The sequence below is a fragment of the Vigna angularis genome, chromosome 5, assembly GCF_016808095.1.
Source record: "Vigna angularis cultivar LongXiaoDou No.4 chromosome 5, ASM1680809v1, whole genome shotgun sequence".
Lineage (NCBI taxonomy): Eukaryota > Viridiplantae > Streptophyta > Magnoliopsida > Fabales > Fabaceae > Vigna > Vigna angularis.
The window spans coordinates 15696247-15840425 of record NC_068974.1 but is presented as its reverse complement, the minus strand read 5'-3'; the positions used below and the strand labels follow the sequence as shown (position 1 = coordinate 15840425).

Sequence of the window (144179 nt, the reverse complement as noted above, 5' to 3'; positions counted from 1 at the left end):
TTTTCAACTGTTATCAACGACCAAGTACTCATACCCTCATCCTTGAGAAATATTACCCTTGGGAGAATTCAACAAGAACCTGAATTGTAAACAAACCTCTCGACACTCGTGCAATTCATAAATCATGCAACTAAATGAGTTAAATAGAGCAAGCATTAAAACAAATGAATTCCCTAACAATTAATGAATAAAGCATATATGATTAAGAATAAATTCAAATACATGAGAGTTCACAAGGTTACATCATTCCCCATCAACAAATAGAGTTTAGTTCCCTATAGACATGGACAAACTAGATGTACAATGGAAAAGCATGAGATAGTAAAACCCTAAGAGTAGAAGAGGAAGCTTCGGCCTCCAGATCCGCCTTCAGAGAGTAAAAGAGTGTGCTATTGTGTTGCTCCAGCCAGAGATACAAAACCTAGAGCGCCTGGGTCCTTTAAATATAGTTGGAAAAGAGTAGAAATAGGGCCCAGTCCAAAAGAGTCGAAATAGAGCAAAAACTAGGCCGGATCAGCAACGCACGCTGCTCAATTGTCCTATTTGGCCGCCCGGGTGGTGGACGTCGATTTCCGTAAGGCTTGAGCCTTCAATTTTGCCCGGGCTTCATGGGTCCGACGCCCGGGCGCCCTAGCCTGCCTGGGCGGCGGGCGTCGATTTTTCCACGCCCAAGCCTCTTGCAGGTCGCCCAAGCTTCATGCGTTTCCCTCTTCTGGTGCTTTTCTAGGCCTTTCTAAGCTCTATATCCTTAGCACTTCATCTCTGCTTCCTTATTAACTCATTTTCTATCAAAACAAAGGGAATTAGTCATAAAATCATCAAATTCAACCTCAACTCTCTCTTTCACACAACTTAATGAAAAAACATGAGTCCAAGCAAGTTTCTAAGTCAAAAATAGTGTATTTAGTATCAAAATTACATCATAGATAATAGTATTTTAAACCGTTATCACAACCCCAAACTTAGAACTTTGCTTGTCCTCAAGCAAAACAAAAAATAACTTAGCTCTCAACAATTATCACAATGGTTCAACAGTTTTTCAAAATCTTTTTCTAAGACAAGTAATCACTTAAATCAGCTCATCATAGGAATATCAATCAAGATGCACAGATGCTTTCTCTCAAATAACTTAAAGTGATACTCAAATAGTTCAACAGATGCTATCCTTAAGAGCAATCAATCAACCAAACAAAGATGTAATCAGAAATTCAAAGAACTGTTCCTCACCAAGGGAAGTGTTTCACTCAAGTACTCAAAAGTGTATCACTCAAGCATTCAAAAGTATCTCAGTCCCTTACCGGTGTATAGTGTTGGTGCCTTTTTCACTCTACTATCACACTGTCACACAAATTAATTTTTCTTTTCATTTAACCACAATCAAACAAACTCACAAGAAAGTTGTCATCACAAGGGCTTTTCATGGCTTGTAGCTTGGCTAGACTAAGAAGGAAATTGGTTTTTCTGGTTACCAAAATTCCTTGAGTTAAGAGAGACATTTATGAATTTATCAATTACTCACAGGTTTTCTTTTCAAGAAGATCTTTCCCAACCTTTATTCCTTGCAGTGAGCTCTATTTTCTTTTCTTTTTATTTTTCCTTTTTCCTTTCATTTTCTTTCCTTTTGATTTTTTTTCTTTTTGTTTTTCTATTGTTTTTCAATTGCTCACTACTTCGAAAAGTAAACTTGAACCTTTTTCAACACCTCACAAATATTTGTCAGAGCGGCTGCAGCGGATGGGTTAGCGTGGAATAACAAACCAAGAGGGTTTTTAATACGAACGTGTGCCTTTTAATTTCTACTCAATTAAACTTACCAAGCAAATAATAAAGACAAATAAAGCGAGAGTAAGGTTGAGAGAAATTTGCACAGATGATTTTATCCTGGTTCGGATCTTACCAATCCTACGTCCAGTCGCTTATCTCAAACAAGATAAACCTTTTTCACTAACACAAAACAATTACAAATTACAATCACAAAGAAACACAATTTGTAAGAGTTTAGAAACCACCTCTCTTGATACCACAAGAGATGAACCTACACCTCCTTTGAGTCTTCACAAAGGATGAACACCTCCTCCGAATACTTCACGAAGGATGAACACCTCCTCTGAATACTTCACGAAGGATGATTCTCTTTCGAACACCTCCTTAGACACACCAAGGATGAACCGGCTATTTCCTCTGTCACCGTAGCAGCACTTTACCAGCTCCACAGACAAGAGTTTCACAAGCCGAACAAGAGCACACAAGTCTCAATGATTTCTGAGTACTAGAGCACAAGGGAAGAGTTTCTCTTTTGATGTTCTTGAGAGGAAATGAGAGTCTATTTATAGACTCATCCAAAGGCTCTTCCATTTTTCGTTTTCAGCCTTTCTGACTGTGTTAATCGATTAACTTAAGTGGTTAATCGATTAACTCACCAACGTATAGTCCAACGGCTCAACGGCTAGTTTTTCAAACAGTCACTTTGTTAATCGATTAACAGCCTCTGCTAATCGATTAACGCTAATCGATTAACCACCCTGGGTAATCGATTAGCCCGTTTTGCTGTGTTTTTCCATTCTTCTCTGGAACAATCGATTTTTGTACTTTGCTAATCGATTAACGCTAATCGATTAACCACCCTTGTTAATCGATTGCTACAGTGATTTGCTACAGTAATTTTACAAAACACTTTTCTTTTTCTAATCTAAGTCTTATACATATTTCTAAGAGTATTACAAAAGCTTTCCATCACACTACAAGTCTTCAATTCATTTTGATTCTTGATTGGTCTTGACTTGATTTGGACATCATCAAAACTTCATCTTCACCATTTTGCTAACAATATTCTCAACTCAACTCAAAGTAAAGAATTTAAAACAAGGTTTTCAAAACATGCTTAAGGCTCAAGGTTCAAAAGGTAGAGTAATTGGTTTTCTTTTCAATGGAAAAATTTATGAAGGCTAAAAGAATAAGGGAAAACAAAAGATGACCTTGATCATATGAAACCTACAAGCCAGTAGTTCAATCACAGAAAATTTGGGCAAAGTCATTTATGCTTCCAGAGTAATAGCAATTATTCACAACAACTCTGAAGCCCAAAACTCACACAGGTAAACTCTCAAGTTCCATAATTCAAAAAAACATCTTGCTCAGTATCTCAATCAAGTTTTATCTCAAGAACCTGTTTCACATGTTAGAAGCAACCACCTGTGTGTTTTCACATCATGCATCATCTCAACCTCAATTCAAACAATAAGCATAAAAAAGTAACTCTCATCAAAACATAACATCAGAAGAACTAAACCACTGTAATAAGATAAAGTAGAGTACATTACTACAGAAAAAATAATAAAAACGAGAATATTAAAAGAGTTCAACAATAAACAAAACAAAATAAAATAAAAGCAAGGAAAAGTAAAGAGAAATAATGTCTAAACAAAGAAGCATCCATCAGTAGACACCAAATACAATCACTCTCTAATCATCAGAGTCCTCTTCCTCATCAGCTGTATGTCCACCTACTGCTCTAACATCTGCATGTGTCGGATCCTCTGGATATGCTACCCTGGCTGCAAACTCCTCCTATGAAATAAACTCCCTATCAGGAAAGGCGGACGTGAGCGTCCTCAACAGCTCCTGCTCTGCTCTGTAGAGAGCCATCATCCGAGCCTTCATTAGGGACATATACATGTTCCGCATCTGAAACGGGGCGGCTTCATGGGCAGGTCCCTATGCTGGTGGTGATGCCCTCCTATGCCCTTTGGGAGCCTACTGTGGTGGCCTACTCCTCTATAGAGCAGTAGTAAGTTAAATAGGCCTCATCCAACTCCTTCCTTGACTACTCTAATGGTGGTACTGACACATCAACAATCGTAATCTCACACAGATGTGTGATCAGAGAGGGGTGTCCTAGAGGGGTCCTGCTGCTCACAGCACGTGCACAACTCTTGATTTCCTCAACAATAACTGCCCCTAAGTTGACCTCCCTTCCACTCAAAATACAATTTAAATGGATAGCCCTCTGAGTGGTGATATCAGACATATGGGAGCAGGGGTGGATGTTGGCTTAGGAGAAGGTCATCCAATATTTGGCTAGTGGTATCAAAGATGCCCTCTTGATGTAGATAGGTACATCAGATATGCTCCTCTTAAAGTGCCCTCCAGGCACACATAGGGTCCTCTCCACATCCTGAAAATCAACCCCTTCAGCCATAGCCCGCTCATACTGACACCGCTCTTCTTCCCAGTCAGTGCCCAAAAAAGTGTTAATGGTGTCAGCATCAAAGGAAATTTTCTTGCCCGTCACATAGCTGGTATAAGTCTCATGCTCTCCTCCTAATGCCTTAGCATTAGTTTAGAACTCTTTCACAATAGGGATGCTAGCATGAGCAGGATAAGTGGCCAGGTTCCCCCAGCCTCTAGCGTTGACCTCCCTTCTAAACTAGGGGGCCAAAGTAGGGATCATTCCCACCCTACGTTCCATTAGCACCTTCTTGGCATTCACTGAGGGGAAATACCTCTCGTGGGCAGCCGTTCTGAACTGGTGAGAGTAATACTGCTCTTTTTCTTTTCTCTTGTTGCCTGCAGTCTTTACTCTCCTTCCTGATGAGGATGTCATTCCTGCAAACAGAGATTCACAACAAAGCCAGAAAACATCAAACATTAGTTCCAAAAATATAACAGCCCAATACCATTGTTGCCAAGATAATTAGGGAACCATCAATGCCATTTGCATAGGACCACAGAGCTAGAAACAAGAAAAACCCGTGTGCTGTTAAAGATGTCTGCCGCCCGGGCGGCGAGCGGTGCTGCCAAGCGTGGGTTGCTTATATTTTTCACTTTCCAAATCAGTTTCTAATCAATCCCAGCTAAAATTAACACACTTTAATTAGTCCAAACAGAGGCAAAATAGTTTTACACAGCCCCAATCAACACTATCAATCAATTTCATCCCTAATCATCAAACCCTTTTTCAAGAACATGCATCTTTGTCAAAATTACATAAATTGAAAGCTTTAGGGCTTATGACTTACTTGATTGGCAGCAAAAATCAGAGAAAATGCTCAAACAATGGAAGAACAAATGTGCTCTCAGTTGCCACCCTTAAAAACCCTAAACTTGGATCCTTGGATGGTGCAAAAATGGTGAAATCTTAGGGTTTTGATGAAATTGAAAAGGGGAAAGTGGAGAGAGCACTTGGGAGAAGAGTTTTGAGGAGCTAGGTTGAGGGAAATCAGAGAATAGGGGCTTGGGCAAAACCCTTGGAGTTCAAAAGAGTGAGAATGGGCTGAGTTCGCCTAAGCTTCGGGCTTAAAGAGCCCATCTACAGTACCGCCGCCCGGGCGGGCTAAGTGGGGCGCCCGGGCGACGGGCGGTACTGTTACCCCCTCTTAATTTTACCTATTTTGGGTTTTGCCCTGCCCTAAGTTCACTAATTCAGCCTAAAATTTTTCAGTTTCTTTTCCTTAATCCTCACAATACTCTCAGATCAATCAATTAATCTCTCCTCACTCCTCAAACATTCAGCTCTTACAGAGTAGGCAAACTAGAATCACACACAAACAAAAAATAAAATAAAAAATAAAAGAAACAAAATAAAAGTTTGTAGGAACACTGGGTTGCCTCCCAATAAGCGCTTCTTTAACGTCACTAGCTTGACCTAGAGTAATCACAAAATAAACAGAAAACAATTGACAAAATAAAAAAAATAAACAAATAAAAGTTTGTAAAACATTGGGTTGCCTCCCAACAAGCGCTTCTTTAATGTCACTAGCTTGACCTAATAAGCTCATGTCACATCTTTGATTTTAGTGTCATCTTTTCCTTTTCCACACCAATTGATCTTCAGCAACTTCCTATTTACGTTTTTAGTTGTCCTTGAAATTGGAGATTCAATCTCTATTAGTTTATAAGCTCTGAGTTCTTTAACAACCCAAAACTTTTTGTTAAACCTCACTGGTAATCCTGGTTTCAGTTCTTCATGTTTCTCTAGAGAATCTTAATGAACACTTGCTCCTTTGCTATCATTTTCTTCTTGTTGTACCTATGAAAAAAAACAATTTTTACCTTCCTTACCTGGCTGGGCAGCTTTAGTACTCGTCTGTGGTGTACCTCCCCTTGAAGTCCTGAGACTAGTCTTTTTCACCTGCATTGGCTGCTCAGCATTGAAGACATTGAAAATCACCTCCTCTTCTTGGTCTTTAAGTGCTAAGTTCCATCATCCACATTAATGATTACCTTGGTCGTTTTCATGAACGGCCTCCCAAGAATAATAGGGATCTCCAAATCTTCCCCCATCTCCATTATCACAAAATCAACCAAGAATCTGAGATTGTTGATAACAGTTGAAAAACTGTTATTTTCATGCTTAAAATTGATACTAAAAGCAACCTTTATACTTAGAAACTAGCTTGAAATCATTCTTTTATTCATATTTTCAGAAATAAGAGAGCTGGACAAGTTTATGCTTGATTTCAGTGTTTTTGTGAAGGTTTTAAGGTGAATTTGGTGAAAGAAGTGAAGAAGGAGAGAGATGGAATCAGAAAAGACATCAAAAAGTGCAAAAGGAGGAGCCGCAACTACCGCTCAGCGGCATTTTACCGCTGAGCGGCACTCAGGAGTTCACGGGGGATCCGCTGAGGGGCAAAATGGCCGCTGAGGGGAAGAACTGAGCTCGCGCACTTACCGGTGAGCCGTAGTTTACCGCTGAGCGGCACACTTATGGGCTTGGGCCTAATTTTTCTGTAATTTATGAATAGTATATAAGCTTTAGGGTTTCCTAGGGTTTGTATCTTTGGCGGTGACGAAGCAAATACTCTCTCTTCCACCCCTTTGAAGGAGGATCTTGGATGCTCACGCTACCTCTTCACCTTTCTAGGGTTTTATCTTGCATTCTTTCATTATTATTCATCTAGTTTCACCATGAATATGGTGAACTAAACCTTGTATTGTTGTTGGGGAATCAATGTAGTCTTATGAAACTCTCATATATGGAATTTGTTTTTACATCTTATATTTAAGACCTATGCTTTCTTTCATCATTAGTTAGGGTTTTTCTTCTTTGGTCAATGCTTGCTTTGTTTAACTCATTCACTGCATGATTATTGATTTTGTTGATACGGAAACGTACAGGGAAGTCTAGATCTGGGGAATTTCTTCCAATAGTATATTGGTTGCCGTTAAGCTCCTGCGCTGAATGAACTAATTATTAGGAATGTTAGGAATCGTATGAACTCGTAATTAGGGAGAAGCCTTCTTGAAAGGTAATTTAGAGAGTGGCATTAACAATGATGAATTGAATGTTGAATTCCTAAAATATATGAGAGTGGATAAGATGAAATTGATAAACCCCAACAACATACTCATCCATATATTCCATTGAAAGTGTTTGTATTTTGTTTTAGCCATTGATCAACCTCATGCATACATGTTTATTTTCGTCTTTTGCATAGTAAAATCCAATTATTTTGTTCTTAAGTCTTAGCTAATCAACGAATCTCATAACTAAACTAGGCCGTGAGTCCTTTGGGAGAACGATACTTGGTCTTACCAAGTTTATTACTTGAAACGATTCGGTCATACTTGCCGATTGTAAAAAAAGTTTGTGACGCCGTATTTCGGTGTTCATAAATTTGTCCATCAAGTTTTTGGCGCCGTTGCTGGGGATTCGTGGTTTAACTGGTTAATTTGTGTGATTATTGATTATCTTTGACTTTAATTTTGAATTTCTGTTTTTATTTTTCTGTTTTTATTTTTCGGTTTTTATTTTATTTTATTTTATTTTGGGTCAGGCTCGTGACGTTAAACAAGCGCTACCTGGGAGGCAACCCAGTTGATTGATTGTTTTTGTTTGTTTCATTGTAGTAGTAATAAGATTGTGCATAAGTAATCTGAGGATTGAATTGCAGGGAACCAGTGTGGGGCATGTTTAGGAGGCACATAGGTTAAGAAAAGAAGGAGAAGAGCACATCACGAAAGTGCCGCTGAGCGGCAACTTACCGCTGAGCGGTACTCTCACAGAATGGGCTTTAGTTTCCCCTTAGCGAGATCCGAGCCCATTAGGGTATTTTTATACCCTAAGTTGCGCATAAGCTTCTGTTTGCTGGCTCTTCTCTGCACAAACACTCCCACATACCTTTTCCAAGGTTTTCTACATCTTGTCCCTCTTCCCTCTTAAAAAAATCTCTCTTTCACTCACTTTCTCACTAGTATTTCATCTAAGTTTGGGGTTGGAAGAGAGCATCTTAGCTTGGAAGCATTCTCATTGCATCTAGTATCTCCACCCAAGTAAGTAAAAGAATTTTGATCATTCTAGGGTTCTTGATTTTGAATATGATTGTCAAACCATGAATATTTAGGGGTTTTGGTTTGTATGCATGATTTGATGATATAATTGATGATTGAACCGATTAAACTGCATGGTTTTGATCTGGAAAACTGAAAATTGCATTTGGGTGGAGTTAGGACAGCTTAAAAGAGATTTTTCAAAACTCTGCAGAGTTACCGCTCAGGGGTAAACTGCCGCTGAGCGGCACTCTGCCAGACTTGGTTTTTTTGATTTGTTGCGTGGCACTAGTGGCGCTGAGGGGAAATTCTGACCCTCAGCGGTGGTTTAGCTTCGAAAGGAGTTGTATTATGTGTTTTTACTAATGATTAACATCATGTTCTGTGGTTTTGTATCTGGGTTTGATTGCAGGAATGACATCCTCTTCGGGAAAAAGATTGAAAACCATGGCAACCAAGAGAAAGGAAAAGGAACCAGAACAGCCCTGGTCTAGTAGGTTCCTCTCTCGGAAACATGAGAAGCACTTCAAGGTGGTGCAAGACAGAAGACTCCTTATGGAGAGAAAAGTTGGAATGATACCTAACTTTGCTCCTTAATTTGGAGAGCAATTGTTAGGGAATGACTGGGGAAAGCTAGCCACATATCCTGCACCTGCCAACATAGCTGTGGTAAAAGAATTCTACACCAATGCAAAGAAGATTGGTGATTATCCAGTTGAAAATTATTTGAGCTATGTCAGAGGCCATGTTATCAGGTATGATCCTAATTCTATCAATAACTTCCTAGATACTGTGTGGGCTGGTGAGCAGTGCCAGTTTGCTCTTTGCATGGAGGAAAAGGCTGATTTTGAGGATGTAGAAAGAGTACTATGTATACCTGGAGGACACTTCCAAAGGAATAGATCTGGCTTAGTGGTAAACATTAGGAGGGTTGATCTGACTCCTCTTGCAAAGTATTGGATGGCATTTTCTCATGCCAACATTCAGTCATGTTCACATGTGTCAGATATTACTCTCAGCCGGGCACTCTTCATCTACTGTGCTATCAGGAACTTAAATGTTAACATTGGGCAGGTGATAGCTGATGAGATTAGTGTGTGTGCCAATACCTCAAATAACAAAGCACCCCTCAGACATTCCTCCTTAATCACTCACCTTTGTAAGATAGCTGGGGTGGACACTTCTGCTCCACCATTTGAAAGACCAAGAAAAGCTATTGATGAGGCATACTGTGGAGGTGAGGAAGCAGCTCAGCCAGTTCCACCACGCTGTGCTCGCAGAGAAAGAGGGCAAGCACAAAGCCAGACATCTGCTGAGACACATGAAGCAGAACCGTTCCAGATGAGGGACATGTACATGTCTCTTATAGGTGCTCAGTTACAGTCTATTCATAGAGGGCGAGTGGCTACTGCTGAGATGATTGTGGGGATGTATGATACACCTCCAGCTCACAGGTGGACTGTGGAGGAATTCCATAATGTGGTAGCTTGGCCAGAGGAGCCGGTGCAAGGAGGAGGAGCTGAAGCAGCTGAAGCTTCAGTTAGGGAGATGGAAGAAGATGAAGCTGATGATGATGATGCATTTGAAGATGATGAAGATGAGGAAGAAGAGGAAGATACAGAGGACAGCTCAGATTGATGAGGAGCTGAGATAGCATTTACTGATGAATGCTATCATGAACTTATGCTTTTGTTGGTTTAAGTGTTCTGAACTTATTTACTTTTGCTTTTAGATTAGGGTTGATGTACTCTATTGGAAACCTGGTTTGTTATGATGGTTTGCTATTGACTGTGATTGTGTGATAAGTAATGCTTGATGATGATTATTGATTGATTGATGTTGAGATGGATGTGCACATAAAATGCTTATACAGGTGATTCACAAGCTTTGTGAACAAATGCAGGATATTATGATTGTGATTGTGAGATTAAGCAGGATGTGTATGTCAAATGTGAATGAGCTTGTATGTGAGGTTTTGAGCTCCAGAGTTTTTATTGATTGAATGTTATTACTTTGGAAGCATGAATGATTTTGCCCAGGTTTTCTATGATTGAATCAATTGCTTGTTTTGCATCATATGATCAAGGCCGTTTGTTGGAACCCTTTTTATTGGCCAAATTCATAAAGTTAGCCCATTAAAAGAGAACACTTTGTGTTCTATCCTTTGAACCCTTAGCCTTGAACATAAATTGAAAACCCTTGTTGAAAAGCTTTACCTTGAGTTAAGTAGAAAATCTTATGTGGTATTGATAAATGTTCAAGTTTGGGGTTGTTGGGAAAGCATGAAAAAGAAAAAGGGAAAAGCATTGAGCTAAGAAATAAGAATGTGAAAAGAAAAAGAGAAAGAAAAGAAAAGAAAGGCAAAGCTCAATGCAAAAGAGAGTTGGGAAAAATAAGAATAATTGTGTTGTTATGATTCTCTTAACTCAAGGATTTTGTGATTCGGAAAAACCAATTTTCTTGTTAGCCCAGCCACATTTTAAGCCCTTGAAAAGTCCTTGTGATGATGCATGCTTGTTAATGTTTTTGATTGTGGTTAAATGAAAGGCAAAGTTGATTCATGTGACATTGTGATAGTGGAGTGAATGAGTGATTACCTCTTATACACTTGAGTGTGAGTGAAACACTTTACCTGGTGAGGAAGTATTCCATGAGCACATAAACATCCATGCTTAATTGATTGATCATTCATGAAAAATAGCATTTGTTGAATATTAAATGAATTTGTGAACACTAAAGCATGTGCACATCTTGATTGAAATCTTGGTCATAAGTTTGATTGAAGTTTTTACTTATCTTAAAAAGAAGATTTTTGAATGAGTGAACCATCATATGAATTGGTGGAAGATTGAGTTACATCTTGTTTGCTTGAGGACAAGCAAAGTTCTAAGTTTGGGGTTGTGATAACAATTGAAAAACTGTTATTTTCATGCTTAAAATTGATACTAAAAGCAACCTTTATACTTAGAAACTAGCTTGAAATCATGCTTTTATTCATATTTTTAGAAATAAGAGAGCTGGACAGGTTTATGCTTGATTTCAGTGTTTTTGTGAAGGTTTTAAGGTGAATTTGGTGAAAGAAGTGAAGAAGGAGAGAGATGGAATCAGAAAAGACATCAAAAAGTGCAAAAGGAGGAGCCACAACTACCACTCAGCGGCAGTTTACCGCTGAGCGGCACTCAGGAGTTCACGAGGGATCCGCTGAGGGGCAAAATGGCCGCTAAGGGGAAGAACTGAGCTCGCGCACTTACTGGTGAGCGGTAGTGTACCGCTAAGCGGCACACTTATGGGCTTGGGCCTAATTTTTCTGTAATTTACGAATAGTATATAGGCTTTAGGGTTTCCTAGGGTTTGTATCTTTGGCGGTGACGAAGCAAATACTCTCTCTTCCACCCCTTTGAAGGAGGATCTTGGATGCTCAGGCTACCTCTTCACCTTTCTAGGGTTTTATCTTTCATTCTTTCATTATTATTCATCTAGTTTCACCATGAATATGGTGAACTAAACCTTGTATTGTTGTTGGAGAATCAATGTAGTCTTATGAAACTCTCATATATGGAATTTGTTTTTACATCTTATATTTAAGACCTATGCTTTCTTTCATCATTAGTTAGGGTTTTTCTTCTTTGCTCAATGCTTGCTTTGTTTAACTCATTCACTGCATGATTATTGATTTTGTCGATACGGAAACGTACGGGGAAGTCTAGATCTGGGGAATTTCTCCCAATAGTATATTGGTTGCCGTTAAGCTCCTGCGTTGAATGAACTAATTATTAGGAATGCTAGGAATTGTATGAACTCGTAATTAGGGAGAAGCCTTCTTGAAAGGTAATTTAGAGAGTGGCATTAACAATGATGTATTGAATGTTGAATTCCTAAAATATATGAGAGTGGATAAGATGAAATTGATAAACCCCAACAACATACTCATCCATATATTCCATTGAAAGTGTTTGTATTTTGTTTTAGCCATTGATCAACCTCATGCATACATGTTTATTTTCGTCTTTTGCATAGTAAAATCCAATTATTTCGTTCTTAAGTCTTAGCTAATCAACGAATCACATAACTAAACTAGGCCGTGAGTCCTTTGGGAGAACGATACTTGGTCTTACCAAGTTTATTACTTGAAACAATTCGGTCATACTTGCCGATTGTAAAACAAGTTTGTGACGCCATATTTCGGTGTTCATAAATTTGTCCATCAATTGTCAATTTGAATCATTACATCTTCCACTGCACCATAAGGCTTTTAGTGGATCCATCAGCCATAAGCAGACTCATCTTTGCAGGTTTGACTTCAAGAACACCAATCTTTTCAAGAACAGATAAGGGCATCAAATTAATACTGGACCCTAAATCAATTAGGGCTTTCCCTATTTTATGTTTCCCAATAGTACAAGGAATGGTGAAACATCCTGGATCTTCAACCTTAGGAGGGAGTGGCTTTTGTAAAATCACATTGCATTCTTCCTGTACCTCCATTGTTTCCTCCTTTAAATATTTCTTTCTTTTGAGGAGTTCCTTCAAAAATTTAGCATATTCAGGAATCTGCTGCAGTGCTTCAGTCACAGGAATTTTTATTCCTAATTTTTTGGAAATTTCTTCAATGCACCCTAATTGTTTTTCTTTTTCTTTTTTGGAGCACTCTTTAGGGTGATTGAGATTTTTCTCTACTTTTTCTTTTTTTTCTCTCAACCTTTTCTTTTTTCTCTCTCTCATTCTCCTTTCTTTCTTTTTCTTTCTCAATCAAATTTTCTTTTCCTTTTCTCTCAATTTTTTTCTCATCTTTTTTCTTTTATATTACTCTCTTCTTTTTCTTTCTCACTCAACTTTTCTTTTTCTTTCTCTCTCTCATCTTTCATACTCACAATGGCCTTAGATTCTTCTTTGGGGTTAGATTTAGTAGTAGCCCCAAAACTTTTGATAGGCATCTCTTCCAATTTCTTGGCCATTTGGCCAACCTGCATCTCCAAGTTTCTTATAGCAGGTTCAGTGCTTTTCTGAGTGGACAGAGATGCCTACATGAATTGTTGGAGGGTCTCCTCAAGCTTTGTAGTTCTGTCAGATAGAGAGGGTTGTTGTTGCCACTATTGTTGTTGTTGCTGTGGTGGTCTATTGAATTGTCCACCAGTTTGCCCAAATTGACTTTGTCTTGTGCTTGGATGTGATTTCCACCCTTGATTGTAGTTGTTGGGACGAAACTGGTTACCCATGTAGTTCACATTCTCATTGAGATTCTCGGACACTACACATTGACCATTAATATGATCACCACCAAATAGATCATGGAGTTTTTGTTGAACTCGTGAAACATTCTAACACTCCTTTGATGGTTGAGAAAGTTTTTGTCAAAATCTCCAATTGTTGATTGATAATTTTATTTGGAGCAAGCAAGACATCATAAGACTATAGCTATAAAACTCCCTTAGGTTATGAGGAAGTTATTCTTTCATTGTGCATCTCATTATCATTGGTAGCCATGTTTTCAATTAACTCATAAGCTTCCTCTAGAGTCTTGCATTTGATATTGCCTCCAATTGAGGCATCCAACATCAATTTGGTTTGTGAACACAGACCTCCAAGAAAAAGAATGACTATTGTTGCTTCATCAAAACCATGAGTAGGTGTCTTTCTCAGCAAGCTTTTGTATCTATCCCATGCTTGCCCTAATAATTCCTCCATGCCTTGGTTGAAAGAAGAGATTTCTTGCTTCCCTTTGTTGATCTTTGACTGTGGGAAGTATTTAGTCAAAAATTTGGCAACCACATCTTCCCACCTAGTAAAGTTGTTTTCAGGAAAATAGTTTAGCTATAGTTTAGTGTTTCCTCCCAGTGAAAAAGGAAACAAACTCAGTCTTATAGCATCATCTGGCACTCCATTCAGCTTCACAGTGTTGCAGATCTCATTAAAAGTGGTTAGATGCTCATATGGATTTTCATTGGACAATCCATTGAATTGGTTGCTTTTTCCTAGATGGATCAACGCAGGCTTCATCTCCATGCTTGTGGCGCTGACCGTTGGCTTTGCAATGTTGTTAAAATGGTAAGGGCCAACAACAGTTGCATAATCTGCCAAAGTACGCCTGCCCTCATTGTTCTCCATGCTTTCCCGATCAGATTGTAGAACCTGTGAAATTCGTTCTAGAAAAGGAACTCTAGATAGTATCTTTCTACGTGGTATTCTATTAGTCTCAAGTCCTTCAAGAAGAGGTTCAAAACTTTTGGTGCTTTGAGTCCTAACTGTATCCTGCATAAACCAAAAAAAAACCCTAGAGAATATTGTTAGCACAAAAATATAAATAAAATAAAAGATAAAATCAAATAAAGTAAAATAAAGTAAAATAAAATAAAGCCAAAATTAATTAAGAATCACACAAATAGAATAGTTTAAACTGTGAGTCCCAGACAACGACGCCAAAAACTTGTTGACAAATTGACAAGTGTACCAAATCGCACAAGTAATATAAAATGGTAAGACCAAGTATCGTATTCTAGAGGACTCTCGGCACTAAACAGTCGTGTGATAAATTAATTAATTAAGACTTAAAATAAACGAGATCATTGGTTTGCGATGCAAAAACATAAAATAAAATATGAATGCAAATTGATCAATAGTAGAGTAACACAAAGATGAACGGATGTTGTTTAATATGATATGAATATGTTGTTGGGGTTATATTTCACCAGGTTCCCTCTCATGTATATAAGAATTCCTCTTTATGCATTAATGTTAACGTCACTCACTAAAGTACTTAGAACCCAATCCCTTGGCGCAATAAGCCTGCCTTAATTCATAGTTCGTGCAATTCCTAGCCTTAATTCATACCCTCATCCCTGAGAAATATTACCCTTCGGAGAATTCAACAAGAACCTGAATTGTAAGGAACCTCCCGACACTCATGCAATTCATAAATCATGCAACTAAATGAGTTAAATAGAGCAAGCATTAAAAAAGATGAATTCCCTAAAAATTAATGAATAAAGCATATATGATTAAGAATCAATTCAAATACATGAGAGTTCACAAGGTTACATCATTCCCCAACAACAAATAGAGTTTAGTTCCCCATAGACCTGGAGAAACTAGATGTACAATGGAAAAGCGTGAGATATAAAACCCTAAGAGTAGAAGAGGAAGCTTCCGTCTCCAAATCCGCCTTCAGAGAGTAAAAGAGTAGAAATAGGGCCCGGTCCAAAAGAGTCGAAATAGAGCAAAAATTGGGCCGGATCAGCAACGCACACCGCTCGGGGCGCCCCATTTGGCCGCTCAAGCGGTGGACGTCGATTTCCGTAAGGCTTGAGCAATCAATTTTGCACGGGCTTCGGGTGTCCGACGCCCGAGCGGCCTAGCCCGCCCGGGCGGCGGGCGTCGATTTGTCCACGCCCAAGCTGTTACCAATAAGGAGTATTGGTAAAACCTGAAGATGTGTTTTGATGATGATGCAACTTATAGATTTTGGATGTAGTAGGAAAATATTTAAAAAAAGCAACTTCTAGATTTTGAATGTAGTAGGAAAATGTTAAACATTGTAATTTTTACTAGTATAATCGATTATGGTTAAGCAATAATCGATTATCACAAGTCATACTTGAATAATCGATTATCACTTACAATAATCGATTATTCATGGTAGTTTGGAGCTGACCTTTGGCATTCAGTGTACTTGGCTATATAATTTGATTTGGAGAAATCAAAAGGTAACGTTTTTTTTTGAACTGAGAAAGTTTAGAACACTGTGTGTCAGAGGAACGTTCTTAGAGAGCTTTTTGTTCATTGTTCCCTTGCTTGGTCTTGTGAAAGGAGAGGCTCGCGTATCGTGTGTCGATAGTCGGAGTAGACTTTCTTCAAGTTAGCAAGGTACTCTGCCTGGTCTTGTGAAAGGAGAAGCTTGCGAATCGTTGGTCGATTGCCGGAGCGGTTCTCTTCAAGTTGGTAGAGTGGTTCTTTTCGTTTTATTCCTGTTCATTTGATTGTAATCTGTTAAACCATTTTTAGTGGAACTGTTAATCACTATTTATAGTGATTAACGACTGGACGTAGATTCTGTTGAATCAAACCAGTATAAAAATATCTGTGTGATTTTTCTATTCCCTACACTCATATTATTTTACGTATATCAACTGTTTGATTAATTTTCTGAAAGAAAATTATGTTTACTAAAAGGACCAAATTAATTTTAATTGTGATCGAACACGCTTTCCGCTCTCTGAGTTTTAATTCCGCTTTTATACTCTTCGAAAAATACCCCCTCCGATACCAACAATTGGTATTAGAGCTTGCTTTGATAGTTTTTCAAAAAAAAAAATATTTGCGAAAATGGCCGGTCACAATCAAAACCATGTATATGCTGAGGGTGCTTCCACTAACAGACCTCAATTGTTTACTGGTGATACTATGCTTTTTGCAAAGTGAGAATGGAGATTTTATGGGGTCTGTTGATAGAGGTATTTGGGAAGCTATACAAAATGGCCCTTATATTCCTATGAATACTGTTGATGGTGTAGAGACTGAAAAACCTTATTTTAATTGGACTGCTGAAGAAAATAGACGAGCTCAGTTTGATATTAAAGCTCGCAATATAATTTCATCTGTTGTTGTACTTGATGAATTTTATAGAATTTCAGTGTGTAAGACAGCACAAGAAATGTGGGAAGTCCTCAGAGTCACTCATGAAGGAATAGAGGACGTGAAGCGCGCTAGGAAGCACACTCTCATTCAGGAATATGAGATGTTCAGAATGCAACCTGGAGAAACGATCTCTGACGTTCAAAAACGATTCACTCATATTGTAAATCATTTAACAGGGTTGGGTAAGACTTTTGATACTGATGAACTTAATGTGAAAATTTTGAAATCTCTGGACAGGTCTTGGCAACCAAAGGTGACTGCCATCTCGGAATCTCAAAATCTTACTCAGATGTCAATGCCAATCTTGTTTGGAAAGCTCCGTGAGCATGAACTTGAGCTGAGGAGATTGACTGTTGAAGAGGATCAAGGCAAAAGGAAAACCGTAGCTTTCAAGTCTGAAATATCTAAAGGAAAAAGCTCTAAGAGGATCGAAGAAGATGATTCTGATGATGAAGAAAACATGAGCTTGATGATAAAGAAATTTGCAAAGTTCATAAAAGCAAAGGGAAAGGACAAGTTTCACAAAGATAGGAAAGAAAGTCAAGAATCTCCATCAAACGTAAAGTGCTTCGGTTGTGGAGAAAGAGGGCACGTAAAATCTGAGTGTCCAAAAAGCAAGAAAAGTGAAGACAAGAAGGAAAGAAAATTTCAAAGGAAAAAGAAAGCATACATAGCTTGGGAGGATAATGCCTCTAGCTCAACGAGTTCAAGTGACACAGAAGAAGAAGCCAATCTATGCCTTATGGCAGATTCTGAAGAAACTGGAAGTCAAGTAAGCGATTCCAGCTTTGAATCTAGTGAATTAGATTTACAAAAAGCTTTCTTTGAATTGATGAATGAATTTGAGAAACTTAATGCTGCTCATAAAAATTTAAAAAAGGAACATAATGAATTGAAGTTAAAATATGATAAACTGCTTGATGATGAAGTTGTTCTAAGAAATAAAGTTAATACCTTAGAAATTAAATTATCAGATGCAAATGCTACTGTTGAACCTGTTGAATGCTTGTCATGCAAAAGTTATATGTTTGATATTGATATACGTGAAAACTTACTTGCTAAGGCAACTAAAGCTAATTCACATGCTAAAACAAACCTTAATAAGAGCAATGGAAACATGCATCAAAATTTTAAATCCAAGGTAAGAAGAACTCGAAAAATTTGGGTTGTTAAAGGAACTTTTATTAAAAATAAAATTAGTGATGTATGTTGCTTTTTCTATATGAAGCATGGTCACACATCAAACAAATGCAATATCAAACATGTTGGTGTTCCAAGTGGCAAATATGCTTGGGTTAAAGTTGTGAGATGATGTAAACTTGCAAAAACTAACCCCAAGGACCCATATTGAGATTGGGGACCTAAAATTCTTGCTAACTTGTTTTGTAGGATCAATCTAAGTCCAAGAAGTCACTGTGGTATCTTGACAGTGGTTGCTCAAGACACATGACTGGTGACAAGAAAAGATTCATGTCTTTTGAGAAGAAGAAGCAAGGATTTGTAACGTATGGGGATAACAATAAAGGCAGAATAATGGGTATTGGAAACATTGGAGGAGGAAACACTTTGACAATAAAAGACGTCTTATACGTTGAAGGCCTCAAACATAATCTTCTAAGCATAAGCCAACTATGCGACAAAGGTTTCAAGGTAACTTTTGAGAGTGACAAATGTACTGTTTATTTTAAAAATTCTGCTGAAATTGCTTTGCAAGGTGTTAGGCATAATAACATATATTTGATTGATATTGAGAGTGAATCTTGTCATAGTATAACATGCTTAGTTGCTAAAGAAGAAAATCCATGGCTATGGCACAAAAGAGCTGCACATATTCACATGCAACACTTAAATAAATTAATCTCTAAGGATCTTGTGATTGGTTTGCCTAAACTAAAATTTGAGAAAGATAAACTTTGTTCTGCATGTCAAAAGGGTAAACAAACCAAATCTTCATTTTCATCTAAAAGCATGATTTCAACATCAAAACCTTTAGAACTTTTGCATATGGACTTGTTTGGTCCATCTAGAATTAAAAGTTTTGGTGGAAACTACTATGCTCTTGTAATTGTTGATGATTACTCTAGGTTTACTTGGACTTTCTTTTTAACTCTGAAAAGTGAAGCTTTCAAAGCATTTAAAACTTTTGCTAAACGTATTCAAAATGAAAAAGATTTGACAATCAAAACTTTGAGAAGTGATCATGGTGGTGAATTTGAAAATGAATCGTTTGGAAAATTTTGTGAAGAATTTGGCATTGCACATAATTTTTCTGCACCTAGAACTCCCCAACAGAATGGTGTTGTTGAAAGGAAAAATAGATCATTAGAAGAATTAGCTAGAACGCTTATGAATGAATCTAATGTGCCAAAATACTTTTGGGCTGATGTAGTAAGTATTGCTTGTTATGTGTTAAATAGGATGCTTATTAGGCCAATTCTAAAATTAACTCCATATGAACTGTTGAATGGTAGAAAACCAAATATATCTCATTTGAAAATTTTTGGATGCAAATGCTTTGTCTTAAATAATGGAAAAGATAATCTTGGAAAAATTGATGCAAAATCTGATGAAGCAATTTTTCTAGGATATTCTTTGACTAACAAAGCTTATAGAGTGTTCAATAGAAGAACACTGATAATTGAAGAATCAATGCATGTTGTCTTTGATGAGATTGTAGACCTTGAGGTAAATCCTCTTGAGTCAAATAGACCCATTGCAGGTGATGAGGATTACTTAAAAGAAGCCCTTGAGGAGATGTATCTAAATGAAAATTATCCACCGGAGCTTCAAGAAACACCCCAAGTCGTTGATTCCAAAAGCTATCAACAACCAAGAGGACTATCTTTGGACAACATCATAGGAGATATATCAAAAGGGGTAACTACTACACATAATTTAAATAATTTTTGTCTAACTGTTGCTTTTATGTCTCAGGTAGAACCTAAAAATATAAAGGAAGCTCTTCAAGATGACAAGTGGTGCATTGCTATGCAAGAAGAGCTAAATCAATTTGAAAGGAATGAAGTTTGGGAACTTATTCCAAAACAAGAAGAATTCCAAGTCATAGGAACAAAATGGGTATTCAGGAACAAGCTTGATGAGGATGGAAACATCACAAAGAATAAAGCAAGGCTAGTTGCTAAGGGATACTGTCAAGAGGAAGGTATAGATTATGATGAAACGTATGCACCGGTAGCCAGGTTAGAAGCAATTAGATTATTACTTGCATATGCATCTTTGATGAAATTTAAACTATATCAAATGGATGTAAAAAGTGCTTTCTTAAATGGTTTTATAAAAGAAGAAGTGTATGTTAGTCAACCTCCTGGCTTTGAAGATTTTAAATTTCCTGATCATGTTTACAAGTTGAAAAAGGCCCTTTATGGTCTTAAACAAGCACCTAGGTCTTGGTATGAAAGAATTAGTACCTTTTTAATTGAAAATGAATTTTCTACATGAAAGGTTGATTTAACCTTATTCATTAAGAAAGTAGGAAAACACATTTTAATCGTGCACATTTTAATCGTGCAAGTTTATGTAGATGATATCATTTTTGGGTCAACTGATGATTCTTTGTGTGAAGAGTTTGCAAAAATAATGCAAGGTGAATTTGAGATGTCCATGATGGGTGAGTTAAACTTTTTCTTTGGACTACAGATAAAACAAATGAATGGTGGAGCATTCATCTCCCAAACTAAATACTGTAGAGAAATTCTTAGGAAATTTGGTATGGATAGCTGCAAGGAAGCTAGTACACCCATGGGTACTTCATGTTATTTAGATAAGGATGAAATTGGAAAAGGAGTGAATGAAACCATGTTTAGAGGCATGATAGGATCCTTGCTATACTTAACTACTAGTAGACCAGATATTATGTAGAGTGTTTGTGTATGTGCTAGATACCAAGCCAATCCTAAAGAATCTCATTTGATTGCAGTTAAGAGAATTCTAAAATATCTTAAGGGAACTACTTCATTTGGACTTTGGTATCCCTCTGATGCCTCACCTAGTTTAATAGGATACTCTGATGCAGATTATGGTGGCTGTAAAATTGATAGAAAAAGTACTAGTGGAACCTGTCATTTCTTGGGATGTTCTTTAGTGTCATGGCACTCAAAGAAACAAACATGTGTAGCTTTGTCTACCACGAAGCTGAATATATTGCAGCTGGAAACTGTTGTGCCCAAATTTTGTGCATGAAACAACAATTGGAAGACTTTGATATCTTCCTTGACAAAATTCCTCTAAAATGTGACAATACTAGTGTGATAAATTTGACCAAGAACCCCATAATGCATTCAAGAACTAAGCATATAGAAATTAGGCACCATTTCTTAAGAGATCATATTCAAAAGGGGGATTGTCAAATTGAATATGTTGATACCTTACATCAATTAGCTGATATCTTTACCAAGGTTCTACCTAAAGATAGATTTTTTGAGCTTAGAAGAGAGTTAGGAGTGTTAGACATATCTTAGAATCAAAATCTATGCAAATTTTTGCATTTTTCGTAAACTTAACGCTTCATAATCGATTATCACTAAGTTATAATCGATTATTCATGCATAAAATTCAATTCTGGAAAATCTTGAGCAGATAATCGATTATCATTATGCATAATCGATTATCATGCACTTCTGGGCAGTAATTATTGAACTGATAATCGATTATCACGAGCCATAATCGATTATCGCGCTGACAGTTTCAAAAATAGAGCCGTTGGAGCATCCCATAACGGCTATAAACGGCCATAAATGGCTAGGTTTTCCATTTTTCTTATAAATAGCCCCCCATAATTGATTATTAGACACTCCTTTGCACCCAAATACTGCTGAAATCAAATCTAGAGCTCAAATCTTCTTCATTTCTCTTCACCTTCTCAAAATCTCATTTTCCCATTCTTCCTCCATGGCTGACTCAAGAAGGCACCGTCACAAAACAACTGGAGCCTCCTCTTCTTCTCAACCACGTCTTGCAAACATAGATGGATGGATTTCAGATCAAGGGAAACATGCAGACTTTGTTAATTCTTGGCAAGAAAGGAAGATCATGGCGGTAAAGTTTATTCGTCTTGACTTTTTCCGCTTCTATGGCTTTCAATTTCCAAACACTTTTGCTGAGCAGGGGTTAACGCATCTGTTAGAACAAAAAGGATGCATTTATCCTGATCTTATAAGAGTCTTCTACTTCAACTTGCGCTATCGAGATGGGATAATATCTACTAAGGTCAAGGGAGTACGCATCATTTTAGATGATGACGTATGGACCAATGTTGCTCAACTTCCCATCTGGGATGATGCTGTCAAAGTCCATTTAGGACTTGAAGATTTCAACAGGATGATGACTTTTGAATCCTTCCTACGTCATCCTGAACGACAAACCAATAGAAGGCAATTACTGGTTGGAGGTTTTAAAGTTGAAGAAAGGATGATCCACTACTTGATTGTCTGGATTTTCTGTCCTAGAGCAACCAACCATGCTCAATGCTCTGAGCAGGATTTACTTCTGTTGTATGGGATTCTAAATCACATACACATCGACTGGCCTGCTCTCATTGCTGCATAATGGTAAAAGCCAAGAAATCCCATTCATATCAATTTCCCTATGCTCTTCTTATTTCTAGGATTTTAGAATTCAAAGGTGTACCTATTGAAGGAGAACTCGTTCAAACTATTGAAGTTGTGGGATCAGAAATTGGAGATACTACCTTTCGTCAAATGGGATTCATTACTAGAGGCAGAGTCCTTATTCACAAAGATGATGACCATCCTGATGTAGATTAAGATGATGACATGGACACTCATATGGCTGACCCAGTAAGTGCTGCTGCTCCGTCTGATGCTGGACCATCCAACATACCCTCCTCTTCCTCAACTTCTATGGAAGAACATTTTGCAAGGTTATCTAAACAGTTGGAGGATATGAGTCTTGCACAAAAGACTCACTTTGAGAAGATTTATGAGTGGCAGCGATCTGTTGATGAGTACATGGTTGATCAATTTCTTGATCTTGATGTTCGTCTATCTAACATCGAGGGTCATCTTAATATCCCACCTCCTGAACGTTCTCATAGTCTTGAATTCTAGGTTTTAGGCCTCTAAGTTTGATTGTTATGTTATTTTCTTTATGGTATTAAGTTTCTTAATCTTTATGAATTTCATGTAATTCCTTTCTGTTCTTAATATAATGAGCTTTTATTTTGTGCATATATTCCATTTTTGAGGGGGAGCTCATATTAAGGGGAAGGTTATTACATTATTCTTTTTGCTTATGATCAAAAGGGGGAGAAGAAATATAAGGGGAGGATTAAAGAAAAAAATAGTTTTTAATTGTACAGGTACTGCTAACTCTGTGGTTGTCCATTAGTTTATATATGTTGCAGGTAAACCTGAGTTGCTTTTAAAAAGAGAGTTTTTGATCATCATCAAAAAGGGGGAGATTGTTACCAATAAGGAGTATTGGTAAAACCTGAAGATGTGTTTTGATGATGCTGCAACTTATAGATTTTGGATGTAGTAGGAAAATATTTAAAAAAAGCAACTTGTAGATTTTGAATGTAGTAGGAAAATGTTAAACATTGTAATTTTTACTAGTATAATCGATTATGGTTAAGCAATAATCGATTATCACAAGTCATACTTGAATAATCGATTATCACTTACAATAATCGATTATTCATGGCAGTTAGGAGCTGACCTTTGGCATTCAGTGTACTTGGCTATATAATTTGATTTGGAGAAATCAGAAGGTAACGTTTTTTTTTGAACTCAGAAAGCTTAGAACACTGTGTGTTAGAGGAACGTTCTTAGAGAGCTTTTTGTTCATTGTTCCCTTGCTTGGTCTTGTGAAAGGAGAGGCTCGCGTATCGTGTGTCGATAGTCGGAGCAGACTTTCTTCAAGTTAGCAAGGTACTCTGCCTGGTCTTGTGAAAGGAGAAGCTTGCGAATCGTTGGTCGATTGCCGGAGCGGTTCTCTTCAAGTTGGTAGAGTGGTTCTTTTCGTTTTATTCCTGTTCATTTGATTGTAATCTGTTAAACCATTTTTAGTGGAACTGTTAATCACTATTTATAGTGATTAACGACTGGACGTAGATTCTGTTGAATCGAACCAGTATAAAAATATCTGTGTGATTTTTCTGTTCCCTACACTCATATTATTTTACGTATATCAACTGTTTGATTAATTTTCTGAAAGAAAATTATTTTTACTAAAAGGACCAAATTAATTTTAATTGTGATCGAACGCTTTCCGCTCTCTGAGTTTTAATTCCGCTGCGCTATACTCTTCGAAAAATACCCCCTCCGATACCAACATAAGCCTCCTGCAGGTCGCCCAAGCTTCGTGCGGTTCCCTCTTCTGGTGCTTTTCTAGGCCTTTCTGAGCTCTATATCCTTAGCACTTCATCTTTGGTTCCTGTATTAACTCATTTTCTATCAAAACAAAGGGAATTTGTCATAAAATCATCAAATTCAACCTCAACTCTCTTATTCACACAACTTAATGAAAAAGCATGAGTCCAAGCAAGTTTCTAAGTCAAAAAGGGTGTATTTAGTATCAAAATTACATCACAGATAACGATATTTGAAACCGTTATCAATAGCACCAGAAAACAACTAGCCCCTTCTCTTAACTCTTGCTTCAACTAACCGATCGACAACAACATCTTCTTTTCTTCCTTTGGAAACACCAACTTCTTCTCACCATAATTTATAAGAATATGATTGGCGGCTAACCAATCCATTCATAGAATTACCTCCAAACCTTTGAGAGGTAAACAGATAAGGTTCACTTTGAACCTATGACCCTCAACCTCAATTGGACATCTAGCACACATGGTAGATGTCTAAACTACACCAGCTGCTGGGGTTGACACCACCAGATCAAACTGCAAATCCCCAATTGACAAACCCAACTTTTCAACACATTCCTTTGAGATAAAGGAATGTGTTGCCCCGAGTCAAACAACACACAACAAGATACTCCATGCAACAAACAAGTACTGATAATAAGATTACCTGAATTTGCTGCCTCTGATCCTTTCATTGCATAGACTCGGCCTACAGCTTATGCTCGGCCCCCAATCCTTTGTTGTAATCTCCCAGCACTCGACGGTCGCGAGACAACCCTTCTACCCATAGGACAATCTTTCTCATAGTGGCCCTCTCTTCCACACCGATTACATCTCCTATATCCTCCTAACTGAGGACAGAAAGACTTGAGGTGAGGTCCCCTGCAGTTGTAACATCTTACCGACCCCTGCGAGCCCTGTTTACCTACTGAAACAGATGACTGAGGTTAGACCCATGTTTGGCCAAGTTAAGTCGAGCATTCAAAAGTTGAAGTCGAGTTAGACCCACGTAGGATCAAATCAAGTTGGGCACATCTTAGACAGACGGGTCAAAAGTATATCAGATTGAGTTGAGTACAACCCACTCGAGCCCAATAAAGTTGAGTTAGGTCCTGTTAGACCCTTGTTAGGCCTAGTCAAGTTAACTTCAAATTGGGTCAAGTGGAGTCAAACCCATGTTAGATCGAGTTAAGTTAAACCCATAGTACGCATCGTGCGAGGTTAAGTTTGGCCCAACTTGTTGCACCAAATCCAATAATTTCTTTGTTGATTCTTGCACATATGAACATTTATTCTATCAACTCCATGCAGATTTCCATTTCCTTTGTGGTCACCATCATTTCCAAATGCCATAAGCTAAATGATACCAAATATCAAAAGTCAAAAGTTGGCTAGCTCCAACCTTAGAAACAAAAGAATTCTTATTTAAAGACTCCAATTCAATACAAATAGTTGCTAAATTTCTAAAAAACTAATAATGATTATTTCTTTTTTTAATTTTGTTGACTTCCAGCTATATAAGTAACTTTCAACAATTTACTTAAATAATAAGTCTTTCCATAAACATTTTCCTTTACAAGAATCCATTTAGATATGTACTTAATCTCTTATAATAATATCAAATTCAATTGTTTGCGGACCATTCCTCGTATGGGTTGTTTCTAACGTTGCCTATGATGAGCGGTTTTGGTATTAACACTTTTCCTGGTGGGTACCAAATTAGTGTCACTGGGATATTGTGTAGCATGGACATCAATATAGAAACCGTAATACAACATATTTATAATCTTCAAAGTATAAGTCGAGATGACGCACACAAAACTTATGCAATAAATCTATAAATTATTAACATAAAGAAGAAAAATCCGTATTGTACCAGTAGGGACCGGGCGCCGTACGGAAGGACGCCCACGTCATCGAATAACAAAACATATCGGCCGCCCATTATAACATACGAGACAGTAAACTACGCTTCACTGACCGATGCGAATAGGTATTATAGGGCGGCCGCCCGTGTGACCCCATGACCACACTTGTGGAAGGCTATGTATGTCCGGGCGGACACCCGCACGGATATACCCGGAAATCACCCAAAGCCGGCCTCCCAGTCGTCCGGATCGGCCGGCTATGTTACTAATCATCCCAGTTTAAGGTAAGTAAGGTTTAAAAGCTATTTGGGCTGAATTGGGCCGTGATTCACTTTTCACTAATCCCAAGCCCATAGCGAAAACTATAAATACAGATCCAGGGTGAGTGGTAGATAGGTTGCATTTACTGCACATTTATTACTGTCTGAGAAAAACGCCTTAGCTCTCAACTGACTTTGGCATCGAAGAATCTTTTGCAGGTCTCCCACCGGCGAGTTGAGAAGTGAGTACAGTAGATCCGACGTATGGAGGACAAGGAGAAAGTGACGTAGAGACGTGGGACCAACACTGCCCCTGCACATCCGAAACACGTATCTATTTTTACTAATGTTATGTTCTGACAAGGGACGAGAGAGTGTGCTTCTTGTGGTATACACTTGAAAAATAAATGAGAAAATAAAGTTAAACGAACTCTGAAATTTAAACCAAACTCACAAAGCTAGAAACAAAGTAATTCTAAATCTTATTTCAAGCTTAAACTTCAGCTTTGGAATTCTGCATGTAAGATGCATGGCCTTTGTCTGCACGTGTCAAGAAAAAAGGAAAATATCAGTGTACTTCATCACACTGTAATTAAAATATGAAAAGTGCTCACCTTGATTCTATTTCTTAGGAATCAGTCATGTCTATTGTAGAAGCTGTAATTTCTACTGCAGAATCAGTATAAGACCCTTTTGAAGATAAATTATCATGAAGGATCTTTCTTCCAACATAGAATGCTAGTGTTTGAGGTAAGGAAGCTATTGCACTTTTGTTTGTCAACATTGATACAATATCAGACATGCTGGGTCGATCATCTGCATAATGTTCTACACACAGTAGACCAATATGAATGCATCTTTGTACTTCATCAGGATCAATTGACTCCTTTATTGATGGATCAACTAACTCTGAACATGCACCTTCTTTCCATAACTCCCATGTCTGTCAATATTTTACTCAAATTAGACATATGGAACGATAAGAAAAAATAACACAATGTGACTAATTTACATACATGTCCTATTAGATTTAATGGCCGATCAACATCATAGCAACCAAGGCTTCTTCTTCCACTAACAATTTCAAGTAACAACACTCCAAAACTATACACATCAGACTTTGTAGAGAAAGCTCCTTCCATCATATAATCTGGAGACATGTAACCACTACAAAAAAAAACTAATTTGTAACATGATGAAATCATTTTTATATATTCATAGAAAATGGAACCAAGAGAGTTTATCAAGCTCACTGTGTTCCAATAATTCTGTTGGTATTTGAGGCTGATTCATGTTGTGTGAATATTCTCGCCATTCCAAAATCTGAAATTTTTGGATTCATGTTTTCATCTAAAAGAATGTTGCTAGCTTTCATGTCTCTGTGAATGACTCTGAGTCTTGAATACTTGTGAAGATAAAGTAATCCTTGAGAAATTCCTTCTATTATTTTGAAGCGCTTCTTCCAATCGAGTAATTTGCCTCTTGTACCATCTTTCAATTGTCAACATTTATATTTTGATGGGTTAGTATGTGTACCAAACATCATTGACTAGAAGTTTTCCCATATAAGTATTCTAATTGACGCATAATAAAAGAACACATAATTAAAAGGAGTCCTGTATATTTCTCACCGAATAGATAGAAATCCAAACTTTTATTAAGCATGTACTCGTAAATTAGAATCTTCTCTTCTTCATAAATGCAACAACCAAGTAGTTGTACAAGATTCATGTGTTGAAGTTCACATATTAGTGTTAGTTCATTTTTAAACTCCACAATTCCTTGTCCAGAAGTTTTTGAAAGTCTTTTTACAGCAATCTGTTGCCCTGTTGGAAGAAGGCTTAATTACCTACTTAGTCCCCATGTTCGGAGGTAATTTGCTGTTTAGTACCCGGTTTTAAAAATGTAGGCATTTGATACCTATGTTTTGAAATTTGTATCGATTGAATCCTACCCACTTAACGCCGTTATAAATCTAACGTTTTTCTGACTGTGTATGTGATTTGTGGACGAGCGTTTGTGGACGTTCAGTGGACGCTCGTCCAGCGAAGCGAACGCCCAGTCAGGCAGAAGAGGACGCTCGTCCAGCGAAGCGAACGCCCAGTCAGACAGAAGAGGACGCTCGTCCAGCGAAGCGAACGCCCAGTCAGGCAGAAGAGGACGCTCGTCCAGCGAAGCCAACGCCCAGTCAGGCAGAAGAGGACGCTCGTCCAGCGAAGCCAACGCCCAATAAGGCAGAAGAGGACGCTCGTCCACAACCGCTCGTCCACAAATCACATACACAGTCAGAAAAACGTTAGATTTATAACGGCGTTAAGTGGGTAGGATTCAATTGATACAAATTTCAAAACATAGGTATCAAATGCCTACATTTTTAAAACCGGGTACTAAACAGCAAATTACCTCCGAACATGGGGACTAAGTAGGTAATTAAGCCTTGGAAGAATTCCCTGAAATAACAGTAAAATAACAAATATTCTTAAGTACTCTAATCGACACATTTTGTTAATGCATAACTTCATTGATTTCAAGTCACCCTATAAACAGGTCCAAAGCCTCCTTGTCCTAACTTATTCTCCGATGAAAATCCGTTTGTTGCTTCCATAACTGATGTATAATTAAACACTGTTAGGCCGTGTCCCTTTTTTAAATCATCTTCAAAATCTTCCATTGTAGATGACCGACAACAAGTTGCCAAGTCTGCCATCTTCGTCACCATCCTTTGACTTTTCTTCTCTGTTTGATGATTATGAGAAAGATTAAAATATAGCTAAAGTATCAAAAGACTGTGCTTAGTGCTGTACGTAGTACTCTGATTTTGAAGTACGTAACAACCTTGAAACACATATTTTCGCTTCTTTAAGGCTAGGCAAATAGTCAATAGACAAATTACAAGTAGAGTTGTTGCTGCTACTGCAACTATCCATGTCCACTTTTTTGTACCTACATAGAATGTTTACTAAGTAACAATGGATATTGTTATTATAAGTTTTGCAAAGACTGCTTTCTGTTAGCCGATACACAAACTTGACTGTACGTGATTAAGGTATATAAAAAACCTGATTGAATTAAATTTATCAAAATATTATGTTTTGTGATGTACAAAACTGATTTTGAAGTATGTAACTACCTTGAAACACATATATTCGTTTCTTTACGGCTAGGCAATTAGTGAATAGGCAAATTGGAAGTAGAGCAGTTCCAAATCCACTTTTTTTACCAGTGTAGAATGTTTACAATTAATATTGTAACTTTTCAACAAACAGCAATGACTGATTTCTCTTACGGTACAAACAATCTTTAGTGTATGTGACTACATTAAAAAAATAACTGATTGAGTTAAAAAATTAGAAAAAATCGTACATAAAGTAAACAGTAGTATAAACTAAAGAAATCAATCGAACAATATATTTGACTTACCCTTATGAAGAGACAACGTGTTCGCCAGCAAGTAAAAGTCGTAACCTGTACTGTCAGAAGTATAATTTTCTGCTGAAATCATGTGAAAGAACATACATCCAGTTCCATTTGAGTATAATTCCATGAATCCACTGCAAGCACAATTGCTCCAGCAACTGGCCTCACAATCACTGTGAACATAACTTATATTTTCTTCAGCGCTTAAATTCTTAAAACTGACGGAACCAGTATGTTTCTGAAATACATCACCAGGATTCTTGCACTTGGGTATATCCTGCCATCTTTGGCAACCTCCGTCAGTGTTGTTATATCCATAACACAAATCAGCCCTTGCAACATATACTTCACCATCAAATATCTGCCCAATATTTGATAACGTCCACCTTCGAATTGTTGGGTAAACTTTAAATGGACCCATTGCCACAAAGTATTTTGTCTTTAGTTCCCATTTGTAAAAGAAGTTAGGTATTGTGGTAGCACTATCATTACCCACTTAGTAGTGGAGAGTAGTGGAGATTAGTAGAGATGTTAGTAGAGATGTTAGGTTATAAATATGGAGATATAGTCTTGTATGAAGTGTGACACACTTGTAGTGTGTGCACCGTGGAGAATGGATAATGAGAAAGGAGAGTGTCTCCATGTTTGTGTATTGTGTGGAGAAAGTGTGTGAGTATGTGTACCGTAAAAGAGAAAGAAAAAATAGGTTGTGTCTTGTGAGTTGTATGTGGTGAGTTTGAGAGATTAATGTGTTGTGTTTGTATTTGTATCTTCTGGATAGTTTTTCCAGAAAATTTAATTTATATATATGAAGACTATATTTCCCAGATACTAGACATATATTTATGTATACCTCCCAGTTCGATTTCTACAAATTGGTATCAGAGCCACGGATGGAGGAGGCCTTCAGACGATGAGCAAAGGTGGGAGTCTTTGCTCCAGCTTTGGAGGTGTGCACGGTTACGTGCTGGAAGAGAAAAGCTCTGAAGTTATTTCAAGCTCACGGAAGCAGCAACAACACCAGTAGAAGCTAAGCACGGTCCAACAAGCTTGAAGCAGGTAGCATCCAATAGCAGCAGCGGGTGGTGTCCAGCAAGGAAGCGTGCTCCAGCAGCCACCAAATAGCAGAGAAAAGAAGAAGCAGCAGCGTTTTGGAAGTGTGGCAGCAAGGTGTCCAGCAAAGAAGGAGAGCTATGCTCTCAGTCATGGCCACTGAAGAGAAGAAGGAGGCATGGGTCCCATTGTTGAAGGATGTATACGTTACTTGAAGTGGAGAGCTGTGTGGGAAATAGAGCCGTGTGGGAATAAAAGAGGGGGCCGTGAGGTGAAGAGGAAGCCCGTGAGAGAGGGGTTTCACTTGGATTCATTTGAAAGGAGCAATAAGAGATGGAGGGCCTCCTTGCTCCTTATTGGTACATAGGAGTGGTAATAAGAGTCAAAATGGTAGGACCTCTCCATTTGCTTTGGAGAAGATGGAGGAAAAGGACAAAAGGTGGGCAGCAACATGGTTTCTTTATTTGGCACAATGGAAAGCAACATTTATGAAGGTGGTTGTCGTTGAAGCTATCAAATTAATACTACTTTTCAAGGCAACTTCAGTATTGCCAAGTAGTATTCAAGAAAGTAGACAAGGTTGAAGTAATCCTGAGTCGTCTCCCAACGAACACGGAATTGCTTTTGAATATCTGTGATTCTTACGAATGCTATGCAATGCTTATGAATAAAAGTAATGGTTGAAGAGTGTTTAAAGAATAAATAAGAAACTTAAAAATAGTTACGATGAATTAGGCTTATTCCACTGCTTTTCCAAGATAGATTCATCATCGGTTATTCACAGATAATTGTTCAATTGATTATTGTTTAAGTTTCAAATTAATTAAAGTACATTCTTAATTAATTTGAGGGCGATCATGCATTTAATCAAAGTAAATTCTCAATCAAATGCAAAACCTTTCTAGATTATTCACAATAAATTCAACCAAAGTACATTCTCAATCAAATTCTATTGTGTTTAATCATATCTATTCTTAAATCTCCTAACCAAGTTAAAAGTTAATCAATCAAAGTAAATTCTCAATTAATTATAGTTGAAATTATTACTACCAACCAAAGTACATTCTCAATTGATAGTAAAAACCATTTAATCATATGAAAGTTCCTAAATTAAATCAAAGTAGATTCTCAATTAAACCTAGAAACCCTAGAACTCATATAATCAATATGCATGTAGATTCAAACACATTATGATGCAAAAATCTTTGCTTTTAACAAGATAGAGAGATGAAAGACATAGAGAGAGAACAACTTAAATCAATAACCAAAGTAAACAATTGCATTAACTAAACGTAACCTCAGAATCCATCATGGAATTACAGCAGAATAGCCCTAGATGCTTAGCTCTCCATGAATGGAGTTGAATACAAGATGAAAGAAAAGTGAGAGGAGTATGAGAGAATGAATTTCTTAAGTGAAGTCCCTGGGTCTCTTTATATAGGCTTGATTGGGCTTGGACTTTGAATAGTTTGTTAATAAGATATTTTCTGTTGATATATTATATCTTCCAAATAACTAAAAGATTTGAATAATTATAACATTATTTGGAAGATATTTTCTATTGATATTCTTTAATTAAATTAATTTAACAACTGAATTTTATCTTTTAACTTTTCTAACTTTCTAAAATTGTCCAAATGCCCTGAAACTTCTCTTATCTGTACTTTAACCCCTTTCTGAATTTCTAAAATTGCAGGAAAGCCCCTCAGTTGACAAGACTTTGACCAGAGAAGACTTATTGACCAACTTTGACCAGAGGAGGACGCGCCCAATGGGAGCTCGACACGTGTCAGGGTCCTTCCTTCCCAAAATTAGGGTTCAGAATGGGGAAAGGCTCTTCCCCTTTTGCCGCCTGCGTGCCGTGAGGAAAAGAGGAGAAGCTCGAGACTGCGGAGCTGCCTCGATGGTTGCAGTGGCGATTTCTGTTCTGGGTTTTGCTGTGTGGTTTTTCTGAGTGCAGGTGGTGGCGGCAAGACCGTGGTGGTTGTTTGCGGTGGCTCGATTTGGTTCCGAGAATGGAGAAGATGAAGATTGTGGCGGCCTTGCGGTGTGGCAGCGGGAAGAACTTGCGTTTGAGTGTTGATGGTGGAGACGGTGACGCGATTGCGGAGCGAGGAAGAAAAAGAAGTTGGCCGGCGGTGAGGGTGGCGGCAAGGCGTGAAGAACTTGCGGAGAAGAAAGGTTGCGCGATTTCGAAGGAGACGAACGGGACTCCGACGATGGTGGTCGTGGTGGCAGCTGTTGATGATGAGGGCGGCGACGGATCTCGCAAGGAAGATGAACGGTGGTTGCGGATGATGATGCGCGACGGAGGCGGAGCGGCGACGCGGTTGATGGTGGCGGCTAGGGTTCTGCTGGATTAGGGTTTCTCTGTTAGAGAAGACAGGGCTGACGTGGCAAGATCTGGTGGAGTCTAGCTTAGGAGGGGTGTGTATAGGAAACTTAGGGAGGTGTAGTAGAAATGGCTTAGTGTTTGGGCTTGGTCTTTGGCCTGTTTCAGAAATAGGAGTGTATGTAGGGATTTTAGGGGGTGCAAGGGTAAAGCTTGTCTGTTTGGCCCATATGTACATTATTTTCCAAATAAAACTTGATTTTGGGTCTTGAATTGCCATTTGGACCAATAAAACTTATATTCTCAGCTGCACAAATAAACATTAGAACATCCAAGAATAATTTATGCGCTAAAATTTACTTTTTACGTCTCTTTATTTCCCAAACCCAATAATTCCAATCATCACAAATTCACTTAAAATCAACCATTTAAACACAATTATCCCATCAAAATTTTAATTTTCAAACATAAATGTGGGCATAAATATGCACTCATCACACCCCCACACTTATCCTTTTGCACTCCTGGGCAAAATTGATTAATACCAAGACTTTGTTCTGAGTCATTTTATTTCATATTTGCATTTGGATCAAAAGAATGAGCATCACCAGACATAGATCAATCATTTAGGCATGGACATGCAAATGGAATCACTTTATTCTTCACACATGAGTTAACCTTTTTGAATTCCCAAGAAAATCAAATATGAAAGACAACACTCAAGTCAACATGTATCTATTTCTCCTCAACTCTCTCAAGTGTTTTTGGTTTGTGTTTACACTCAAAATACCAATGTAAGTAGACACCATTGATATTTAGCAAGATTCTAACATTCACACACTTTAGAAAACATGCAATTACTGATCATGCGGACTTTTGAAAGGTTGTATTGGGGCCAAGGCAAAGGTAGGAAATTTTCTTGGGATTTGTGAGCTTTTGAAATTCACATAGAAAGAGTAATGATATTTGATTTCAAAAACAAATCTATTTCTTGCTCTTTTAGGGAAGATTTACTTTTCTTTCTTCTTCTTTCCCTTTTTTTTTTTTTTTTTAAACTTCAATTTTTCATCTTCCTTTTTACCCTTTTTATTCTTTTGTGGGTGAGATACTCACCCACACACTTATTCATCACTTTAATTCTAACAGAATCCATTACTCCTTCTTCTTTCCTAAGGTAAGGAACATATGATTTTTCTTCTTTTTTTTCATTTGACAATGACTGGGAACAAGAAAAATAGGCTTAAGGCTCAAAGAGGGTTCCAATGGATTAATGTTAGGACAAGTTTATTTGGCCAAGTAGATAAAACAAGAAATGCCTCAATCATATCAAATCATGCATATTCTCCTTAGTTGCACAACACAGAATCAAGCTAACTATTAGAGTATCAACAAAACATGGGCAATTCACACAAGAAAAATAGGTATGGCACATGGTGGTCCATCCTTAACATTAAGTTCAAAACTCACATGGTTCAAATTTCTTTCACAAAAGATTTAATCAGGAAATTCTCAAGTCAACTCAATCAGCAAATCATAGAAGCAATTTACTCATATCAACATGACTCATTTCATTTTTTTTTTCTCTTGAATTCATGATCATTCCAGTTACTGATTCAAACTCTCAAATCCAATGCAAATATTTATTAAAAACAAACAAAATAGACAAACAAAATAGGAAACAAAATTAATTGTTTCCCCACACCCCCACACTTAAACTATGCGTCGTCCTTAATGTATGCTTTATATATAAAATGCAAAGAAAAAGTATGAGGGAACTTACCTCCTTCATGGTGGAAGGAATGCTAGTAGGACTTCATTGGAAAAGTCATCCTGGATAGGAATGTTATCTTTTCCCTTTTCAATCCTACTAAGATGGTCAACTACTACATTCTGTGACCCACCTCTGTCTTGAATAGGAGTCAACTTGTCCTTCTCGTTCTTGACCATTGTGATTCCATATTTCTCGGGAACCACATGTATAAGGCTTACCCAAGTGCTGTTAGAATTTGAATATATAAGACCTGTTTGTAGCAACTTGGTGTCCTTTTTCTTTACAACCCCCATCAGTTGAGGATTCAGTCTTCCTTGAGGTTGTCTCACTGGGTTAGCATCCTCCTCCAAATGTATTCTATGCATGCAAAAAGAAGGGCTAATACCAGGAATATCTGCTAAAGTCCAGCCTATTGCTTTCTTGTGGTCTCTGATAACCTGTAATAGCTTCTCGTCTCCTATCTCCATTGTCAATGATCCTGCATGCACATCTATCTTGGTTCGTGCTGTCATCATGAAAGGTCTTCCCAAGATAATAGTTGTTGGACTGATTCCTTCATCATCCTTCATGTCCAAGATATAGAAATCTGCAGGAAAAATTAATTTGTCTACTTGGACAAGGACGTCCTCAAGCACACCTGCAGGGTTAACTGTGCTACGGTTGGCCAGTTGAATGACCACACCAGTAGTCTTAAGAGGTCCCAAGGTTAGAGAAGTAAACACTGATAAAGGCATTACATTTATGGAAGCCCCTAAATCTAGCATGGCATTGTCAAACTTTGAATTTCCAATAACACAAGGAACAGAAAACATACCTGGATCTTTGCATTTTCACGATATTTCAATATGCTTCTTAATCAAGCTTGACACATTTCTTCCCAAATTCACAACCTCATTATCCCTAAAACGTCTTCTATTTGTACAAATTTCTTTCAAAAACTTGGCGTATTTAGGGATTTGTTGAACAACATCTAGCAAGGGAATATTGATCTCCACCTTTTTGAAAGTATTTAAGATCTCTTGGTCTAATTCCTCCAACTTTTTGTTTCTCGGCTTCAACCGATTTGGATATGGAGGAGGTGGAGAATAAGATGGAGAAGAGTTAGAAGAAGAGTTAGAGGATACTAACCTGGATTTATCAGTGGTAGTCTTAGGTAATGGTTCATTTGATCCTCCATTGTCATCAATTTGCGCTCCTTCTTCATCCTCTTGGACTCCTTCAGGACCTTCTACTTGCTTACCCGTTCTCAAAGTAATAGCACTTACATTTTGCGGGTTGATCACTGTTTGTGCAGGCAGTTTGTTTGATTCCTTAGCCTCTAATTTTTCCACCCTTTGAGTTAAATCTACAATTGATTTCTTGATTTCTGAATTTTGCTCAAGTATTGTTTTCATGAAATCTTGTAATGACATTTCAGGTTGAGATTGTTGCCTTTGTTGAGGTGGAACATAAGGTTGCATGTTCTGCTGATACCTATTGGAGGATGAGTCATGATAGTTCTGGTATGGTCTATTTCCTCCAATCATGTTTGCAGCAAAAACTTGAGATGGGTTTTCCACAGTGGTTTCCACCAAGCTAGGACATTCATCAGTATAATGGTTAGTTGAAATGCAAATTCCACACTTCTTAGCAATTTGTGGAGTTGAGGTTTTAAACAAACTTGCAATCTCGTCGAGTTTGCTTTCTAGCTTATTCAATCTTTCATCTATCCTCTTTCCATCAACTGCACCATTATCAATTTCATGCACTCCCTTCAACAAAGTCACTGAATTTTCTCTTGTGCCATACTGTTGATTGTCTACTGCCTTTCGTTCTATTAGATCTATACCATCTTCTGGTGACCTGTCTAAGAAAGATCCTCCGCTTGCAGCATCTGCCCATGACCTATCAGTGGGACTTAAGCCTTCATAAAAGCTTAGAATAAAATCTTCCATTTGGAGTTGAGGGCATGAAGAACATAGTTTCTTGAATCTTTCCCAATATTCACTAAGATTCTCTCTATCTCTCTGTCTTATATCTTGAATTTCTCTACGGATAGCTGACAATCTGGATGCAGGAAAATACTTCTCAAGAAAGAGTCTTTCAATAGTTTCCCCATTTGTAATCCGTGCAGAGAGATAATACCACTAATCTTGACCTGCGCCTTGAAGAGTAAAAGGAAAAGCTCTCATTTTAAGGCTCTCTATTGTGATCCTGGGAGATCTAAAGTTTTCACACAACATGTGAAATTGTCTCAAGTGCTTGTGTGGATTCTCCTTTGATAACCCATTGAACTTTGGTAAGGCATTTAACAGGTCAGGTCTCAGCTCCCACTCCTCATTAGGATATTCAATGTTACTTCGGATAGCTGTATTATGGGAGGTGGCTAATTGTCTGATAGTTCTTTGTGCCATATTGTTTGGGTTAGGATCAGGCAAAGGATTGGATGGTATGTTTGTGATGGGAGATAATGAAGGTGATATGACTTCGGATGTAGGAAGTGTTCCCTCAGTAGAACACCCAAATTTCAATCTTCTCCGCAGCTTACGCAAATTCCTTTCGACTTCCGGGTTAATTTGATAAAATTCTCCCGGGTTAGCTCTGGTCATGCACTACGTAATCTGCTTGAAGTTGTTTCTCTTGACTTCTCTTTTTCTTTTGTTCTTGCTTTAGAGAAAGATTTCGAATAAGAGAAAAGAGAGACTTGTTGGATCCACTCCCAGGAAAGAGAGGTGCGTCACAATGGACAACTTAAGTACCAAGTCTTTCCTAGCCAGAGTGTATTCAAACTAGCCTCAAGTATTTCTCAAAAGAAATTCTTAATAAAAACAAGAACAAAGATTTTTCCTAAAATAAGAATGACTAAAGACTACAAAATAACTCAAATTAAATTAAATGTATGTGCGTAAAAAAAATAAAAATAAAAATAAAAATAAGAATTAAATATTCAAAATACTAACCGTATTCCCCAGCAACGGCGCCAAATTTGATAAGTTGTCGTTGAAGCTATCAAATTAATACTACTTTTCAAGGCAACTTCAGTATTGCCAAGTAGTATTCAAGAAAGTAGACAAGGTTGAAGTAACCCTGAGTCGTCTCCCAACGAACACGGAATTGCTTTTGAATATCTGTGATTCTTACGAATGCTATGCAATGCTTATGAATAAAAGTAATGGTTGAAGAGTGTTTAAAGAATAAATAAGAAACTTAAAAATAGTTACGATGAATTAGGCTTATTCCACTACTTTTCCAAGATAGATTCATCATCGGTTATTCAAAGATAATTGTTCAATTGATTATTGTTTAAGTTTCAAATTAATTAAAGTACATTCTTAATTAATTTGAGGGCGATCATGCATTTAATCAAAGTAAATTCTCAATCAAATGCAAAACCTTTCTAGATTATTCACAATAAATTCAACCAAAGTACATTCTCAATCAAATTCTATTGTGTTTAATCATATCTATTCTTAAATCTCCTAACCAAGTTAAAAGTTAATCAATCAAAGTAAATTCTCAATTAATTATAGTTGAAATTATTACTACCAACCAAAGTACATTCTCAATTGATAGTAAAAACCATTTAATCATATGAAAGTTCCTAAATTAAATCAAAGTAGATTCTCAATTAAACCTAGAAACCCTAGAACTCATATAATCAATATGCATGTAGATTCAAACACATTATGATGCAAAAATCTTTTGCTTTTAACAAGATAGAGAGATGAAAGACATAGAGAGAGAACAACTTAAATCAATAACCAAAGTAAACAATTGCATTAACTAAACGTAACCTCAGAATCCATCATGGAATTACAGCAGAATAGCCCTAGATGCTTAGCTCTCCATGAATGGAGTTGAATACAAGATGAAAGAAAAGTGAGAGGAGTATGAGAGAATGAATTTCTTAAGTGAAGTCCCTGGGTCTCTTTATATAGGCTTGATTGGGCTTGGACTTTGAATAGTTTGTTAATAAGATATTTTCTGTTGATATATTATATCTTCCAAATAACTAAAAGATTTGAATAATTATAACATTATTTGGAAGATATTTTCTGTTGATATTCTTTAATTAAATTAATTTAACAACTGAATTTTATCTTTTAACTTTTCTAACTTTCTAAAATAGTCCAAATGCCCTGAAACTTCTCTTATCTGCACTTTAACCCCTTTTTGAATTTCTGAAATTGCAAGAAAGCCCCTCAGTTGACCAGACTTTGACCAGAGAAGACTTATTGACCAACTTTGACCAGAGGAGGACGCGCCCAATGGGAGCTCGACACGTGTCAGGGTCCTTCCTTCCCAAAATTAGGGTTTAGAATGGGGAAAGGCTCTTCCCCTTTTGCCGCCTGCGTGCCGTGAGGAAAAGAGGAGAAGCTCGAGACTGTGGAGCTGCCTCGATGGTTGCAGTGGCGATTTCTGTTCTGGGTTTTGCTGTGTGGTTTTTCTGAGTGCAGGTGGTGGCGGCGAGACCGTGGTGGTTGTTTGCGGTGGCTCGATATGGTTCCGAGAATGGAGAAGATGAAGATTGTGGCGGCCTTGCGGTGTGGCAGCGGGAAGAACTTGCGTTTGAGTGTTGATGGTGGAGACGGTGACGCGATTGCGGAGCGAGGAAGAAAAAGAAGTTGGCCGGCGGTGAGGGTGGCGTCAAGGCGTGAAGAACTTGCGGAGAAGAAAGGTTGCGCGATTTCGAAGGAGACGAACGGGACTCCAACGATGGTGGTCGTGGTGGCAGCTGTTGATGATGCGGGCGGCGACGGATCTCGCGAGGAAGATGAACGGTGGTTGCGGATGATGATGCGCGACGGAGGCGGAGCGGCGACGCGGTTGATGGTGGCGGCTAGGGTTCTACTGGATTAGGGTTTCTCTGTTAGAGAAGACAGGGCTGACGTGGCAAGATCTGTTGGAGTCTAGCTTAGGAGGGGTGTGTATAGGAAACTTAGGGAGGTGTAGTAGAAATGGCTTAGTGTTTGGGCTTGGTCTTTGGCCTGTTTCAGAAATAGGAGTGTATGTAGGGATTTTAGGGGGTGCAAGGGTAAAGCTTGTTTGTTTGGCCCATATGTACATTATTTTCCAAATAAAACTTGATTTTGGGTCTTGAATTGCCATTTGGACCAATAAAACTTATATTCTCAGCTGCACAAATAAACATTAGAACATCCAAGAATAATTTATGCGCTAAAATTTACTTTTTACGTCTGTTTATTTCCCAAACCCAATAATTCCAATCATCACAAATTCACTTAAAATCAACCATTTAAACACAATTATCCCATCAAAATTTTAATTTTCAAACATAAATGTGGGCATAAATATGCACTCATCATGTAGCTTTTGAGAAAAGTGGAGGGCCACCTCACTTAATTTTGGCATGCGTCCAGGAGCACTACAAAAGATGGATTGAAGAAAGTTTTAAAAAATCTTTAAAAAAAGCATGCATATGAGAACGGCCAAAGAAAAAAGGGATCCATCTTTCATTTTAAAGCAGTGTGCACACGGGAAGGAGAGTCGAAAGGTACTGAGAATTCATTTTTTTGGTTTAAAAAAAAATGTAGCTAATTTAATTGGGAGTAGCTGAAAGTGGTGTGAGGGGCTGGAACAGAGGAGAGAATACAGAGGGCTGGAACGTGAAGAGGGAGCAGCAGCACGTATAGACACAAAGAGGACGTTGCTGTCATTTTGGTTCAATACTTTTTATTGAATGTTTGTTTTCTTCTTTTGATGCCAAACACGTTGATGGCTTGATGATGAGAAATAAAAAGACAGAGAGTTTGAGTGTCCGGAAAAAAAAAGAGAGAGTGAAAGAAAGAGAGAGAGAGTAAGAGATGACTAATCTTGCTAACAGTGTCCCTAGTTCAGTTGACAGAGTGTGTCAACTATGGTGATTGGAGTTTGCAGATGAAAGCTTTTGTTGGATCCCGGTGAGAAGATAGCAAAGGAGGCATCTTCAAAAGACGCGAGTGAAGGACAGAGAAGTCCAGCGGTGAGAAGATAGCAAAGGAGGCATCTTCAATAGACGCGTGCAGGGGACAACTGTGTTAGGCAAGACGAAGTTTGAAAATTTGAAGGAGAAAGTGGCAGATCAACTCGGCAAAAATGGAGAGTCGCTGCCTGCCAGCCGAGTTGTGGAGAAGAGTTTGAAATCATGAACGGATGATTTCGAAAGTTTTGTGTGCGTCATCGAGGAGTGGAAGGACCTATCAAAGCTCTTGGGTAAAGAGGTTGATCGGGTTCTAGAGGCGCACCGACAGCGGAGATTTGAGCCACTAGATCGAATGCTTCGGGAAAAGTTTGATTTGAAGAGGAGGAATTCGGAACACTCAAGACCTAGACGATCCAGGGAGAAGAGGTCGAGAACAGGGAATAGAAGATCTGGGAGAAAGAAAAAAAAAGTCGAGGTGATGGGATACAGTGCAAGAAGACCAATTTAAAGTTTACGGGGGAGTTTTGTTGGGTAAACTTTAAATGGACCCATTGCCACAATGTATTTTGTCTTTAGTTCCCATTTGTAAAAGAAGTTAGGTATTGTGGTAGCACTATCATTACCCACTTAGTAGTGGAGAGTAGTGGAGATTAGTAGAGATGTTAGGTTATAAATATGGAGATATAGTCTTGTATGAAGTGTGACACACTTGTAGTGTGTGCACCGTGGAGAATGGATAGTGAGAAAGGAGAGTGTCTCCATGTTTGTGTATTGTGTGGAGAAAGTGTGTGAGTATGTGTACCGTAAAAGAGAAAGAAAAAATAGGTTGTGTCTTGTGAGTTGTATGTGGTGAGTTTGAGAGATTAATGTGTTGTGTTTGTATTTGTATCTTCTGGATAGTTTTTCCAGAAAATTTAATTTATATATATGAAGACTATATTTCCCAGATACTAGACATGTACTTATGTATACCTCCCAGTTTGATTTCTACACGAACAGGGGCTTCATTTTTTGTAGTTGTGAAAGAGAAGGAGTTTTCGTCCCCGTTAGACACAAGGGTGTACTTCAACCTGCGTTGCGCATCCTCTGAAATGTACTCAAATCTATTGTTCTTTAGTTTCCCACTTCGCCAACAAAATTTTCCCCATCTCCTTATGATCAATTCTTGTTCAACGTGTTCCCATTCAAGGCTAAAGGCGCCGGGAGGGGGAAGTGCATTGGTAAACCCTGAAGCCACTAACCAACGATGGCCTGTTTTGTGATTAACACCTAACTTCTGGGTGGGGAGCAAAGTATCACTGGGATAATCAAAACTCTGCCACAAGAGAGTGTTTGTTCCATTAGGGCGAAGTTGTTGAAGCACAAAGTTGCCTGTGTCCAACAAGGTGGCCTTAGTGTTGTAGATAGCTTTTGGTGGAGAATACAAGATTATTGGCTTCCCACGTTGAGATTGAATTGTCAGCACCCCTGAGCGGTTAAGTGACAAAACTGCTGAGTCCTGGTCAACAGGTTGGTTTTTCATCCAAACTTCACCATTTCCATTTGAAGACAGTACAACCAAGTATATGTTCTCACTACCAGCAAACGGAGTAAAAACTAGACAATATGTGCCCTTTTTTGAAAACAGTCTTCCTGTGTAATTCAGTGTATCACCAGGATTTAAACTGTCATTTGCTGCTTCAACAAGAATACGAGTACTCCACCACAACCACAAATACATGAAAGCAAGCAGATTCTGTGGTTTATGCCTGATTGGATGCTTCAAATATGGAGAGACTAAGCTGCATGATGGTTTGCACAAGTGATGAGCTGAGAGTTATTCTTTTTGGTACATAAAAAAAAGAAATAGCAACATAACACTAAGTTCTGAAATTAAAACGTGACACGCATTGGATATGTTGGAAGGATGTACTCACAAAACGTGAAGAAAGGTCAATCCAAATCTTACTACAAGCTTCACAGCTTGACACTCCAACATTTGCTTTGGAATTCTGCAGCAAAAATGAATGGCCTGTCAGCACTAGTTGAGAAGATAAAAAAGGTATTCTTAATTCCAACTATTGAAGTAATGAAAGCCGATAAAGATATTATGAACTGGTGATCTACAAAAACAAAATTAAGTAGCTTAAGGATTTTAGGGTCTTTGAATATTAAAATCATATTTATAAATGTCACCGGTCCAATAGAGGTTTTAGACTATTGTTATTTTTGGGCTTACTCCACGGTTATAAAACCGTAGTCTATCAGACCATAGTCTAAAATAAGCCTTTTAGACGTTGGTTCGAATTATAGTCTATTATCACTTATAGATTACCGTCTTCTCAATAACCGTAGTTTATTATTCTTTCGTAATTTTTCAATATTTTTTTCATTTTAATTTCTTTGCTCTTAATTAAGCAACTTGGATAGAAACAAATCTAAAGCCAAAATCAGAACTAATCTCATAAGTAGAAACAATGAACAATGTATATCATTGATTACATTGAAGGATAATTACAATTGTCAATAATTATTGTCAAAAGCGGCGTAGCGAAATGGTTAATACGTTCAACAAACCAAGAGAGGATGAATTCATTTTTTATCGTAAATCATTCTTTTAATAATTTTTTCGTAAACAGAAAAGTTTCTTAAAACAATATAAACAAATTTAAAGAGTAAGGAAGAGAGAAGATTGCAGATAATTTTTATATTGGTTCGGATCACAAAGATCCTACATCCAATTGTTAATCTATATAGAGAATTAACGCTTCACTAGCACAAACCAACAAAATATTACAATCACAAAGAAAATAAACAAGTTGAAGGTTAGAACACCTCTCTTGTTACCCCAAGAGATGAAACTCACTTCCCATGTTACCCACAAGGGATGAACACCTTCTCCGAATGCTTCACGAAGGATGACCACCTCCTCCGAATGTTTCACGAAGGATGACCACCTCCTTTGAATCTTCACAAAGGATGAACACCTCCTTTGAATCTTCACAAAGGATGACAAGCTTTCAACTCAACAACAATAACAACACTCAATCACACTCCTAGTGAAAGTTCTCATATTATGCCAACACGCCAAGTTCTCAAAGCCACAACAGAAGGGTTACACAAACCCTATAACACTTATCACCACACAAAGTAGATAAGAATTTTGAAATACACTTATTTCGTATATTGTCGTATGTTAGAATGAGAGTCCCAATCAAATTTATAGAGATCTCACTCAAGGATACCTCCAAAAATCCGTTGTCAGTTGTTTAGCGTGTAATAATCGATTATCCTGATATGATAATCAATTATGCATCATTGAATGCACAACGGTAAAAAACATGCTTAAAAGTTCTCATAATTGCTCGTGATAATCGATTATTGTCATAATCGATTACTGATAATCGATTATCATAAGGGGTAATCGATTATTTTGGGTATAAAATGAGGTTTTTTTTATTCAAAACGATTTTTAACGCACCATAAGGCAAATAATACACATAATCAAGTATAAAGCACATCCAATACATCAATATACTAAAATACAAAAGCTTTAACATAAAAACAAGACTTCATGAATATCTTCCTACAACAAGAACACTTGAGACTTGACTTTGAGTCATCATCAAAATTTCTGCTCTTCAGCTTTATGCTAACAATTATGTATTCAAAGAACAAAAAGAATTTTACAAAGTCATTTAGCCTAATGAGTTGTATAATTCTACAATATAGGTTGCCCAAGTATTCCTAATATAACACATTGATTCATAATTTAATGGTTGAGAAACGTTACAATTTAATAAAAAAAATCACTTCACTTAGTACCAAAAATAAGTAAAAGTTATTTAAATATGTATTAATTAGATCATTACTGGAGCGGTAAATTTGACCCATGGCCCATGAGCTATCCTTAACGCACTTTTGAGTAACCCCTTTTAGGTGACCTCTAAATGAAGGGGTAAAAAAAGCCCCAAACCCCAAATCCCCTTATATAGTGTTAACTCTTTGACAAGTATACCAAATTGTACAAGTAGTAAATGAAATAAGTCCAAGTAGTTTTTTTCGAAGCGATTTGCGTTTGTTTAACTAACTATGATTACTTACTAATTTAAGTGGTGAATAGGAACATTGATTGATTCGAAACAAGTTAAAAGCGTATAAAATTACTAAATGTGAACGTTATAAAATGATTAATGCAAAGAAACATTGGGGTTGGACTTACATACTCTATGCAATCATCTATGCAATATATCTCTTACATATTCAAGCATTCACATGATAAGCATACAAGCCCTAATCCCTTAAAGGCAAGTTCTAAATCTTTATGTGAAAAAACTAATTCCTTATATATTCAAACACAAGATTTGCATTAAGAAAAGATGTCTAGAATGATCAAAAGCTTTGGTTTATATCTAAAAGCAAACTTCTTGGTTGTTTTATCCATGTTTAGGTTCCAAAATATTTTCCAATGATTAGACACCACCCAAAAGCAGATATATTTCATCATGCATATACATAATAAAGATAGAACACAAGAGTAATGAAAGATATTTTACAACATAAAAAAACTATAAGAGTTTAGGTTCATTACGTCCAACCTCAATAAAGTGGATTTTAACTACTCATATACATATAAAACACAATAAGGTATTGAAATGGTGGAATGGATGAAGAACGATGGAGTCTTTAAGCCTTAGAAGTAACTTGGTCGATGTCTTCAGACTTAGTAGTGCTCTTACACCGAAAACTACTATTTTCATCAACTCTTGACATTTTAATAGTTTTCCAAAAAGTGTTTTCTTGTTTTCCAAGAGATAGCTTATTTGAAACATTGGATAATCCACTTGTTGGGTCATAATGCTTTTTCACTAGGCGAATGTCTATTGGTCTCATTGGGCGAGGGATTCTTGACTTGGACGAAGATGCTGGGCAATAATTCTTTATTCTTCTCCAATCTTCCATTTTCCTAAAAAATAATCCACATATAGAAAATTATATCTATCTATGAAGAATATGTACAAATCCTACATCTTTTCATGGAACCAACACAAAACACATCTTATAAAGACAAATAAGAGGTTTTAATAAATGTGAATAATATGTAATTATCATAGTTATCAACACCTTCAAACTTGAACTCATTCATATAATCATGAAAAGTAAAGCTAACAAAACAAAATGGAAAATTAAGGCCAACCTGATAAAAATTAAATAAAGAAGGATATGATACCCAATTGCATTATCCTTATCATAAAATAGAGAAAATTACTTGCATTTCCAAGAGTTAGATGGCATGTTATCATGCTTCTATCAAAACAAATCCTTAAACCCAGAATGAGACGTGACTACCAGAGAATAAAATCATTAAAGTTCACACAATGTTAATGTTTCACTCAACACACAAGTTTTTATTAAATCAAACTCAAACTCAACATATCATAAAACTACTTCATCAACATTTGCATATGTCCTTCACACATTTCACAAAACTTGAATTAGATCAAAAGGTCTTTCAAATCTTGTAGTTTGGCTTGGCTAGATGAAACATGATATTTCATGGATTCGAAGACACCATTTAAGAAAAGGAGAATAAATACATGCATAAGTCATTCATCAATATCCTTTATCGTCATATCCAAAACAATCCCCAATATTTCTCTTATAAATCAAACCCTTTTTCATTTTATACAACCTTTTATGTTGCTTTTACTTTTCCTTTGTTGTCTCTCTCTTTATATTTTTGAGAGACTGAGTGATAAAGACATGCTTGTTTCCTTCATGAGATTTACATATAAACGAGGGAGACTATTTGAAGGAGAAGGTCAAATTCTATATCTCCTATATGGTGAGGTGATTTGAGGGGATTACCATTGGCCCTTGGCATTATCTATAATAAATAATAATAATAATAATAATAACAAAAATCTAAATAATAATTTAATAATAAAAATGAAATATAAAATATTAAAAAATGATATTAATGGAGAAAATAATACAACATGTAAATAAAATACTAATGAAAGTTATAATAACAAAATTAATTAATTAATAATAGTAATAATTTCTTTATAATTCAATTTTTAGTTAAAATTATTTTTAACCAAATTTTATTTTAAATTGATTACACCTATTAATTGTTTTTTTTTTAAATTAACCTAATTTTTATCCTAAATTCATTTTAACTATTTATATTTAGTCTTTTATTAATTTTAACAATAAGAACAAATATGTAATCATACCACTTAATTTATTAAAACAGTTTTTTAATGTGTCACATCTATTAGATCATTTATAAACTTTACTTTCAAATTTTTCTAAGTTCACCTCCAAATACCTTAAAACAAACAACACCAATTTATTCTCTATTCTTTCTCAAATTCATTTACTCATTTCCTTTCAAATAATTTCTCCAAAGGAAACATAGTTGACACTGAAACCAAGATTTATTCGCTCTTAATTTATGCATACAACTTTCATTGTAGTTGTATTTCATGAACATAAAATCAATTTTACTACTATGTTTATGGTATTGTTTGTGTGTAGCTTGCTCATATTGTTCTTCCCTACTTATCCACCACATTACCCTAATCTAGCATTTTGTTTTCAACACACTTCCCTTCTACATCTCATTACTATTTAATATTGATGTACGCCATGCTCCTGACACATTCCCTCAACTTACTACGATAATGCTACCTTGTTATGTTTATTTTACGAATGATGGTCCTTCCGTAAAACACATTTGTTGGTGAATTTATCGACGGAATAAGGAGTGGTTACATACTGATGAATTATTGGCATCAATGATGACATTGGTAACTTACGACAAATATATTCGCTCGTAATACCGTCGATAAAGGACATATCATTACCGAGGTACTGTGATCGTTGGTATGTGCTTCAAGTTTATGAAATCAAGAAATGGGACTTCCCTCTCCTAATTTTAGTTTTTCGAAAACCCTTTATCCCCAATCTCCCCTACTTCTCTTCATCCTAATCTCCCCCTCCCTTTGGTTCACAACCCATTCCACTACCCCAACCACCATTGCGAATCGGTCTACCCAATCTCCATTGCTTTTGAAGTTCGCCATTCTCCAATCTTTGTTCTTTTTTGTCCCCAAATGCGCACTTCTCTTCCCATTTCTCCATTGCGTGTCAATCGTGGAGTCTTTGTTTGTTGTAGTCCTTTTACGGTGTTGTGAGCAAGGTGGTGCTTGACGTGAGGGTGGATGGTGTCACTACATGACAAAGGTTGCCATTATAGTGAGGAAGGCTATCAAGGATTCTACCTTGGAGGTAAGTTTTGTTTTTTTGAATGATGAACTTTAGAATCTGAAGAACAATGTGTTGCGACGATGTTAAATTAATATATGCAATGATATGTACTCTGAATGGGTTTGTGCATTCTGATTTCATAGAGAAAATTTGGTTATTATTCTTTACAATGAATTGGCATAGCATTTAGGTTTCTTTTCTTTTTATCTGCGGTAGAGCAGAAGAAGTGAATTAGCATAACTTTTTCTTGTGTTTTTGGTTCATAACTTGTAAGTACTAGGAAGTTTAGTGGAGCTTTGTTTGTTGCGTTAGTTTAGTGGTCCAGTGCATAAAATAGGCTTATTCTATTGCTGGTTATTTTTCCTTACTAGTTGTAATGTTGGTACTATATTTGTGGAAGAAGTTATTAGGCAATGACGATTTAGAATTAGTAGTGCAATGAAGTTCCTAGTTTAGTATTTAAATTAGGATAATGATACTTCGACAACATTTTTTTACAACATTTTAACATCATCTACGTGTCATTCTGTGATTGGTCTAAAATTACTTCATAATCAATAATAATAATAACAAACACCCACATGGACCAATCATAGAATGACACGTAGATGATGTTAAAATGTTGTCAAAAAAGTGTTGTCAAAGTATCATTATCCTTTAAATTATAAGCCTTATAGAGGGAGTTGACAAGAGTAGGTAGATTATGGAGTCCTGTGATTGGCAAGCCTTGGTCCATGCTTACTCTGAAACATGGTTTGTTTTAGTGAGAACTTGGTTAGCTATTTCGCAAGTAAAAAATAAATGACATAGGCATTAATCCTTCCCGACCAATTGAACCATTGCATTGGGTAGAGAGACACTTGAGAACTAGCATCTCAAGCTTCATCAAATAAATAAGTGAAACAATTCACTGAATGAATACAAAATTCATTTCCAATTCACACAAAATTGTAATTACTTCATTTTTGAAATCATCTAACTTTTGAAAGTAAATTATTGTTTAGCAAATGGAATTGATGCACAAACAAACATGTTATTGAATCTCTAACTGCATTAGGTAAGATATTGTTAATAGCTGATAACAGTTGAAAAACTATTATTTTCATGCTTAAAATTGATACTAAAAGCAACCATTAACACTTAGAAACTAGCTTGAAATCATGCTTTTGGTCATATTTTTAGAAATAAGAGAGTTGGACAGGTTTATGCTTGATTTCAGTGTTTTATGCAGGTTTTAAGGTGAAATTGGTGAAAGAAGTGAAGAAGGATAGAAATGGAATCAGAAAAGACATCAAAAAGTGCAAAAGGAGAAGTTGGAACTACCGCTTAGCGGCAGTTTACCGCTGAGCGGCACTCAGGAACTCACGTTGGATCCGCTGAGGGGTGAAAATACCGCTGAGAGGAAGAATCAACTCACGTACTTACCGATGAGCGGTAGTTTACCGCTGAGCAACAATATTTTGGGCTTGGGCCTAATTTTTTGTATTTTTACGAACAATATATAAGCTTTAGGTCTTCCTAGGGTTTGTATCTTTGGCTGAGACGAAGCAAACACTCACTTTTCCACCCCTTGAAGGAAGATCTTGGATGCTCAGGCTACCTTCTAATCTTTCTAGGGTTCTATCTTTCATTCTTTCATTATTGTTCATCTAGTTTCACCATGAATATGGTGAACTAAACCTTGTATTGTTGTTGGGGAATCAATGTAGTCTTGTGAAACTCTCATATATGGAATTAATGTTTTAACATCTTATTTTAAGATACATGCTTTCTTTCATCATTAGTTAGGGTTTTTCCTCTTTGCTTAATGCTTGCATTGTTTAACTCATTCATTGCCATGATTATTGATTTTGTCGATATGGGAACGTACGGGGAGATCTAGATCCGGGGAATTTCTCCCAGTAGCATATTGCCTAGGCATAGGAATATGAGGGTTGGTTGTCGTTAAGCTTCTGCACTTCGGAATTAATTTTTAGGGATGCTAGGAATTGTATGAACTCGTAATTAAGGATAGGCCTTCTTGCAAGGTGACTTAGAGAGTGGCATTAACAATTGATGAAAAGATTGATGAATTGCTAAAATATATGAAAGTGGATAAGATGAAATTGATAACCCCAACAACATACTCATCCATTTAATTCATTACGTGTTTGTTTTACTCTTTTTGCCATTGATCAAACTCGTGCATACATGTTTAATTATTGTCTTTTGCATTAAAAACCTACACTCAATCGTTCACAAGTCTTAAATAATCTACAAATCATATAACTAACTAGGCCGTGAGTCCTTTGGGAAAATGACACTTGGTCTTACCTAGTTTTATTACTTGATACGATTCGGTCATACTTGTCGAGGGTTAAACAAGTTTGTGGCGCCGTTTTCGGTGTTCATAAATTTGTCATCAAGTTTTTGGCGCCGTTGTCGGGGACTCGTGGTTTAACTAGTTTATTTGTTTGATTATTGATTATCTTTGACTTGAATTTTGAAATTTGAATTTCTGTTTTTATTTTTTTTTTGTTTTTATTTTCTGTTTTTATTTTATTTTATTTTATTTTATTTTATGTTTTTATTTTTCGGATTTTATTTTATTTTCTGTTTTTATTTTTCTATTTTCTGTTTTTATCCTCTCATCTCTTATATTATATCTTCTTTTATATCTTTTTGTGCTAACCAATTCTTCTAGGGATTTGTTTTCTTGTGTATGCAGGAAGCAATCAGAACTAGGAGTAAGAAAACTGCAGAACCTCTTCTTGAAGGTTTGGACGAGAGTAGACGGAGGAGAAGAATCCGTACATCTAGAGAACTCTTTCCTTCTCCAGAAACTCTGTTACAACCATCACCACAAAGTTCTGACCATAGCATTCAGGAGATGGAGAATAATAATATTAGAAGAACTCTTGCAGATTATACTAATATAGCTGGACCTCAGCATTTCAGCAGCATAGCAAGACCAAGAGTCAATGCGGCTAATATAGAGGTGAAACCAACATTAATCCAATTGGTTAAGAGTAACCAGTTTAATGGGTTGTCTCACGAAAGCCCATATGAACACCTCACAATGTTTAACAAGATTTGCAACACAGTAAAGATAAATGGGGTGCCAGACGAAGCAATCAAACTTAGCCTGTTTCCATTCTCATTAGGAGGCAACGCTAAGCTTTGGTTGAACTCTTTTCCAAAAGGAAGCTTTACAGAGTGGGAAGCGGTGGTAACAAAGTTTCTAAACAAATACTTTCCACAATCAAAGGTAAATAAAGGAAAGCAAGAGATTTCATCTTTCAGGCAAGGTATGGAGGAATCACTAGGTTAGGCATGGGACAGATATAGAAGCTTACTGAGAAAAACTCCCACACATGGTTTACACGAAGTGGAAGTAGTCTTGGCCTTCCTTACAGGTCTTGGTTCACAAACCAAGATGATGCTTGACGCCTCAGCTGGAGGAAATATCAAATGGAAAACTCCAGAGGAAGCTAAAAAAATAATTGAAAACATGGCTACTAGTGATAATGAGCTGAACAGTGAAAGAGGAGCTCCTATTAAAAAAAAAGGAGTTCTACAGTTGCAATCCATGATGCCTTGCTAGCACAGAACAAGATATTAACTCAACAATTGGAGACTCTCACAAAAACACTTGCACAACTGCCAAAAGAGTTAAAGGCTGTTGCACAGGTTCAATTACAGTTGTGTGAATTATGTGGAGGTGACCATGTCAATGTTCAATGCGCCTTTCCAGCAGAAGCTTTGGAGGATGTTAACTTCATGGCATATCAATTTCCGTACCGTCAGGGGAATTTCAATCAAGGGTGGAAACCACACCCAAGCATTGGTCAAGGACAAAGTGGGCAAGCTGGACAAACTGGGCAATTTAAAAAGCAACAACAACAACCAACCTTATGGCAACAGATTTCTGTACTTAATGAAAGATCCATAAGGATGGAAGAAGCTCTTCATCAATTTATACAGAAAACTGAATCTTCTCAAAAGAGCACTGATGCTGCTATTAAGAATTTGGAGATTCAAATGGGTCAGATTACCAAGCAAGTGGAAGAAAGGCCTGACAAAAATTTTGGGGCTAATACTGAGGTTAACCCCAAGGAAGAATGTAAAGTGTTGGAGAGTACAAATGATGAAACAGTTGAGTTAGACAGGGAAGAAGAAAAAGAAGAGAGAAAAGAGAAAGGAGAGAGAAGAGAGATAAAGAGTAAGGATATTTTTCCTTTTCCAATAAATCAAGAGGAACAATTTGATTTTACAGAATTATTCAAGATGGTGGACAATGATGTACCTTGGAAGGAGATATTACAGCATATTGCAGTTTATACTACACCTGAGGAAGAAGTCTCTACAAAGAAAAGACGTAGAGATGATGATACAAAGAAGTATACAACTGTTAAAAAGGAGCCATTCCCTCCAAAAGCAAAAGATCCAGGAGGTTTTGCCATTCCATGCACAATAGGGAAGAAAAGGATAAGAAAAGCTTTACTTGATTTAGGATCAAGTGTTAACTTGATACCTTATTCTTTACTTGAGCAGATTGGTGATGTTGATGTGAAACCTATAAAGGTTGACTTAGTAATGGAAGATGGATCATCGAAGAAACCCTATGGAATAGCAGAGGATATTATAGTTTGTGTAGGTAAACTACAGTTCTTGGCAGACTTTGTGGTGATGAAGATGGAGACTGAAAAGATACCCATTATTCTTGGAAGACCGTTTATGAAAACGGCCAAAACCATCATTGATGTGAATAAAGGTATAGTGGTGCTTCAAGACCAAGAAGAAAGAGTTATTGTAGATGTTTTCAAATAAGAGAGGCAGATGCAGGAGGAAGAAGCTAGTCATAAAGCTACATTTCAAGATGTACTCATGACTAGCCTTGAAGATGAAAAGCCCAAGGTTAAAGGTAAACATTGTTTGTTGTTTCAGGTACAGGAAAAAGAAAAGATTGGAAGAGGAAGAGAAGTTCCTGATGAATGGATGAAAGAACGACTCCAACTTGGTACACCTGTGAGATTCAAAAACAAGTTGTGGGTTGTGAAAGGCTACAAAGAAAAGGAGATGATAGAGATAGAGTCTCCACATTCTAGAAGAGTCAAAACAGTACACCGGAAGCAGTTGCAGAGTTGGTGGGATAGAGACATCAACTATGAAGAAGGAACTTGAACTTTATTGGGTCAAGCTAGTGACGTTAAAAGAGCGTTTGCCGGGAGGCAACCCAGTGATTTAAGAACTTTTTAATTTTTGGTTTGGTGATGTAATTTTGAACTTTTGGGTATTTTTGTTTTTGTTATAATTTTGTTACAGGGTTTACATCTACTGATGGATGTTAGGCGGAACAATATCTACTGAAGGATACTATGTTTGTATACACCTACTAATGGGTGTTGGTAAGAAAGATTTGCATCTACTGAAGGGTGCTGGAGGCTTTTGGGTCAGGCTCGTGACGTTAAACAAGCGCTACCTGGGAGGCAACCCAGTTGATTGATTTTATTTGTATTGATTGTTTTGATTCTGCTTTAGTTGCATGATAGGGATTGAATGTTTGAGTGATCTGAGACCTTAATTGTAGGAGGCCAGTGAGGGGTAGGTTTAGGAAGCATTTAGATTAAGCTAAGGAGAAGGAGAACGCTTCCCGTAAGTGTCGCTGAGAGACAAACTACCGCTAAGCGGTAGTGTCGCAGACTGGGCTTAGGTTGCCCCTTAGCGGAACCCGAGCCCATTAGGGTATTTTTATACCCTAAGCTGCGCCTTGGTTTCTCTTTTCAAACTCTTCTCTGCACACACACTCCTACATACTTTTTCAAAGGTTCTCTACAACTTTTCCCTCATCCCTCTTGAGAAAATCTCCCTTTCACTCACTTTCTCACTAGTTCTCCATCTAAGTTTGGGGTTGGGAGAGAGCATCATTGTTAGGGCTGAGTTTTTCAAAACACTAGAGCAGGATTTGTTTTATCATTCACTTGTGTTTTTAGATTAGGGTTTGATGTACTGATGAAAAATTTATGAACACCGAAAAACGGCGTCATAAACTTGTTTAACCCTCGGCAAGTGTGACTAAATCGTATAAAGTAATAAACTCGGTAAGACCAAGTATCGTTTTCCCAAAGGACTCACGGCCTAGTTAGTTATATGATTTGTTGATTATTTAAGACTTGTGAACAAATTCTTGTGGTTTTAAATGCAAAAGACAATAATTAAATATGTATGCATGAGTTTAATCAATGACAAAAAGGAACACAAACACGGAATGAATTATATGGATGAGTATGTTGTTGGGAAAATCAATTTCATCTTATCCACTCTCATATACTTTAGGAATTCATCATTCTTTTCATCAATGTTAATGCCACTCTCCAAATCACCTTGCAAGAAGGCCTATCCTTAATTACGAGTTCATACAATTCCAAGCATCCCTAATAATTAATTCTGAAGTGCAGAAGCTTAACGGCAACAAACCCTCATATTCCTATGTCTAGGCAATATGTTATTGGGAGAAATTCCCCGGATCTAGATTTCCCCGTACGTTCCCATATCGACAAAATCAATAATCATGGCATTGAATGAGTTAAACAATGCAAGCTTTAAGCAAGGAGGAAAAACCCTAACTAATGATGAAAGAAAGCATGTATCTTAAAATAAGATGTTAAAACACAAATTCCATATATGAGAGTTTCACAAGACTACATTGATTCCCCAACAACAATACAAGGTTTAGTTCTCCATATTCATGGTGAAACTAGATGAACAATAATGAAAGAATGGAAGAGATAGAAAAACCCTAGAAAAAGAAGAGGAGAGTCGTCACCATCTCCAATTCTACCCCCAAGGGGTGAAGAATGTGTTTTGCGTCTTCTCCAGCCAAAGATCCCAACCCTAGGAAGACCTAAAGCTTATATATTGTTCGTAATAATACAGAAAATTAGGCCCAAGCCCAAAATAGTGCCGCTCAGCGGTAAACTACCGCTTAGCGGAAAGTGCGTGAGTTGATTCTTCCCCTCAGCGGCATTTTCACCCCTCAGCGGATCCAACGTGAGTTCCTGAGTGTCGCTCAGCGGTAAACAGCCGCTGAGCGGTAGTTGCGACTTCTCCTTTTGCACTTTTTGATGTCTTTTCTGATTCCATTTCTATCCTTCTTCACTTCTTTCACCAAATTCACCTTAAAACCTGCATAAAACACGGAAATCAAGCATAAATCTGTCCAGCTCTCTTATTTCTAAAAATATGACCAAAAACATGATTTCAAGCCAGTTTCTAAGTGTTAAAGTTTGCTTTTAGTATCCATTTTAAGCAGGAAAATAACAATTTTTCAACTGTTATCATGTACTCAATTGGAAACTTTGTCTGTTATGATGGTTTGCTTATGATTGGTGTTTGATAAGTAATTCTTGATGATGCTTTGATATTGATTGATGTTGAGATATGCACATTACATGCGTATACAGGTGATTCACAAGCTTTGTGAACAAATGCATGATGTTGTGATTGTGATTATGATGTTAAGCAGGATGTGTATGTCAAATGTGAATGAGCTTATATGTGAGGCTTTGAGCTCCATAGTTTTTGTGGTTAAATGCTATTACTTTGAAAGCATGAATGATTTTGCCCAAGTTTTCTTTGATTGAATCAATTGCTTGTTTGCATCATATGATCAAGGCCATTTGTTGGTAACCCTTTTATTAGCCAAATTCATGATTTTAGCCCACAAAAGAGAGCACTATGTGTTCTATCATTTGAACCCTTAGCCTTGAACATGATTTGAAAACCCTTGTTGAAAAGCTTTACCTTGAGTAAAGTAGAAAATATTTTGTGGTATTGACAAATGTTCAAGGTTGGGGTTGTTGGAAAATAATTATGTGAAAAGAGAAAGAAAAAGAGAAAGAAAAGAAAAGAAAAAGCAAAGCTCAATGCAAAAGAAAGTTGGGGAAAAGTAAGAATGATTGTGTTTATATGATTCTCTTAACTCAAGGGTTTTTTGATCTAGAAAAACCAATTTTCTTGTTAGCCCAGCCACATTATAAGCCATTAAAAAGTCCTTGTGATGATGCATGCTTGTGAATGTATTTGATTATGGTTAAATGAAAGGCAAAGTAAATTCTTGTGACATTTTGGTAATACAGTGAATGAGTGATTACCTCTTATACACTTGTGTGTTTGAGTGAAACACTTTACTTAGTGAGGAAATATTCCATGAGCACATGAACATCCATGCTTAGTTGATTGATCATTCATGAAAAAAAGCATTTGTTGGATATAAAATGACTTTGTGAACACTAAAGCATGTGTTTGTCTTGATTGAAGTTTTTGTCATGAGCTTACTCATCCATTTAATTCATTATGTGTTTGTTTTACTCTTTTTGCCATTGATCAAACTCCTGCATACATGTTTAATTATTGTCTTTTGCATTAAAAACCTACAATTAATCGTTCACAAGTCTTAAATAATCAACAAATCAGATAACTAACTAGGCCGTGAGTCCTTTGGGAAAACGATACTTGGTCTTACCTAGTTTTATTACTTGATACGATTCGATCACACTTGCCAAGGGTTAAACAAGTTTGTGGCGCCGTTTTCGGTGTTCATAAGTTTGTCATCAATAGCCAACGACAAAAGTTATTGTATCATCATATGAAATTATGAGACTTAAATTTAAATCTTATATAAACATAAGTCTTCACCACTTCAAGAAAATTCTTACAACACTTTCACATTATGTAAACACTAACAAAAACAATTTTTTTTTTAGTATACTTATTCACCATTTTGTGAGATTTTGATACATCTTCATCCTTATACTATCTATTAAACACTTTCTTCATTAAAAATACATAAATAAAAATAAAAAATATTCTAAATACTCAATCACGTGTTTAGAGCTACAAAACTTCTCATTAGAAGGAACATAAATAATATGTATATATATTAAACCCGTCAATTTGGGCTCCCTTACATGGTTTGGCCTTAACCCACGTGGGTTGGAGCCAGAAAAACCCATAGCACTAAAAAACCTCCATAAACAAAGTTTACATGGCTAAAATATCTACAAGAGTTTTGTGGGCCAATGCGAACCCATGGATTTTGTTTAGAAAAAAATATTCATTTTAAATAAAAAATATAATTAATTTTCAATTTGTAAAAGAACCTAATCCAATTATACAGCATAACTCATACTCGTTTAGAATAATTGGCAACCTAATACAATATAAATTTATTATATAGTATAATAAAGTATAATATATATATATATATATATTTCTATCAAATAATAAACCCATAGTAATTTGGTCTTATAAATAGAAGGGAAGGAAGTGTTGTTGTAATTTAATTAGATTTAAGGTTTAATGTTTCGGTAGGTTATTTTTGAGATTTTGAATTTGAACGAAAAAAATTAAACCTAAATTTAATGATGCTAATGAAAATTGTGTCCAAATAGAAATAGAGTTAAGGTATTATAAATATGGATGAAAATTTTTAAAGCCATATTTGAAGTTATTGTTATATCATAAAAATGTTTATTTATATGATTCAATTTTGTATATATGTAATCTGTATTATATTCCCATTTGTATTGAACCAATTATATCAATGCAAAGACACTCCTTGCTTTAATTAAAAGAAATTTACTTGTTAAATGAGTATTTCAAGAAAAAAATGACCGAAAGATTAAAAAACATGTCAATTCATTGCCATATGAAATAGTTTAACAATTAACTTTTTGAAACTATATTTTAGTTTAAGAAAGTTGGATTCTACCTTCTTCGAATTTATTCTTTTTTTAGAAAAATGTTCAAAAATCATTTTTGAAAAATATTGTTTACTGAAAATAATATTTATTTATTAAATACATATTAGAAAAAGTAACAAAACTCACGTAAACCCTCTTTAAAAAAATATTAATAACAGTGATCAATAAATAACTAAGAGATAATAAATATTGAGAAATAAAAAAAAAAAAGCGAGACCTTAAAATTCGGTCAAACATTTATTATGTTTCATATATTTCCACTTATAGGATTAATAATAAGTGCTGTAAGTTATTTATAATTCAAAAAACTATTATTAATTTTTTTATAATAACAATAACGTTGTTTAAATTTAGTACTGTTAGCAAATTGATGAAGATGAAGTTTTGATGATGTACAAATCAAGTCAAGAACAAACAAGACTCATGAAGAATGATCTTTGAAGACTTGTAATCTTTTGTAATAATTGTATGAACATAGGAAAATTAGTAGTTTTATGTATGCATTCAAAAGTGATGTAAAAATAAGCCATAAGCAAAATTCTGTGCAGTGCTAATCGATTAACAAGAGGTGCTAATCGATTAGCGTTAATCGATTAACAAAGGGTGTTAATCGATTTTTCCAGAGAGCCATGGAGAAGCGAGACAGTGCAGTGCTAATCGATTAACAGAGGGTGTTAATCGATTAGTGTTAATCGATTAACAAGGCCTGTTAATCGATTAACATAGTGAACGTTTGAAAAACTAGCCGTTTTTAGAGCCGTTGAAGTATCCGTTGGGTTGTTAATCGATTAACCACTGTAGCTAATCGATTAACACTGTCAGAAAAGTTGAAAACGAAAAATGGAGGAGCCTTTGGATGAGTCTATAAATAGACTCTCATTTTCTCTCAAGCACAATCAACTACTCTTCCCTTGTGCTCAAATACTCAGAAACTATTGAGAATTGTGTGCTCTTGCTCAGCTAAGGAAACTCTGTCTGTAGAGTTGGTGAAATACTGCTACGGTGATAGAGGAATAGCTGGTTCATCCTTGGTGCATCTAAGGAAGTGTTTGGAAGAGGAATTCATCCTTCGTGAAGTATTCGAAGGAAGTGTTTCATCCTTTGTGAAGATTCAAAGGAGGTGTTGTTTCATCTCTTGTGGCTTCAAGAGAGGTGTTTTCTAAACTTTTACAAATTGTATCTGTGTGTTTGTAGTTTGTAATAGTTTTGTGATTAGTGAAGTGTTTATCTTGTTTTGAGATAAGCGACTGGACGTAGGATTGGTAAGATCCGAACCAGGATAAAATCATCTGTGCAAATTTCTCTCAACCTTACTCTATTTTATTGTCTTTATTATTTGCTAAGTAAGTTTAATTGAGTAGAAATTTTTAAGGCACACGTTTTTAGTAAGAACCAATTCACCCCCCCCTCTTGGTTTGTTATCCCACGCTAACCATTCCGCTGCAGCCGCTCTGACAAGTACTCTAAGATGTCGTTGATCAAAATAAATTTTATTTAAATTTTCGAGTTTGAATTTATTCAAAAAATTTATGATTAGATTATTCATATTAGATATATCAACTAAAATCTACTTGTACATAATTTTCACATTAAAATTGAATTATGATTTATTTTTAATAAGTTAAAAGTTGATGATTAATATTAAATTAAATATTTTAAAAAATATTTTTAATGGGTATATTTTTAGGAAAAAGATATTTCATATTAGAAAAAGTAACAATAACTTAAATCTCTTTAAAAAAATAATAACAATGATCAATAAATAATTAAGAAAAAAATCAAAATCATAATTTCCTGAAATTGAATTTTTAACATGAAAAATAGTCTCACATTTTTTCTTAAATTAAAAAATATATAAAATCTAATGATATAAAGATTTTGAGTATTGAATAACTAAATTATGAATTTGAAAAAAGTAATCATGTTAGACATAAGTTTATTTAGTGAGACTAAATTCACTTTAACCGTAACCCTAATCTACTTGAGAAGTTGGAGGTTGGAGCTTTTTTTTGGCCTACTTGAGGAGCTTTCTAAGATGGAACTTTTGAAAGAATGAATTAAGGTTAACCTATGAGTCATGGATCATTGACACCTCTAATATATACATATATATATATATATATTATATATATATATATATATATATATCGTACCCACTGGAGGTGAATGATTAACATTCAGCATTATTCGGTCCATCCACTCATGTCAAAAATTGGGCTATAATTGGGCCAGCGCTTAAGCTATTGTTGAGCCAACAGTCCAACAGATGATAAAATAATCAAAGAAAATCTAATTAAAGATATTGATAAAGCAGGTTATAAACAACCAACCAGATTTTTAGATAATCTGTTTATATCTTATTCTGTTTATATTTTATTGGGCTTATATCAGCTCAGGATCCATAAGGTAAATTATAAATACAAAGCCAGGGCCGAAAGCCAGGTACGTTCCACCTACGCATTATTCACTCTACGCTACTCTCAAATACTCAATAGTGATAATCATTCACTAAATATTCAACCAAAAGCCGAGGCTCTTCAAATCACACGCCTAACTTGAGCATCGGAGTATCTTTTGCAGGTACCTCCGCCCCTGGAACATGAAGGCAACTGATCGGCCAAGACTGAAGTGACCGAACGGCCTAGACGGAAGTCAACCAAATGACTCCGATAAAAGAAAGACAAGCAGCTCAGACGATTCCAGTGTTCAGAAGGAAGGAAGACACGTCAACAAAGGTTCGTCTCTCGGTCCCTTAAAATCCTACCGAAACAATATATATATATATATATATATATATATATATATATATATATATATATATATATATATATATAGTATTTTGAAGTTGTGAAAGAAATAATTGATGGAGGTAGAATGTGAAAGTATTAGTTGGAAGAAATTTGGTTTATAGTTGTTTTAATTGTAGTAAATGTTGTTTTACATCAAATGGTAGAGTAGATTTGTATTTATAGACCTATAACATGCTATGCTACCCACAACTTATATGGAATATCCTAAATTTATATACTTGTGTAGAATGTTCTTTATTTTTTCTTCTTATCTTAGATTTTTCTACAATATTATAGAACTTCTATTACATTTTAATACTTTTATCTTAGATTTTTTATATTCTTTCTAGAATTTACATTATACTTTAATATATATATATATATATATATATATATATATATATAATATAATTAATTAATTCTAAACCACTTTACGGATTTAACTATTGGCACTAATTTAGTATCTAGAGCGGTTGACAAACCGAGCTGATTTTTAAAACATTTCAACTATAAAAATTATTGACGAGTCAAAATTTAAAGAAACTAAAAGAAATAAAAGTTTTGTCGCCCATTTGTTCAAGAAAGATTCAATTATTTATATTCCATAACTTTTGTCAGGCCTCGAAAATGACGAGCGTTGGTGGAGTTCACGTGGCGACCGCTGAGTGGACGTTCGTTCATCATGGGCAGTCAGAAACCGGTAGTGGGAAACACATGGCGACCTCAGAGTGGACGACCGTCCGGCATGGGCTGTCAGAAACCAGAAATGGAGAGAACGTGGTTGCCGGAGTGGGAACGTGCGCTGGCGGAGTGGGGACGTGCGCTGGCGGAGTGGAAAGCAAAAGCTGAGTTTCAGAAATATTCCCCACTCCCTCTGCACGCACCTCCCTGTATTATTTCTGAGAGTTCTTTCTCTCCTCCATCTCTCTGCATTCTCTAAGCCTTCTCTCTAAAGAAACATTCGTTCATCCCCTCCACCAGAATTCCAGCACCGTAGAAGGACGCACGACGTCCAGGGCTTCCAAAAGAACCGTTCGGTTTGTGAAGCTGGGCTAGTAAGTCTTTCCCTTCATGCTGTCGTTCGTTTCCAGCCATGCAAACTCAGTTCTGGGATCGTGCGTTGTTTTTCCTTCGTAATAGTAGGAGATCGGATAGTGTTGGGTTTCACTCGTTGTAGTTTGATTTAACGAGCGTTGACGAGCGGAATCAGTAGTGGAGCAGTTGTGTTTTTGAGTTGAGAACGTTCGATTACTGTAAAAGGTAAGGGAAGCTTATTTAATTTAACTGGTTTGATGTATGTTGTGTGAACGTTCGTTATTTGACTGCATGAATATGATGCATGATGTTACTGTGATTAAGTTGCATGAACGTTCGTTGTTTAATGAGTGGAAATGAAATATGATTGAGTTTATGTATGAGATATGAAATATATGAGATTTTTTATGATATGGATCGTATGAAATATGAGAATTGGTTTGATATGAACGAATGAAATTATGAGATTTTGATGAGAGATGAACTGGAATGTAAAAGAAATTGAATAAGAAACTTTCCCCATGATCATATGCGTTCGTTGCTGAACGGTCCTTGACCGTTCGGTTTTCCTGATGAAAACAGCGAAAGCGGGATTCTTTCATTTGGATAGATCCCTTGTTGAGGACGAGCGTCCTCGTGTCAAAATACTATGCTTGAGCGTTCGGCCAAGCACTGTTGTATTTGGTATTCTTTGATAAACTCCATTCTTTTATATATATATATATATATATATATATATATATATATATATATATATATATATATATATATATATATATATATATATATATATATATATATATATATATGAAATAGTATATTTCCCGTTCGTAAACACTGCTTCAAAAGTCCCTTAGTATATTTATCAAATTCCGTTACTTTAAGGTTATTAACGTTTGGTCTCACACCTAACGTTTGTACAGAGTAGTGTTCGGTCTCACACCAGCGCTCGTACTGAGGAGTGTTCGGTCTTATACCTAGCGCTCGCTCTAAATGGTGCTCGGTCTTATACTGAGCGCTCGTACTCTTTCTCGTAAATTAGTCTTATAAAATAGCGTACGTCCAACTTCAGATTTCCACGCTCGGCCATTGACTGGCAGTGGGCTGCAGTATGAAAATTTTTATAAAAACGTTTCCTTGAAGTCTTGAGATGTTCACGTTTGATGTATTCGGCCTAGAGCCTCCACACTTAAATTATTCTTGGAGTATTGGTTTGAATTCACGGGAGTCAGTTCATTCAAGTGATTCACATGGTAAATAACGTTCGTCCAATGAAATAGGACATTACTTGGTTATTCCCGAATGTAGTCGTGACTCTGGTATTCTGATCTGGAACGGATGTCATCTTAGTCCCGTCCACAGCGTTCGTCCTCGGTTTTATTAGGGACAGAACGTTCGGTTTTTGATGGTCTTCCTATAAATGATGAAAATGGATATGAAATGATGAATAGTGAATGATGGAAAGTATATGAGATGGAATGAAAGTTATGAATGTTGAACGAGCGTTCTAGGTAGGAACGACTCATGGATAAATGATTGGAATTTGTAAAGTATGATTGTGGGAAGTTAATGCTGGCTGTTCGATCCTGATGTTCCGTGAGTGCTCGTCCTGAAGTAGAGGGGGTACGTCATGCATGGGAACGGCAGGAGGTCCTCGTCCTTAGAGGTACTTTGGACGGAACGGACTAACCTCGGGTGGCAGCTGATGAGGATGCCAGTTACCACACCACCCGGGTGCGCGAACGCCTATAACTACGCAGAATTCATACAGTCCGGACGGTCAGTCGAGTGTTGAGTTTTATTTAGTACGTACGTTAAATTGTGTTGATGTGTGATGAACTGTTATATTACTTGATATGTTGATGCATGAGTTAAATTACATAAGCTTACCCTGCGTTTTTCCTTGTGTTGTCTCGTTTTGTACGTTCGTCCTGTCGTTGCAATGATCATCTGTGTGGATGTGAGCAGAAGGAGACGAGCGTCTGGAAGATGCGCTGGAAGAAGAGAACTTGGTAGAAGTTGAAGTGAAGACCGAGTAGTGAGACGCTCGGCTAGTGGTATAGGTATTTGTTAGAGTAGTCGTTCGACCTACTCATTCGTTTCTTTTGTGGGTATTCGACCGTTCGGTATTTTTTTTCCTGTGTAAACCGTTCGGTCAGTTTCCGCTTATGTTACGGCTTTAATTTGTAACTCTTATGTTGAGACGTGCGGCTTTGAGCGTTCGTTCTTTTAATGTAAGATTGTACTCAAGCGTTCGTTCGTGTAGTGGGAAAACTGTACTGGATTATTATTAAAAGTGATTTTCTAATTATATGGTTGATGATTGTATTTTTGGAATGTCACAACTTTCAATTATTTAAGATCCAATTAAATTTAAGTCTCGTGCTTTCGAAGATGAATTGCTTTCCATTTTTAACTTTTTGAAAAGTGTAAGCGACTGAACTTATCATTCTTCGACTTTTCACTACTTTGAATAAAGAGAATTGGTCTTATCTTGGTGTTAAGAAAATCAATTCTAAGAACAAATTGGAGGCACTATTCTACGCTCCAAAGTATAAATTCCTTAATATTAATATAAAATGAAGTTTTAGAAACATTTTGTACTGTATCTTTTATGTAAGATTACAAATTGTTGGGAATTTTTAGGCTTTGCAATTAAGAGAGATATGAGACATAAAAGATATCTATCTGGTACCGATTGTTTTATTTTATTCATATAGTCAAGAGCAAAGTCTATCATTATATTAAATATCAAATGTTTATAATATCTTAATTCTGATTTCTTAAATCTAAATAATATTTATTTTCTAAAACTTAAAGATATTTCTACAACAGAAATATTTTTTAAAATATTAATTTAAATAAAAAATATTAAGTAAATATTTTTCACATTTGTTTATTTGAATTTCAAATTTTTAAATTTGATTCTCAATATTTATTGCTTGATTTTTTCTTTCTTTTTTTTCTTGTAATTTTTGTTTTTCTCTTACTTTCATGGGATTTTATCTTTCTTCAATTTGACATTTTTCATTGTATTTTTTCTATCATGATCTTTCATCAAATCTAAAGCAAAACTTTGTCTTTCATATGAACTTTGAGAACTCCAAGGTTTTTAATATCTTTGATCACACATTTTGTTTTTAAAAGATACCTTGTAACTTTTCTCTAATATTTGAGAGACACTTAACATTTTGAGTAATCTTTAAAAGATATAAGACATAAAAAATTTGATACATGAATTTTAATTGAAATTGTTTCTATACCTTTCAAAGAAGTTGTTCTTGATTCCCGATTGTTACTTTGGAAATATCTTATTTGTTGAGCTACTTGAAAAGTTTTTAATCATTAGTCGTATGGTTTGTACAAACATTATCAATCATCTAACCTTTTTTAGATTTGTTTGTTATAACACATGATGTTGTAAGAAATAATTTTTTCTCTGATTTATCCTCTATAATCTTGACATCTTCTTGAGGATCTTGAGATTTGCATAACTTTTCCACATGTCCCAATTGTCCACATTTGTGACAATTTGCATCTGGCCCCACTAGCACTTTTTCGGTGGATGATTATTTTTCTTGCAATAGAAAAAAATGGAAAATCTTGTGTTGTTATTTTGTTGTTATTGACTATGAAAGCATTCTATAAAACACATGATGTTGTGCTTGCAAGGTTTTTATCACTTTGGTCAAAGTAATTGTAGACAAATCTTTTGTGTTTTCTAACAAAGTATTAAATGCTTCATATGGCATAATTGTCATAATTTTCTCAATGAGTTTGGAATATCTTTTTCCAACAATTTTATCTCATTAGCAATATCCAATAATTTGTTTATGTATTCTTTAATTGTCTTAGACTCTTTATCCTATCAAATAATCTTATTTTTATTTGTGTATCTTTAGAGTCATGATCTTGTTGGGTCTATCAAGAAGGGGATTCACCGGGGAAACACAAACACCAATGACATCTGAGACCAACCATATAAGGGATTGACAACACTCTCTACCCAAAACCTTAAGGCAATGAGTTAATGAGTCTTTCATCTTTATATAGTGCTTGTTGATGGATCGACAAGTGTATCGAATCGCAAAAGTAATATAAAATAATAAGACCAAGTATCATATCCCAAGAGACTCTCGGCACTAGACAATCGTGTGATAACTCGATTAATTAAGACTTATAGAAAACGATATCATTGGTTTCAAATGCAAAACAATAAAATTAAATATGAATGCAAGTTGATCGATAGCAGAGTAGCACAATGATGCACAAATGTTGTTTAATATGAGATGAGTATGTTGTTGGGGTTAGATTTCACCAAGTTCCCTCTTATGTATGTAAGAATTCTTCTTTATCCATTAATGTTAACGTCACTCACTAAATCACTTAAACCCGATCCCTCGGCGAAATAAGCTTGTCCTTAATCACTAGTTCATGTAATTCCTAGAATTCCTAGTAATTAAATGTAAAGATCAAGAGCTTTAAGACGACCAAGACTCATACCCTCATCCATTAGAAATATTCCTTTTGGGAGTAATTCAACAAGAACCTGAATTGTAAGGAACCTCGTGACACTCATGCAATTCATAAATCATGCTATTGAATGACTTAAACAAAACAAGCGTTGTAACAGATGAATTACTCTAACAATTAATGAAAAAACATATATTATTAAGAATCAATTCAAATACATGAGAGTTCACAAGGTTACATCATCCCCCAACAACAAATAAAGTTTAGTTCACCATAGACATGGTGAAACTAGATGAACAATGGAGAAGAATGAGATAGAAAAACCCTAAAAGTAGAAGATGGAAGCTCCCGCATCCAAATCTGCCTCCAAAGACTGAAAGAGTGTGCTGGTGCGTTCCCTCAGCCAAAGATGATCAAACCTAGGACGTTTTGGTCCTTTAAATAGAGCGAAAATAGAACAGAAACAAGGCACAAGCCTGTGTCGCTGACGCTCAAGCGCCCCACTTAGGGCACTCGGGCAGTGAACGGTGGTTCCTGGTGCTTAAGCCTAAAAAAGGAGCGCCCAAGCTTTGTGCTTCTGACCCTCAAGCGCCCAAAAGGGGGGCCCAGCGGTGAGCGACACTCTTCTACGCTTAAGCCTCCAAAAAGGGCGCCCAAGCTTCGAGCATTCCTCTCTTCTGGTGCTTTTCCAGGCCTTTCTGAGTTTCATCTTCTTGGCACTTCATCTCTACTTTCCATATTATCTCATTTCCTGCCAAAACAATGGAAATTAGTCATAAAACCATTAAGTTCAACCTCAACTCTCTTATTCACTCAACTTAACAGAAAATCATGATTTCAAGCAAGTTTCTAAGCAGAACAGGATGCATTTAGTATCAAAATTACATCACAAATAACGATATTTTCAACCGTTATTAGTGCTCTACTTTCTCATTTCTATCCAATGTGAGATTTAGACTCCGAACCACGAGTACCCCTTAGTACTGTCATTCACCTTAATGAGACAAACTTATTTTGGAACCCTTCGCCAGGAAGACTTTCGATATAGGAACCATTATACTCGTTTGAGCCAGTCACCAATACGAACCATCGGTTCTGATACCACTGTTGGGTTTATCAAAGAGGGGGTTGACTAAGGAGACACAAACATCAATGACATATGAGCCCAACCATATAAGGGATTGACACCACTCTCTACCCAAAACTATAAGGCAATGAGTTAATGGGTCTTTCATATTTATATAGTGTTTTACTTTTTCATTTCTATCCAATGTGAGACTTAGACTCACACTTGGATTTCTAACAAATGTTGGGATCACTTGTGAAAGTACAAACAAACATATGTCTTCTTTGTTTTTCTTTCCTAATGCATTTTGACTTGAGTCATGGTGAGATAGTCAAGTAACCAATCATCATATTCCTCCATGACTTCCCATAAATCTAACCCTTTTAGATTAGATTGCATTCTTATTGCCTATAAATCATAGTTTTCACAATCAAAAGAGGATAATAACAATGGCCATGACTGAACATTTTTAGGAGTTTTGGCAAATATGAGAGATATAAGAGATATGTTAGACACATAAATTTATTATTTTATTTTTTTCATAGAGAACAAAATGTAACATAACATCAAATATTCACCATTTCTCAATCCTAATTTTGTAAATCTAAATAATAACTATCTTCTAAAGGTAAAATATACTTTTAAAACCGAAAGATATTTCTAGGACAAAAGATATTTCTTATAAAACTAATTTAAATAAAATATATATTAAATAATTATTCTCAACCTAAATTCTTTACAATAAATTATACCGAGACATAAATTTATGATAACTGTAATTGTAACATCCCATTTTAATAGTATAAAACTACCAAAAATGAAACGTTACATAAATGCTAAACAAACCACTATATAAAACAAACCTCACTCAAAGAAGAGATCTACTTCTGTAGATCTATCTAACAATTCATCTGTTTCTTCCCCATCTCTAGCTGGAACAACTGAAAAGGTGAATCCCTAAGCTCACACCATTAGGTGATTATCACAATAGAAAAACAACATACAAAGGTAGACATAGAAAAAGAAGGGTAAGCTAGATAGAAAACAATATATCATAAGTTTAAAGCATTTCATATAAGAATCATGTACAATTTAGTCCAATCTAAACATCTTAACACCCAAAGACCTAAACCGACTATCCGGACTTAGGATGATTGTCGAGCTATGGCGGGTCGTGCACTCGTGGTAGCCTTGTTGATGGATTAGCAAGTGTACCAAATCGCACAAGTAATATAAAATGGTAAGACCAAGTATCGTATCCCTGAAGACTCTCGACACTAGACAGTTGTGTGATAACTCGATTAATTAAGACTTAAATAAAATGAGATTGTTGGTTTCAAATGAAAAAACATGAAATTGAATATGAATGCAATTTGATCAATAGCAGAGTAACACAAAGATGAACGAATGTTGTTTATAATGAGATGAGTATGTTGTTGGGGTTAGATTTCACCAAGTTCCCTCTCATGTATGTAAGAATTCTTTTTTATGTATTAATGTCAACATCACTCACTAAATCACTTAAACCCAATCCCTCGGCGAAGAAGCATGTCCTTAATCACCAGTTCATGCAATTCCTAGCATTTCTAGTAATTAAATGTGAAGATCAAGAGCTTTAAGATGACCAAGACTCATACCCCCATCATTGAGAAATATTACGCTTGGGAGAATGCAACAAGAACCTTAATCGTAAGGAACCTCTCGAAACTCATGCAATTCATAAATCATGCGATGAATGAGTTAAACAAAGCATGTAATAAGCATAGATGAATTACTCTAACAATTAATGAAAAACATATGGAATTAAGAATCAATTCAAATACATGAGTTCACAAGGATACATCATCCCCCAACAACAAATAGAGTTTAGTTCCCCATAGACATGGAGGAACTAGATGAATAATGGAAAAACATGAGATAGTAAAACCCTAAAAGTAGAGGATGGAAGCTCCCGCCTCCAGATCCGCCTTTAGACAGTGGAAGAGTGTGGTGTTGTGCTGCTCTAGCTAGAGATGCAAAACCTAGGACGCTTGGGTCCTTTAAATAGAACAGAAGCAGAAAAAAAATAAAGCCCAGGCCCGAGTCACTAGCGCTGAAGCGCCTCACTTAGGGCCCCCGGGCGGCGAGCGGTGATTTTCCACGCTCAAGCGCCACCAAAAGGGGCGCCCGGGCGGTGAGCGACACTTCCTACGCTTAAGCCTTGTACAGGACGCCCAAGCTTCGTGCAGTTGCCGCGTGATAACAGTTGAAAAACTGTTATTTTCATGCTTAAAATTGATACTAAAAGCAACCTTTAACACTTAGAAACTAGCTTGGAATCATGCTTTTGTTCATATTTTTGGAAATAAGAGAACTGGACAGGTTTATGCTTGATTTCAGTGTTTTATCCAGGTTTTAAGGTGAATTTGGTGAAAGAAGTGAAGAAGGATAGAGATGGAATCAGAAAAGAACTCAAAAAGTGCAAAAGGAGAAGCCGCAAGTACCGCTCAACGGCAGTTTACCGTTGAGCGGCACTCTGGAACTCACGTTGGATCCGCTGAGGGGTGAAAATGCCGCTGAGGGGAAAATTGACTTTGCGCTAGTACCGCTGAGCGGCAGTTTACCGCTGAGCGGTGGTATTTTGGGCTTAGGCCCACTTTTCTATAATATTACGAATAATATATAAGCTTTAGGACTTCCTAGGGTTTGTATCTTTGGCTGGAGACGAGGCAAAACACACTTTTCACCCCTTGGGGGTAGAATTGGAGATGGTGATGGCTCTCCTCTTCTCTTTCTAGGGTTTTTCTATCTCTTCCATTCTTTAATTATTGTTCATCTAGTTTCACCATGAATATGGTGAACTAAACCTTGTATTGTTGTTGGGGAATCAATGTAGTGTTGTGAAACTCTCATATATGGAATTTGTGTTTTAACATCTTATTTTAAGATACATGCTTTCTTTCATCATTAGTTAGGGTTTTTCCTCCTTGCTTAAAGCTTTTATTGTTTAACTCATTCAACGCCATGATTATTGATTTTGTCGATATGGGAACATACGGGGAAATCTAGATCTGGGGAATTTCTCCCAATAGCATATTGCCTAGACATAGGAATATGAGGGTTGGTTGCCGTTAAGCTTCTACACTTCAGAATTAATTATTTGGGATGCTAGGAATTGTATGAACTCGTAATTAAGGATAGGCCTTCTTGCAAGGTAATTTAGAGAGTGACATTAACATTGATGAAAAGAATGATGAACTCCTAAAGTATATGAGAGTGGATAAGATGAAATTGATTTCCCCAACAACATACTCATCCATATAATTCATTCTGTGTTTGTGTTCCTCTTTGTCATTGATCAAACTCATGCATACATATTTAATTATTGTCTTTTGCATTTAAAACCATAACAATTTGTTCTCAAGTCTTAAATAATCAAGAAATCATATAACTAACTAGGCCGTGAGTCCTTTGGGAGAACGATACTTGGTCTTACCGAGTTTATTACTTGATACGATTCGGTCACACTTGCTGAGGGTTAAACAAGTTTGTGGCGCCGTTTTTCGGTGTTCATAAATTTGTCATCAAGTTTTTGGCGCCGTTGCTGGGGACTCGTGGTTTAACTAGTTCATTTGTGTGATTATTGATTATCTTTTACTTGAATTTTGAAATTTGAATTTCTTTTTTTATATTTCTGTTTTTATTTTCTGTTTATATTTTTCAGTTTTTATTTTATTTTATTTTATTTTTATTTTTCGGTTATTATTTTATTTTATTTTCTGTTTTTCGGTTTTTATTTTATTTTATTTTTTGTTTTCATTTTATTTTAGTCTATTTTCTGTTTTTATTTTATTTTATTTTTCTGTTTTTATTTTGGGTTTTTCTATTTTTATTTTCTGTTTTTATTTTCTGTGTTTATTTCCTATCTTCTTATCTTTTCAATTATATCCTTTGATTATTTCTTCTCTTTTCTATCTTTTTGTGCTAACAATTGTTTCTAGGATTTTGTGCCTAATGCTTTCAGGATGCAATTCGGACAAGAATTTAACTATATGGGCACTCAATTCTACCAAAGTAAGCTCAACCACTGGTGGGAACCTCACTCAAGCATGGATCAAAGCCAATTTTGGCAAGCTGCCGGACAATTTGAGAACCAACCACAACAACAATGGCAGCAACAAAGCTCTAAAATCAATAAAGGCAAGCAAGAGATCTCTTCATTCAGACAAGGCATGGAGGAAACACTAGGTCACGCATGGGACGGGTACAAAAGCCTATTAAGAAAGACTCCCATGCATGGATTTGACGAAGTAGAAGTAGTCCTAATCTTCCTTGGAGGTCTTGGTTCACAAACCAAGTTGATGCTAGACGCCTCAGCTAGAGCCAATATCAAATGGAAGACTCCAGAGGAAGCCACATAAATAATTGAAAACATGACTACTAATGATAATGAGCTGAACAGTGAAAGAGGTGCTTCTATTCAACAAAAAGGAGTTCTACAGTTGCAATCCAATGATGCCTTGCTAGCTTAGAACAAGATACTAACTCAACAATTGGAGAATCTCGCCAAGATACTTGCACAACTTCCAAAAGAGTTAAAGACTGTTGCACATGTTCAACCACATATGTGTGAATTATGTGGTGATGATCATATCAATGGTCAATGCGCCTTTCCAGTGGAAGCTTTAGAGGATGTTAACTTCATGTCCAATCAATTTCCATACCGTCAGGGGAACTTCAATCAAGGGTGGAAACCACACCCAAGTATTGGTCAAGGACAAAGTGGGCAAGCTGGACAATCAGGGAAATTTCACATGCAACAGCAACAACCAACCTTATGGCAACAAATGTCTACACTTAATGAAAGATCAATAAGGATGGAAGAAACTCTTCAGCAATTCATACAAGCAACTGAATTTACTCAAAAGAGCACTGAAGCTGCTATTAAGAACTTGGAGATTCAAATGGGTCAAATTACTGAGCTGTTGGAAGAAAGGCCTGACAAGAATTTTGGGGCTAATACTGAGGTTAACCCCAGGGAAGTGTGTAAAGTGCTAGTGAGTGTAAATGTTGAAAAAGTGGAGTTGGAAAAAGAAGAGAGAAAAGAGAGAGAAGAGAAAGAAGAAGAGAAAATTTGTGTGAAGAAAAAGAAAGTGAGAGAAAAGAAAAAGAGGACGAGAGAAAAAAAAGAAAGAACCATATGAAAAACCTCTTCCTCATCCAAAGAAGTATCATAGGAAGAAGGAATTTGAGCGCTTTATGGAAATCTTCAAGAAATTGGAGATTAAAGTTCCTATGATTGAGACATTGCAACAGGTTCCTGGTTTGATAAAATTTTTGAAGAAGTTCAGTAGAAAGAAGAAAAAGAAGATGGAACATGAGCTTTATTGGGTCAAGCTAGTGACGTTAAAAGAGCGCTTGCTGGGAGGCAACCTAGTGATTTAAGAACTTTTAATTTTTGGTTTGGTGATGTAATTTTGAACTTTTGGGTATTTTTGGTTTTGTTATAAGTTTGTTATAGGGTTTACATCTACTGATGGATGTTAGGCGAAAGAGTATCTACTGAAGGATACTATGTTTGTATACACCTAGTGATGGGTGTTGGTAAGAAAGATGTACACCTACTGATGGGTGTTGGTGGATTTTGGGTCAGGCTCGTGACGTTAAACAAGCGCTACCTGGGAGGCAACCCAGTTGATTGATTATGTTTTTGTTTGTTGCATAATAGGGTTGTGCATAAGTGATCTGAGAATTTTATTGCAGGGAGCTAGTGAGGGGTATGTTTAGGACGCATTTAGGTTAAGCTAAGGAGAAGGAGAGCACTTCCCGAAAGTGCCGCTGAGCGGAAACCTACCTTTGAGCGGCAAACTACCTTTGAGCGGCAAACTACCTTTGAGCGGCAAACTACCGCTGAGTGGTAGTGTCGCAGACTAGGCTTAGGTTGCCCCTTAGCAGAACCCGAGCCCATTAGGGTATTTTTATACCCTAAGCTGTGCCTTGGTTTCTCTTTTCAGATTCTTCTCTGCACACACACTCCTACATACTTTTCAAAGGTTCTCTACAACTTTTCCCTCATCCTTCTTGAGAAAAATCTCCCTTCCACTCATTTTCTCTCTAGTTTTCCAGCTAAGTTTGGGGTTGGAAGAGAGCATCATTATTCTTCATAGCTTGAAAGCATTCTCCATTCATCTAGCATCTCCACCCAAGTAAGTCAAGCATTTTTCATTCTAGGGTTCTTGAGTTTGAATTTGATTGTTGAAGCATGAATTTTTAGGGGTTTTGATTTCTATGCATGATTTAATGGTTTAATTGATGTTTGAACCAATTGAACTAAATGATTTTTATTTGGATAACTGAAAATTGCATGTGGGTGGAGGTAGGACAGGTTAAAAGGGCATTTTTAAAAAATCTGCAAAGTCACCGCTCAGGGGTAAATTGCCGCTGAGCGGCACTCTGACAGATATGCTATTTTTGCTGAGTTGTGTATTGGATTACTGCACTGGTGGCGCTGATGGGTGATTTTGACCCTCAACAGTGGTTTAGCTTCGAAATAAGGTGTTTACTAATGATTAACAACAGGTTTTGTGCTTTTGTAATCTGTGTTTGATGTAGGAATGGCATCCTCTTCAGGCAAAAGAATGAAGACCATGGCTTCCAAAAGAAAAGAAAAGGAACCAGAACAACCCCATTATAGTAGGTTCCTATCTCGCAAACATGAGAAGCACTTTAAGGTGGTTCAAGATAGGAGACTCCTTATGGAGAGGAAGGTTGGAATGATACCTAACTTTGCTCCTCAATTTGGAGAGCAATTTTTGGGAAATGATTGGGGGAAGCTAGCCACATACCCTACACCTGCCAATATAGTTGTGGTGAAAGAATTCTACGCCAATGCAAGGAAGATTGGTGATTATCCAGCTGAGAATTACCTAGGCTATGTCAGAGGCCATGCTATTAGGTATGATTCTGATTCCATCAACAACTTCTTGGATACTGTGTGGGCTGGTGAGTAGTGCCAGTTTGCTCTATGTATGGAAGAAGGCACTGATTTTGATGATGTGAAGAGAGTTTTATGTGTACTTGGAGGACATTTTCAGAGGAATAGAACTGACTCTGTGATAAACATTAGGAGGACTGATTTGACTCCTCTTGCAAAGTATTGGATGACATTTTCTCATGCCAACATTCAACCATCTTCTCATGTGTCAGACATCACTCTTAGCAGGGCACTCCTCCTTTACTGTGCAATCAGGAACTTGAATGTCAATATTGGACAGGTAATAACTGATGAAATAAGGGTGTGTGCCAACACAACAAATAACAAAGCACCCTTAGGACATCCTTCTTTGATTACACACCTCTGCAAGATAGTTGGGGTGGATACTTCTGCTCCACCATTTGAAAGGCCAAGGAAAGCAATTGATGAGGCCTATTACAGACAATACTGTGGAGGTGAGGAGGCAGTTCAGCTAGTTCCACCACGCCGTACTCACAGAGAAAGAGGGCAAGCACAGAGTCAGGCATCTGTTGAGACACATGAAGCAGAACCTTTCCAGATGAGGGACATGGACATGTCTCTTATAGGTGCATAGTTACAGTCTATCCACAGAGGGCAGGTGGCCACTGCTGAGATGATTGTTGGAATGTATGATACACCTCCAGCACACAAGTGGACTATGGAGGAGTTTCATAATGTGAAAACCCGATAGCCATTCGCACAACACACCCTCTCGTTGTGCGACTTGCTCAAACAGAGAGCAACTCGCCAAGACCACTCGTTGTGCGAATGGATTCACACAGCGAGTCTGGATAATTCTGCAACACGAATTCTGTAGAATTAAGTAACTAAACCCAAGTTTACGAATTCTAACTATTTTTCCCAACTTCTCACACTCCTAATTTGTATTATATACCTAATTGGACTTGAATAAACATTTCTAAACCTTCCTATTATCAATCTAAATAATTTTATACACAATTTCTAGTCTAAATCATCAAATTCATCAACTTAGAGACTCAAATCCCATTCTACCACTTTTGGCACTACTTTCAGCCACTTAAGCACTCAAGCAAGTCTTAATTGACCTATCTAACCTATTCTAACTTACCAATACAACCTACAACTCTTAATTCAAAATATCACCACCTCTCTTCCTCAATAACTAACTTAAACAAGTGTAGATTCCTTCAAGTCATACTTATCTAATCTCATAACTGATTTCCCACCTACTATACATTCCATAATACCAAAAGTATCATTCAATTCAGATCACACTCAAATTTCATACATGTGTACTCATAGTAGCCACAATACAAACATTCATTCTAGCATCACAATCACATTTCAACTCAAAAATATATAATACTAGCATACTCTTCACACATGCACAGGATTATTCAATAAATATAGATAAAATCCAGCTTCCCTTACCTCACTCAAACTCTACACAGCTCATAGAAACCCCGACAGAAGCTTGCACGCAAGGAAACTCAACAGAAACCTACAACTCACTTATTGGTGATAGAAAATCCATCTTAAAACCTAATTTGAGCTAAGAATTGAAGAGAAAAGCTACTAGATACATGCAAACAAAATTTGTCACATGATCATAGTTCAAGAACGTACGGAGGAAAAAGAGGAAACGACTTATTGAAACTTGAAACTTTGCTTGTCCTCAAGCAAAATGTAACTTGGCTTAAACAAAATAATCATACTAGAATGGTCAAACATATCAAAAAGCACTTTCTTTTTAGACAAGTATATCACTCATGAATGCTCATCATAGAAAGATTAGTCAAGATATAATGATGCTTTAGCCAATCAAGCTTCAACTGTGGTGCTCTCATAATCAAGACATACACAACAGATGCAAACCTCATGAATAATCAACAACCAAGCAAGAATGTTACCCTATATGCACGGAACTATTCCTCACCAAAGATAATGTTTCACTTAAGCACTCAAAAGTGTTTCACTCAAACTCAAAGGTGTATAGTGAGGTGACACTCTTACACTCTACCATCACAATGTCACATGAATCAACTTTGCCTTTCATTTAACCACCTATCAAACACACTCACAAGCAACTTATCATCACATGGAATTTTCAAGGCTTCTAACATGGCCAGGCTAAGAAGAAAATTGGTTTTTCTAGACAACAAAATCCTTGAGTTAAGAGAGTGCATGATTCATGTATTCTCATTAACAATCAACTCTCTTTCTTCTTTTATGTGAGAAACCAATCTTGAACTTATTCCCAACTTACTTGCTTTGAGCTTAACCTTTTCTTTTCTTTCTTTTATTTTCTTTTAATTTTTGCTTTGGGTCAATTCTCTTTAATGAATTTCACAAAGTTCTTTCCGGTTTCTCACAAGCCCAAACTTGAACCATTCTCCATTACCACATATACACACTCTACTCAACTCAAGGTAACGATTTCAAAAAGGGTCTTTCAACTTCCAAATTTAGGCTCAAGGTGCAAAGGATAGAGAAAAACATTGATCTTTGTTAGGTTCATCTATAGACATTGGCTCTAAGATAGAAGAAAAACATGGCCTTGATCATTTGTAATAAGCAAAGAAGTGGTTCAATCATAGAAAATTAGGCAAAATCAATCATGCTTTCAAAGCAATAGCATTCAATCAATCAAAAACTCTGGAGTCCAATCTCCCACAGGCTAAATCAAGTTCGACAATTTAATAACATCCTACCCAGCATATTAATCACAATAAAAATCATGCATAAGTTTTTAACAAAACTATGAGCAACCACCACCTATGCTTAAAAGCCTCACCAATCATTAACTCAACATGCATCATAGAACAATAGAGCAACCACAAGAATATTACTCATCACAAACAACAGTTTATCACATCATACCAAACCATTGCAGCACAATTCATTAAACCAAGTACATAAGCAAGCTAAAATAAAAACAAAATAAGCATAAACATTAAAAATTCTGATCCAGCAACATCCATCAGTAGATGTTGTCCAGCATCCATTAGTAAATGCTGTCATTCCTGCAATTTAAAAATCAAATCCAAACCACACAAATTAAAAGGAAAAAGTCAGAAATTGGGTTGCCTCCCCATAAGTGCTTGTTTAATGTCACGAGCCTGACACCATTAAGCTCAATCTGGATCTTTAATGTTGGCGTTCCTCCTTCCTTAATGACACCAACAAAATCTCAGCAATTTTCTTGTCACTAACTTGACTCTCCTAGAGTAAGGAGCCTCCATCCTAAAAACTCCATTTGCCTTAATAGTCTTGACAACCTATAACCTGTTCTTGAATTTCATTGGTGTGCTAGGTTTGGGTTCATCACTTTTCACATAAGGGTATATTAATCTCTAATTTCTGGGAAATTTCCATAAACCACTCAAATTGCTTTTCTTTTTCCTTCCGTGAAAAATTCTTTGGATAAGGAAGGGGTTTCTCAATTTCTCTTCCTTTTTCTCTCTCTTCTCTCTCCTTTTCTTTTCTCTTATTTTATTTTCTCTCTTTCTCTTCTCCTTTGTTTTTCCTCTCATCTTTCTCACCTTCTTTTCTCTCAGCCTGTTCTTTTCTTTCTTTTTTCATTTCTTCTTCTTTCTCACGCAACTCATCTTTCTCTTTTCTCTCAATTTCTCTCTCAACTAACATCTTGCCACTTCTAGTCATAATGGAATTGCACACCTCCTTAGGGTTAACTTCAGTATTAGCCCTAAAACTCCTGTTAGGCATCTCCTCCAACTTCTTAGCTAATTGACCTACCTATATCTCCAAATTTCTAATGGCAGCTTCAGTGCTTTTGTGATTGGATATTGAAACTTAGCATGAACTATTGGAGTGTCTCCTCTAGCTTTGTAGTCTTGTCAAATAAGGACGATTGTGGTTGCCATTGCTACTGTGGTGGTCTATTGAATTGTCCAGCTTTGCCTTGACCCATGTTTGGGGAGGTTTCTACCCTTGGTTGTAGTTACCTTGGAGACCCTAATTACCCATAAAATTGACTTCTTCTTGGGTAATAGCTTGCATGGCGCATGGTCCATTGATATGATCTCCACCACACAACTCACAAAGTTGATCTTGAGCTTGAGAAACATTCTACAACTCCCTTGGCAATTGAGAGATTTTCTTCATTAGATTCTGTAGTTGTTGAGTCATAATCTTATTCTGTGCTAGTAGAGCATCTTGAGATTGTAGTTGTAGAACTCCTTTTTGTTGAAGTTGAGTTCTTTCACTATACATCTCATTATCATTTGTAGCCATATTTTCAATCAACTCATAGGATTCCTCTAGAGTTTTGCATTGATATTACCTCCAACTGAGGCATCCAACATCAATTTAGTTTGTGAGCTTAGAAGTCCAAGGAATAGAATGACTATTATAGGTTCATCAAAACCATGAGTAGGCGTCTTTCTCAACAAGCCTTTAAATCGGTCTTGTGCTTGACCTAATGTTTCATCCATGCCCTACTTGAAAGAAAAAATTTCCTGCTTACCTTTGTTTACTTTTGACTATGTGAAGTAGTTGTTTAGAAACTTTGCAACCACGGCTTCCTACTCAGTAAAGCTATTCTCCGGAAAAGAGTTCAACCACAACTTAGCATTGCCTCCTAAAGAGAAATGGAGCAAGCTAAGTCTAATAACATCATCTAGCACACCATTGATCTTCACAATGTTGCATATTTCATTGAATGTGGTCAGATGCTTATATGGATTTTCATGTGACAATCCATTAAATTGGTTGCTCTTTACCAATTGAATCAACGTAGGCTTCATCTCCATGTTTGCAGCATTAACCCTCGACCTTGCAATGCTATTAAAATTATGAGGGCCAATGACTGTTGCATAATCTGCCAGGGTATATCTACCATTGTGCTCTTCAGCCATATTGTTAGTTTCCTAGTCAGATATTTGAGGTGACGATTGTAAAAGAGTCTCTGGAGATGGGAAAAGTTCTCTGAACGTCCTATTTCTCCTTTTTCTTCTACTATTGTCCACACCTACAAGAAGAGGTTCAGAAACTTTTGTGCTCCTAGTCCGAAATGTACCCTGCATACACTAGAGAACAAAAGACTAGAGCACCCAATTAGCACTAAGAGATAAAAAAGATAAAAAAAATAACAAGATAAAAAGATAAAGAGATAAAAAGATAAAAAGATAAAAAGATAAAGTTAAAAGTAAAAGATAAAGTCTAATCTGTTAAGAATCACACAAAAGTATAGTTTAAACCACGAGTCCCCGGCAACGGTGCCAAAAACTTGTTAAGATGTGGAAAAGTGTACCGAATCGTATCAAGTAATAATAAATGGTAAGACCAAGTATCGTTTCCCAAAGGACTCACGACACTAAACAATTATGTGATTACGCAACTAATTAAGACTTTTGAAGAACAATTTAATGGTTTTGAATGCAAATGCTATGAATGCAATTTTGACCAATTGAAAGAAAAACACAAAGGTGAATGGACGATATTGAAAATATGAGATGAATATGTTGTTGGGGTTTAGATTTCACCAAGTTTCCTCTCATGCATATATGAATTCATCTTCTTCATTAATGTTAATATAACTTTCTAAATGACTTAAAACCCGATGTCTCGGCAAAGAAAGCCTATCCTTAATTACTAGTTTACAATGTCTTGTCTCCCTAGCAATTAATTCCGCCTTACATACGCATAGAAGCTTAAGATAACCAAAACTCATATCCCTATGTCTAGGCAATACTATTTTTGGGAGCAATTCTCTAGATCTAGGTGTCCCCGTATGTCTCCATATCACGAAAACCAATAATCATGCCATGAATGAGTTAAACATAAAAAACATTGAGCAAAGAAGAATAACCCTAACAATTAATGAAAGAAGCATAAATAAATAAGAATCAATTCAAATACATGAGAGTTCACAAGGTTACATCATCCCCCAACAACAAAGAATGTTTAGTTCCCCATCGTCATGAAAAAACTAGATGAACAATGGAATTAAAAAGATAGAAAAACCCTAAAAACTGAAGAGGAGAGCTTCCGCATCCACTTCTGCCTTCAGAGAGTTGGAGAAAATCTGAATTTGTGTCAATTATTTCAAAAGATACTCTCTCTAGGTCGAGCAAATCCTTAAATAGAATGGGGCCATGGGCAAACGTTGCCACTGCTCAGCGCCCCTACTTTAGGCAACGAGGCGAAACTGCGAGAAAACTAGCGCTCGGCGCCCCATAGAGGGTACCTAGGCGGTGTAGCACAGCAAACTAGCGCTCAGGCGCCCTGACTGGGGCGCTCAGGTGTCTTGGGTACAAAGCTGGCGCTCAAGCGCCCTTTTGGGCACCCAGGCGCCCTGTACTACATAAACTGGCGCTCAAGCGCCCAGAATGGGGCCCCGAGGTGCCCTGCGTGGCCTCATGTGCTCCTTTTTTAATGTTTTGACTGTCCCTCTTTAATTCAAACTTCTTGATACTTTTTCTCTTCTTTTAAATCATTCCAATAAGCTACAAAATCAAGGGGATTTAGTGATAAAATCATCAAGGGTAACCTCAACTCACTTATTCACAAAACTATACTAAAAACATGAGTTCAAGCAAGCTTCTAAGTTACAAAAGGTTGATTTAATATCAAAATTGAATCATAGATAACGGTATATTTAACCATTATCACCAGCTCAAAACAAGAAATTGATCAGTAGAGATTGTTGCCCTTCACGCAATGATCGTCTAGGCACTTCCTGATCGTTGAACAGATGATCCAAGAATGAGAAAGGTTAGAGAGATGGTAGAGAACTCTAAAAAAGTAGTTTCTAGAGAGTTGGTACGTTTTAAAATAATGAACTCGTTTATAAAAAAACTATTTATAATAAAACCGTTTGATATTAAAATAATCGAGTCTCACTATTTTTAGACTACCTCCACTTCTAAAATACCATTTTCTAGGGTTTCACATTCTCCCCAACAAGAAGAATTTTCGTCCTCGAAAATTTACTTATCAGATAGAAGGAACAACCTACTCTCATCACATTTTCTATTACAACTACCTATTTGACAAAGATACTACTCCCCAACAACCTTACTTGACATGAAAAATGTTGCCTTTATGTTAGAATGCGCTAAAGTTCATTAGTGTAGATTGGTCTAACCATTACTCTCAAAACAAATCCAAATCCCTTAACCTTAGTTCTCAAGAACCTTTCTTTCACATAACTAACCGTATTGTGTCTACCACACTGCCAATCCTCACCTATCCTCCACTACTTGTAATTCTCTTCTGAAACCTCTATTAGTCTTGACTTCAAATCAACTCTTGATTGATACTTTTTACGTCTTCATGGTTTTTCCAAGAACCATCAAACCACTGACTCGATCACTACGACTTTTGATTTAACCACCATCTGTTATGCTCTTGATCACCTTCAACCATACCCATTCTTAAGACTTCACATTACTATACTAACCTCCACTCTTGAGTAGCATAGTTTCCAACTATACTATCTCATTACCAAAGTAAAACTCTTCTCCATTGCAGCTACAAAACCAATTTAAGCACTCCATCTTCACTTCGTTAACTCGCTGACAAGAGTCATATGCCTTTCTTGACCCATTAGCCTGTTATCATACTTAGATTTGTATCCGCCTCAACTTGTGATCACTAGCTTGATCAGTACCAATCCAACTTATGATACATATCAACTAGGATGGTCCAAAACTGCGTTTTCTCAACCATTTTGAGAAACCCACTAGTTATAGTATTTCAACTATACTAATGAAATCTCTTTGTGACTTCCCTTTTGACCCCAATCTTCATAGTCTTCAACGAACTCTTACTCAATCCTTATCAAACCAAACACTTGAATCTTATCTTTGTTCAAACCATCTGTTAACCCTTCCTCACCTCAAAATCAACATTACCACTTGAAACCATAGCTCAATTCGCTCTTAAGATCCATTTACCCATTTTTTCTGTTCAATGTCCTATATCACTTTATCATCTCAAAGTTGACACTGCAGCTCACTGTAGCCTACATTCTTTTCTCTATCTCTTACCTATTTTCTTTGTGCATAACTCACTTCTGACTTTTGGAAGATCATTAAACATTCTCAACTCATTCTCAAATAATAACATCACTACCCAAACTATTATAACACCTGATTAAGAAAGCTCTTCATGCCTACCTCTTATTGATAATAACATGCCCAACATCATCCACTACGCTACTCTGATCCTCATACTTCCTTACTGACCAGTTTACTGAAAAGGACACTTCCTTCATGACAACTGTAACTAGAAAATAATCACCCTTGAAGAACCTTCTTCAAAACTTCTATGATCTTGCAAAAACCTTGAGAACTCTTCTCGTCCACTATAACCTTGTCATTCCATTTCCTCAACATTATTTGTACTCCTCGAAAACGTACATGTCTCAATACACTCTTAACTGCTAAGACTTACACCAAAATGTTTCACCAACCATCTACTTCTCTTTCAAGATTCTTCAACCTTGTAGTTCTCCCAATGATTGAACTGAGTGCCCACTATCACTGCTCTAACCAATCCAGCACATGCCTCTTGTACACCTTACACTTAGCAGAAACTATCCCATTCTAAACTATTAACATTGGTTTTACTTTAGACACCAATGTAATAGTGAACCCCACCACTCAATGTGGGAATTTTAGAACCTGCTTCAGAACACCAACTAAAACCCTTACATCAAAAAGACTTAATCTTCATTTTCACACTTGTCCTCATTTTTGACTTGATCCACGCTTGAAGAATACCCATTGCTATTCTTCTTGAAACACTACACTTCTCTTTGAAGATCAAAACCACTAGAAACGAGATTGAAACACAACCATAACGTCCTTGCGATTACTGATAACAATTGAAAAACTGTTATTTTTATACTTAAAATTGACTTCAATTACAACCTTTATGATGTAGAAATTAGCTCGAACTCATGATTTTGTTGAATTATTGGAAATAACAGAGTTGGACAGGTTTTATGCTTAATTTCCTTGTTTTTGCAAGTTTTTACGTGAAATTGATGAAAGAAGTGAAAAGGGATAGAGATGGAATCAGAAAAGGACACAAAAAGTGCAAAAAAAAAAGAATCAACAAGTACTGCACAACGCCACTTATCGTTGAGCGGCACTTTTCAGTACCCGTTGGCACCGCTGAGGGGAAAACTGGCAGTGAGGGGAAGAATTGACACGTGCTACTACCGCTGAGCAGACCTTTCTTGGCTTGGGCCTACTTTTATGTAATTTTTAGAATATTATATGAGCTTTAGGACATTCTAGGGTTTATATCTTTGGCTGGAACGAAGCAGAAAAACACTTTTCACCCGTTGGGGGTAGAATTGAAGATGGTGACGACTCTCCTATTCTCTTTCTCGGGTTTTTCTATCTCTTCCATTCTTTCATTCCATTGTTCATCTAGTTCTTCCATGAATATGGTGAACTAAACTTATTTTGTTGTTGGGGAATCAATGTAAATCCTTAGAAACTCTCTTGTATGGAATTTGTTCTTCAAGATCATTTTTATGATACATGCTTTCTTTCATTAATAGTTAGGGTTTTTCCTCTTTGCTCAAAGCATGCATTGTTTAACTCATTCGATGTCATGATTATTGGTTTTGTCGATATGGACACATATGGGGAAATCTAGATCTGGAGAATCTCTCCCATCAGTATATTACAAACCTAGACATAGGAGTATGATAGTTTGTTGCCTTTAAGCTTCTGTTCACTATAATGCATGATTAATTGCTAGGGAGACAAGACATTGTAAACTAGTGATTATGATTAAGCTTTCTTTGCCGAGACATCGGGTTTTAAGTAATTTAGAAAGTGGCATTAACATTAATGGAAAGAATGATGAATTCCTAGATACAAGAGAGCAGATATGATGAAATTGATAAACCCCAACAACATATTCATCCATATATTTCAATTCACGTGTTTTGTTTCTTCTTGCCCATTGATCATCACATGCATACATATTTACTTTTCAGTCTATTGCATTTGAAACTTACAACAATTTGTTCACAAGTCTTAATTAATCAAGAAATCACATAACTATCTAGGCCGTGAGTCCTTTGGGAGAACGATACTTGGTCTTACCAGGTTTATTACTTGATACGATTCGGTTACACTTGCCGAGGGTTGACAAGTTTTTTTTCTGATCAAATTTCTGAAGAAGTTCAGTAGAAAGAAGAAGAAAAAGAAGATGGAACTTGAGTTTTATTGGGTCAAGCTAATGACATTAAAAGAGCGCTTGTTGGGAGGCAACCTAGTGATTTAAGAACTTTTGTTTTTGGTTTGGTGATGTAATTATGAACTTTTGTTATTTTCGTTTTAGTTATAAGTTTTTTCTACAGGGTATAGCATCTACTGATGGATGCTAGGTGGTTAAGTATTTACTGAAGGATACTAGGTTTGTTACACCTACTTATGGGTGTTGGTAAGAAAGATTTGCACCTACTGATGGGTGTTGATGGATTTTGGGTCAGGGTCGTGATGTTAAACAAGCGCTACCTGGGAGGCAACCTAGTTGATTACTATATTTTGTTTGTTTGTTTTGATTATGCTTTAGTTGCATATGAAGATAATGAACAGGAGGAAGATACAGATGACAAAACAGGCTGATAAGGACCAGGGATAACATCTACTGATGGATGCTATCAGCACTAGAGCAGGATCTTTTCTATCTTTTATTTTGTAATCTTGAACTTATTTGCTTCTATTTTAGAATAAGGTTGTTGTTCTCAATTTGAACTTTATCTTTTATGATGGTTGTCTTGTGACTTATTGCATGATGAGTATTGCTTGATGATGTTTGGATCTTGATTGATGATTGAGAATGTGCACATTATATGCTTATATAGGTGGTTCATAAGCATTGTGAACAAATGAAAGATGTTGTGATTGTGATTATGATTCTAAGCAGGATGTTATATGTGGAATGTGAATGAGCTTATATGTGAGGTTTTGAGCTCCAGAGTTGTTGTGATTGAGTGCTATTACATTGAAAGCATGAATGACTTTGCCCAGGTTTTTTATGATTGAATAACTTGTTTGTTTGCATCATATGATCAAGGTCATTTGTTGGTAACCCTTTTGTTAGCCAAATGCGTGAATTTAGCCCACTAAAAGAGAGCACTATTTCTTCTATCCTTTGAACCCTTAGCCTTGAACATGATTTGAAAACCCTTTTTGAAAAGCTTTACCTTGAGTTAAGTTGAAAACATTTTGTGGTATTGATAAATGTTCAAGTTTGGGGTTGTTGGAAAATAGAAAGGAAAAATAAAAAAGCATTGAGCTAAAAGTTAAGCATGTGAAAAGAAAAAGAAAAAGGAAAGAAAAGAAGAAAAAGAAAAGCTCAATGCAAAAGAAAGTTGGGATTAATCAAGAATGGTTGTGTTTAGATGATTCTCTTAACTCAAGGGTTTTGTGATCCAAAAAAACCATTTGGGCTTGGGCCTACTTTTGTGTAATTTTTAGAATATTATATAAGCTTTAGGACATTCTAGGGTTTGTATCTTTGGCTGGAACGAAGCAGAAACACACTTTTCACCCGTTGGGGGTAGAATTGGAGATGGTGATGGCTCTCCTATTCTCTTTCTCGGGTTTTTCTATCTCTTCCATTCTTTCATTCCATTGTTCATCTAGTTCTTCCATGAATATGGTGAACTAAACTTATTTTGTTGTTGGGGAATCAATGTAAATCTTTAGAAACTCTCTTGTATGGAATTTGTTCTTCAAGATCATTTTTATGATACATGCTTTCTTTCATTAAGAGTTAGGGTTTTTCCTCTTTGCTCAAAGCATGCATTGTTTAACTTATTCGATGTCATGATTATTGGTTTTGTCGATATGGGCACATACGGGGAAATCTAGATCTGGGGAATCTCTCCCATCAGTATATTACAAATCTAGACATAAGAGTATGATAGTTGGTTGCCTTTAAGCTTTTGTTCACTATAATGCATGACTAATTCTTAGGGAGACAAGACATTGTAAACTAGTGACTATGATTAGGCTTTCTTCGTTGAGACATCGGGTTTTAAGTAATTTAGAAAGTGGTATTAACATTAATGAAAAGAATGATGAATTCCTAGATTCCAGAGAGTGGATAGGATGAAATTGATAAACCCCAACAACATATTCATCCATATATTTCAATTCACGTGTTTTGTTCCTTCTTTCCTATTGATCATCACAGGCATACATATTTACTTTTTAGTCTATTGCATTTGAAACTTACAACAATTTGTTCACAAGTCTTAATTAATCAATAAATCACATAACTATCTAGGCCGTGAGTCCTTTGGGAGAACGATACTTGGTCGTACCAGGTTTATTACTTGATACGATTTGGTTACACTTATCGAGGGTTAACAAGTTTTTGACTCCGTTTTTGGGGATCGAAGATTTGTTCATCAATTACACTCCTATCTTATAAAAGAAACAACTTGATTTTTTTTCTTCACTTGCATTTGCCAAACTTCCCTGATTCAGATACCACCGATTGTCAACTATATCTTAATCCATCCTTGATGCATCACCATTGTTTTCTTTCTCTCAAAACAAGGATCACTTCTAGAAAACTAAAACTCCTTTGGACATGGCTTATAAACAACTCATTCTCTCATAAGGTCAAGCTTCAAAACTGCAAAGAAATTATTTCACACAAACTTCCAACCTAAACTCTTTGATAACCTCATCAAATGCCACATAATCATAGAAATCTTCATGGAACCCCTACCATAATGAACATTATCAACTTACCCTCAAACTTTCGTTAAGAATTACCTCTTCAACTCGAAACCTCAGAAACACTAAGCTTGCCTCTGAACTCCTGAACCATAAAGTATCATCATCCCTCAAGCAAACTGTCTAACCTGCTCTGAATCTCACAGTCTCACTATCTTCTATAACCCAACATCCAAGAAAGAACTTCTTCTCTCTGATCAAACTTAGCCTACCACAAACCATACCTGATGAAATCTGACTTTAACTTAATTTGTATCTTCATATCCTTGAACTTCTCAATAAACTCAACTCTCTGATCATCTCGCTATTCCCTTCAACAACTTATATTATAAACACCCCCTTTTTATCTGTTTTGATACCTTTCTTCCCATTTCCTCAATCATCGCAATCTTAATTCCCAAACCTTACCTTGTCCTACTAAACTAACATTCTGATGTACTTCTTCCTTCAGCACTTTGAAACCTTTCATCTCGGCCCATGGTCAAACCTTTCTTCTATGCAAACTACTAATCTTGAAACATCATTCTAAACTTGACTCTGAATCATCCACTTGTTGAGAAAACTTGACTATCTCCTTCCAATTATTTACTTAACTTAAGATCTTTACAATACTTCATTCTTCTTCAAGACCTCATGTTCTCTAAACTTGGAAATTCTATCTTCTACTAATTTCTTCTTAAATCTGCTCTATGTCTTTCACAATTGCTTCTCAAACTCATCTTCTTCTACTTTCTACCTAGATATTGATTCTCCTTGGTCCACTTTAGAATTCCTATTCCTTTCTTAACTCAAGCTTCACACCTTTCACCACTTATCTTCTTCAGACCTCAAACATCACTGATATAACAAACCATGTTTCCTTCTCAACCCTAGATACTTCAATGCTCACCAACACCTTCTGATCTTCTAACCTCTAACGTTACTGATACCTAGAACCAAATTGATTTTTTCAAACCTTGATACACCAATGCTTACCCAAAGCTCCTCTTATTCTAGCCTTTGGACTCAACTCTTCCTGTGAAACGTACGATATATGATCTTCTGACTCTATTCTTGAAAATTTCTTCACCCAAAAACATTACTTCTAAACTCCAATATCTCTACCCATTCCTTGAAACCTAAACTTTGGTCTTCTAACTCCTAATCTTAGAGGCAAGAATTTGTCTCAAAAGCTTAAACCAATTCTAATGACGGTATACAGGTCAATTTGTCCTTAAATCTGCATTCCTCTACTACTATAGAGCACAATACACTACCACAAAGGCAAGAACAATACATAATTACTATAGACAACAACACTTCAATCACCACTCTTTCTTTCCCCCAAACCTTCAGAATTAAGAAAGGAAAATCATCTCTAGTAAAATTCATGAGTGTGAACCCTCATTACTTCTATCAACACGTTTTTTGTTCTCAAAACTTCCACTTAGATACACAACTATACTATCTACACTTAAAGGAAATGGTAAACCATACCATTTAGACTCAACTCTTCAGGGAAGACACAACAAACCCGCAACTCACAGGTCATTCTAAGAACGAACTGCTCTGGTACCATTAATGTAACATCCCATTTTAATAGTATAAAACTACAAAAAATGAAACGTTACATAGATCTTAAAAGAACCACTATATAAAACAAACCTCACTCAAATCTGTAGATCTATCTAACAACTCATATGTTTCTTCCCCCATCTCTAGCTGGAACAACTGAAAAGGTGAATCCCTAAGCTCACACCATTAGGTGATCATCGCAATAGAAAAACAACATACAAAGACAAACACAAAAAATCAAGGGTAAGATAGATAGAAAATAATACATCATAAGTTTAAAGCATTTCATAGAAGAATCATGTACAATTTAATCCAATCTAAACATTTTAACACACAAAGACCTAAACCGACTTCTGGACATAGAATGATTGCCGAGCTATGGCGGGTCGTGCACTCGTGGTGGCCTCTACTGCTTTGCAAAGCCATTGCCAATGGATTTCACCCTACCACACTCATGAGGTTAGTCCGTTATCAATCACCTTGGATCATCCTAGAAGCACCCAAGACTAGGACCTCCTGCTACTCCTCACAAAATGGATCAATCTTCTCTACATGAGAGTGAAAGACCATTGGAGTTTCAGGATAACTCCCAAGACTGAGCTTCCTGCAATCATTCTAGACTTACACAGGGCACCACCATGTAACCTCTCCGTGAGGATCATGGAATTACGTCCATTAACCATACTTTGAAACCACATACTTTCATTTGTAACATAACTCAGATCATGATCAATCATATTACTTAATACGCATTCATACATGCTTCCCAATGGATCTGAAAACTTCATTTAAATCAAACTAGAACAAAGAATTAAAGAGTAAACTAAAACCTGAACCATTCGCTTAGCGCACCCTCTCGGACAACGACCCAATCTCGTGCGAATAAACTTCCAGTAGTACCATACCTCAACCCCTTCACACAACGCCCCAAATCGCTATGCGAAAGTCTAGGCAGTGGCCTAGACCCCCTAAACACTCGCTATGCACCACCTTTAGCTATTCAAATTAATTTGGCAGTGACCCTAGATCACCTCCAATCGCTCAGCTAAATGATTCGCGATGCGAATCATCAAACAGAGAGCAAACCCCGTAGCCATTCGCATAGTGCACCCTCTCGCTGTGCGACTTGCTCAAATAGAGAGCAACTCGCCAAGACCACTCGCTATGCGAATCCATTCGCACAACAAGTCTACATAATTCTACAACACAAATTCTGTAGAATTAAGCAACTCAACCCAAGTTTACCAATTCTAACTATTTTTTCCCAACTTCTCACACTCATAATTTGTATTATATACCTAATTGGACTTGATTAAACATTTCTAAACCTTCCTATTATCTATCTAAAGAATTTTATACACAATTTCTACTCCAAATCATCAAATTCATCTACTTAGAGACTCAAATCCCATTCTACCACTTTTGGCACTACATTTAGCCACTTAAGGACTCAAGCAAGTCCTAATTGACCTATCTAACCTATTCTAACTTACAAATACAACCTACAACTCTTAATTCAAAATATCACCACCTCACTTCCTCAATAACTAACTTAAACAAGTGTAGATTCCTTCAAGTCATACTTATCTAATCTCATAACTGATTTCCCACCTACTATACATTCCATAAATCATCATTCAATTCAGATGACATTCAAACTTCATACATGTATACTCTTAGCAGCCACAGTACAAACATTCATTCTAACATCACAATCACATTTCAACTCAAAAATATATAATACTAGCATACTCTTCACACATGCACAGGATTATTCAATAAATATAGATAAAATCCAGCTTCCCTTACCTCACTCAAACTCTACACAACTCACAGAAACCCCGATAGAAGCTTGCAACGCAAGGAAACTCAATAGAAACCTACAACTCCATCTTAAGACCTAATTTGAGCTAATAATTGAAGAGAAAAGTACTAGATACATGCAAATATAATTTGTCACATGATCATAGTTCAAGAATGTACGGAGGAAAAAGAGGAAACGACTTACCAGCTCAAAACAAGAAATTGATCGATAGAGATTGTTGTCCTTGACGCAAGGATCGCCTAGGCACTTTCTTGATCGTCGAACAATTGATCCAAGAAATGAGAAAGGTTAGAGAGATAGTAGAGAACTCTAGAAAAGTAGTTTCTATAGAGATGGTACGTTTTAAAATAATGAAACTCGTTTATAACAAAACTATTTATAATAAAACCGTTTAATATTAAAATAATCGAGTCTCACTATTTTTAGACTAGCACCCCTTCTAAAATACCTGTTTTTGTGATTTCACAATAATCCAAAAATTTAACATATCTATTATTTCTTTTCAAGTGAATTTGGATATATTTATCTTTTGCCTAAGACAAAGTGTTTAAATATATTTATTTATTTTTCTTGTAATCTCTCACCAACACAAATTATTGATAGACTAAAGAAATTTGACTATAAATTAATATCAACTTAATATAAATAAGATTTACATCACTCTGAATTCTACATTTTTAAACTTAATTTTTATTGTTTCTTATTCTTATAGAATAGTGACTTCTTGAGTAACGTTTATTGGCGTTGTTAAATTCAAATTTTGTCCTAATATTATATACTAATTTTATAAAAAAATTTACAAAGGCTTTTTCAAAAAATAATTATAGTTGTTGTTATTACAATACCAAAATGTACTCGTAAGAGGAATTCATATTAAACACTTGGTAGTTATCCTCCTCTTGTTATCAATCAAAGATTATGTGATGTGAGTTGAGACCCAACGAAAGAGAATAGGCAATTTAATGTGTACGGTAATACCTCATCACCATGTATTCATTTAAAGAAAATTTTAACGTTGAAAAACAACTTCCTAGCAGAAACAATACAGCAGAATAACAGAAGGAAAACATAGAATTTGTAGAGAAGAAAAGATTCACATAACATCGTTTTCTGTTCGGTGCTTTTGAGGTTCTAACCACAAAACTTAGACATGTTTTGCCATAAATTGTCCAAGAATTATAGCCCACTAGAACTTCTTTTTGCTTTACAGGGTTCCGTGCCTCTAGACATTGGGAGGCTAGCAACATGAAATGGAATGGGAGTTTTTTCATTGGTTGGTTATAGTTCTACTCTCCAAAAAACAACTTAATGCATAAGATTTCGTTTCAAACACTTGCATGCTCAAAATATTAATATTTTACCATATGTGGGATGGATTGTACAAGCTTCCTGTCTTTGTAGCAGAAATAACACCTAAAGAACTCCAAGGGACACTAACTACCTTAAATCAAGTAGATCTCAACAGCAACTTTTATAAATCTGGAAACATTGGATTTAACTTATTGAATCTGTACTAAACAGTATGCAATAAAATTAACTAGGAACCTAAGTTTTGTTTTTCATTTCGCCTTGTATTCATCGAGAGCTTTAGCTTTAACCGGTGAGTCTTACCTATTTAAATATAGTTCTAACGATACCAGAACAGAAAAAATTATAAAATTAGAAATTAATTGATATACTTTGCTGGAAAACTAACTAAGTGTTTGCAATGGTAGGCCTCATTCCCACTTTCATATTGCTACTGGGTCTGTTTTTAATTTCAGAGTCTCCGAGATGGTTAGAAAAATCCAATTTATAAATTCATGCTTTTGTAAGGGGAAAACGCGTGATGGTTTAAACATCGAGAGTTCTAACAAAACAATTGTTGCATGCAAAGAGAGGACGTAAAAAAGATTTTGAGGCAGCACTGCAAATACTTCGTGACAAAGATGCTGATATATCAGAGGAGGTAGAGGAAGTTCAGGTTCATATGTTGTAATCATCATAGTAGTACACTTTGTTTAGTGTCATCATTCCATTTCATGACACTTTATGATTTGTGATTAAAAACGTAAACCTTTGAAGTTAAAATTAATGCAGTTAGCAGTTCAGTTCGGTTTATACTGTAGTTTAGTTCAATTCACTGTAGTTCAATACAATGCAATTTGATAGGATAAAAATTAGTTCAGCTCAATTTGTCTAAACTAAATAATTCAGCTCAGTTCAGACGAACTATGTTTTGGTTCGGTGTAGTTTGTTTTGTCCATCCCTAACTATTTCTTGTAAAGCATCGAGGGAGATGTGGACGTCTACATCTTACATCATCGCCATGTTGCTCTCTACTTTTTCTTGTTCTTCCTCACAATCAATACCCTGCACTATATCTTTCTCTACTTCTTGAGCAGAGAAAGTGGGCTTTGATTTGTTCCAAGCTACAATATCCTTATTTGTAGTGCATAAAACCAATTATACTCATCACCAGAAATCTATGCACCAATTAGATAACATTGTGCAATTTCATAATAGTGTTGTTGTTTCTACATAATTCAATGTATCATCATACTTTAAATTTTTATTATGCTTTAGCATTAATATAAGTACTACACTATCATGCTTCAAATATGTAAAAATGTAATCAATAGGAGGGGTGTTGCACAAGGGATAAGATGAAACACAGGAAAACACTATAAAGAGGGTGTGAATAGTGTTTTAAAAACTTTTTGCAAATAATGTTTAATATTACTTTGCAGGGGTAGGATGATCTCCAACAGTAGTTAAACACTTATGTTTAAAAAGGCAGTAAAACACACTTTTTTTTTTATACTGGTTCACTCCAAACTGAGCTATGTCTAGTTCTCCCTTAAAAATCATTAAAGGATTCCACTAAAACTGAGTTTAACCACTCTTGGTTTACAAAATAACCAATTGGTTAGACGAGTTTCACCACTTTTGGTATCAACACTACTCCAACTGACTAGAATGTTTAACTCCATCTAAGTTAAACTAACAAGTGTCTGAATTAACTTCTGAATCTAAAAAAACAACGTGTTTTTGAAAGCTTACAAGATAGAAGATTTCTCGTAGAGAGGATGTTAAAATAATTCGATGAACTTCTGAAAAATTGTAAAAGAACTTTTCAAAGATAAGTCTTAAGAACTTAGAAAGAGAACAGGGAATGCATAGCAATAATCTTGATAGCAAAAGATCTTCTTCTCTTCATGCAATCCTCTTTATATAGAATTCTTTTAAAAGGATCTGTTACTTAGAGCTTTTGACTTTCTTCTAGGTGTGTAGACTTTACGGTACAATCAGAAGCTAAGTTGCGTCCTGGTATAGCAACTCTACTATGTATGGATGAGACAAGTTGAAGGCATATAAAAAACATTCCTTGAATATCTTCATGTCTCCAAACGTTCTTCTGATTCTAGGCAAGGTTTTGAGTATAAGTTGGTATTATGCAAAGAAAGAGAGAGCACAATAGAATAAACAAAAGAGTACTAGGACATACATGCATTAAAAGGTTAAACGACTTAAGCGTTTAGGCATGATACATGTACTATTTTTTAATGCTTGTCAGTTTTGAGTAACTTTTAAAGTGTTTGGGATATATATAACATTTGGCCCTAGTTACATGTATCCTAGAAGGTCTAACTCTTTATGAGACATAGTTGCGATTAGACGTTCTATTATGAGCGATATAGTGTTTAGTGCTTCTAAAACAAACGTTAGACACTCTTATATCATTAGACGTTATTGTATTGTTTAGGAACTTAAAGAATATCGTTTAGCGCTTCTAACAAATTATCCTAAACGATTAACCACTATCATTTAGATGTTCGGTTAAACTTCAAAACAAGGTTTGCTTAGACATAAAATCAATTTTGCTACTATGTTTATGGTATTATTTGTGTCTAGGTTGCTCATATTGTTCCTCCGTACTTATCCATCACATTACAATAATCTAGCATTTTATTGTTAGCACACTTCCCTTCTACATCTCATTACTATTTAATATTGATGTACGTCATGCTCCCGACACACTTCCTCAACTTACTACTACATTGCTACCTTTTCTGTTTATTTTAAATGCTATGTAAACAATCTAACCACTATAGTAAAAATGTGAATTTTCAACGAATGATGATCCTTCGGTAAAATACATTTGTTGGCAAATTTATCGACGAAATAGGGAGTGGTTACATACCAACGAATTATTGTCGTCGATAATGGCATTGGTAACTTACCGATAGATATATTCATCGGTCCCTAGTGATTCCTCCATGCCTTGCCTGAAAGATGAGATCTCTTGCTTTCCTTTGTTGACCTTGGATTGTGGGAAGTATTTGTTCAAAAACTTTGTCACCACAGCTTCCACTCTGTAAAGCTCCCTTCTGGAAAAGAGTTAAACCAAAGCTTAGCATTGCCTCCCAATGAGAAAGCAAACAAGCTAAGTTTGATTGCTTCGTCAGGCACCCCATTTATCTTCACTGTATTGCAGATTTCATTAAAGGTTGTGAGGTTCTCATATGGGCTTTCATATGACAACCTATTAAATTGATTACTCTTAACCAGCTGGATCAACGCTGATTTCACCTCCATATTGGCTGCATTGACACTCGGTCTTCTTATGCTGTTAAAATGTTGAGGGCCAACCGCATTGGTGTAATCTGCAAGAGTCCATCTAACATTATTATTCTCCATCTCCTTAGTGCTATGGTGAGAACCTTGTCGTGAAGGTTGTAAAAGATCTTTCGGAGGAGGGAAAAGTTCTCTAGATGTACGGATTCTTCTCCTCCGTCTACTCTCATCTAAGCCTTCAAGAAGAGATTCCGAGGTTTTCTTGCTTTTAGTTCGAATTGCTTCCTGCATACACAAGAAAACAAGTCGCTAGAAAATTTGTTAGCACAAAAAGATAGAGAAGAGAAGAAATAATCAAAGGATATAATTGAAAAGATAAGAAGAAAAAGAAATAAAAACCAAAAAATAAAAACAGAAAATAAAATAAAATAATAACCGAAAAATAAAATCAGAAAATAAAAATAGAAAATAAAATAAAATAAAATAAAAACAGAAAAATAAAATAAAAGAAAATAATAACCGAAAAATAAAAATAGAAAATAAAAACAGAAAAATAAAAACAGAAAATCAAAATTCGAAATTTAAAATTCAAAATTCAAAAACAAGTCAAAGATAATCAATAATCACACAAATAAACTAGTTAAACCACGAGTCCCCGGCAACGGTGCCAAAAACTTGATGACAAATTTCTGAACACCGAATATGGCGCCAAAAACTTGTAACATCGGCAAGTGTGACCGAATCGTATCAAGTAATAAACTTGGTAAGACCAAGTATCGTTCTCCCAAAAGACTCACGGCCTAGTTAGTTATATGACTTCTTGATTATTTAAGACTTGTGAAAATAAACAAATTCTTGAGGTTTCAAATGCAAAAGACAAAAAGTAAACATGTATGCATGAGTTTTGATCAATGGAAAGAAGAACACAAACACTTGGAACGAATTAAATGGATGAGTATGTTGTTGGGGTAATCAATTTCATCTTATCCACTCTTATATATTTAGGAATTCATCATTCTTTTCATCAATGTTAATGCCACTCTCTAATTTACCTTAAACCCGATGTCTCGGCGAAGAAAGCCTAATCATAATCACTAGTTTACAATGTCTTGTCTCCCTAGCAATTAATCATGCATTATAGTGAACGGAAGCTTAATGGCAACCAACCATCATATTCCTATGTCTTGGTTTATACTACTGTTGGGAGAGTTTCCCCGAATCTAGATTTTACCGTATGTGTCCATATCAATAAAACCAATAATCATATTCACTACCTTAAAGAATGCATGCTTTGAGCAAAGAAGAAAAACACTAACTAATGATGAAAGAAAGCATGTATTATAAATATGATGTTTAAACACAAAACATATATGAGAGCTTAAAAAGATTTCATTGATTCCCCAACAATAATACAAAGTTTAGTTCACCATATTCATGGTGAAACTAGATGAACAATAATGAAAGAATGGAAGAGATAGAAAAACCCTAGAAAGAGAAGAGGAGAGCCGTCACCATCTCCAATTCTACCCCAAAGGGGTGAAAAGTGTGTTTTGCGTCTTCTCCAGCCAAAGATACAAACCCTAGGATGTCCTAAAGCTTATATACTATTCTAAAAAATACAAAAAATTAGGCCCAACCCCATAAAAGTAATAGAAAACCAGTCCAAGCCCATTTAGAATGGAGCTCAGCGGTATTTTACCGCTGAGCGGTACTAGCGCATGATTCATTTTGCCCCCCAACTGCTGTTTTGCCCCTCAGCGGTGATTTTGGCACCTAAAAAGGCCCCTCAGCGCAAAATTACCGCTCAGCGCCACTCGGTCGCAACTTTTTCTGCATTCTGGTTGACTTTTCAGCATTTTGGTTGATTGGTTGACTTTTCTGGTTTTTGGTTGACTTTTCAGCATTCCAATCATTCGGTACTTCAATTCTTCTTTCAAATCATTCAATTAGCCTACAAAATCAAGGGAATCTTGCACAAAACCATTAAATTCACCTTCAACTCTCTTATTCACAAAACTAAAGCAAAATTATGAGTTCAAGCTATTTTCTAAGTCTTAAAGGTTGCTTTTGGTATCAATTTTAAGCATAAAAATAACGGTTTTTCAACCGTTATCAAAAGCCTATCCTTAATTATGAGTTCATACAATTCCTAGCATCCCTAATAATTAATTATGAAGCATAGAAGCTTACAGGCAACCAACCCTCATATCCCTATGTCTAGGCAATACTGCTTTTGGGAGAATTTCCGCAGTTCTAGATTTCCCCGTATGTGTCCATATCGACAAAATCAATAATCATGACATCGAGTGAGTTAAACAATGCATGCTTTGAGCAAAGAGGAAAAACCCTAACTAATGATGAAAGAAAGCATGTATCATAGATATGATGTTTAAACACAAAATTCCATATATGAGAGCTTCAAAAGATTACATTGATTCCCCAACAACAAGAACTGTTTAGTTCACCATACTTATGGTGAAACTAGATGAAATACAATGAAATAGTGAAAGATAGAACCCTAGAAAGTTGAGTAGGTAGCCTTAGCATCGAAAATATTCCTCTAAGGGGTGGAAAGGTGTGTGTTTGCTTCGTACTCTGCCAAAGATACAAACCCTAGGAGGTCCTAAAGCTTATATACTATTCGAAATATTACAAAAAAGGGGGCCTAAGCCCAAAATAATGGCGCTCAGCGGTAAACTACCGCCCAGCGGTAAGTGTGTGTGTTGAATTCTTCCCCTCAGCTGCACTTTCCCCCCCTCAGCGGAGCCAACGGGTGTTCATTAGTGCCGCTCAGCGGTAAACTGGCGCTGAGCGGTACTTGCAGCTTCTCTTCTTTTTCACTTTTTGAGTTCTTTTCTGATTCCATCTCTATCCTTCTTCACTTCTTTCATCAAATTCACCTTAAAACCTGCATAAAACACTGAAATCAAGCATAAACCTGTCCAACTCTCTTATTTCCAAAAATATAAACAAAAGCATGATTCCAACCTAGTTTCTAAGTGTTAAAGGTTGCTTTTAGTATAAATTTTAAGCATGAAAATAACAATTTTTCAACTGTTATCACAACCCCAAACTTAGAACTTTGCTTGTCCTCAAGCAAACAAGATGTAACTCAATCTTCTACCAATCAATACAATGGTTCACTCCATTCAAAAATCCTCTTTTCAAGATAAGTAAGTACTCAATTAAGCTCATGACAAAAACTTCAATCAAGACATGCACATGCTTTAGTGTTGACACAATCACCTAGTATCCAACAAATGCTCCTTTTCATGAATGATCAATCAACTAAGCATGGATGTTCATGTGCCCATGGAATCTTTCCTCACAAGATAAAGTGTTTCACTCAAACGCACAAGTGTATAAGAGGTATTCACTCATTCACTCTACTATCATAATGTCACATGAATTGACTTTGCCTTTCATTTAACCATAATCAAATACATTCACAAGCATGCATCTTCACAAGGACATTTCAATGGCTTATAATGTGGCTGGGCTAACAAGAAAATTGGTTTTTCTAGATCACAAAACCCTTGAGTTAAGAGAATCATATAAACACAATCATTCTTACTTATTCCCAACTTTCCTTTGGATTAAGCTTTGCTTTTTCTTCTCTTTTCTTTCTCTTTTTCTTTTTCTTTTCACATACTTAGTTCTTAGCTCTTAGCTCAATGCTTTCAATTTCCCTTTCATAACTTTGCCACAACCCCAAACTTGAACATTTATCAATACCACCAGATATTTTCTACTTAACTCAAGGTAAAGCTTTTCACAAGGGGTTTTCAAATCATGTTCAAGGCTAAGGGTTCAAAGGATAGAACACATAATGCTCTCTTTTGTGGGCTAAAATCATGCATTTGGCTAATAACAGGGTTACTAACAAATGGCCTTGATCATATGATGCAAACAAGCAATTAATTCAATCATAGAAAACCTGGGCAAAGTCATTCATGCTTTCAAAGTAATAGCATTCAATCACAACAACTCTGGAACTCAAAGCCTCATATATAAGCTCATTCACATTCCACATATACACATCCTTCTTAGTATCATAATCACAATCACAACATCATGCATTTGTTCACAAAGCTTGTGAACCACCTGTATAAGCATATAATGTGCACAACTCAACATAAATCAATATCAAAGCATTATCAAGCATTACTTGTTTAACAACAATCATAAGCAAACCATCATAACAGACAAAGTTTCCAATTGAGTACATCAAACCCTATTCTAAAAACAGAAGCAAATAAGTTCAATAATATAAAGCCAAACAAAAACGTAAAATAAATCCTACTCTAGTGCTGATAGCATCCATCAATAAATGCTATCTCAGCTCCTCATCAGTCTGTGCTGTCATCTGTATCCTCCTCCTCTTCCTCATCTTCAGTATCCTCAAATTCGTCATCCTCAACATCATTAGTACTATCTTCATCCTTCTCCGTAGCTGAAGCTTCAGCTACTCCAGCTCTGTCGCCTTGGGCCTGCTCTTCTCGCCAAGCTACCACATTATGGAACTCATCAATAGTCCACCTGTGTGTTGGAGGTGTATCATACATTCCAACAATCATCACAGTAGTGGCCACCTGCCCTCTGTGGGTAGACTACAATTATGCACCTATAAGAGACATATACATGTCCCTCATTTGAAAAGGCTCTACTTCATGTGTCTCTGCAGATGCCTGACTTTGTGCTTGTCCTCTTTCTCTGTGAGTACGACGTGGTGGAACTGACTGAGCTGCCTCCTCACCTCCACAATACTGTCTGTAATAGGCCTTATCAATTGCTTTCCTTGGCATCTCAAATGGTGAAGCAGAAGTATCCACCCCAGCTATCTTGCATAGGTGTGTGATCAAAGAAGGATGTCCTAAGGGTGCTTTGCTGTTCATTGTGTTAGCACACATCCGTATCTCATTAGCTATTACATGTCCAATGTTGACATTCAAATTCTTGATCGGACAATAGAGGAGGAGTGTCGTGCTAAGAATGATGTCTGAAACATGAGAACATGGCTGAATGTTGGCATGAGAAAATGCCATCCAATACTTTGGAAGAGGGTTCAAGTTAGTCCTCCTAATGTTCACCACAGAACCAGATCTGTTCCTCTGAAAATGTCCTCCAGGTACACATAGAACACTCTCCACATCATCAAAATCAATGCCTTCTTCCATACATAGAGCAAACTGGCACTGCTCACCAACCCATACAGTACCTAAGAAGTTGTTGATAGAGTCAGGATCATACCTAATAACGTGGCCTCTAACATAGCCTAGGTAATCCTCAGCTGGAAAATCACCAATCTTCCTTGCATTGGTATAAAATTCTTTCACCACAGCTATATTGGCTGGTGCAGGGTATATGGCTAGCTTCCCCTAATTCCTTCCCAGAAGTTGCTCTCCAAACTGAGGAGCAAAGTTAGGTATCATTCCAACTTTCCTCTCCATAAGGAGCCTCCTATCTTGAACCACCTTAAAATGCTTCTCATGTTTGCGAGATAGGAACCTACTAGAGTGGGGTTGTTCTAGTTCCTTTTCTTTCCTTTTGGATGCCATGGTCTTCACTCTTTTTGCTTGAAGAGGATGCCATTCCTACATCAAACACAGATTACAAAACCACAAGACATATTGTTAATCTCTAGTAAACCAAAAACAACACCTTAATTCCATGCTAAACCACTGTTGAGGGTCAAAATCACCCCTCAACGCCACCAGTGCATCAATCCAGTACAAAATTCAGCCAAAAATCAAAGTCTGTCAGAGTGCCGCACAGCGGAAATTTACCCCTAAGCGGTGATTCTGTAGATTTTTGAAAAACACTCTTTTGACCTTTCCTAACTCCACCCACATACAATTTTCATGTTTCCAGATCAAAATCAATCAGTTCAATCGGTTCAAACATTAATTAATTCATCAAATCATGCATAGGAATCAAAACCCCTAAAAATTCATGCTTCAACAATTAAATTCATGCTCAAGAACCCTAGAATGAAAAATGCTTGACTTACTTGGGTGGAGATGCTAAATGAGTAGAGAATGCTTTCAAACTGTGAAGAACAATGATGCTCTCTCCCAACCCCAAACTTAGATGGAAAGCTAGTTAGAAAGTGAGTGGAAGGGAGATTTTTTCAAGAGGAATGAAGGGGAAAATGTAGAGAACCTTTGGAAAAGTGTTTAGGAGTGTGTGTGTAGAGAAGAATCTGAAAATAGAGGCCAAGGCGTGACTTAGGGTATAAAAATACCCTAATGGGCTCAAGTTCTGCTAAGGGGCAACCTAAGCCCAATCTGCGATACCACCGCTCAGCGGTAGTTTGCCACTCAGCGGAACTGTCGTGATGTGCTTTTCTTCTTCCTAGCTTAACCTAGGTGCCTTCTACTCATGCCCCTCACTTGCTCCCTGCAATTAAATTCTCAGATCACTCATGCATCTAAATCCCTATCATGCAACTAAAGCAGAACAAACAACAAAAATACAATCAATCAACTGGGTTGCCTCCTAGGCAGCGCTTGTTTAACGTCACGAGCTTGACCCAAACATCCACCAACACCCATCAGTAGGTGTCAAACCTAGTATCTTTCAGTAGATACTTAACCACCTAGCATCCTTCAGTAGATGCTATACCCAAAAATTTACAAAAGTAATGTCCAAGTTTATAAAAATTTATACAACCAAAATAAAATCAAAAGAAAAATTGTCCTCAAATCACTGGAATGCCTTCCAGCAAGCGCTCCTTTAACGTCACTAGCTGGACCCAATAAAGCTCATGTTCCATCTTCATGGTTGATGTTCATATCACACCAACTCATCAATTGCTTCCGGTCCACTTTTCTAACTCTTGTGGAATGTGGAGACTCTATCTCTATCACCTCATTTTCTTTGTAGTCTTTCACATCCCACAACTTGTTTTTGAATTTCTCAAGTTTACCAAGTTGGAGTCGTTCTTGCATCCAGTCATCATGGACCTTTCTTCCTTTCCCAATCTTTTCTTCTTCCTGTACCTGAAACAAAAAACAATGTTTACCTTTGACATTTGGCTTTTCATCTTAAGGGCCAGTCATGAGTACATCTTGATATGTAGCTTTATGACTACCTTCTTCTTCCAGCATTTGCCTCTCTTCTTTGAAGACATCTACAACAACTTTTTCTTCTCGGTCTTGGAACACCACTATGCCTTCATCCACATCAATGATGACTTTGGCCGTTTTCATAAACGGTCTTCCGAGAATAATGGGTATCCTCTTATCCTGCATTTCCATCACCATAAAGTCCACCAAGAACTGTAGTTTGCCTACACAAACTATCACATCTTCTGCTATATGATAATAGTTGAAAAACTGTTATTTTCATGCTTAAAATTGATACTAAAAGCAACCTTAAACACTGAGAAACTAGCTTGAAATGATGTTTTTGGTCATATTTTTAGAAATAAGAGAGCTGGACAGGTTTATGCTTGATTTCAGTGTTTTATGCAGGTTTTAAGGTGAATTTGGTGAAAGAAGTGAGGAAGGATAGAAATGGAATTAGAAAAGACATCAAAAAGTGCAAAAGGAGAAGTTGCAACTACCGCTCAGCGGCAGTTTACCGCTGAGCGGCACTCAGGAACTCACGTTGGATCCGTTGAGGGGTGAAAATGCCGCTGAGGGGAAGAATCAACTCACGCACTTACCGCTGAACGACACTATTTTAGGCTTGGGCCTAATTTTTTGTATTATTACGAACAATATATAAGCTTTAGGTCTTCCTAGGGTTTGTATCTTTGGCTGAGACGAAGCAAACACTCACTTTTCCACCCCTTGAAGGAAGATCTTGGATGCTCAGGCTACCTCCTCATCTTTCTAGGGTTCTATCTTTCGTTCTTTCATTATTGTTCATCTAGTTTCACCATTAATATGGTGAACTAAACCTTGTATTGTTGTTGGGGAATCAATGTAGTCTTGTGAAACTCTCATATATGGAATTAATGTTTTAACATCTTAGTTTAATATACATGCTTTCTTTCATCATTAGTTAGGGTTTTTCCTCTCTGCTGAATGCTTGCATTGTTTAACTCATTCATTGCCATGATTATTGATTTTGTCGATATGGGAACGTACGGGGAGACCTAGATCCGGGGAATTTCTCCCAATAGCATATTGCCTAGGCATAGGAATATGAGGGTTGGTTGCCATTAAGCTTCTGCACTTCAGAATTAATTATTAGGGATGCTAGGAATTGTATGAACTCGTAATTAAGGATAGGCCTTCTTGCAAGGTAATTTAGAGAGTGGCATTAACATTGATGAAAAGATTGATGAATTCCTAAAATATATGAGAGTGGACAAGATGAAATTGATAACCCCAACAACATACTCATCCATATAATTCATTACGTGTTTGTTTTACTCTTTTTGCCATTGATTAAACTCATGCATACATGTTTAATTATTGTCTTTTGCATTAAAAACATACAATCAATCGTTCACAAGTCTTAAATAATCAAAAAATCATATAACTAACTAGGCCGTGAGTCCTTTGGGGAAACGATACTTGGTCTTACCGAGTTTAATACTTGATACGATTCGGTCACACTTGCCGAGGGTTAAACAAGTTTGTGGCACCGTTTTTCGGTGTTCATAAATTTGTCATCATGTTTTTGGCGCCGTTGCCGGGGACTCGTGGTTTAACTAGTTCATTTGTTTGATTATTGATTATCTTTGACTTGAATTTTGAAATTTGAATTTCTGTTTTTGTTTTATGTTTTTATTTTCTAATAATAGTAGAAGAACTCTTGCAGATTATACTAATATAGCTGGACCTTAGCATTTCAACAGCATAGCAAGACCAAGAGTCAATGCGGCTAATATGGAGGTGAAACCAGCACTAATCCAATTGGTTAAGAGTAACCAGTTTAATGGGTTGTCTAACGAAAGCCCATATGAGCACCTCACAACGTTTAACGAGATTTGCAACACAGTAAAGACAAATGGGGTGCCGGACGAAGCAATCAAACTTAGCCTGTTTCCATTCTCATTAGGAGGCAACGTTAGGCTTTGGTTGAACTCTTTTCTAGAAGGAAGCTTTACAGAGTGGGAAGCAATGGTGACAAAGTTCCTAAACAAATATTTTCCACAATCAAAGGTAAATAAAGGAAAGCAAGAGATTTCATCTTTCAGGCAAGGTATGGAGGAATCACTAGGTCATGCAAGGGACAGATGTAAAAGCTTACTGAGAAAAACTTCCACGCATGGTTTTGACGAAGTGGAAGTAGTCTTGGCCTTCCTTGCAGGTCTTGGTTCACAAACCAAGATGATGCTTGACACCTCAGCTGGAGGAAATATCAAATGGAAAACTCCAGAGGAAGCTACAGAAATAATTGAAAACATGGCTACTAGTGATAATGAGCTGAACAGTGAATAAGGAGCTCCTATTCAACAAAAAGGAGTTCTACAATTGCAATCCCATGATGCCTTGCTAGCACAAAACAAGATACTATCTCAACAACTGGAGACTCTCACAAAAACACTTGCACAACTGCCAAAAGAGTTAAAGGCTGTTGCACAAGTTCAATTACAATTGTGTGAATTATGTGGAGGTGACTATGTCAATGGTCAATGCGCCTTTCCAGCAGAAGCTTTAGAGGATGTTAACTTCATGGCCAATCAATTTCCGTACCGTCAGGGGAATTTCAATCAAGGGTGGAAACCACACCCATGCATTGGTCAAGGACAAAGTGGGCAAGCTGGACAAACTGGGCAATTTAATAAGCAACAGCAACAACCAACCTTATGGCAACAGATTTCTATACTTAATGAAAGATCCATAAGGATGGAAGAAACTCTTCATCAATTTATACAGAAAACTGAATCTTCTCAAAAGAGCACTGATGCTGCTATTAAGAATTTGGAGATTCAAATGGGTCAGATTACTAAGCAAGTGGAAGAAAGGCCTGACAAAAATTTTGGGGCTAATACTGAGGTTAACCCCAGGGAAGAATGTAAAGTGTTGGAGAGTACAAATGATGAAACAGTTGAGTTAGATAGGGAGGAAGAAAAAGAAGAGAGAAAAGAGAAAGGAGAGAGAAGAGAGATAAAGAGTAAGGATATTTTTCCTTTTCCAATAAATCAAGAGGAACAATTTGATTTTACAGAATTATTCAAGATGGTGGACAATGATGTACCTTGGAAGGAGATATTACAGCATATTGCAGTTTATACTACACTTGAGGAAGAAGTCTCTACAAAGAAAAGACGTAGAGATGATGATACAAAGAAGTATACAACTGTTCAGAGGAGCCATTCCCTCCAAAAGCAAAAGATCCAAGAGGATTTTCCATTCCATGCACAATAGGGAAGAAAAGGATAAACAAAGCTTTACTTGATTTAGGATCAAGTGTTAACTTGATACCTTATTCTTTACTTGAGCAGATTGGTGATGTTGATGTGAAACCTATAAAGGTTGACTTAGTAATGGGAGATGGATCATCGAAGAAACCCTATGGAATAGCAGAGGATATTATAGTTTGTGTAGGAAAACTACAGTTCTTGGCAGACTTTGTGGTGATGAAGATGGAGACTGAAAAGATACCCATTATTCTTGGAAGACCGTTTATGAAAACGGCCAAAACCATCATTGATGTGAATGAAGGTATAGTGGTGCTCCAAGATCGAGAAGAAAGAGTTATTGTAGATGTTTTCAAAGAAGAGAGGCAGATGCAGGAGGAAGAAGCTAGTCATAAAGCTACATTTCAGGATGTACTCATGACTAGCCTTGAAGATGAAAAGCCCAAGGTTAAAGGTAAACATTGTTTGTTGTTTCAAGTACAGGAAAAAGAAAAGATTGGAAGTGGAAGAAATGTTCCTGATGACTAAATGAAAGAACGACTCCAACTTGGTACACCTGTGAGATTCAAAAACAAGTTTTGGGTTGTGAAAGGCTACAAAGAAAAGGAGATGATAGAGATAGAGTCTCCACACTCTAGAAGAGTCAAAACTGTACACCGGAAGCATTTGAGGAGTTGGTGGGATAGAGACATCAACCATGAAGAAGGAACTTGAACTTTATTGGGTCAAGCTAGTGACGTTAAAAGAGCGCTTGTTGGGAGGCAACCCAGTGATTTAAGAACTTTTAATTTTTGGTTTGGTGATGTAATTTTGAACTTTTGGGTATTTTTGTTTTTGTTATAAGTTTGTTACAGGGTTTACATCTACTGATGGATGTTAGGCGGAAGAGTATCTACTAAAGGATACTATGTTGTAAACACCTACTGATAGGTGTTGGTAAGAAAGATTTGCATCTACTGAAGGGTGTTGGAGGATTTTGGGTCAGGCTCGTGATGTTAAACAAGCGCTACCTGGGAGGCAACCCAGTTGATTGATTTTATCTGTATTGTTTGTTTTGATTATGCTTTAGTTGCATGATAGGGATTGAATGTTTGAGTGATCTGAGACCTTAATTGCATGGAGCAAGTGAGGGGTATGAGTAGAAGGCATCTAGGGCAAGTTAGGAAGAAGAAGAAGAACACTTCCCGAAAGTACCGCTGAGCGGTAGTGTCGCAGACTGGGTTTAGGTTGCCCCTTAGCGGAACCCGAGCGCATTAGGGTATTTTTATACCCTAAGCTGCGCATTGGTTTCTCTTTTCAGACTCTTCTCTGCACACACACTCCTACATACTTTTTCAAAGGTTCTCTACAACTTTTCCTTCATCCCTCTTGAGAAAATCTCCCTTTCACTCACTTTCTCACTAGTTTTCCATCTAAGTTTGGGGTTGGAAGAGAGCATCATAGCTTGAAAGCATTCTCATTTCATCTAGCATCTCCACCCAAGTAAGTCAAGCATTTTTCATTCTAGGGTTCTTGAGTTTGAATTTGATTGTTAAAGCATGAATTTTTAGGGGTTTTGATTTCTATGCATGATTTAACGATTTAATTGATGTTTGAAACGATTAAACTTAATGATTGTGATATGGAAAACTGAAAAGTGCATGTGGGTGGAGTTAGGACGGGCTAAAAATGAATTTTTCAAAAATCTGCAGAGTCACCGCTCAGGGGTAAATTGCCGCTGAGCGGCACTCTGACAGACATGCTGTTTTTGCTGAGTTGCGTTTTGGATTACTGCACTAGTGGCGATGAGGGGTGATTTTGACCCTCAGCGGTGGGTTAGCTTCGAAATAAGGTGTTGTCTGTATTTTACTAATGATTAACAACAGTTTTTTGTGGTTTTGTATCTGCGTTTGATGTAGGAATGACATCCTCTTCAGGCAAAAGAATGAAGACCATGGCATCCAAAAGAAAAGAAAAGGAACCAGAACAACCTCATTCTAGTAGGTTCCTATCTCGCAAACATGAGAAGCACTTTAAGGTGGTCCAAGATAGAAGACTCCTTATGGAGAGAAAGGTTGGAATGATACCTAACTTTGCTCCTCAATTTGGAGATCAATTTGCTGGTTTCTCAGTAAACATCTGCTCATACTAAACTCTCAAACATCAGCTCTGCACACATAATTCTCAACAGAATCCAGCAAGTGCAAATGGACAGTGAATTAACTTCAGATTGGATATAATTCAATGTAGAATTTAACCACCTAATTAATTCAACCACCAAGTTAAAACTAGAATTTAGGTGCTTTAATCACTTCCTAAAACTTGAGGATGCATTGGCAATTAAACACAAATTGATGCAGAACTGATTATGACAAGAACAGCCTTTTCAGAAAAATCAGTGAATTACACTGGCAGAAAATCAAACTAGTCAAGAACAATGTCCTAAACTAATTCAAAAATCAGTGGACCATGCTAATCAAATAAATGGACAAAGAGTAATGTGAGGCAAATCAGAAATTGGCAGGTTTAAAATAGTGTTGTTGCACTTCCATAAATGCTCATAAAACAATCAGCACATTATTTGCAAACCCTATGTATCTACCAAGTTCCCATAGATCTTATCAAATCAGAAGCAGCATTCAACATGCCCAATTAAACCATGAAATCAACAATTCATTTTCAAAACAGTGATTACAACAATGAATTCAGCAAGCAATGTTTTAACTAAAATGAATGCAATGACAGTTTAAAGATTCATAAGCACAAATAACATCTCCAGGAAATCTATAATCAATTAAAACAACACTGATTGCAGTTGTAGTTGCAACAAATCACAACTGCTCCAATCTAATTACTCCAATTTCTTTTCCTGCACAATGAACACAATCAACAAATGGTTAAATGAAACTGAACTCTCTTGCAAATGCCAAGGAATTTAGGCTAAATTAGCCTTACTAAGCTCACAGCATTGAGGTTTCTCTTTAAAAATTTAAAACACTCAAATGAAAAGTTTAAAAGAGAAATTTTCAGTCTAGGCCAGAGAATCATGTGGATCACCACCACCTAATATGCTACCATTCACACTTTCCTTCTTTCAAATCCCAAAAACCAGAATGGAATCAGATTTCTCAAATCAGGAAAATGGTTAGGCTAAGGCAAAGTGATGGACAAACAGGCAACCACTCAAACAGCAGAGCAGACTCTAACCAAGGAAACTCTAGACCAGATGAAATAAGCAATTAAAAGCTTCAATTAAAGATTGGCAGAATAGATTTCACATGTAGTGCAGACAAAACTAGATAACCAACAAAGACAAGCAAGAAACAAAGCTATCAAAAAGGAAAGCACTCAAAAAATGAACCTAAGAATTGCTCTAGAAGGGATTAAGAAAGCAAAAAAAAAACAAGCAAGTTAGGGTAGAAACAATTAAATGACTCCAGTACTGAATTTTACAAAAAGCGCTTGATAAAATGCCCCAACAAAATTAGTTCATAACTGATAATGTTTTCAGTTTCTGATTTTGGAGCTTGTCTTAGTTGGATTGCACAAGGTCTGAACGTTTTTTTTAAACTTGTATAGATATTCTTTTTCACTTGTTTTGATTTCATTCAACAGACCCTAGCCCTTACTACAATCCAACTGAATCATAAATGCACAAATCAAAATGTCAGTACTGCACTATACTTGCTTCATCAAAAAAATTGACTTAAAATGGTGGTTTCAAAAGGTGCAAAACGCACAAAGGCTGATGTAACTCGAATTAAACTATCTCTACATGTTTAAAACATCAAAACAAACTTGTTTTGCATTAAAATTGGATGCAGAACATAGTAATTCGAAAATTGAAGTTGCAATAGCCAATTATGCAATCAAACAGCTCAACTACACCACCAGTTTTAAGTTTTATGGAGTCAATTGACAAATTATTGATGAAAATGACTTTAAAACAACAATTTGAAGCTTAAACACGACACACGGAAGTTAATGCAAGATTTCCAGCATGATCTATATGCCAGAACATATTTTAAAACAAAAAACTAGACTCAAACAAGACAATGCAGATCGGTCAACTGCAACTTTGATACTGTTGGAGTTTTCACAAGATGCCACCAAGCATTGCCTAAGCAAGTCATTACTTATATGGTATGCACATGGTACTTGCTCAAATGTCTCACAGAGTTCAAATCTCGTTCACTTGCAAATGAACACAAAGGTAATTATAATACTGCAAAACAAATGAAGGCTGAATCTGATGTCATCCATCATGCACTCGAGCTCTAAGTGAGTTTGTCATAGCTCATATAGGGTGCAGATAAGGAACATTCAATCAGATTGTTCAGCTCAATCAAAACACGGTTTCAATCCAGAATTTATGACAAATAAGCAACTGAACATGACTTTGACAAAAACAGAATATGATGCTAAAATAAAACGACTCAAACAACCGATTAAGATGAAGAACAATAATCAAAGTAAAGTTGGCACATACAAATAGACTCAACCAGAACCTAATGAACAGATCAACACCAAAACACATGAATCAACACAAGACAAAGAAGGAATCATAATGAAAAAACACGAATATTGAAGAGATTCAACAAGAATGTATAAGATCAAGACAGAATCGAAACAACTCGTGAATTTCATAACAACGCAAGAAACTTAAACTCAGATCAGAGACGCGAATCAATGGAGAGATATACTTAGCTTACGAAGTGCGGAGAAACCTGAGCTCTGATTACCACATGATGACTGATGGCTTGAGCTGAATCGGGAGACGACGTGAAATCTGGACTTGATCGAGCTGAAGAACCGAAAAGCAGCTGAAGAAACGATTTGAACCGTGAATCCTTAGGTTCTGTATCGGAGAACCGGTTGAAGTATCGGAAGAACTAAGAACCCTAGATTCGAAGATGGTTCGGTTGAAATCATAAGGTTTGATGCGGAAGCGGGTTTGCGCGAAGGAGCAGTGATTTATGGGGAGAGAGGATCTAATCGGTGGAGAATGGTTGGGAAGCAGAGACGAAGATGTGGTTCGGTGGATCTAGAAAACATGAGGGGTTTGAGATTCTGAAGTGAGGAGTCTCATGAGGGAAACGACTCGAAGGCTTCGCTCATGAGGAAATTGTAAGAGCGAGATGTGAGGTTGAAGGATCGCATGTGAGGAATGGCGAGAAGGAAACGTGGCTGATAAGGTTGACGATGCGACGAGAAGAGATGTGTCTACGAGGAGAGCTGACACGTGCCAAATGCATCCGCTGGGTGGAGGAAAAGTGACTATACGGATGAGCGAGAAATTGATGCTGGAAAATGAGAGAATGGATGATGTGAATGGAAGGTGGCTAGAGGAGATCCTTTGGGATTCTCTAGCCTTGACTTTCAAGGGAACTAAATTCTGGAATGCTCTCTACAGAAAGTTTAATTCATTATTCTCAAAAGTATCTTACAAGAGGTGATGACATGTCTATATATAGGACTAAAAGTCTCTCCTATCTAGCACATGCCTAACACCTTTTACACATGCTTTAATAAAAGTAAAAGAAATCCTACATTGAACTAATTGGGCTTGGGCCCAAGTCATCACTGGAGGACATTTTCAGAGGAATAGAACTGGCTCTGTAGTAAACATTAGGAGGACTGATTTGACTCCTCTTGCGAAGTATTGAATGGCATTTTCTCATGCCAACATTCAGCCATGTTCTCATGTGTCAGACATCACTCTTAGCAAGGCACTCCTCCTTTACTGTGCAATCAGAAATTTGAATGTCAATATTGGACAGGTAATAGTTGATGAGATAAGGATGTGTGCCAACACAACAAACAACAAAGCACCCTTAGGACATCCTTCTTTGATTACACACCTCTACAAGATAGCTGGGGTGGACACTTCTGCTCCACCATTTGAAAGGCCAAGGAAAGCAATTGATGAGGCCTATTACAGAAAATACTGCGGAGGTGAGGAGGCAACTCAACCAGTTCCACCACACCGTACTCGTAGAGAAAGAGGGCAAGCACAAAGTCAGGCAACTGTTGAGACACATGAAGCAGAACCTTTCCAGATAAGGGACATGTACATGTCTCTTATAGGTGCACAGTTACAGTCTATCCACAGAGTGCAGGTGGCCACTGCTGAAATGATTGTTGGAATGTATGATTCACCTCCAGCACACACGTGGACGATGGATGAGTTTAATAATGTGGTAGCCTGGCGAGAAGAGCAGGTACAAAGAGGCAGAGCTGAAGCAGATGAAGCTTCAGCTATGGAGGTGGATGAAGATGATGCTGATGATGATGAGGATGATGCATTTGAGGATGCTGAAGATGAGGAAGAAGAGGAGGATACATATGACAGCTCAGATTGATGAGGAGCTGAGATAGCATTTACTGATGAATGCTATCATAACTAAAGCAGGACTTATGTTTTTGTTTAGTGTTTTGAACTTATTTATTTATTTGTTTTTGTTTAGGGTTTGATGTACACAATTGGAAACTGTGTCTGTTATGATGGTTTGCTGATGATTGTGATTGTTTGATAAGTAATGTTTGATGATGCTTTGATATAGATTGATGTTGAGATATGCACATTACATGCGTATACAGGTGATTCAAAAGCTTTGTGAACAAATGCATGATGTTGTGATTGTGATATTGATATTAAGCAGGATGTGTATGTCAAATGTGAATGAGCTTATATGTGAGGTTTTGAGCTCCAGAGTTTTTGTGGTTAAATGCTATTACTTTGAAAGCATGAATGATTTTGCCCAGGTTTTCTATGATTGAATCAATTGCTTGCTTGCATCATATGATCAAGGCCATTTATTGGTAACCCTTTTATTAGCCAAATTCATGATTTTAGCCCATAAAAGAGAACACTATGTGTTCTATCCTTTGAACCCTTAGCCTTGAACATGATTTGAAAACCCCTTGTAAAAAGCTTTACCTTGAGTTAAGATGAAAATATTCTGTGGTATTGATAAATGTTCAAGTTTGGGGTTGTTGGAAAATAGAAAGGGAATTTGAAAGCATTGAGCTAAGAGCTAAATATTAAGTATGTGAAAAGAGAAAGAAAAAGAGAAAGAAAAAAAAAGAAAAAAACAAAGCTCAATGCAAAGGAAAGTTGGGAAAGTAAGAATGATTGTGTTCATATGAGTCTCTTAACTCAAGGGTTTTGTGATATAGAAAAACAAATTTTCTTGTTAGCCCAGCCACATTATAAGCCATTGAAAAGTCCTTGTGATGATGCATGCTTGTGAATGTTTTTGATTATGGTTAAATGAAAGGCAAAGTAAATTCTTGTGACACTGTGGTAGTAGAGTGAATGAGTGATTACCTCTTATACACTTGTGTGTTTGAGTGAAACACTTTACTTAGTGAGGAAATATTCCATGAGCACATGAACATCCATGCTTAGTTGATTGATCATTCATGAAAAATAGCATTTGTTGGATATTAAGTGACTTTGTGAACACTAAAGCATGTGTATGTCTTGATTGAAGTCTTTGTCATGAGTTTAACTGAAGTTTTTACTTATCTTGAAAAGAGGATTTTGAATGGAGTAAACCATTGTATGGATTGGTAGAAGATTGAGTTACATCTTGTTTGCTTGAGGACAAGCAAAGTTCTAAGTTTGGGGTTGTGATAACAGTTGAAAAACTGTTATTTTCATGCTTAAAATTGATACTAAAAGCAACCTTTAACATTTAGAAACTAGCTTGAAATCATGCTTTTGGTCATATTTTTAGAAATAAGAGAGCTGGACAGGTTTATGCTTGATTTCAGTGTTTTATGCAGGTTTTAAGGGTAATTTGGTGAAAGAAGTGAAGAAGGATAGAAATGGAATCAGAAAAGACATCAAAAAGTGCAAAAGGAGAAGTCGAGACTACCGCTCAGCGGCAGTTTACCGCTGAGCGGCACCCAGGAACTCACGTTGGATCCGCTGAGGGGTGAAAATGCCGCTGAAGGGAAGAATCAACTCATGCACTTACCGTTGAGCGGTAGTTTACCGTTGAGCGGCACTATTTTGGGCTTGGGCCTAATGTTCTGTATTATTACGACCATTATATAAGCTTTAGGTCTTCCTAGGGTTTGTATCTTTGGCTGAGACAAAGCAAACACTCACTTTTCCACCCCTTGAAGGAAGATATTGGATGCTCAGGCTACCTCCTCATCTTTCTAGGGTTCTATCTTTCATTCTTTCATTATTGTTCATCTAGTTTCACCATGAATATGGTGAACTAAACCTTGTATTGTTGTTGGGGAATCAATGTAGTCTTGTGAAACTCTCATATATGGAATTAATGTTTTAACATGTTACTTTAAGATACATGCTTTCTATCATCATTAGTTAGGGTTTTTCCTCTTTGCTTAATGCTTGCATTGTTTAACTCATTCATTGCCATGATTATTGATTTTGTCGATATGGGAACGTACGGGGAGATCTAGATCCGGGGAATTTCTCCCAATAGCATATTGCCTAGGCATAGGAATATGAGGGTTGGTTACCGTTAAGCTTCTGCACTTCAGAATTAATTATTAGGGATGCTAGGAATTGTATGAACTCGTAATTAAGGATAGGCCTTCTTGCAAGGTAATTTAGAGAGTGGCATTAGCATTGATGAAAAGATTGATGAATTCCTAAAATATATAAGAGTGGACAAGATGAAATTGATAACCCCAACAACATACTCATCCATATAATTCATTACGTGTTTGTTTTACTCTTTTTGCCATTGATCAAACTCATGCATACATGTTTAATTATTGTCTTTTGCATTAAAAACCTACAATCAATCGTTCACAAGTCTTAAATAATCAACAAATCAGATAACTAACTAGGCCGTGAGTCCTTTGGGAAAATAATACTTGGTCTTACCGAGTTTATTACTTGATACGATTCGGTCACACTTGCCGAGGGTTAAACAAGTTTGTGGCGCCGTTTTTCGGTGTTCATAAATTTGTCATCACTATACCATAGGGATTCTTTGAGGATCCATCTGCCATTAATAAATTCATCTTTATAGGCTTCACATCAAGATCACCAATCTACTCAAGTAAGGAATAAGGCATCAAGTTAACACTTGATCCTAAATCAAGTAAAGCCTTCTTTATCCTTTTCTTCCCTATAGCGCATGGAATGGAGAAACCTCCTGGATCTTTTGCTTTTGGAGGGAATGGCTTCTTTTTAACAACTTTATACTCTTTTGTCTCATCGTCTCTACGTCTTTTCTTTGTAGAGACTTCTTCCTCAGGCTTTGTATAAACTGCAATGTGCTGTAATATCTCCTTAAAAGGTACATCACTATCCAACATCTTAAATATTTTTGTAAAGTCAAATTATTTCTCATGATCTGTTGGAAAAGGAAGAATGTCTTCACTCTTTACTCTCTTATCTCTTCTTTCTCTTTTCTCTCTTCTTTTTCTTTTTCACACTTTTTTCTCTCTTCTTTTTCTTTTTCTCTCTTCTTTTTCTTTCTCTCTTTCTAACTCAACTGTTTCAACACTTGCACTCACTAACACCTTACATTCTTCCCTGGGGTTAACCTCAGTATTAGCCCCAAAATTTTTGTGAGGCCTTTCTTCCAACTGCTTAGTAATTTGACCCACTTGCAACTCCAAGTTCTTAATAGTAGCTTCAGTGCTCTTTTGAGTGGATGTAGTTGCCTGTATGAATTGCTGAAGAGTTTCTTCCATCGTTATTGATCTTTCATTAAGTGTAGCCATTTGTTGCCATAAGGTTGGTTGTTGTTGTTTCTTGTTAAATTGCCCTGATTGTCCAGCTTTCCCACTTTGTCCTTGACCAATACTTGGGTGTGGTTTCCACCCTTGATTGAAATTCCCCTAACGGTATGGAAATTGGTTGGCCATGAAGTTAACATCCTCTAAAGCTTCCACTGGAAAGGCGCATTGACCATTGATATGGTCACCACCACATAATTCACACATCTGTGGTTGAACCTGTGCAACAGTCTTCAACTCTTTTGGCAGTTGTGCAAGTGCCTTTGTGAGATTCTCCAATTGTTGAGTTAATATCTTGTTCTGAGCTAACAAGGCATCATTGGATTGCAACTATAGAACTCCTTTTTGTTGAATAGGAGCTCCTCTTTCATTGTTCAACTCATTATCATTAGTAGCCATGTTTTCAATTATTTTAGCGCCTTAAGTGGGGTGCCCAGGCAGAACCTGCGGCACTAACTGGCGCTCGGCGCCCCTGAAGGGCGCCTGGGTGGTGATGCGTTGCAGAATGGTACTTATCATATGAACTTGACCAATCAGTTTCACTGTTGACCGGTCGGTCTCACTCTTTAACCGTTCGACAAACCTTCTACCACACCATTGGACTTCTCCTTGTACAAATCGTTCGGTTTGTCTATATTTCTCTCCACCCGTTCGGCCTCAGTTACACCGTTCGACAATTGTCTTTCTTGCTCAGACCGTTCGGCCTAGTTCCACCACATTCACACCGTTCGGTCTCTGTTATGAACCGTTCGGTTTGTCTTCTCTGTGTTTTTTACTGTTCGATCTGTCTCAGTAACTGTTCGGTCTGGGATCTTAACTGTTTGGTTTGGATTCTCCCGCATCCTACTATTCAGTCTGGTGCTGTTTCTGTAATTTCTAGGTTCCAACTTCTTGGTCTTTTGCTCTTCTTCCAAATCGTATCAATAACCTACAAAATTAAGGGAATTTAGTGATAAAATCATCAAGTTTAACCTCAACTCTCTTATTCAAAACACTAAAGCAAAAACATGAGTTCAAGCTAGTTTCTAAATCATAAAGGGTATTTTTAATATCAAAATTAAGTATAAAAATAACGGTATTTCAACTGTTATCACAACCCCAAATTTAGAACTTTGCTTGTCCTCAAGCAAATAAGATATAACTCAGTCTTCCACCAATCAATACAATGGTTCAACCCATTCAAAAACTCTTTCTTCCAAGACAAGTATTTACTCAAATCAGCTCATCAAATAGAATTCAGTCAAGATGTACACATGCCTTGTTTAAAATCACTCATCACGGTGTTCACATAATATCCAACAGATGCTATTCTCATGAATGATCAATTAACTAAGCATAGATGTAATTGTTAACGGTTGAAAATACCGTTATTTGTGATGTAATTTTGATACTAAATACACCCTTTTTCACTTGGAAACTTGCTTGGACTCATGCTTTTTCATTAAGTTGTGTGAATAAGAGAGTTGAGGTTGAATTTGATGATTTTATGACTAATTTCCCTTGTTTTGAAAGGTAATGAGAGAATGCGGAAAGCAGAGATGAAGTGGTAAGGAGTTAGAGCCCAGAAAGGCTTGAAAAAGCACCAAAAGGAGGAACCGCACGAAGCTTGGGTTTAAAGGACCCAAGCGCTCTAGGTTTGGTAACTCTGGCTGGAGCAACACAACAACACACTCTTCTACTCTTTGAAGGCGGATCTGGAGGCGGGAGCTTCCTCTTCTACTTTTAGGGTTTCACTATCTCATGCTTTTCCATTATTCATCTAGTTTCTCCATGTCTATGGGGAACTAAACTCTATTTTTTTTTGAGGATGATGTATCCTTGTGAACTCTCAAGTATTTGAATTGATTCTTAATTATATGTTTTTTCATTAATTGTTAGGGAATTCATTTGTTTCAATGCTTGCTCTATTTTACTCATTCAATAGCTTGATTTATGAATTGCATGAGTGTCGGGAGGTTCCTTATAGTTTAGGTTCTTGTTGAATTCTCCCAAGGGTAATATTTCTTAGGGATGAGGGTGTGAGTACTCTTGGTCGTCTTAAGCTCTTGATCTTCAAACTTAATTTTCTAGGAACGCTAGGAATTGCACGAATTAGGAATTAAGGCAGGCTTATTGCGCCGAGGGATCGGGTTCTAAGTAATTTAGTGAGTGACATTAACATTAATGTAAAAAGAAGAATTCTTATATACATGAGAGTAAACTTGGTGAAATCAAACCCTAACAACATATTCATCTCATATTAAACAACATTCATTCATCTTTGTGTTACTCTACTATTGATAAATTTGCCTTCATATTTAATTTTATGTCTTTGCATTTGAAACCAACAATCTCGTTTTATTTAAGTCTTAATTAATTGAGTTATCACACAACTTTCTAATGCCGAGAGTCTTCAGGGATACGATACTTGCTCTTACAATTTTATATTACTTGTGCGATTTGGTACACTTGCCAATCCCCATCAACAGTAATCATGTATTCATGGAACTCTTCCTTACCAGACAAACTGTTTCACTCAATCACACAGGTATATATAGGGGTCACTCCTTCACTCTACTTATCCCAATGTCACATAGAACAAAATTTCCTTTCGTTTACCACAATCAAACATACTGATAGACAAGTATCATCACAAGGACTTTCCATCGCTTGTAACGTGGCTGGATGATGGGTGTCGCACCCCATAGTAATTTGATGTGCAATAAGAATGCAGTATAGACTAGGAAGTGACTCCTAGGTTGTCTCTCAAGGACCAAATGTGGTTCGAGACTTAGGTCAAACACGTAGTGAGGGGTTTGAAAGTGTTTTTCCAAGGAAAATTAAACTAAATTAAAACTAGAAATGAAAATCAACCAAACATAATTAAAAACATTGAATTAAATGAAGAACATTCACACCGAACGGTCCTACAACGACCAAACGGTTCTAAAGATGAGTCCGAACGGTCTCTAAAGCTGAACAAAATTGAAGATGAGCATAGACCAAAGCCGAGCGGTACAAACAGACCGAACGATATGAAAATGCAGAAATGCAGAAAAGGTTGCAAAGTTAAGACACACGGAAAACTAAAACCGGACAATACTAACATCAGGAACGAACAAGCCGAACCGTACAAGGAAAGACCGAACGCTCTATAGAGAATGCAGCAACAGTAAACACGCAGAATCTAAACGCAACAGAATCAAAATGCAATTGCACTTAAAATGAAAACAGTAACAGTAGAAGTGAAACTTAAACAGCAGAACGTGAAATTGCAAATGGAAAATGCCCCAAAAACAGAAAATGCCAATGAATAGTAAAATGATGAACTACAACAGTAAAGAGGACGAAATGAACAGTAGAACGTAGCAATGAACAGTAAAATGCAAGAGCGAAGAAGACAATGAATAATAAAATAAAATTTAAAAGTGAATGCAATAATGATTTCAACTCTTAAATTGCATTGTAAACAAGATTCAATACATGGAAATGCAAATGAAATAAAACCTAAACCTCCCCAAACGAAAGGAGGAAGAAAATGCTCCCCAAGAATAGGTACATAGTGGCGGCAGGGAGACTTAGGTAAAGTGAAGGTGATTTAGGGGTATATAGACCCCAAAAGACAAAACTGCCTTTCTAATGGGCTTGTCCTACAAAAATGACCTAAAATTTGGGCCCCAAGGTCCGAAGGTTGACCCAATAACATTCTATGACGACTTTACATTCTAACACTGACGTGGCCACCCTCTTGAAGTCCCATAATGTGCTTCCAACACTGTTGTTGAGTTCTCTGGTCATCTCATATGATCGTTCGGTCATTAAAGGCTCTCACCGTTCGGTCAACAATGGTCTGTAGGCTCAGGAAATGGTGTGCAATGCAGTCTTCACAAGACCGTTTGGTCAAGAGCAATTGCGGAGATTGTTCGGTTCTTTGGTGCTCATCCATTTTGTTCAGGCTCTAGCTCACCGTTCGGTCACTACAAAACCATTCCCATGCTCGACAATTATGTTAAAAAGTGCTTAGGTGCTAGCTGACCGTTTGATTCAGGGAACCACATGCACAAATGCTATTCCGTACACTTCAACAGTGTTCGGCCATTCAGTGTAAGCTTTCATAGACCATTCGGTTCAGGGAACCACATGCACAAATGCTATTCCGTACCGTTCAACAGTGTTCGACCATTCAGTGTAAGCTTTCATAGACTGTTCGGTATATGCACTGGTGCAGAACGGGCTATAGACGTCCGTTTTGTGGGCCCTTTAACATTCGGGGGACGGTCGGACGTCTATGCAGGTGACGTCTATGTAGATGTCCGTGCGCCAGGACGGACGTTTATCTAAACGTCTGTTGTGCCAGGACGGACGTTTATATAAACGTCCGTGGTGCCAGGACGGACATTTATATAAACGTCCGTGGTTAAAGGATGGACGTTTATATAAACGTCCGTGGTGTCAGGACGGACGTTTATATAAACGTCCGTCCTAAGGGGACGGACGTTTTTTCACACGTCTGTGGTGCCAAGACGGACGTTTATATAAACGTCCGTGGTGCCCGCATAGACGTCTACTTGGCTGAATTGTTGTGGTAGGGTCTGGGGAGTTGGACGTCTGTTAGTGCACAGTCGGACGTCTATATACGTCCGATTGTGCACTAACAGACGTCTACAGGGCGTTTTTTTTTTAAAAATATATTTATTTTTTCAATAAAACCACACCTGAAAAGCAAAAAAATGTCCCAGAACAATTTTGCAATAATATAAATATGCGTTTCATATGTTCTACATAATGTGGAGTTCAATCCACTACCAAAACTATCAACATAAAACTTAAACTAAAACTAAACAATGTTCAACAAGAAATAAAACTATTCCTAACTCAATCTTTGGAGAAGATAAGCAGTCCACTCCTGCCTTATCTGTTTAATTGTGTCCACTGGAATAGGCGATGTACTCTTGAAGCGCTGCAAAATTCAAGAAAGATTCATTATGGTTTCATATATGTTGAAAATGAATTTGATTTGTAATGTATTGAAGTTATACATCATTACGTCATTCCAGTCATCTGTAATGACAGCTCGAATGATGGTCTTAATCCAACACATCACATAGAAGCCACATTCCCATGAATCTAGCTGCTGGTTACAAAATTAGATCATTCAATAACATAGAAAATGAATTAGAAACTATAAATGACTTATAACCTTTGGATACAAAATTTGAACCAGTTGACCACGAGATTTACCAATAACTCTGTACAGATTGAAAACACAAAGTATAATTAATATGACTATATTTATCATAAAAGTTGAAGGTGAACATGAAATTCAAAGTCATTTTTGGAGAAACACTTACCCTTGAAGCATGGTTCTCAAGTCATTTTTCATCCTCCTGTGCAACGAACAAAACCATATAATTTTACATTGTTTGGGAATGATGACCATCAGCTGCCAGTGCGACCTATCACGAAGGACAAATAGTTATTCAACTAATGAAGGAAACTATAATAATAAACTGACCACATTTAACAACACCTACCCCTCAATGTATGGCACAAGGTATACGTCTGTTTTTGACTCATCCATCCATGTTTGCAAATAATCTTGTCTGTTTTGAAGTGTGTTACCAGACGGTTGAATGGTCTGAGGTTCAACAAATCCGTACATGGAAGACCCACCTTGGTCTACAAGGATTGTGTCCATGTACCTAGAACAACAAAGTTAAGTTGTTAGAAACTAATGTAAATAAAAGTAAAATGAAAGACCAAATTGACTATCTTACATGCACCACAGCTGAATGATGGAAATATTCAACATCCAATCTCCCGCAATCATCTCCAATGCATCAGATAATGTGATATAAACTGGCACATGTGGGGGAAGACCGAATACTCTCAAATCCCAGTATAGTTCTAATGGTGCTTTCTTCAACCTGGGTAATTTTGTCATTAGCTTTGATAGAGGATCATCCTCCGCTTCAGCCATGTCATCATCTTCATTTATGACTGTATCATGAATCGGCTGCTTCTGAGGACGTGTGAGCTACAGATAAGAATTTACGTCAAAGCGTTATTAACAATTATTTGTAGAATAAACATATATGAACGTTATGAACATGGGTTCACTTTCTTCAGCTATTAAACGTCCGTCCTAGGGGGACGGACGTGCATAACATTATGAACGTCCGTCTCGGCCGAGGACGGACGTTCACAGGGCTTACATGAGTTCACTTATTCAGCCCATTATGAACGTCCGTCTCGACCAAGGACGGACGTTTAAGGCTGGCAGGGTACTTGAAAACGTTCACTTCTCCAGCCTATTAAACGTCCGTCCTAGGGGGGCGGACGTTCATAACATTATGAACGTCCGTCTCGACCAAGGACGGACGTTTAAGGCTGACAGGGTACTTGAAAACGTTCACTTCTCCAGCCTATTAAACGTCCGTCCTAGGGGGGCGGACGTTCATAACATTATGAACATCCGTCTCGAACAAGGACGGACGTTTTAGGCTGGAAGGGTAATTGAAAACGTTATGAGATGGGTTCAAAAGGCTGTCAGGTTCACTTTCTCCAGCTATTAAACGTCCGTCCTGGGGGGATGGACGTTCATAACATTATGAACGTCCGTCTTGGCCAAGGACGGACGTTCAAAGGGCTGACATGGGTTCACTTTCTCCAGCTAATAAACGTCCGTCCTAGGGGGCGGACGTTTATAACATTATGAACGTCCGTCTCGACCAAGGACGGACGTCCAAAGGGCTGACATGGCCAGCTATTAAACGTCCGTCCTAGGGGGCGGACGTTTATAACATTATGAACGTCCGTCTCGACCAAGGACGGACGTTCAAAGGGCTGACATGGTGTCGCAACCGGAATCGCGACGGGACGACGATCCAAAAAAGAAACGGGTTTTGAAAAGAGATTTTGGAGTCGCCACCATAGTTTATTCTGGAAAACTACGGAAAAACCATAAAATAATAAGACACAGTCCGCGAAAACCAGATTCTAGGTTCGGGAGTCAGTTACGCGTAGGGAAGGTGTTAGCACCCTACAGCGCCTGCCCAAAGGCAGTACCTTTAACTAAATACGCGAATATGATGTGGTTTTCAAAATGTTTAACTGTCCCTAAAATAAAACTCTAAATAAACAAAATATATTTTTTATTTTTTTGGGCCCGACAAGGATTGACCTTGCTCCTACGTATTCTCATTCAAAATGAGAAATCAGGGTTACGTAGTTCTTTCTGAAACTATTTGAGAAATTTGTTTGGAAATGATTTTGTATTTTTGGGAAATGAACCTGACAAGGACTGGCCTTGCTCCTACGTATCTCCATTTTTGGTGAAGAATCAAGGGTAACGTAGTTCTAACTGAAAGATTACTTGTAGCTGGGAATATTTTAGTATTTTTAATAAAGAAGGAAAAGGTTTTTTAGCACAAGGCCTACGCGAGCGGTCGCACGTGTGCTTAAACCTTTTCAAATATTTTTATTTGATTTTTAACTTTTGTAAAAGAAAAGGAAAAGGTTTTTTAGCACAAGGCCTACGCGAGCGGTCGCACGTGTGCTTAAAACCTTTTCAAAATATTTTTATTTGATTTTTAACTTTTGTAAAAGAAAAGGAAAAGGTTTTTTAGCACAAGGCCTACGCGAGCGGTCGCACGTGTACTTAAAACCTTTTCAAAATATTTTTATTTGATTTTTAACTTTTGTAAAAGAAAAGGAAAAGGTTTTTTAGCACAAGGCCTACGCGAGCGGTTGCACGTGTGCTTAAACCTTTTCAAAATATTTTTATTTGATTTTTAACTTTTGTAAAAGAAAAAGGAAAAGGTTTTTTAGCACAAGGCCTACGCGAGCGGTCGCACGTGTGCTTAAACCTTTTCAAAATATTTTTATTTGATTTTTAACTTTTGTAAGAGAAAAGGAAAAGGTTTTTTTAGCACAAGGCCTACGCGAGCGGTCGCACGTGTGCTTAAAACCTTTTCAAAATATTTTTATTTGATTTTTAACTTTTGTAAAAGAAAAGGAAAAGGTTTTTTAGCACAAGGCCTACGCGAGCGGTCGCACGTGTGCTTAAACCTTTTCAAAATAGTCTTGTAAATTTTTTTTATTTAAAGTATCAATATTGTATTAAATATATATTTTAGGATAAGTAAATGTCTAAAATAAATAAAATAAAAAAATAAAAGAAAATAAAATGAACAAACAAAAGAAATGGAAATGCCGAACGGACGCTGGGAAGAGATTCAGAACAACGAACGTTCGTTGGGGGAGAGGACGAACGTCCATTGGGAAACATAACGGACGGACGTTTAGAAATGTGAGCTGAATGACGAGCGTTCATTGGGCAGATGGTGAACGGACACTAAAATACGAGCGTTCGCTGTGGAAGTGGCGAACGAGCGCTAAGTAACGAGCGTTCGCTGTGGAAGTGGCGAACGAGCGCTAAGTAACGAGCGTTCGCTATGGAAGTGGCGAACGAGCGCTAAGTAACGAGCGTTCGCTGTGGAAGTGGCGAACGAGCGCTAAGTAACGAGCGTTCGCTATGGAAGTGGCGAACGAGCGCTAAGTAACGAGCGTTCGCTGTGGAAGTGGCAAACGAGCGCTCATTGGTAAGAATGTTGAACGAACGGTCAAAAAGGCTTAAGGATAACGAGCGTTCGCTCGTTTGGATAACTAGCACTCGCCGGTTTTCATAACGAGCGTTCGTGTTAGGGAGATGACGAACGAACGCTATATAACGAGCGTTCCAAAAGAGGCCCAAGGCTCCCGGACGTACGCTCATTTCTGGGCCCGGCCCACATGATCAATTTCTAACCTAGAATTTTCTAGGGGTTCAGGAGGTTCATCCTCATTCCCACTCCCCAGCTCACGCCTTCTCCAGAGACCCAAGGTTTCCTTCTCGACACCACAAGCTCACCGCCGCCTCTGCCATAGCCGGCCACCGTCGCCTCAAACAGAACGTTCCTTGGCCTCACCGGCGATACCTCGCGCCACCAGAACCACCGTCAGCCAAGACACCACCGTCTCCACTTTTCTCTCTTCGAAAACCAGCGATTCTCAGGGATGGTTTTCCTCCGTCTTCATCTCCGATCCGCTCGTGCCATCATCATCCATCAACATCAACTTCACCATTGCTAAACCCTCCACGACGAACACGACCACTGTCACGATAATGTCCCTCCCCGTGCCTATACTCGTCCACCTCCTCGGCCACCCACACGGTCACCATCACCTACCAGGACGACCTTAGCGACGCCACTGCCACCACCACACAGCAGACTACTACTTCCAAACCTCCAACCACGAAACAATCAGCTACTCTCTTCCTCCCATTCGATGATTTTCTCGAAGACCGAATGCCCCCCCTACAACACCATTTTTCCCTCTCTGCCTCCCCTAATTTTTAATGTTTACTGATGGGTTTAATGTTGGTTGAACCTCGTTAATTTGGTATTGGAAGAGATGAGTGTGTTGTGTGCATTTGAGCGTGAAGGGGATAGATGATTCTGATAATGGTGCATGGGCTGACGAGATAAGGGTGAATGGAGCTCATGCAGTAAGCATATATGATGAGTCTGAATGTACAGGTGAACAAAAGACCTACCTGCTGTTATGGCTACTGATACTGCTAGCTGTGTAGCTGGTGATCTCTTCTCGCCGGTGCCGGTGCCAATGCTGACTCTGGATGATGATTCCAGATTATCGTTCCCTGCGTGCTCTTTCTCCCTTTTTTCTCTCTCTGATCCAACCAAATTCTGCTCCCCAAAATCTTGGAATTATCCTATTCTAACCACCTGGTCCCCCCTGTTGAGACACGCCTCCCACGTACCCCTTTTCCACGTTTTTTGTTTGTTTGTTTTTTATTTTATTTTATTTTTATTTTATTATTTTTTTCAATTTCATTTTTAATTATTTTTAATTTTAATTTTATTTTTTCAATTTTTTTAACTATTTTATTTAATTAACTTTATTAAAACAAATTGAAAATAAGAAATAAAATAGAAATTGAATTAAAAGCACATATCTAGATACATAAAAAAAATAAAATAAAAAGATAAAATAAAAGAAAAATAATAAAAACACATTTTTTTTCAACCCGGACAAAATTAGGTGTTGACAGCTGCCCCTCTTTACTTAGATATTACTAAATAATATGAAAAATTAATCTTTTCGTATTATTTAAGTAAAGCTAAGTAAAGATAAAGACACTAATTTTGTCCGGGTTTCAATCATGAAAGAAAACGAACAAAACAATTCAAATCACGATGCCAAATGACCAATGTCAAGTAATAACAAAAAAAAAACTAAAACCTGGATTTGACCATTGCCTCGCAGAGGGCCAAACTCACAGAACAGAAATTTAAACCCGACCATTGCCGTGCAGAGGGTCGATAATAGAAAATTAAAACCTGGATTTGACCATTGCCTCGCAGAGGGCCAAACTCACAGAACAGAAATTTAAATCCGACCATTGCCATGCAGAGGGTCGATAACAAAAAATTAAAACCTGGATTTGACCATTGCCTCGCAGAGGGCCAAACTCACAGAACAGAAATTTAAATCCGACCATTGCCATGCAGAGGGTCGATAACAAAAAATTAAAACCTGGATTTGACCATTGCCTCGCAGAGGGCCAAACTCACAGAACAGAAATTTTAAATCCGACCATTGCCATGCAGAGGGTCGATAACAAAAAATTAAAACCTGGATTTGACCATTGCCTCGCAGAGGGCCAAACTCACAGAACAGAAATTTAAATCCGACCATTGCCATGCAGAGGGTCGATAACAAAAAATTAAAACCTGGATTTGACCATTGCCTCGCAGAGGGCCAAACTCACAGAACAGAAATTTAAATCCGACCATTGCCATGCAGAGGGTCGATAACAAAAAATTAAAACCTGGATTTGACCATTGCCTCGCAGAGGGCCAAACTCACAGAACAGAAATTTTAAATCCGACCATTGCCATGCAGAGGGTCGATAACAAAAAATTAAAACCTGGATTTGACCATTGCCTCGCAGAGGGCCAAACTCACAGAACAGAAATTTAAATCCGACCATTGCCATGCAGAGGGTCGATAACAAAAAATTAAAACCTGGATTTGACCATTGCCTCGCAGAGGGCCAAACTCACAGAACAGAAATTTAAATTCGACCATTGCCATGCAGAGGGTCGATAACAAAAAATTAAAACCTGGATTTGACCATTGCCTCGCAGAGGGCCAAACTCACAGAACAGAAATTTAAATCCGACCATTGCCATGCAGAGGGTCGATAACAAAAAAATAAAACCTGGATTTGACCATTGCCTCGCAGAGGGCCAAACTCACAGAACAGAAATTTTAAATCCGACCATTGCCATGCAGAGGGTCGATAACAAAAAATTAAAACCTGGATTTGACCATTGCCTCGCAGAGGGCCAAACTCACAAAACAGAAATTTAAATCCGACCATTGCCATGCAGAGGGTCGATAACAGAAAATTAAAACCTGACTTGCAGCTTTGGAAAGTTGATAAATGCCGAGTAAAACATGAAGATTTTGCAAACAATTCTCCTCGCTTCCTCTAAGACGATGTTATGTCATGATGATGCATGGATGCATAGACACATGAGACCTTCAAATTTTTTTTTTTTTTTTTTTTTTTTTTTTTTTTAAAAAAAATTCCATGCTTGGAATCCATTGTTAATATTGTCATCAAACACAATGTATGTTCAAAACGCATTCCTTAAAAACAACGTTGATAGGTATAGAACCCTTTAATGAGTAGGAAGAAAGTGTAACCCTGAGCTAAAATTCTTTTTATCGCTTTTTGCAATCCAAATTAACTTGAACCCTGTATGATGTGGAAGAATGGTTATGAAAAACAAATGAATAATGATTTTCTGTGAGCAAAAGTTAACGTATGTGTGTCCCCCATTTGGGGGAAAGTGCTATTAACATGTTGTGCTCCCATATTGCCCCAATTTTGCACAATGGAAAAGTGAAAAGATTTGGGTATGAAGGATCCCCCCATATCGCTTTTTTTTTTTTTTTTTTTTTTTTTTGAAAATAACACTGAATTGTGTCATTCACCACATTATTCTGTTTCAAAGTTAAATTCGTGAGAAAGATTAGGACCAACAGTCTTCAGTCAGCGTGGACTTTTATCGGCTTGTACCGTGGCTAAAGGTCAAAGGGTTTTGAAAGAAAGGATAACACAGGCCCAAATAAGTGTTTGACGCTTAAAGTCTTTAGACAAGAATCATTTGCAAGGTGCCCAGTCAACTGTCTTTAGGGATTTGAACTTCAGGCATATTTATTATTGTTTTTTTCTTTCTTTCCCTTTGGATCATTCTTTTCGTCGCCCCTGTTGTGATCCTTTATGATATTTTCCTTTTCATTCATTTTTTCCTTTTTCTTTGGATGCTTATGATGTACCCTTTTAAATTGACGTCGACCTGTTAATGATTCTTGTCTAGGGTGATGAAAACAATTATGCATTTTGGCTCAAAAGGGGTGCAATTGGATGAACTGCTTTTGACGATTGGGTAACGAAAAAACGGCCACACGTCACTCTGAATCTTGTTTGTCTGACTTTCTCTTGAATTTAACCCTGAAACTAAACTATGTAGTACTTGACACATCAACTTCATTTTTCCTTTGTTTTGTTTCCTTTGTTTTCTCCTTCTTTTTTTTTTTAATCTCCCTAATCAACGGATTATCGGTGATATGTAACATGATGAAAACTGCCCCAATATTAGGCATATGGCGAAATCCTTCGTCTTGTGGGAAACGGGAAAAATAGGGTTCAAGTAATGTGAATGCAGACGCTTTATCAAGAAAAGAACACCGGTTACACCCAAAACCTTGAATCAAGAAAGGGCTCTCCAACGGTATTTTTCCAAAACCCTTTTTTTTTTTTTTTTTTTTTGTGAAAATACTATGTCCTTGACAACTTTATTAACAACAAACTCAACATGTGACCTTTTTTTTTCGTTTTCCTTTTTCGACATCCTCCAGGACCGAGCTCACCAACCTGATATACCTGTGATGCTTTTATCAACATGCGTTTACTTATTTTCATTTTCATTTTTCCTTGATTACTTAACAGCTCAGCGTGACATGCAATATTTCAGATGGAATGCAAACAACCAAAATATGAATGAACTACGCAAACTTCCTTTATTAAAAAAAACACAGAGTACAATAATCTTTAACGATAATATCAACATCCCCTTAATAGCAACCACTATCACGGAATCATCATGCGTAAAACTTTTTTACTGCATCAGAATTAACCGGCAATGGTAACTCCTCTTCGTCCATTCTCGTGAGAATTAGTGCCCCACCAGAAAATGCTTTTTTCACTACAAATGGCCCTTCATAATTTGGAGTCCATTTGCCTCTATGATCCTTTTGTATAGGTAGAATCTTCTTCAACACCAGCTCACCTTCATGAAATTCTCTTGTGTGTACCTTTTTATCAAATGCCTTCTTCATTCTTCTTTGGTACAATTGTCCATGGCATACTGCTGTTAATCTTTTTTCATCGATGAGATTGAGCTGGTCGAAACGAGCTTGAACCCACTCAGCCTCTTCTAATTGGGTTTCCATTAAAACTCGTAAAGACGGAATTTCTACTTCAAACGGAAGTACTGCTTCCATTCCATATACAAGCGAGAAAGGCGTTTCCCCAGTCGATGTTCGTACCGAAGTGCGGTAACCATGTAAAGCAAAAGGAAGCATTTCATGCCAATCTTTATATGTGACCACCATCTTCTGCACAATCTTCTTGATATTTTTGTTAGCAGCCTCTACTGCCCCATTCATCTTTGGACGATAAGGAGAAGAATTAAGATGATGAATTTTGAACTCCTCACATAACTCTGTCATCATCTGGTTATTCAAGTTAGTAGCATTATCAGTGATGATCTTGTTAGGGAGCCCGTATCTGCAAATCAACTCCCTTTTTATGAACTTGGTCACCACCTTTCTAGTCACATTAGCATAAGAGGCGGCCTCAACCCATTTGGTGAAGTAATCGATTGCGACTAATATGAAACGGTGTCCATTTGACGCCTTCGGCTCTATAGCTCCGATGACATCTATTCCCCACATCGAAAAGGGCCACGGTGCAGACAACACGTTCAAGGTCGTGGATGGCATATTGATATTACTTGCGTATACCTGGCATTTCTCACACTTTCTCACATGTGTACAACAATCATTTTCCATAGTCAACCAAAAATACCCCGCTCTCAGTATCTTCATGGCCATTGAGTGCCCATTCATGTGCGTGCCAAATGTACCCTCGTGTACTTCTTTTAGTATCAGCTCGGCTTCTTTTGCATCTACACATCTGAGGAGAACCATGTCATGATTCCTCTTATATAGAATATCCCCACTCAAAATGAAACTGCCAACCAACCTCCTTAACGCCCTTTTATCGTTTTCGGATGCCTTCTCTGGATATTCTCGAGTCTTAAGATAATGCTTGATATCAAAGTACCAAGGTTTACCATCTACTTCCTCCTCGATGAAATGACAATACACTGGCCCCGCATGACTCTTCATTTCAATCATTGGCAATTCTGCATCTTGATCAACTTCAAACATCGATGACAAAGTAGCCAACGCGTCTGCTAATTGATTATCTTCTCGCGGTATATGATTAAACGTGATGGAATCGAAATACTCAATTAATTCCCTGATGTAAGCTTGGTATGGAATTAATTTAGTATCCCTAGTCTCCCATTCTCCCTTCAATTGATGGATAACCAAAGCTGAATCTCCGTATACATCCAGAATTTTTGCTTTAGACTCTATTGCTGCTCGAATACCCATAGCACAGGCTTCGTATTCTGCGATATTATTTGTGCAATTAAAACACAACCTTGCCGTCATTGGAATGTATTGATTCTTAGGAGAGATAAGCACTGCCCCTATTCCATGCCCCATTACATTCGATGCCCCATCGAATAATACCGTCCAGGCATTTTCATTTTTGTCATCTCTGCTCTCAGCAAATAAAGCCATGATATCTTCATCAGGAAACTCAGGTTGCATCGGTTGATAATCACTAATGGGTTGATGGGCTAAAAATTCTGCTAAAGAGCTACCCTTGATAGATTTCTGAGTAACATATACAATGTCGTACTCCGATAATAGCATCTGCCATCGAGCTATCCTTCCAGTGAGAGCGGGCTTTTCGAATATGTACTTGATAGGATCCATTTTAGATATCAACCAAGTAGAGTGACTCAACATGTATTGCCTTAAACGATGAGCAGCCCACGCCAGTGCACAACAAGTTCGCTCTAACGACGAATATCGTTGTTCGCAAACTGTGAACCTCTTGCTCAAGTAATATATGGCATGCTCTCTTTTCCCGTCTTCATCATGCTGACCCAATACACAACCCATTGAATTATCCAGTACGGTCAAATACAAAATGAGCGGTCTTCCTGGCATAGGTGGACGCAATACAGGAGGGTCCTGCAGGTATTGTTTGATCTTTTCAAAAGCAACTTGACAATCTTCATTCCAGACTACAGCCTGATTTTTTCGTAGCAACTTGAACATTGGTTCACAAGTAGCAGTTAATTGGGAGATGAACCTAGCAATGTAGTTCAGCCTTCCCAGAAAACCTCGAACCTCCTTTTCTGTTCTAGGCGCAGGCATTTCCGTTATCGCTCTTACTTTGTCAGGATCAACTTCTACCCCTCTTTGGCTGACAATAAAGCCCAACAATTTTCCAGACTTTACTCCAAACGTACATTTGGTGGGATTTAACCTGAGTTTGTACTTTCTCAGTCTCTCAAATAATTTCCTTAGATTGAAGATATGCTCCTCTTCTGACTCCGACTTTGCAATCATGTCATCCACATAAACTTCAATTTCCTTATGCATCATATCATGAAAGAGTGTCACCATTGCCCTTTGGTATGTTGCCCCAGCATTCTTGAGTCCAAAAGACATCACCTTATAACAGAATGTTCCCCATAACGTGATAAAGGTCGTTTTTTCCATATCTTCCGGTGCCATTTTAATTTGATTATACCCCGAGAATCCGTCCATGAACGAAAATAACGAAAATTTGGCCGTATTATCAACCAGAGTATCGATGTGTGGTAACGGGAAATTATCTTTCGGACTTGCACGATTTAAATCACGATAGTCAACACACATTCGAACCTTCCCATCCTTCTTAGGCACTGGTACAACATTCGCTACCCATTGTGGGTATCTTGCCACAGCCAAAAATCCTGCGTCAAATTGCTTTTGGACCTCTTCTTTAATTTTTAAGGACATTTCCGGCTTCATTCTTCTCAGTTTTTGCTTGACTGGAGGGCATTCCGGCTTGAGTGGGAGCCTATGCTGCACAATATCGGTATCTAGACCCGGCATGTCATTGTAAGACCACGCGAACACATCTTTAAATTCCTTCAACAGTACACGCAATCTTTCCCTCACTTCCGTTTTCATACTAGTACCGATTTTCACCTCCTTTATCTCATCCTTCTCTCCCAAGTTGAGTATTTCAATCTCCTCCTGATGGGGTTTTATCTCCTTAGATTCTTGTTCCACTAATCTCAACAATTCTGGAGAGGGTTCCACATCATCTTCGAAATCATCTTCCGTATTATTGATAGGGTGCTCAAAATTAGGAACATTGATATCGTTATTTTCAAAACAATCATTGTCACATCTGCATCATTTAAATTTATGAAAAAGTATAAATAAATAAGATAAACAAAGAAAAATGCCAAATGATGATGAAATGCATCTTTATTATCACGCTGAGTGAAAAGTAAAAAGAAGAATCAATCCGCAAAATCTCAGTTCTAAAGCCCCAATCGAAACTATAAGCTTAATTAAAACTATTACATTTTGTTCACATTAAGCATCACAGGTAAATCCAGTGTTTCCCAATTGTTGAGTTGAGTATCAGGGGAGCAAGCCCACACAAAGCTCAAACTTTGAGGCCTTTCTTCATCCTCCACAGCTGCTATCTGGCCAGTGTTGATCCACCCAGCACTGCGGAAGCTTTCCTTGATGTCAACAATGTGAATTTTGCTCTCTTTGGGCCCTCGTCTTTCTGCACGGGCCAAACTGCGTTCTTTTCTTTCTTCAATCATCCTTTTCCTGTCTTCCTTGGTAGGTTTGTACCCCAAGCCATATCTGTTCTTGTTTTCAATGATTTCTATAGGGAATGCTCGCCCCTGCCGATATTTGCCCAAACCTTCCCCATATACATAGCCCCCTTTTATCATAATCTTGGCCATCATAATAGAAGCACATGATAGACGAGGATTTACTGGAAACGGTTCCACACAAGCATTTCCCACAATCTCCAACGACTGGAAGGCTGTCTCGAGAGCTTCTTCAGCCGCCTCGATGTAGCGTGTGGATGATGGCCCACTCACAAGGAGATCCTCTTCTCCTGATACTATCACCAGCTTATCTCCCATCACATACTTCAACTTCTGGTGTAGTGTAGAAGGCACAACCCCAGCCGAATGGATCCATGGGCGTCCCAGCAGACAGCTATAAGCAGGCAGAATATCCATAACCTGGAATGTTATTTGAAAAACACACGGGCCAACTTGCATTGGTAATTCCACCTCTCCCATTACCTCTCGTTTACTACCATCAAACGCCCTCACAATCATTGAACTCGGTCTCATATGCATTCCTTCGCAAGGTAGCTTTTCCAAGGTTGCTTTCGGCATAACATTCAAAGAGGACCCATTGTCCACTAAAACACGCGCAATAACATGATCCAGGCATTTCACCGAGACGTGAAGAGCCTTGTTATGCCCTCTTCCCTCAGCTGGTATCTCTTCATCCGTAAATGTGAGATAATTATTAGCAACAATATTGCCAACAATACCCTCGAATTTATTCAACGAAATACCTTGCTCCACGTGAGCCTCACTGAGTATCTTCATTAGCAACTTTCTGTGTGATGCTGAATGCATGAGCAAGTCTAACAAGGATATACGAGCAGGCATACGGTTTAACTGTTCCACCACCTTATATTCACTTTGTTGTATGAATTTTAAAAATTCACAAGCCTCCTCTTCAGAAACTTCTCTCCTATCCTCCTTGTCGGGGATCTCCTCTGTCTGTGCACCCTTCCCCTTTAAGAATTCTTTTGCCTTCGCAGCCATCGTTGTTTCCTTATCATTGACTCTTTCTTGTGCCAACTCTGGTGATGTGAAAATTCGACCACTCCTAGTCATTCCACCTATCCCTGATATGTTTTTGACGACAGGGTCTACGCTTTGTGCTTCGCTTGACGCATGTGTCCCATATCTCCATGGGACGGCTTTTTCGTTCTTGTAAGGAAAAGGAGCTGGTACACGGATAACAACGGGCGACCTTCCTTGAGTTGGTGGGATAGAGGTAGTCTTAGTGAAACGAATCACCAATGGTTCTGGTAAAATCATGCCGGATTCATCACCAGTTTGTGCAAATACATTTCCCTCCTCCTTCTTGTAGCATACCTGCATCAGGCCACGATCTAACAAGTCTTGCAGAATTTCTTCAAACTTAACACACTCCTCAATAGAGTGCTCAGCATCTGGGTGGAGCGCGCATGCTATACTCTCATCATAATCACCCTTCAAGATACCCACTTTCAGCAACGCCTCCAAAATAAACCTCTTAGAGCTCCTGATTTCTTTCACATTCCTCACCAGCTCATGCTCTTTCACTTCGACAGCATTCGTCGAAGCACTTCCATGCCCAGATAAAGGATTGGCCTCAATATTAGGCTTATCCTCTTGGAACTTTAACCACCCAGAATCAATTAGAGTTTGCATTTTATGCTTGAAAGCCAGACACCTCTCAGTGGAATGCCCAGCGGCCCCTCCATGATAACTACACTTTGCATCTGCATCATAACCTCTTGGGTATGGAGGCTGCAAAGGCTTCAGGGGACAAACGACAACCAGACCTTGTTTGATAAGATGAGGTAATAATTCCGTATAAGTAGTAGGAATTTGGGTAAAGTTAACATAATTTCTTTCTTGGTTCCTTCTTGAATAAGTATTTGGACCCACATTCATATTGGAACCTACGTTCGCCCCTCCCCTCCAATTATTCGTCGAAATGTATTGTGGTTGATAGTACCCTGGTTGCTGTTGAGGCCTAATTTGATGACCAAATGACGCATTGGCTGCATGTGGATGTTGACCCCAGTATGGTCGATAGTTATGAGTGGGAACCTGACCTCTCCACACCGGGGTTGCAGATGTTGCATGCACATCTCCTTCCTTTCTTTTTCCTGAGTTGAAATTGGGTTTTTTGGAATGTGCAACCACCGATGAGCCATATGCAATCTTCCCATTCTTCAACCCGATCTCTATCCGCTCGCCTATCACGATGATATCGGCAAAATTTGAAGATACATTTCCCACCATATGTTCATAGAATGGTGGTTGGAGCGTATTTACAAACATTGCCACCATTTCTCTATCATACAAAGGTGGCTCAACTTGTGCAGCCAATTCCCTCCACCGCTGAGCATACTCCTTAAAAGTTTCGTTGTCTTTCTTTGACATGTTTTGCAGCTGTAAACGATCTGGCGCAACATGTGTATTATATATATACTGCTTCACAAAAGCATCAGCCAAATCCGCCCAACAACGAATTCGAGTCGGCTCTAAATGGGTATACCAGTTTAACGCCACTCCAGCCAAACTATCTTGAAAAACATGGATGAGCAGCTGCTCGTCATAAGCATATGCAGCCATCTTTCTACAAAACATGGTTAGATGGCTCTTTGGGCATGTATTTCCCTTATACTTCTCAAAATCTGGCGCTTTAAACTTATGTGGTATTTTGACGCCAGGAACCAAGCTCAATCTAGAAACATCCCCAAATCCATAACTTTCATACCCCTCAACAGCCCTCAATCTTGCCTCTAGGCTCTCCAGTTTATCCTTCGCCCCATCAACATTACTAGTTACCCCCTGAAACAAAGTATATGGCGCAGCCCTTGTAGAAAAGCCCTCTCCGGTAATCACAGGTGGCACCGGGGTTACTCGTATTCCATCAGTCATGCTTGCATACATCCCTTCATTTACCATAGGTGCAGACATTACAACAGGTCCCTGAGTACTGATTGGCGGTACGTTAGCAGTGGTAGGGAAAGAGAATGAAGTCTGCTCCCCTTCTGTGTATTCTCCCACAGGCGGGGTGTAACCTGAAGGTAATCCATACATTGGGAACGAAACAGATTGGCTCCCAGCGTTGAACAACGGAGGGTAATATTGAGCACTTCCCTCAACTTGCGCAGGCGTCACCCCTCCCGTAGTTTTCAGGGCTTCGAGAGCCGCCAAAATCTGGGCCATCTGATCCTTCAACTGGCTGACATCGGCCTTAATAGACTCGTGTGACTGCTCCCAATTCTCCATGACCTTCGAATTAGCTCTGGTCCTGTACGGATGTCTTGGAAAACTTGCCGTTGTTTTCTCACTTGTACTGCTGTTTATTTTTTTTATTAAATTAAATAAGATAAGGATGAAAAATGCAAAAAGAAAACATGATGCATGCTAGTGATAAGTGGAAATCACAAGATAACAATGACAATACTGATGGAAAATTAACACAAGCCGATACCAAACAAACATCCCCTATCTTTCATTTCAAGAAAATTTGATCCATTACATCGTCTAAGGAACAAAACACATAATTCTGATGTACATCAATCCCGCGCCCGAGCAATGAAAGATTTCATCTCTCGCACCAACCATTTACAATGATTAATAAACAATTCTATTTCCGCTGGTGAGTTACAAAAATGAGTGCTTGCTTCAGCATTCGACACCATCCTGGGGATGTCTTCAATTGCCCCGTTTGCCAAAGCAGCCAACTGAGAGAATCTTTCCTTCCAGTGCTTTACAGCCATTTCTTGCTCGGCGATGTGCTCTTCCATTCGCTTTATCAAGGCCTGATGCCTTTCTTCAAATTCTATCGACCTCCATCGCTCCTCCTGTTCCTCGATATATTCCTCCATTTGTTTTATCAGAGTTCGATGCTCTTCCTCTGCTTCTGTTAGCTTCCAATGCTCCCGATTCATATCCGCCTCAAACGACATGGCCATCTCTTTCATCTCATGCCCCGCTTTTTCTATCTGAATCTGCGCTTCTCTTAATCTCTTCAGGGCTTCTCGTTTATCTCTTTTGGCTTCTTCGTAGAGGTGCTTCCACTCCTTTCCCTCTTCTAAAGCCACCTTCTTCTCATTTACCCTCATGGATAATTCCTTACTCGCGGCAGCTAGATCCTGTTTCACTCGAAATGTGTAAACCCTCTCAGCCTTCTGGCTTTTGACAAGGTTTTCATAAGCCCGCGACTTTTCTTCATTATCATTTTTCATATCCACAAGATCATTACGCGCTCTTTGTAATTCGTTTTCCAACCTAGCATTCCTAATTTTCAATTTCTCCATCTCAGCTTTTAGTTGTTGCACCTCTTCACTTTCTGGAGCTTGGGATGGTCCTTCACTAGCTGATTGATCCTTGATTGACTTGAAAGGCAGCTTGACTACTTTCACTCTCTCCAGAATCCAGGTGTGATAACTAACCCTGCTATCCACTACTCCATCCCTCAAGTCCTTCCCTGCTCGAACAACATTTTCCCAGGCACTTTTAATTTTCCTTAACAGTTCGATGAAATGCCCGTCTTCGTAATAAATGAATAGGGTAGCAAGGTAATCTGATGAAGGTGCCCCTTTCATGGGATGCCCAAATTGTCTTTGCACCAAAAGAGGGTTGTAATTTATACAGTACCGGGCACCTATGAGAGGCACATTAGGAAAACTACCACAATGCTGGATGGCCAGTTTATTTCCGAGCCAAGGAAGGCGCCATTTTATACTTCTTCCGTTCAAGCCAGCAAGGAATCGGGCCCAATCGTTTCCTCCTTTACCTTTAAGATTTTGGTGTGACAAAGTCTCCGATAGACTCTTAATGTCGACCATTTCCTTAAACACGCGCGCTGTCATCCATGTATACAACGCCGGTAAACAACAAAGAATCTTCTTTCCCTTTCTCTCATGGCAAAAACTCAAGGACCCATAAACATCCGCAAGGACTGCTGTTACAGGATTCTCTGATCTGGTTTTACTCGCCACGAAGACGTCTATCGCGGTGTAATCCACGAATTCTTCTATTTTGGGAAACAAGACAATGCCATATATGGTGAGGGCTAATACATCCATGAAAGTTTCCCAATCCTCTTTATCAGCCAGGTGATGTAAATACTGCTCTAGATATCCCTGTGATAACCCATGCAATTGATTCCTCATCATCATCCTGTATTCAAGCTCCTTGGGATGTAATTTCATAATGGTAGCAATGGTGGGTATAGAGGCATGATGCTCTAAATGTTGATAGGGAGTGGTGCCCTCCAATGGCAAACCCAAGATATGCTCGAACTCCTCTATGGTTGGCGCCAACTGAAAATCTTGAAATGTGAAACATCGAAGCGGAGAATCATAATATTGTGCCAAGGCTGTGATAGCGGGTATTTGTACTTCAACCTCCATTAAATTCAACAAATTTCCATATCTTCTCTGAAAGGTTTCCCTCTTCATAGTTTTAAGCCTCTTGCCCAAATTTATCAGCCTGGTCAAATTTCCAACATGGGTCCTTAGACTATACTTCTTTCTTAAATCGGAAGAATCGGTGTGTCGTGTAGCATCGGATCTTGTGTTAACATCCATCTTGTATGAAGTCAAGTAGGTACCTGTGATTTCCTTTAAAATTAACATGTTACTAAATGATGTATGAATATGATGCATGATAATAAAACAACATGACGAAACAAAGCACATGAATGGTATAAAATGGAATGTCACAAAAAAAAATGAACAGCGTGAGGGTTACAGAAGTACATATTCCTCCCATCGTGCCCTACCAAAGGCTCACTGCTTGGGGTTCAAGGTCAAGTATATGCAACCTCACAAGGATGATTCCCTGAACCTAAAGGTCAAAGGTCACTAGAGCTATGGCCCCCTTCATAGCATCTCCACAACAGTCGAGTAATCAACTAGGTGTGGAAACACATATGAAGAGAACAAACTCTAGTTGGAGTTCTCACGATAGCCAAACAGGAAGTACATCCCAGAGTGACACCGCTACACAACTCCTATAATTCTAAGCTACGCTCAGACCCGGGTATAGGGCCCCACTCATGATATGCTAGAAGTGTGTGTGTAAAGGGAGGAAATTATGCACACCCTAACCCTCACCTGCAAAACAACCAGAAAAAATCCCAGGCAGATATAAACATATTGTCTACCCTAGGGTTCAATATTCAACAGTTATTGCAGTTATTCTAAATATCAAACATAGATAGAGAAAAGAGAAAGAAAAACACATAAGCAAAACCACATCGAATTCGCGCATCTAATTAAATGGCTCGACTCTCTAAAAGTCCCCAGTGGAGTCGCCATCTGTCGCAACCGGAATCGCGACGGGACGACGATCCAAAAAAGAAACGGGTTTTGAAAAGAGATTTTGGAGTCGCCACCATAGTTTATTCTGGAAAACTACGGAAAAACCATAAAATAATAAGACACAGTCCGCGAAAACCAGATTCTAGGTTCGGGAGTCAGTTACGCGTAGGGAAGGTGTTAGCACCCTACAGCGCCTGCCCAAAGGCAGTACCTTTAACTAAATACGTGAATATGATGTGGTTTTCAAAATGTTTAACTGTCCCTAAAATAAAACTCTAAATAAACAAAATATATTTTTTATTTTTTTGGGCCCGACAAGGATTGACCTTGCTCCTACGTATTCTCATTCAAAATGAGAAATCAGGGTTACGTAGTTCTTTCTGAAACTGTTTGAGAAATTTGTTTGGAAATGATTTTGTATTTTTGGGAAATGAACCTGACAAGGACTGGCCTTGCTCCTACGTATCTCCATTTTTGGTGAAGAATCAAGGGTAACGTAGTTCTAGCTGAAAGATTACTTGTAGCTGGGAATATTTTAGTATTTTTAATAAAGAAGGAAAAGGTTTTTTAGCACAAGGCCTACGCGAGCGGTCGCACGTGTGCTTAAACCTTTTCAAATATTTTTATTTGATTTTTAACTTTTGTAAAAGAAAAGGAAAAGGTTTTTTAGCACAAGGCCTACGCGAGCGGTCACACGTGTGCTTAAAACCTTTTCAAAATATTTTTATTTGATTTTTAACTTTTGTAAAAGAAAAGGAAAAGGTTTTTTAGCACAAGGCCTACGCGAGCGGTCGCACGTGTACTTAAAACCTTTTCAAAATATTTTTATTTGATTTTTAACTTTTGTAAAAGAAAAGGAAAAGGTTTTTTAGCACAAGGCCTACGCGAGCGGTTGCACGTGTGCTTAAACCTTTTCAAAATATTTTTATTTGATTTTTAACTTTTGTAAAAGAAAAAGGAAAAGGTTTTTTAGCACAAGGCCTACGCGAGCGGTCGCACGTGTGCTTAAACCTTTTCAAAATATTTTTATTTGATTTTTAACTTTTGTAAGAGAAAAGGAAAAGGTTTTTTAGCACAAGGCCTACGCGAGCGGTCGCACGTGTGCTTAAAACCTTTTCAAAATATTTTTATTTGATTTTTAACTTTTGTAAAAGAAAAGGAAAAGGTTTTTTAGCACAAGGCCTACGCGAGCGGTCGCACGTGTGCTTAAACCTTTTCAAAATAGTCTTGTAAATTTTTTTTATTTAAACTATCAATATTGTATTAAATATATATTTTAGGATAAGTAAATGTCTAAAATAAATAAAATAAAAAAATAAAAGAAAATAAAATGAACAAACAAAAGAAATGGAAATGCCGAACGGACGCCGGGAAGAGATTCAGAACAACGAACGTTCGTTGGGGGAGAGGACGAACGTCCATTGGGAAACATAACGGACGGACGTTTACAAATGTGAGCTGAATGACGAGCGTTCATTGGGCAGATGGTGAACGGACACTAAAATACGAGCGTTCGCTGTGGAAGTGGCGAACGAGCGCTAAGTAACGAGCGTTCGCTGTGGAAGTGGCGAACGAGCGCTAAGTAACGAGCGTTCGCTATGGAAGTGGCGAACGAGCGCTAAGTAACGAGCGTTCGCTGTGGAAGTGGCGAACGAGCGCTAAGTAACGAGCGTTCGCTATGGAAGTGGCGAACGAGCGCTAAGTAACGAGCGTTCGCTGTGGAAGTGGCGAACGAGCGCTAAGTAACGAGCGTTCGCTGTGGAAGTGGCGAACGAGCGCTCATTGGTAAGAATGTTGAACGAACGGTCAAAAAGGCTTAAGGATAACGAGCGTTCGCTCGTTTGGATAACTAGCACTCGCCGGTTTTCATAACGAGCGTTCGTGTTGGGGAGATGACGAACGAACGCTATATAACGAGCGTTCCAAAAGAGGCCCAAGGCTCCCGGACGTACGCTCATTTCTGGGCCCGGCCCACATGATCAATTTCTAACCTAGAATTTTCTAGGGGTTCAGGAGGTTCATCCTCATTCCCACTCCCCAGCTCACGCCTTCTCCAGAGACCCAAGGTTTCCTTCTCGACACCACAAGCTCACCGCCGCCTCTGCCATAGCCGGCCACCGTCGCCTCAAACAGAACGTTCCTTGGCCTCACCGGCGATACCTCGCGCCACCAGAACCACCGTCAGCCAAGACACCACCGTCTCCACTTTTCTCTCTTCGAAAACCAGCGATTCTCAGGGATGGTTTTCCTCCGTCTTCATCTCCGATCCGCTCGTGCCATCATCATCCATCAACATCAACTTCACCATTGCTAAACCCTCCACGACGAACACGACCACTGTCACGATAATGTCCCTCCCCGTGCCTATACTCGTCCACCTCCTCGGCCACCCACACGGTCACCATCACCTACCAGGACGACCTTAGCGACGCCACTGCCACCACCACACAGCAGACTACTACTTCCAAACCTCCAACCACGAAACAATCAGCTACTCTCTTCCTCCCATTCGATGATTTTCTCGAAGACCGAATGCCCCCCCTGCAACACCATTTTTCCCTCTCTGCCTCCCCTAATTTTTAATGTTTACTGATGGGTTTAATGTTGGTTGAACCTCGTTAATTTGGTATTGGAAGAGATGAGTGTGTTGTGTGCATTTGAGCGTGAAGGGGATAGATGATTCTGATAATGGTGCATGGGCTGACGAGATAAGGGTGAATGGAGCTCATGCAGTAAGCATATATGATGAGTCTGAATGTACAGGTGAACAAAAGACCTACCTGCTGTTATGGCTGCTGATACTGCTAGCTGTGTAGCTGGTGATCTCTTCTCGCCGGTGCCGGTGCCAATGCTGACTCTGGATGATGATTCCAGATTATCGTTCCCTGCGTGCTCTTTCTCCCTTTTTTCTCTCTCTGATCCAACCAAATTATGCTCCCCAAAATCTTGGAATTATCCTATTCTAACCACCTGGTCCCCCTTGTTGAGACACGCCTCCCACGTACCCCTTTTCCACGTTTTTTGTTTGTTTGTTTTTTATTTTATTTTATTTTTATTTTATTATTTTTTTCAATTTCATTTTTAATTATTTTTAATTTTAATTTTATCTTTTCAATTTTTTTAACTATTTTATTTAATTAACTTTATTAAAACAAATTGAAAATAAGAAATAAAATAGAAATTGAATTAAAAGCACATATCTAGATACATAAAAAAAATAAAATAAAAAGATAAAATAAAAGAAAAATAATAAAAACACATTTTTTTTCAACCCGGACAAAATTGGGTGTTGACACATGGGTTCACTTTAAACGTCCGTCTTAGGGGGACGGACGTTCCGCACATTATAAACGTCCGGCAAGAGCAAGGACGGACGTCTAGGTTTCCACTTATTTACGAATATGCCACCGGTGAATTATATACGTTGGGGATTTGGTGGACGGACGTCTATTGGATGACGTTAAAAGACAATTTTGCACTAGTGATGCCTCCACATACCGTTCGGTTCTGTGATGCTCTCCCATTCTATTCAACAGTTGAGCTGGGTTTCCAGAAATAGTTCGGTCAATCCTTCAACAGACCGTTCGGTAGAGAAGTGCTCGGTCATTCATTGCAGGTTCTCAGTAGCTGTTTGGTCAATCTTTGACAAACCGTTCGGTCAAGACTATGGTCAGACCGTTCGGTCAAATAGACCCTAACCGTTCGGTTCTGGCAATGTCAAACATTTTCTCAACTTTTCAAACAGTGATTGTCCTGCAATTTATAATTGAAATAATTAAGCCCAAATAATTCAAATTAATTAAAATAAGAATTAGTCTTGAAATTAAGCCTAAACAGTGAAAATGAGATAAAAATGGATAATTAAACAAAATTCACTAACAAAATATGGTGCGGAAAGCTAAGTGTATAATGAAGAATGGTGACTCATCAAAATAGACCACACTTAGTCTTTTGCACTCCTGGTCAAAAGAAGACGAAAAATAAGGCACCATTCTAAATACCTCAAGACTGTGACACAATCTTTAGGAAACAAAAAGAAAAAGACACCAAACACACACAACAGATTTACACAATCCTCAATGATTCTAGAAAAAGAAAAGGAGTAGACAACGTCCATCACACAGATAATTCAGAACATGGAAAAATAAGCTATCAACTTAAGAGGTGAATCAAAAGCAACAAAACCTCATAGATGCACTATTAGTGTTTCTCTCAAGTGTCTAGGGTAAAGAAATTCAACTCAATGCACTCAAGAAAGCAAGCAACAACAAACTTGGCAAGCCTCTAATATCAACACTCAAAACATATGCATGTTCAAATCAAAAGGTCTTTTCATGGTTGTAATGGGGCCAAGGACAAGGGAGGATAAAATATGGATAAGTAGCTAAAACCCAAAAAGAATAGAGGAGCAATGGGGAACAAGTGTAAACACAGTCAAATCACACCCAAGACCTCCAATTCAATCCTCTTCTTGACTCCATTATTCACAAATTTTTTTTATTTTTCTCTATTTTTCCTTTCTTTTCTTATCTTTTCTCTTTCTTTAGGACACAATTGTAAGAGACAAGATACACATCATATTTACAAAAACAAAACAAGAAGAGGAACCAACTAGCCAATTCATCAGAATCCCCAAGGAGACCACACTTGTTCCCAAAACAATTCCAAAGCTCCAAAATTCCCTAGGGTTAAGGTAATCATGGTTTTTCACTTAAGGGTGATTAATGAGCTTAAAACAAAGAACAGGGGCAAAGTATAGGCTCAAAGGGGTTATCAAAGGTCAAAATAAGGAAGGTTTATTTGGCTAGAGAGGCTCAAGAACAAAACTACCTTTATCACTTACAAACATGGATCTCCATCAAGAATTATCAAAAAAAGTCAAACCAAGGCATATGTGCAAGCAATCAAGAGACATATCACACACAAGAAAGACATAAAGTGGTTGAATTCTCACATAGGGTATTTGTCACAATCAAATCAACCTCTTAAATATCATAATCATCTTCCCAAGCAAAGAAAAGCAAGAATTTCAAACCATAAATATCAATCAAGTGAAGTGAAACACAAGTCTACAACTTAAACAAAATCCAGAAATGAAGAGAATCATGCAAAACTGTACACAAGACACGACAAAAACAACCTAAAACAAAAAATTTAGCAAAGAAAACAAAAACTAACAAAGAAAAATCAAAATCTCCCCTAATAGACCACACTTAAACTACATAGTGTCCTCAATGTGTCACAAACAATAAGATCAAAAATTAGAATAGTGAACAAATCATGGAGAAGTGCAATACAAGTGGGGAAAGGGGGAAAAGGGAAAAGAAAACTCCCCTGGTCATGGTGGCAGTTGCCAATTTTGGACTATCAGGGAGATGTTTTCCACCACAGGATCCAGCAAGGAAGTTTTGAGAAAGAATTGCTTCATCCTCCATATTTGATTTACCAGGGAAATGTCTTCCACAACTAGATCTAAGAAGGAAGGATTGTTGATGAATGGGTTCAGCCAATGCCTATTGATCTTGAAGCTTTTTTGTATGCTTGCACCTTTGTTTTCGACTGTGGGTGTTTGTTGGTCAAATTCATGTGTACCTCCTACAACATGGTTAGTGCAATGTGGCTCAAAAGAAATAACATGCAAAGGTATAACACCCAATCCCAATGTAACAGGCTGAACCTCAAATATACTCTCAGAACATGAATCAATTTTAATTTTTGAAGCAATATCAAGCACAGGCTAAGATTCATGTTCAGTGCATGAATAAGAAGTATTCAGATAGGATGGCAAAAATTGTTTCTCATCATGAAAAGAATGGAAATGAAAAGCATGCTCATCAACAATATAATCATCAACATA

General features: G+C 37.4%; 2 protein-coding genes across 2 annotated transcripts; both read right to left on the bottom strand.

Annotated features, from left to right (window-relative positions):
• Positions 1 to 27003: 27003 nt before the first annotated feature.
• LOC108339203 (G-type lectin S-receptor-like serine/threonine-protein kinase At1g67520) lies at positions 27004 to 123805 on the bottom strand. Its single transcript, XM_052878150.1, has 10 exons — positions 123744 to 123805; positions 42767 to 42841; positions 41813 to 42631; positions 29796 to 30178; positions 29211 to 29318; positions 28911 to 29111; positions 28007 to 28216; positions 27629 to 27866; positions 27392 to 27542; positions 27004 to 27318 (listed from the first exon to the last, which is right to left on the bottom strand). The coding sequence occupies exons 1-10, from the start codon at positions 123803 to 123805 to the stop codon at positions 27004 to 27006; spliced, it is 2562 nt and encodes an 853-aa protein (XP_052734110.1).
• Positions 123806 to 128118: 4313 nt separating this feature from the next.
• LOC128196657 (uncharacterized) lies at positions 128119 to 135278 on the bottom strand. Its single transcript, XM_052878149.1, has 2 exons — positions 131743 to 135278; positions 128119 to 131563 (listed from the first exon to the last, which is right to left on the bottom strand). The coding sequence occupies exons 1-2, from the start codon at positions 135276 to 135278 to the stop codon at positions 128119 to 128121; spliced, it is 6981 nt and encodes a 2326-aa protein (XP_052734109.1).
• Between the last annotated feature and the right edge of the window lie 8901 nt (positions 135279 to 144179).

Excerpts from the sequence above, each read along its gene's own strand:
- LOC108339203 (XM_052878150.1), bottom strand. The coding sequence starts at position 123,805 with ATGGCAGAGGCGGCGGTGAGCTTGTGGTGTCGAGAAGGAAACCTTGGG. Across the intron at positions 42,632-42,766 it reads TTGACCTTTCTTCACGTTTT|CTTAGTCTCTCCATATTTGA; the intron begins GTGAGTACATCC and ends ACCATCATGCAG. Across the intron at positions 27,543-27,628 it reads AACAGAATTATTGGAACACA|TGGTTACATGTCTCCAGATT; the intron begins GTGAGCTTGATA and ends TTTTTTTTGTAG.
- LOC128196657 (XM_052878149.1), bottom strand. The coding sequence starts at position 135,278 with ATGGAGAATTGGGAGCAGTCACACGAGTCTATTAAGGCCGATGTCAGC. Across the intron at positions 131,564-131,742 it reads ATGCTTAATGTGAACAAAAT|ATGTGACAATGATTGTTTTG; the intron begins GTAATAGTTTTA and ends TAAATGATGCAG.